Source organism: Dermacentor andersoni, chromosome 6 (assembly GCF_023375885.2).
Source record: "Dermacentor andersoni chromosome 6, qqDerAnde1_hic_scaffold, whole genome shotgun sequence".
Classification (NCBI taxonomy): Eukaryota; Metazoa; Arthropoda; class Arachnida; order Ixodida; family Ixodidae; genus Dermacentor; species Dermacentor andersoni.
The window spans coordinates 44144594-44272296 of NC_092819.1; the positions used below are offsets into that span (position 1 = coordinate 44144594).

The following is a 127703-nucleotide window of genomic DNA, read 5'->3' on the forward strand; positions in this document are numbered from 1 at the left end:
GTAATTAATTAACAATAATTAATTAAAAAGCCTCTAAAGTATCGTTTTTAACGCAACATTTGCAAAGCATAAGTTGTACAGCCTATATAAAAATAATTAAGTAATTTCTTCCAGTGATGGTAGCTGCTGTGGGTGTAATTTCTTCCACGCTGCAAAGATAGTGCTCGAAATTTTAAGAAGTACCTCGTGACTAGGCGCTGGCACCAGCGGCACTTGTGACACAGGTTGACCTCCCTCGGTTAAGGGGCATAGGTCGATGCACGTGCTTAAAGGAAAGTGATTGTGATGGGGTGGCAATGTGGGTTATAAGTTGAATACACCGTGCCTGTAGTGTGTCGATTGCAACATTCTATGCGATAACTTTTGTCATTCACTAATGATTTATTCCAGGTGATGGATGCTAACGTTATTACTGACTGCATTTTTTTAGACTTCGCCAAAGCATTCGATACTGTTTCACACGAATTACTTTTAACTAAGTTAAGTAACCTCAACATTGATCCTAACGTTCTTGCTTGGATCAAGTGTTTTTGTCTAACCGTTCCCAATTTGTTTATGCTAACGAATACTTCTCTTCCACTGGTCGAGTAACCTCCGGTGTACCGCAAGGCTCGGTTCTAGGAGCATTATTATTTTTCATTTATATTAATGACCTCCCAGACCAAATTAAATCATCAATTAAGTTATTCACCGATGACTATGTTCTCTATCGTGTCATTTCTAACTCTGGCAACTGCGATACTCTTCAATTAGACATTGGCATAGTAACATCATGGTGTGCTAGATCCCAAATGAAGCTCAATTCTAATAAATGTAAGGCGATGCGTGTGTCCCGTGTTGTAAGAAATACCACCCTTCCTACGTACAATATTAACAACATACCTGTAGAAAATGTATCATCATACAAATATCTTGGTATCTACATTACACACAATCTCAAATGGAACATTCATATAAATTACATTTACGGAAACGCTAATCGCATGCTTGGGTTTTTACGGCGTAATTTTTCATCGGCAACTGCAGCTGTCAAGTTATTTCGGTACAAATCCTTAGTGAGGCCTAAACTTGAATACGCATGCTCCATTTTCGACCCTTCTACTCTAAAGCTAAAGAACACCATCGAATCCATTCAAAACCGAGCTGCTCGTTTTATTCTTTCGAATTATTCTCGTCATGCAAGTGTCTCATCAATGAAACTAACCCTTGACTTGCCTAACCTAGATTTACGTCGTAAATACTTTCGCCTATGCCTTTTTCACAAGATTTATTACTCTAACGAAACACTTGAGGATGAACTAATCTCCCCGCCATCATACATATCGTCACGCACGGATGATCGTTTTTAAAGTTGAACTTCCAACTTGTCGCACCAACGTTTATTTTGATTCCTTTTTACCAAGAACGACGAATGACTGGAACCGCCTCCCTGCCTCCATCACTGCCATTTCTGACGTCACAAACTTCAAGAATAATGTTAACGAATTTGTTTGTAATAATCACCACTTCTCTCTGTAATGCCCCCGGGCCTTGAGAGTATGACAATAAATAAATAAATAAATAAATAAATAAATAAATAAATAAATAAATAAATAAATAAATAAATAAACTGTACAAATCCTAGCCAACGAATCACGCTTGGCTGGTCGGAAAAGTAGGTTGAAAGCACAGCGGGTACGTACGCTTGCAGCACAGAAAACTACAAAAAAAAAAAAAAACATTTGCACCTAGTAGAGTGGCAGCGACAAGTAAGTGATCAACAGATGCGTTGCACTAGTCTGGTTTAAACAGTTAGTTTGTGCATGGTCCTTCAAGTCAACAATCATTTCACTAAACTGAAGTTTTTAGTTTCCGTTAATGGTATCCGTTACTAGAAGAAAAGAGCTATATGTGCACCCGAGTACAAACGCGGCAACAAGAGCAGTCGTATATTAGCGCCCGCTAGCTCAGCACCAACACTGTGGAGGCCACTTTGCGATGCAAACATTTCTTCTGCTAAAAGCAGCGATGACATCCAAAACTCGAGAATAAAAGGGCGTCTCTGCCGAGATATTGGTGAAATGCGAATGCTGATAACAGTATTGCCTCAGGCGGCAGCGGTCGCGATACGCGATACGGCACACGAGACAATGAAACATCCGCAATATGGTAAAAGCAGGCAGCCCCAAGTGGACCAAGGGAAGGCCCTGGTTCTGGAGGTACACCCGTCACTGCTAAAATTCTGTGTATTTTATACCATGCGCAACACTGTGTAATACTAGAGTAATAAACTGCTATATGTTTCGGTCATTGCTCCGCACTGTGGAAGAAACTGCCACTTTTTTAAACCTTGACAAAACGAGGCCTTATAGCGCTATTGGAAGATTGCGAAAGAGAGAGAGAGATAGGGGAGATAATGAGTTGGAATATTAACAAGGTGGTCCTGGTTTGTTAGTTTATAGGTATAGCGCACGGAGGAACAGGGACATGTGGAGACATGAGACGAAACCGAGCGCTGCACTGCAATGATGTATCGCGAAGGTAGTCGCAAAAAAAAAAAAAAATCTACTGCGAAGGGGTGGTATACTTTAGTCTCGCGATGCCGCAGGGGACCTGCGGATCGATACATTGAATGTGTTCGGGAATGGCACGCAAAGGACTTGTACCGTTGAGAAGAGTCACTATTTTTACAGAACATTGCGCCTGAAAGTTACGTGACTTCCCGACGCTAACCTGGCCTTGTCTACATAATGAGACGTCACATATGTTCAGGATATCTAATAATGGGCGTACACTGTTAAAAAAAAACATGTAAAATTGCAAGAACATCCTACAGGACCGCAGCCGTACGAACGTCGTACCTGCTGTGTCCTGTAGCGGGCTTCAACGGCTCCGAACCCGTTTCACAATGGAATCTTATTTTGGGGTATGGTAAGTAGTTATGTTCAGTGTGACTGATGTGGTGAGTACCGTTATTGTCTGCAATTGACAGGAAGCCCGTACCATATCCGTTTCGCTAATGCAGCATTAAAACTTCAATCGAACTAACTTTTTGCTCGGAACTTGCGCGACGACGCCACTACGCGAAAGAACACGGCCAGGCGCACGCAGGACTAGTTTCTGTGGTGCTTTCGGATGTGCCAGCAGCGGCGGCTTCGTTCCGGGTTTCATCGTTTCCCACGTTCTTAGCTGCCGCAAGGTCCAACCGCTTGCAGCGTTGTGGATTCTCCGACTCCTGAGGAAGGATTGCACGGTAAGTTCGAATGAACTCGAATTCTTTGTTGCGTCAGAAAGCTGTTCATCTACGAATCACTCGTCCACTGCCTTCCCCTGTCGTTCTATATATGCCGCGTTTCCTTTCTATAGGTTAATATTGCAGACCTAGTGCGAGTGCTTTCGTTTTGTGGCGTTCAGCCGTCTCCATTCTTTCTGGGCGTGCAACTTAACGGCGTAGCTTGCTCTATCGCCCCTGGGAAATTAGGATTTGTCGCCGAAGCTCCGGCCGGTGCTTGCTTGTCACTTGTAGCGGCTCACTGAGCCGATACATGAGGTTGGTGTGCTTGTGCGGTGGTGATTTGCATGGTACATCGGTGCACGAGCTTGTATCGGCATTAATATTACGGCGTGAATATGTATCCTGCGTATAGTACTTCACAATTGCTCACAATAACGCGCAAAAGCACGGCCAGAGATGCCAGCCGCGTCTTACACCGGCGTTGGATTACGCGCCGCTGCTCAGGACGCGTTCGACTAAAGCTGGAAAGAAATTCGCAAGTCAGCTGCGGTTATCACAGCGCAATCATCACAGCACGATCTTTCACTGGGGCATCGCGCTTTGTTTCCAACGCTGTCGGCAAACGAGGCGCTGGTAAGGCTGCGCTACTTCGACAAAAAGCAGCAATCGTAACGCGACAGCAGGCACGGATCACATGTCTTTATCTTTTTACTGCGAAGCTGTATGTAGCTGCACTCTGGTGATGGTCGATGCCCGTCTGTCTACGCGTCGCGTCGACACGAAAAAGACTTTCGTTTTCAGTTTCTCGTGAACGCTCTGTAGCTCTCAGTCTAACGAAGGTGTCTTGGAAAAACATCCTGAAGTTGACCGCTAAGACGACTCTGTCATTACGGCGAGTTTCATTTACTTGTCACAACTAGTTAGTCCACAGTCAAGCTGTAAATGTTACAGAATTCCCGTCTGCTGTCAATACATGGCCGTCTACGGAGGGAGTATGGGTACGGAAAAACGGCTATAAATGTTATTTTATCGAACCTGTCCCGAAACAAACTGTATGGCAAGCAGCCGCTAAGACGGCTCTAATATTACGCCGAGTTGCATCTACTTTTTGCAATTACGTACTTCACGGTGAAGTTGGGAATGTTGTGGAATTCCCGTCGGCCATATGCTGCGGTACTTGCACACCTCACTACTTCATAAAAGAATAAATCACAGTGAAAAGGTGTATTTGTTGTCTGTATCCTTCAATAAAATTAATAGTAATAATAATAATAATAATAATAATAATAATCTTATTATTAATAATAATGATAACAATAAAACACCTATATATACATAGATGCGTCGATTGAGGTAAAACACGCCCCAGCTTCGTTGCTCGTCCTTCTTCACTGATTGGAAGGGTTGATGAAATTTTTATCTTTCTAATTTTTTCTTTCACACTTACGCCTGCTGCGCGCAAGGCGAGGCGTAAGGGAGGAGTGACTATTTGGATGCATAATGTAAACCGCTCAAACGACAACGGACGAAGAAGGAAACACACTGGACAAGCGCGGAATGACTACGCATGACCATGAGTGACTAAGCAGCACGGCAGCCGTTAGTCACTCATGATCCTGATATAAATGTGTACTGGTAGTACCACATAGCTCGGCAGCAAGCCGACCGAGCAGACACGCCAAACATCGAGAATGAAAGCACTGAAGGCTTGGAAATGTGCTTTCTAAGCTGCATATCTCTTGCACTGAGGATAAAAGATTCTGCTTGTTGTTTCACTACGTAACTTCGTAGACAACAGAGCTGGCCGCCAGCTCATCTATAGGGCTGTAGCAGAGATGGGGCTGAATATGGGCCACCATTTGTTATACTAGTGCCCGTACGTGTGTGATCAATTTGGCGAGATAATGGCAGCCACCACGACCAGCAAAGTCTGGGACGGTTCGCCTAGAAAGCTTCGCTTCAAAGTGGGCCATTAATGCATCTTTGTAGAACGAACCGTTTGGTACACAGTGCTCCTATTTAAACGAATACGTTTGTAAGCTAATAGACCGGTACGTGCTATCAGTCTATCAGGCCTATTGTTTCATGGACCGATACCAGCTATCGGTTTTATCGGTGCATCAGGTCTATTTCATAATACAATAAATCATTGTAGGCTATCAGTTTCACCAGCGCATCAGGTCTATTGTTTCATAATACAATACGATGAAAGTAATATTCTTTGTTTTCTGTAGGAATTTTTCATATAGGGATGAATTGGGCAAAGCCGGCCTCTACTAGCGACATTCGGTTGCACATTTACCTTTGTCGCGGTGTTCAATCTGGTCAGCTGTTCTCTCGCACATTAGCATGTTCACAAAAACCTGCAGGATGGAGTAGAAGCTTGCTGCTGCAAATATAATTCGGCCGGTAAGAGCCGTCAGTTACTCGCGAAGCTTACGTGTTGCAGGATTACCAATAGTTAATAGTAATAAACGAGAAGAAGGGAACTGAAGGGCCCGATTTTTGTTAGTCACAGCCATATTAGGCCAACAGATAATAAAGCCAAGAAAAGCAGAGGAGAAACTGCGTTCTTTCCTCTTGAATTGTGGAAAGGATACGGCAGGCACGTACCCAGGGGGGGGGGGGTACTTAAGCGGCATCCCCCCCCCCCCCCCCCGCCACCACTCCTCACACACATTCCCAAAGTGCCGCCAAATCAATCTTGAGCCGTGAAAGCTATTCGGCGGTGAACATTTTGCTGCCTTTTTCACTTCTTTTGGATGGCGGTAGTTACCGGCATCTCCTGGGGTGTGAAGGCCAGTTTTTTCATTGATTCGATGCTCACGCGATTAACTCAAGATGCGTTCAGTTGTGACCATCTCCTTCCTTGTTTAGACTGATCTAGGAACCAGGAAAGGGATTCAGTTCGTAGCCAGCTGATCTGTATGCTCGTCGAACGAGTTGCGACTGGAGAACGCCACTTGCGTTTAACTTTTACTTCATTATTTCCTCGAATGACGGCTCGCCGCCACGCTGGCATATCCTCGGAATCATATACCCGTGATATAGATTAGATAAGGGGGAAAATAAAATATTGCAAAACAGCGTGCATCATCAAACCCTGCAATGACCGTTACACCCATAAGCAATATGAATGTCACCCGTTACCTCGTCTGGTTTTTCCCAAATTGTACAGCACTTTTCCTTCAAAATTGGCAACTGGAAAAGAAGTCACAAAGTTGAGAAATTAAGCGATCTACTAAGGGATATACTACCTGATCTACTACCGTCTTGCGATAAGAGCCGCATGCCCAGATACCTACACCAGGCATAACGCCCTGTCGTGGGTCAGTCATACTGCAGCCGATCTTGTTCATCCATAGCACGCTTGAGAGCAGCACAATAACAGTGCGCAACCACCTCGTCACGTGGTATTTCTTTCATATTTCGCGGGCTTTCTTTGGAACGCGGGAAAAAGGACCACGTGAGATATATCGTGTTGAAACCAATTTTTCGACAGGTTACTCAAGGTGCTCTACGACTTTTCATATCCCACTTGAGGTCTGCAGCTAATACATAAGAAGTTGAATAATTAAAAGTAACGAATCCATTAAGGGGGAAAAAAATAGCCTGAGTAACTCTAGGCCAGTGCCAACATAATGCATTCGTTTCAACTCGTGTCCGGAGTGCCTTTCGTTTTTAAAACTTTGGCTCAAGTTATGTGGGAGAACCTGTACATCTCTCTATAATTCTTCCAAAGCTAATTAAAAAAACGCTACTAGAAATGTTTATTTTACACTTTTGCTTGTTTTCTTGTCCTTGGCAGCAGTGGCGTAGCCAGAAATTTCGTTCGCTGTGGGGCTCCCGTTGCAACTCGACCTACTCGTTATGGAATTTGTCGAGGGATCAAATACATGAAAAATAACTGCATTGGCATTGTCAAAGATGCTGCAAACGAATTTGAACGCTAGGCACTGTGAAGAAAAGTAAAATATTATTTTTTCATGAAAAAAATATACTCGCATGTCCCAAAAATTGTACCCGAGATAACTGATATCAATGCTTCCATGCTTTTTGTCTATTTAATAAGTAAATGAAATATCACACGAGCTTTAGAACTATATCAGTTCGAAACCAGCAAAGCACTGCAAGCCCCTGATATGAAAAATGTAAAGACCCTGAAATGAACAAGTTGAGGACAAATATTTTAATGAAGTTTTGTCACTCCTGAATATTGTTTATATTTTTGTACATATGCGACGGCCAGGAAAAAATATCAACGTCGCCGTCCTTTGTTCCATTGTATTGCGCAGGAGCAGCTGTCACCAGTCGTGTATTATAGTTGCACTGAAATAATATTCACAACAGAGAGCATATATAAAGAAAGCAGGAGTTTGCAAAATATGCGAAGGCGAGTCAAATGAGTGAGCCAATGCGAATATATGACAAACGGGTACTTTATTTAAAAATAGTCTTCCCGAGTATTTAGACATTTATCCCACTGACTAACTAGTCGCGTGATTCGCGTCTCATAAAACTCCTTCGGCTGCTGCTTCAAAAGGTCTAACTGACTCTTTCACATCATCGTCCGACACGAATAGGGTTCCCTTGAGCTGTTTTGTCAAATGCCCCAAAATGTGGAAGTTTCAAGTGGACAGGTGTGGGCTGTATGGCGGATGTTGCAGCGTTGGCCACTTGAACTTTGCCAGTTTTGTGTTAACCACATCAGCGACGTGGGGTCGGGAACTGTCGTAGAGCAAGATGACCCCATTCGTAAATTTTCCACATCATTTGTTCTTGATAGCGAAACGCAGCCGATACGGCCATTTACAATATCGAAAACAATTGGTAGTCTCTCCAGGTTTTGTAAATTCGATCAATAATGACCCCTGATGATCGAAAAAAGTTAACACCCTTCCGGCAGAAATGACGGCCTTTGCTTTCTTTGGGGGTGGTGAATTGAACTGTTTTCACCTTAAGCTTTGTCGTCGTGTTTCAGGCTCGTAGTAGCGGCACCATAAGTTGTCCCCGCTCACAACTGCAGACAAAAAGTCATCACCTTCATTGTGATACCGGATTATACTAGTCAAGGCAGCGCCGAACCTCTCCGTCTTCTGGCGGTGGTTGAAAATCTTGGGCATCCATTGCACACATAAGAGCCGATAACCGAGATGTTCATGAATTACTGTGCGATCCGAACCGAGACTGATGTTCACACGCCCTGCCAATTTATCCAAGCTTATCCTCTGTTCTGGTCTAATCAGCTCATCAGCCTTTGCAATTGTGTTGGGGTGATTGCACGGTGGCTTTGGCCCGGTCTTGAATCATATTTGCAACTTTCACGTCCTTCTTTGAACCGTTTGCTCCAATGCTTCACAATGACCAATGAAATGCAGTCTTCAACGTACACGGCAGCCATACGGCGCCGAATTTCTTTTTGGCAAACATCTTCAGTTGTCGAAAACCTCACGACACCACACTGTTCAACTTTTGGAGTGTCCATTATGTCATGCAACCATGTTCAACCCAATTTATGAGAGCATTAAAGAACCTTCATTCTTAAACCTGCGTGTCATTTTTGTAAAGGAAAGATGCCTCTGTGCTGCGCGCATGCCTCGCACATAATGAACCGAACCATTATTGCACGGATTGTGTTTGCGCACTTTCATTTGACTCGCCCTCGACATTAGAAATGCGAAGATAAAATGGAAAATACAAATGCGAAGATACAGCTTGATAAAGTGCAAGAAAAGTGTCACGGAAAACAAAGTTCACAGCAGGTATACAAAAAAGCTTGCAACAAGATATTTAAATATACGTATAAGTATCGAATAAATCTACGTATCTAAAGAAAAGTCGCTGTATAAAATGCAACAGTGTCCCATATCACAGCCCCCTACCCCCCTCCTTCCACTCGCCCTGATGTATTGCGCGCTACAGGACGAGGAGCGTTTCCTCCCCGCTTTTCTCCCTTGCGCACAGAAGACTGAGCCACCGCCGTCGGCTCACCCATGCCACCCCCTTCCCCCCCCCCCCCCCCCCCTGCGCTTTCACTCCCACATACAGCATGCGGTGCGGGGTGACAATTTTATCGCCCTTGGACTTTATACGGAACATGAGGGCGACGACGACTGCAGGAATGCGCCTGGAGTGTCCATATAATCGTTATCGCAATAATATAATAGGAGTATCCGGCAACTGAAGCGTCCCGTGGCTCATTAATTTCGGCAAAAGAAGAAATAACAAAATCGAACTTCGACCATGCGACAATTGGCTGCGCCGCAACAATGTCCTTTTTTCTTTTATGGGACGGAGGCACAGAAATTAAATAAGAAACGCAAAGGAAAGCGTTTTGGCCACAATCGAATGCCAACTTTGGGCACCTAATGTGGCTACCGAAGGAATATCGAAGAAAACGTCAGACGCTTGGTCCTTGGAGAACCATACGCATACTGCTGCTCGCGGTATCCTACACCGGCGAGACAAAATTTTCCGGTGGGGCTGCGCTCAAGCGAACGCGTTGCATTCCGTCGAGAGTCCCCGCATTGATGGCAGCGAGTGACAATGCATTCTTTCTTTTTCTCGTCTGCTAGCCAGAAAGCGTCCAAAACTCTGCCAGGCCAAAATACACTCAGCCAGAGAAAAACGAACGCGCATCGAAGTGCGCCGCACCGTGGTCGAGGCAACACGATAAAAACGCATGCGCTCTGGATGGTTCTGGCAGCCCGCGGGTAGCGAGAAAGAAAAAAATCGATGAGGCTCAACGTGTCCTCGTAAATAAAAGTTAAAGTAAAAAAATTAATAAGAACATAGTTACCGTTGCTGGCTTTAGTGTCTGAACATGGATGCTTTGGCGCAGGTGAAAAATAAAATGATATTATTTTCTGTGACATGACGGCAAAAATGAGCCACCACCACGTTACGTCTCATCAGGCCTCCCTGAGTGTTTTTTCAATTTGTATTATAGTGTGTTGATTGGGCTTGTCTCGTTGTATGGTCCCATGTGCGACCTTAGAAAAGTCAATGCACCTGTGGTGTCAAATGTTTATAACATAAACCCACAAAGTTCTGTAATTCAAAATCTAAAGCACGACTTCGGAAATGTCAATGCCCCCTTCGCACCAAAAGTTTGAGAACTTTATACCCCCACCCTAGCACCGCCCCTGTTTGGCAGTGTTCTTCCTGCGCTACTTTCCTGCGCGAGTCCATTTGATGTAGTTCCTTGTTTTCTAAGTAAAGGAGAGGTGTATCTCACAGGCATACCCATGAGGTGCACCTTATCTCATTTCTCTTTTGCGGATTTACGCGTCCTTATGTTGGTGGCCATTAGTCGGATTTGTACTAGTGAAGGTGCCTCCCCCCCCCCCCTTCTTTTGCATAGAAAAGTTGCCTTGGGTTGCGTTTTCACTTAGTTCATCATTGGCACACTCCAATTAAAAACAACAGATATATTTCCCCTTTGCTTTCCTTGGCTTCATTAACTGTTTGCTTCATATAGGCCTCGGACGGACGGACGGACGGACGGACGGACGGACGGACGGACGTATACGTATGGACGGGCTGACTTTAGCGTTCTTCATTGAGTTGGAGTGTATATGCGCGTAGCCGAACAGGATATATGTTCAAAGTCGTTGCTGGAAAATCGTGGGGCCGTGCTTGAGCTCCATGTTACAACCAAGGGTGCTGGGTAAAAAAAAAAAAAAGAAAAAGGTGTGGCCTTGCACGTCAGGCGAGCGGCAATGGGAGCGAATGTATCAGCCATAGTTGCATCCTCGGCTGCTTGGCTGGGCCGAACGGCGCTAGCTGTCGGGGACGGGACACGTCGGTTTCGACGGGCGACGGCGCTCGAAGCGCGTTCCTCACGCATGTTCTATGCCGATCCCGGACAACAGTCCCCGACTGGTGGCGCCGCGGCGGATGACGGCGTCTTTGATGCACGCCGCAGGCCGCCTTACAACAACTATACACGGCACATTTTCTCAGATTTTTGCGATACAGTCTTCCCGTTTGGTCCAACAGATGCAAGACTAATTTCCTTGCACTACAGAGCGTACAAGGTCAATTACTTCGGACATGTCTTGGCCTATGTTCTTCGACCGCTGCAACGCTTGTCATTGCCTGGGAGCACCCTATCGCCACTCATGGGTGAGACGCTAACAGCGCACATTCGACACCGTTCATGGCTACTATCCCACAATTTAGCCTATTTGCCAGTGCGAAGACCACAAGTTACATTCTGTGGTATTGTGAAGAGACACCATGACTCGATACAATCTGGCTTCCAGCCTGCGAAACGCCCAATGTCGAAACTGCGGTGTCTCCGGCAAATTCACGTGTGCCACTCAATTCCTGGAATTGCTAAGAAGGCAGGATTGTCCCCGCTAGCCCTGAAGCAGTCGTCTCTGCTTCTCCTCAACGAGTCTTACTTTGACCGCACAAACATTAACACGGACGGTTCCACCAATTACAACAGCTCTACCGGAGCCGTAGTTGTTCCATCGGAACAACTACTGAACGCTTTGCAAATTAAATATTCGCACGATACCACGTCGATAGCAGCAGGACTCGCGGCTATTCAAGGTGCATTCAAGTGCGTGCTCTAGCAGCCACCAAATAGTTGGGGGCCATTTTCTTCGATTCCAAAGCAGCCCTACAAACTCTGCAGTTTGCTCTACTTCATGGGTTACACGAGCAGCTTGTGTACGAAATAAGACGCGCCCATCATCACGTGCTCGATAAAGCTAACGACACTGTATTTCAATGGTTGCCGAGCCATTGCGGCACTGTCGGCAACAACAGCGTAGATGAAGCTGCGCGTTCGGTAAAAAAAAAAAAAAAAAAAAAAAAAACGCGCGTTCCTGTATCACTTTCAAGGACCGATGCTGCGCGACAACTTCACTCACTTGCTCGTCTCATTGCACTTCTCCGACGGAATATCACCGGGTTCCACCAACTCACGCTTTCACTCTCTCGGCCTTAACCTGCGACTTAGCCTGCCACCTGAACTCTCACGTCGCGAAACAACTTTACTGTGTCGCAATGTGGTTGGGCGTTGCGTTTACAAATTCCTATTCATTCCTGCAATTCGCGCGGGAGACTCTGGAGCACCGTTTGTGTCACTGCCCATCCTTCGAGACTCAGCGACGCACTTTACAAGCGAAACTTAACCTGCTAGACAATAGAGCGCTCTTAGAAGAAGAAACCCTTGGACCAAGGCCTATGCGTTCTTACATGCAAAATGCCACAAGAGCCCTTCTGCGTCTCTTGAAGGGCACTGCATTGTATGAACGCTCGTGACAGTGGAGATTCCTCTACGACTGACTGTGAATTACTATTATTTTTATTTTCTCTCCTCATCCATTCTTCCCTTTTCCCTTCGCAAGTGTAGGGTGACCAACCGGGCACGTCTTTGGTTAACCTCCCACTCTTTCCCTCTTCGTTTCTCTCTCCCTCTGGGAACGTGCCAAGTTCAGTCCTTGGCTGTTTTAGAATACACTGTAGTGAACCCTTACCCATGAAAAACTCACTAAGGGCGAGCAGACGCCCTCAAAAATTTGTGACGTCCCGGCGAGCTGTTCCGAGACGTTCACGACGGCTTCGCAACAGGTGTCTTTCGTTATTGCGCCTTTTCTGTCGTACCAAGAGCCTTCTCAGGGTAACAATGTCTTTTTCTTTTCTTTTTTACGGCAGAAATATGTTTTCTTTTTCATTTTTAGTGCCTCTTTAATGTTCCTTTCCAATGTCCGTTTAAGGAACCGGTGTGGTTTCAGCAAAGCTTACGTGGCTTGTTATACGACAATGACGACTTCGCGTATCATCGGGCCAGCCAAGGGACCACAAGGAATGATCACGATACCCTTCACTTATAGGAAGTCGCGAATAGTTCTTCCGTGGTTTATTGGCAGTCAAGGAAACTTCTCTGGGTAGTCCACGTTCACAATGTACGCCAGCGTCTTGTCGTTCAGCCAGCTGTAGGTGTTGTCAAACTCGAGCACATCTGTTAAGGGACAGAAAAAAAAAATGTCAGCGTAACATAGGCGCTGTAGAAAGCTAAAGCAATACTGGGACCATTAATGAAAGATCAAGGCTTTAAGCTGTATTGATAACCGCTACCGGAATTATGAAGTTTACTTCTGACGACAGAAATGAGAACCCTGTTAATTCAGAAGTAAATACATGTATTTTACTCAATCAATTAACACGTTACTTGACACTTTATTATCGTTGCTGTGCGTTTTTTTTTTTCGATTGACTTCTCAATACATGACTTAAGTTTAGTAGGACGAACGGTACAGGCGACGGGACCAGATATAATGTCATTGTTGTTGTTATTGTTGTATGTTATTGTTTCTCGAATCGTCATCTGAGCTGTACGCCATGTTGAAAGTAAACCAACTACGCTTTGTACTCTCGAAGATGAATTAAAAGTCATTCAAAACAGAGTTATCTGCTTCTGATGACACTGACGATGCTTTTCTTTGGACGACACTATGTAATTTTTGATTCGTACACGTTCCGGGAGTGACGCAGTGCCAGGTTCCTTCTTGTGGCACGAGGCTGCATGCTCCAAGGCGTTGCAGGGGTACCAGGGACTGGCCGCAGTGATTGCGCAGACCGAAGGCCAAGTCGCCGGCGGCCGTCTGAAAACGCCAGTTGAGCCGCGCCCCCGCCTCGGCCACGTCCACCGGCAGCTCCCAGCGATCCCGGCGGCCTATTGTCTGCTGCTGTGCGTCCTTTTCATCGAACACGGAGTCGTACGATGCAGTCGTTGCGCCTTCTTCGAATCGGCCTCCGTAGTTCACCTGCGCGCGAGCCAAGAGTTGCATAGCAGTCGAGTAATGGACATTCCTTTCAACAGGTTCATTTGCGTTGGCTGAATTTCCTCGTGACTATATTTACCGCACACACTCGTGTAATGACGGTAGGTTTCTTTTTTTTTTTTTTGAGATTTGGGTTTAAAATCGGGGCTGCGGCCATTACACGGAGAAAAAGACACATTTTTTCTTTCGTAAATATTTTTGGTGGTACTTGCCTCCATTGAAGTACAGTACTCGCTTGTACTGCCGCTGGCTATTCTTGGCTATTCGCGTCGCGAGTCACCGGCCGGTTGGAATAAATGGTGAGGCCCCACAGACCAGCGACGGTAGCATATCGGAGGCAGCCGCTAAATCTCGGAGTCTGTGCTTTTACTACTTGGAGGTGCCCAAAACTTGGCACGGCTGCCTTGTTTTGCCACTGATTAAAAAAAAAAAAAGTTTCGGAAGTATCGCACCCCACAACCGATAACACTGCCAACCTACTCGAAAATCAAGGGTGCGGCCTATACATTGATACTTTTTAAATATATATTTGTGGTTTATTTTTTACAAGGTTCTGGGTGCGACTTTTGCACGGGTGCGGCCATGCGCATACGGTATGACCGCATACGGTAGTTGAGAGAGTACATCCTACTCGCTATTTGTTTCACCCGGCGCGCGCTTCTTGCAAAAACGAATTCACGCTACTCTACGCACTTGCGGAAGTACACAGGGTGCCCCAGCTAACGTTAGCCAAGCTCTAAAAAAACAAAATGTAGAATATACGAGGACGCAACCAAAAGTATTATGCCAGCAGAGACGTACAGCTCCAAGAGGCTGTTTTCTTTTTCATAATTGAACTAGCGATAATTAGATTGTATAATTAGCATTAATTAACGAACTTTTTGGTGACTGAAGTGACAGCGTGATTTTTTATAGAAAAATATAGTCTGCTTTAAAACACCCGATTTAGTCTTCAGTGTGCTATGGTCTCGCGCAATTATTTTTTTCCGCGTCATAAAGACAACGCACGAAATACGAAAATAGCCGCAATATTACGCCTCCGCCCGCCGCGACACCAGCGATCCCAAGGCGTTACTCTGCAGAATTAACTCAGCTCAACAAAATTGCCTGCCGGGGAGAAGTTTGGTTCGACACAGTCGCACTGCTCTATCGCTCCCTAGTGTTTTGAATTTTTTCGACGTTTTGTCAAACAGATTTGTCGAAGACGTCGGACGACTCGCCAAGGTACCTTCCCTACCGGAGGCCGGGGGGGCCTTCGCCTCCCGTCGCTTCGATAGGAGCCTGCAGAAGAGCCCGATCTGGTAGCGGCGAGAGCTCCGTCATGACTACGCCTGACCTGACACCGGGCCAGAGGCCACCGACTGACCCTGAGAGCAACCGTGACTGTAAGCGATACAAGGCTACAGAAACAGACGACGAATCTACGCTTATTGACGATTGTGACATAGCTGACATCACAGATCTGGACGATGAAGGCTTCAGGCTTGTGCGTCACCGCAAGAAGAGGACCGTCGGAATCCCAGTGATTGTTACGCCTGCCACAGAAGGAGCCGACCTGAAAAAAGTAAATCCCATTGTTCTGTCTACTGAAATTGAAAAAATTCTTGGCGCATCGCCAGTTAGGAGCCGATTTACTGCTCAAGGAGCCCTGCTTCTAGATGTACAGACAGAAGAGCATGTGAATTCTCTTCTCAGCTGCAAGTCAATCTCAGGGACTGCAATCTCAGCACGAGTGCCCAATTCGTACCTGCAAAACACGTGCATTATTAGAGGAGTACCGAAGTGGTACACTGACAAGGAACTGTTGCTATACCTAAAACCACAAGGTGTTTACCATGCAAGGAGAGTCACGCGACGCGTTCAAATTTCCGAATCCGATTGGGAGTCCAGACGAACCAGCTCCGTGGTTCTTACGTTCGCTCCAAATAAAGACCGCCCAGAGAAGATCAACTTGGGCTTCACAAGACACGAGACCATCGACTACGTTGAGACACCACCTCGGTGCTTCAAGTGTCAGCGCTATGGACATGTGGCCAAGTACTGCCGTGGTGAGCAGCGGTGCAAGATATGTGGAGGACTGCACGATTTCAAAACATGCGCGTGCAGCGAGAACTTTCTATGTGCAAACTGTAGTGGTGGTCATCCAGCTAGTTATAGCAAGTGTCCTACGCGGGCAGCGGCAATAAAGCGTAAGAAAACGTTTATCTTGGGGCCAACAAGAAACGATGAGAGAAATACGACAAAGAAAAAGACAGAAAGTCACAGAGAGTCAGACGAAATCAAATGGAACTCAAAGAGTGAAACTGATTTTCCAAGCCTGAAGCCTTCTCCAGGAATCCAGGACACAGTGGTGCCATCGCGCAGCGGACCGGCTAAACCAGTCAAATCAATGAACAGAGGCCCCGTAGACGAGAAGACTGCTGAACAACCGAAACAGCGAAGCTATGTGTCTGTACTGCAGCGACCCCAATCGCGTTGCGAAGAAAACACACCACAGTTGGACTGTCAGCAGGTGCTACGTGCTCTCTTCAAGGCCTTGCGATCACACATAGAGAAGATGCCGGCCAGCTCGATGAAGGAAATGCTCGAAGTAGTCCTGGCGCTCGAGTCAGTGATTCTAAGCTCCGCCTCTTTTTAAAGCACCTAGCAATATGGATGCGGTGAGGACACAATGTTCACCATCTCGTCCACAGGTGCCACTTATTATGCAATGGAACTGTGCGGGTCTTGCGTGCCATTTACCTGAACTGTCGCTTTTCTTACGCAACATGCCTGTGCCAATATTGGCCCTGTCCGAGGCTGGTCTTCCAAGTTCCAGATCAATTGCTGGTTATGTCGCACATGGAAACAAAAGTATTCCGACATTTCCGAACGGAAGCGCCATGCTATATGTGAGACGTGAAATACCACATTACGTTCTACCAGTACAAGACCTTTGCAGCAGTGCTTTGGAAGTCACTGCTGTACAAGTGCGGCTGGGAAACCGAAGCCTCAGCGTGGCCTCCGTGTATGTGAGCTCTCGCCTGAAGGTATCGATGGGAGAAATTATAAGAGACCTCTGCAGCCGCTGCCCAGCTCCGAGGATTATATGTGGGGACTTCAACGCGCACCATACTCTCTTGGGCGACAAGGCGACTGATGCACGTGGAAAGCAAATTGTTAGTGCTTTAAACATCGAGGGTCTCTGTGTGGCAAATGACAAACAGCCAACGTTTTTTCGACCACCGGCCTCTTACAGTGTCATTGACTTGACGTTACACTCAACGGACATCCTCGCATCTTCAACGACTAGTAAAGATAGAATGGGCAGTGATCATTTTCCTGTCTTCGTTAACATTGCTGGATATAGAACCAACGGCCGAAGATCCTGTCCTGTGACGCATTGGGATACGTACAGGGACGGCCTAAGCTAATCATCTGGAGACCTGTTGGCGGACATGCTACGTAGCAAGAGATTGGCTACCGCTGAGCTGAAGCTACCCGATCACTTGCCCGCTCCGGATCTAAATCTCAAAAATCTATGCGCTGCCCGTAGAAGAGCGGAACGGAGGCTGATGAGGACGAAGGGCGACCCACCAATGAAGACTATATATAACAGGATTAACGCAGTTATTCGACGTTATACAAGGAAACTAAGAAGAGATCAATGGGCATCATTTTGTGCAAGCCTATCGGTCTTCACGCCAGTTCCAAGGATATGGTGGGTCGTTAATAACCTTGCTGGAAACTTTCGACCAAACAAGCCATTTGAAGCCCTAGCATTGAAGTTAGACAAGACACTCGCTTGTCTTGCGAATGCCTTCGCTGAAATATACTCTTCCGGCAGGTCAGCCGGCACAACCAACCCGCCTCCGCCGCTATCGTCGTCTCTAATGGATGCTCCTTTCACACTCAGAGAGCTGGAACTAGCTATGAGCAGCCTCCGACGTCGCTGTGCGGTGGGACCTGACCTTATCACTAATCAGATGCTGACTAACCTACCGTTTGAGAGACGGCGTGATTTGCTGGCATTTTTTAACCAAGTCTGGGCCAGTGGGGCTATACCACATTTATGGAAGGTAGCATAGGTGGTACCGGTTCTGAAGCCTGGAAAGAATCCTGCAGCTCTGGACTCATACAGACCGGTATCACTAACCTCGTGTGCAGCGAAGCTAATGGAGAAGATGGCGTGCACAAGACTCACTTGGTATGTCGAGCAGGGTCGAAAACTACCATCGTGCATGACTGGGTTTCGGCAGCGTCTAAGCGCTCAAGACAATGTGCTGGACCTGCTAAGCCACATAGAACATTACAGTGCGGATGGTACTGGTGTCCGTCCGCACTGTAATGTAACAGGCAATCTGTGTCGATGTCACTGGAAGCCCTGGTGCCAAACGAAATATCGGACATTCGAGTGAACACCCGAAAAAATCTTCTGGCGGTTGATGTCCAGCATGCGGCTGCTTTGACCACTCTACGCAGCGTAACGGACCTCGATGGCATTCAGGTGCGCTCTTACATCCCTCTGGGATCTGACGTAGTCACCGGTGTTATCTACGACGTAGACGTTGCCATCCTTAATAACGACTTGCCGATTCTTATCAAGCCAGCCAATGGTGAGGTCATCGTTGATGTTAAGCGGCTAGGCAGTTCACGCTGCGTGAAAATAGCATTCAAGGGTAAATATATACCCTCGCATGTTAAGGTGGGACACTTCAGACATGCAGTGCGGCCTTACATTGCGAAACCTCTTCAGTGCCGCAAATGCATGAAACTGGGACACGTGAGCGGCGTCTGCGAAAATCAGGCAGCATGCTCCCGCTGCGGAGAGCCCCACGCTGCAGATAAATGTGGCGCGACTGCAGTGAAGTGTTCCAACTGCGGAGGATCACATGAAGCTTCATCGAAGAAATGCCCACATATTAAGATGGAAATGGCCATCTTGAAAGAGATGGCGAGAGATCATTCATCTCATCGCGAAGCCGCCGAAAAAATAAGGAAGCGACGTTCACGTCGCCGGCGCTCCTCAAGGAAGGCTCCTCAAGGAAGGCGCATGCCACTTCCTACAACACCACCTCCTCCTCCACCGCCCAGGCCAGACAATGTGGACAGGACCGCGAAGAGCAAGTCCACTGAGAAGACCACATCTGCCGAATCTTGGCCGGCTCTACCGAAACGACAACATTCACCAACAGACACACAGCAAGCTTTCGCTGGACAACCCCCGACGTCTACTGTCGGCGATTTGTGCGACCACGACAGGCAGGTGGCTGATATGCTGCAATCGCTAATTAATACAATGCGCATTATACTGAACAAGCTGCAAACACCAGCAGCTCGAAGCGCTCTGCAAATACTGGATGCACTAAATCCAGTGCTTGCTAGCATCGTTTAAGCATCATGGCTCGATCAATAGTCCCCTTCCGCACTGAACGTAAAAGTGCGTCGATCTTTCAATGGAATGCCAGGGGTCTAAGGACCCGTATATCAGACTTTCGCCAATTCATTTTCACACATCGCTTCCCCATACTGGTCATTTGCGAACCAAATACACCAACTCCACTCAGACTGTCCGGTTATGAATCTTTCGTCTCGTCCACATGCGGTGCGAGCACGAAAGTGATCATCTATATCCGCACGGACTTAACATATGTTGCTAATGCGATAGAGCCTCATGACGACAACCAATATGTCTGCGTAAATGTCCAAAAGAAGAATGTGTCATTTACACTAATTGGAGCCTACATATCCCCAGCGGGTCACTTTGACGGTGAACGACTAAAGAAAATATTGCTAATGAACAATGGCCCCTGGGTTATCACAGGTGATTTCAACGCGCATCACCAGCTATGGGGAAGCACTAAAATTGACTCCAAAGGCAGGAGCCTTGCCTCCTTTGCTGCCGACCATGATTTGTGCTGCGTGAATGACGGCAGCCCTACATTTCTGCGAGGCACGACCTACAGTAGCTGCTTGGATTTAACTTTGGTGTCACGGCGCTTTGCCTCGAGCGTCCAATGGTTTACAGACATAGAAACACATGGAAGCGACCATATTCCGACATACATAAAGATTAGAGGAGTTGAGCAACGCTCCTCTACTGCCTTGCGTACAGTTGATTGGTCAAAATTTCAGAAGGATATGGATGACAGATGTCGGGAAGGCCTCTCAAACACTATCGAAGAAGCAATCGCAGAGGCATTGAAAACATCCATCTGCTCGCTTCCAAGGTCAACAAGGCGAACAGACTTGGACATGGAACTGGAGAAGCTGCGTGCAGCACGCCGACAAGCGGAGAGGAGGTATCGGCGCACGAAGTCAGTCTTGGATCTGAGGGCTTCACGACGCATACAAAAGAAAGTCCAGCGTCGCATGGACAAATTGGAAGATAAGAGATGGAAAGCATTCTGTCAGTCGCTTGATCCCCGCAAATCGCTCTCGCACATATGGAGAACGGTTAGGGGTCTTCGCTCATCTCCGAATCAAAGGAAGCCCTTCGCTGCTCTGGCCCTCTACCAACTCCGCTCGGAACTTCAAGTGGCTGAAGAGTTCTGTGCACGGGTTGCTGGGTCCGTGGCCATCATTAATGACGCAGCATTGAATGACATCCCTGAGGCACGTGTACCAGAAATGAACGTGCTATTTTCACTCGAGGAGCTCGATGCTGCGTTGGCGACCTGCCGGCGTTCTTCGTCACCAGGACCTGATGGCATCACGTATGCTGCCCTATGCCACCTTGGACATGACGCACGTGATGAGCTGCTCAACTACTACAATGAATCTTGGCAGAACGGCGCCGTTCCTAAACAATGGAAATCGAGCCGCTTGATCCCCATTCTGAAACCTGGAAAGTCTCCGCTTGAGATCTCATCATATCGTCCGATTGCGCTTTCGAGCTGCGTCGGCAAAGTGATGGAAAGAATGATTCTTGCTCGATTGGAATGGTACCTAGAACGATTCAACATCTACCCGGACGCCATGACAGGTTTTCGTCGAGGTCGCACGTCCATCGACAACGTCATTGACATCGTAACATGGGTCCAAAATCAAAAAAGCCTCAAGCGCCTATCTGCGGCACTTTTTCTGGATATAAAAGGAGCATACGACAACGTCACCCATGAGGCCATACTAAACTCACTTGAGGCTGTTGGAGTTGGTGGCCGAATGTATCAATGGATTCGGGACTATTTGACTGAGAGGCGTTTTTTCTTACAGACCGAAGACGGCCCAACTTCAGACCATTCCATCTGCCGTGGTGTGCCGCAGGGTGGAGTGTTGAGCCCTATTTTGTTCAACCTCGTCCTGGTAGGACTAGCGGATTACCTACCGCAGACAGTACATGTCTCCATATACGCCGACGACATTTGCATCTGGGCCTCTGCGGTGACTCGCCCTCAGCTAAGAGCCAGGCTTCAGCGGGCGGCAACCATGACGGCTTCTTATCTCCGAGAGCAAGGCCTCAGTGTGTCTACTGAAAAGTGCGCATTACTTGGTTTTACGCGGAAACAAATGTCATCATATCCTGTTACCATCAATGGTCAAGCTGTACTCTATGTTAAGACGCATCGCTTTCTGGGCGTCATCATTGACCGCAACCTCTCGTGGAGCCCTCACTGCGTCTATCTGAAGAAGAAGCTAGTCGCCATTGCTCAGGTCTTCCAATTTCTATGCGGGAAAAACTGGGGTACACCAGTCCATTTTATGTTGCAGCTGTACAGGGCTTTGTTTCTCGGACTCCTTCGTTACAGCCTACCAGTATTGTCAAATGCATGCAAGACGAACTTTCGCGCCTTGGAGAGCATACAAGGTCAAGCCCTACGCACGTGTTTAGGGCTGCCTAGGTGCACCTCAACAGCAGCGACAATCGCCATCGCAGGAGACCATACAATCCAGACACATGTAGCTGTCGACTCTCTCAGAGCGCACATTCGCCATCTGTCAAGGATCCCCGACCATCATTTGGCCTCCCTACCAGCCGAGAGACCTCAAGCGACCTTTTCACGAGTTATTAGCGCTCATCATGAGTACATACCGGCATCATTTACACTGGCGGCGAAGCCTTCCTCTCCCCTGTGGTGCCTGCGACAGCCTCAAGTGAATTTTGCTATTCCTGGAATTACAAAAAAGTCCAATCATCCATCGCCGGCTCTGAAGCAACTTACGCTCATATTACTGCACCAGACGTATCATGACCGCATACATATATATACCGATGGTTCCACTTCACCTACCAGCTCAACTGCCGCATTCGTCGTTCCAGCCAAGAACGTTACAGTTAAATTCAAATTGTCGCACATGACTACACCTACATCGGCAGAACTTGCAGCTCTCCATGCCGCTATGATGTACATCACCGAAGAGCCTATGGAGAAATGGGTCGTATTTTGTGACTCTAAGGCAGCCCTTCACAGCATCTAGTCCGCATTACGTCACAGAACTTACGAGCAAATGACATCTGAAATCAGGGAACTGCACCACCATGCTCTGGAAAGTGGACACCACATTATATTTCAGTGGATTCCTGCTCACTGTGGCATCGTCGGCAACAACCTAGCTGACAAGGCTGCCCGGTGTGCCCACGAAGATACCAAGACGCGTCCAACACCTTTGGCGAGGTCGGACGCTGCCAGAGAACTTCGCCAACTTGCGCGTAAGAAGTCCCAAGATCTCTGGATTTCAAGTGGCTTCAATTGCAGATTACGTAAACTGGACCCCACGCTACGGCTACAACTGCCATCTAGCCTTCCCCGCGGCGAAGCAACCTTGTTGTGTCGCTTGTGGCTGGGAGTGGCGTTCACGAACGCATACTCCTACCGTATGGGAATGGCCGAGAGCCCGATGTGCGACTCCTGTGGGTGCGAGGAGACCATCGAGCACCTATTGTGTACCTGCCCTCGCTACGATGTCCAACGCCTCTCTCTGCGGGCAACTTTACGCAGACTAGACTCGAGATCTTTCACGGAGTCAAAGATACTCGGACCGTGGCCACACCCGTCACTGGCTCGAAAAGCGATTCGTGCACTAGTGCGGTACTTGAACTGCACGGGCTTAACAGACCGTTTATAGTGTCCTTGTGTATGGTGTCGCTCCCACACGTACTCAGTGCTTCCTCTCTCCCTTTCTTCCTCTTTCTATTCCCCTTTCCCCCACCCCCAGTGTAGGGTAGCAAACCGGATGCTGTTCTGGTTGACCTCCCTGCCTTTCCTACCCTTGTTTTCTCTCTCTCTCTCTCTACAGTGCGGATGGCCTGTCGACACTTGCTGTTTTTCTGGATGTTTCTAAGGCTTACGACTACGTGTCTCAAGGAGCCATCATCAGCCAGTTACAAGTTATAGGCGTCACGGGTCATCTCTTGCGCTTCATACATACCTTCCTCAATGATCGTCGCATCAGAGTTCATCTTGGCAACACTTTGAGCGATGAAATACGTATATTTCGCGGTGTGCCACAAGGGAGTGTTTTATCTCCCTTATTATTTAACATTGCCATGAGTAGCCTCCCAAGAGTACTAAACCATCGAACACCAGTGAAGATATCTATATATGCCGATGATATCTGCATATGGGTCTCCGACTACCAGCATCGCCGCCTCGCACGAATAGCCCAAGGAGCAGTAAAAGCCATTCAGGGCCACTTGGCAACGATTGGATTATCACTATCAGCAGAGAAATCACCATTCGTACTATTTCCTGGAGTGAAAAGAAAATCTACACGCTTGACGCTGAATTTGGACGGATACCAGATTCGACAAGTCACCACCGTCCGATTTCTGGGCGTTACCTTAGACCACAGGCTACTCTGGCGCCGCGGTGTTGACCACGTTGTGGCGTCATCGTCACCCAGGCTACATGTGCTCAAGCGAGTCGCTGGCATAGGCTGGGGCAACCACCCGACGTCGATGCTACGGCTACATACAGCGTTGGTTACGAGTCGCATCCTGTATCAGCTACCTCTGATGTCACCCTCCGGCAGCCAATACGAGCGCTTAGAAGCCATCCACAGAAAAGGTATCCGGCTTTGTCTTGGAGTCCCTCAGCCAGCGTCAAACAAGAAAGTGCTCTACGAAGCTGAGTCACGCCCTCTACGACTTCAGGCTTCCCAGGCTCTGATGATCCAGCTACTACGATTGAGTGAGTCTACGCCCGGTAGAGCCCTCTTACGACGTATAGGTAACAGGCCGCGCTCACATTTTTATGCAGCATTGAACACGCTTCGCGTATTAGGATTGCGCTGCCCGAGACAGAGAGAAAGGATAGAACCACCCCGGACATTCGAGGACATCACATGCAACTTAAGTGTACCACGATTGCAATCAAAGAGCTGCATTCCATCTGCAGAAGCCAAGTCATTAGTCCTGGAACACCTGAGCACGACTTACGCGAATCACCTACAAGTATACACAGATGGCTCTGTCAAGGCAGACGAAGACCGCTGTGCAGCTGCATTCTACATTCCCTCTCTAAGATATACGTGGTCTGGCCGTCTGGACTGTATAGCCTCGTCGACAGTTGTGGAAGGCGTAGCAATAGCTTCTGCTCTGCGCAAACTAAAGACTTTGCCTCCGCAGAATGTGGTTGTCCTTACGGACTCAAAGGCCGCATTACAACAAGTATACCATGGTTTGCCATCCCTCAAGTTCCCACGCAAATCACTAGCCATCGTGAAAGAACTCAACAACAAAGGCTTCACAGTAAAGTTTCAGTGGATTCCCTCCCACATTGGTATCTCAGGAAACGAAAAAGCTGATGCGCTTGCTTACGCAGCGCTCTATCATCCTCCCAAAATCAAGGCTCCAAAGAGTAATCAAGCGCAAAAATCTGACATTCGAAATCACTTTGCGTCGCTTTGGGTTCCACCGCATATGCCCTGCGTAACCAAGAGATTGCACCGAGAGGAAGCCACACTTCTATATCGAATAAGGACAGGATCTGCTAATACACCGGCCTGGTTATTTAAAACGGGGCGAATCAATTCTCCGAACTGTACGGCATGCAAGGAGACAGGAGACATTGAGCACTTTTTGTGGTCCTGCCAGGAATTCCAAGATGAAAGAGACACTCTCCTGAAGAATCTGCAAAACAAGGACCTACCGCATGCGCGCCTGCAACACCTTATATTTCCCGAGGGATCAGTTATAGCGCGCAAAGAAACTTCACGTCTCCTCATCGATTTCTTAAGAGAGACTGGTTTGATGGACATATGGTGAAACCCTTCAGCGGTATTGTGCGAGTCGCTCAGGCGGAGCAATTGCCGGCCTTGTTCGCCAGGCTAAACCCGCCTGTTGCTACAATTCACCACCACCACCACCACCACCACCACCACCACCACCTGCCGGGATTTTTTGCTCACGGCCAACGCCGCGGACACCGACACCGACGACACCGGCTTTTCTGCGACACGAGCTCCTTAACGCTGTCGCGTTAATAGGCTCCGTTGCCACGGGAAAGTGGCGAGGCATCAGTGTTGGCGGGGGTCACCGCGAACCGCGAGCTGCCGCTTCCACACGAAGCGCGAAACCAATGCACTGCGCAGCGGCATTGAGGAGGAGGCCAAAGGCATTGAGCAGAGTCAATTCTTCCGAGGAACGCTTCATCCCTGGTGTCACGGCGCACGGACGCGTAATCGTGCGGCTATTTTCATATTTCGCGCGTTTTCTTTATGACGCTGGGGAAAAAAAAATAATTGCGCGACAGTTAGCCCGCTGAAAACAGCTGAATAGAGCGTTTTAAAACACGATTATTACTTTTCTATCGAAATTCGCGCCCTCAATCCCGTAATAAAATGGTCGTTAATTATTATAATTTAATTTTGGATAGCTGGATTGTGAAAAATATCTTCCTGCTGCGGCATGTACGTCGCTGCTGACAGAATAATATTGGCTGCGCTCCTCGTATATTCTGTATATTAAAGAGCTTGGCTATAACGCTAGCTGGGACACCCTATATAGTGGTGCTGTTACGAATGAACGCCAGGGTAATAGAACTGCTCACAAGACCAGCATTCTGGCCGTTACGCCTAGACGACGGTGGGTCGACGTGCGAAGTCAACGTCAGATCGAGTTGTCAGTAACTGCCCGATTCTGGGAAAAGTGTAACGTCCATCCGAAGTTGGCTCGGGTGATTGCTGCAAGAAGCCAACGTCCCACCGTGAGAACACCGGCGTCGACTACTGCTTCCCGATTACCTCGTCATTGCGCCATAAGCAGGATCGAACCAGCAACATCAGAAGCATATATTCCGGCGGGAAATTTTTTTATGCGGTTTTACGTGCCAAAACCACTTTTTGATTATGAGGCACGCCGTAGTGGGAGACTCCGGCGGGAGGCTGCGAACGGTTCGACCATTCCGATTTGCCGAGGCAACACCATAGAATTCCCTCGTTTGAGACCTAGGGAAAACGACTGCTCAAAAGCGGAGATCTGGGGTAATATGTGTGCTGAGATACGTAAAGCGCTCGTACATGTAGTGTGCTGCCACATCTCTTGGGGCCGCTGTGACTTGTAAATATGTAAAACAAGCTCGTTTCTCATTTCCTTCAGCCTCCCGACCAAATATCCTCTCCAAAAAGCAACTCTCTTCAGTGGAGACGGACGACGGCGTGGGTCCGCTTAGTCGACTTAGTGCGACGTCTCTGTACACATTCTTAAGCAAAATTACACCATTTCGGTCGTATCTTGTCACACAATAATAAGCGTCATATGTCTTGTCCGCATTTCCTTTCTTTAACGCTGCGAGCCCGGTACTTCCAAGTCACGAACGGCATGCGCATTATCAGCATGACAGAGCATTCTCGACAGGAAAGTAGGGCGCGCAGCGTTTTCAAGGAAGGCAACTCAAGCAAGACAGATGGCGATTATCGTTCTGTGGCAAGATACGACCCAAAGGGCATACATTTGTTTGAGAGTGTAGCGGAGGCCCCCTGCCACATTTTGGTGATACGGCGGGATAGGCAAGCGATCCTCTGTGTGACGCCCGAGTCTGAATTACGAACCGCAGAACCTGATCCGAACCGCTCAAAGTTTATGCGCAAGTTGCTGAGCTGGTTGGTTGTGCATGAGCGCGGAATGGCGGCTGAAGTGCAGTGAACTTTTACACCTTCAGAATCGCGCGCGCGCGCACACACACAGGATGTCTCCACCAGTGGTGCCATCGCTCACTGGGCTTATAAACGAATGTTCTTGGCCTACCACATTAGGCGGTGCGGCGCGGTGCAGTCCCGTGATCAAGGCTTCCGTGGCGGCCTTCTCAGGGGCTTTCGTAAAGTACGATTGCACTAACGGCATCGTGGCCCGCCATATGTATATGCCATTTCGTGGAATAGTAGCCCATACGTGTCAACTTGGCAGCACTTGAGACAGAGGGGGCCTCTCGAGCTATTGTAAATGAGAAAAAGAAGTGCAGAGCAAAATTAGTTAAGTAGCTTATTAGCTTATGTAGCCGTAATGTTTCCCTGGAAACGCTGGTGGTGAACGCTATATATATATATATATATATATATATATATATATATATCGCTGGAAAAAGGGTTGGTCTTTGAGTTTTCGCTTAACAGAATTATATTTTCTCCTGTGTTTAAATTACAATACGACGCATCACGTCTGTAAGTTGTGTGTAAGTCATACTTTACGAATTTTCTGACGCATTTTGCTTTGAGAAATTCAATTATTCAAGTAACGCCTATGCTCCACACGGAGGGGCTGCGTGGTTCGGGATGCGTGATTTGGAATTAGTTTGTCGGCCAACGCCGACGCGGCATTTTCTGCGACAAGGGGCTTTTAACGCTTTCGCGGTAAAGTAAATGCGCAACTGGAGTGCGCAAATAACCGTACCTCATAAGCATGGGCACAGAATAGAGGAAGAGCTCAAGAAAGTTGGCAAAAAAGGCACAGAGTAATTGAAAGTGTAAATTGACAAGCAGGAGTTGTGAAAAAAGAAAGTGAGAGAAACATACAGTAAATTGGGCGCGAAGGGTGGAGAGAAACTAAAAGACCACGGAGAACTACAAGTGCGACAAGAAAGAGATTAGAAAGGAACATTTGTACGATAAGACAAAGGGCAGTCTGTGCCTTGCTATTGGAGTCCCGCGCTGGTTGCCTATAAGGTCAAAAAACATACCGGAGCAAATATTCCCAACAGGATGTGTCAGGTATCTGCGGCGGCGAAAATCTGGAAAAAGCTGAGCACATCCTATTTAAATGCGAAGGTATTCACCCAGCGAGGCCCTCTAGGTAACGTCCTCTTTACAGAACTGGCATTCAAAGCGAATGGAAGCATTAACCGATCTGCAGTCGAGATAACCAAAAGACGTTCTGGTTATAGGCGGAAAAAAAGCATGGGGAGAGACTCGTGGAACTGGTTCCGTGGCAGGGATAGGTGACTATACAAGGTAGATGCAGCTTTAAGAAAGGGAGAAAATATTACGGAGGTGTAGGCAAATGTTAGACTGACAAGCTTGTATAGATTACCTCTTTAGCTCAAGCAGGCTAGGCGACTATTTGGAACTGCCCCATTTCCAAAGAGATCCCAATAAATGTTCAACATAATCAAAATAGTGGCGGTGGGCTCTGTTCCCAGTTTCTTCCCAATCCGACGCCACATACATGCTAGTGGCGCTGGCCAGGTACGTCATTCACCGCGACGCTGACATTAATGACGCTGCCTTTCGATCTTTTCTGCTCCAATTCGCGATGCATAATTGTGACAGGAAAAAAGATTGCTGCTATGGGACGTCAATCAAGCGCCAATCATCTTGGAATGCTAGTTGGCATAATCACGTGAGAAGAATGCATGCGTCTGAGTTCTGATGAATAGAGAGAGCATCGGAGTTTTCTTCTGGGAGAACCTTGTTCAATCCCACCATGTAACACGCAATGTCCTTTTATCGAAGAAGCCCGAAATCAGACGCTGACAGTGACCTACCTACTCCCTACGTATGCATGCTTACCTAACACAAAGTGTCTAGCATAAGGCAAAGAATGCTTCGCTTTGCTCGCCGTGGTAGCCCGGCGGCAATGGCGTTGCGCTGCTCAGCTCGAGGTCACAGGTTCGATCCTGGCCGCGGCGGACGCATTTAGATCGGGGGCGAAGTGCCAAACAAAAAAGCTCATTTACTTAGATTCAAAGGCGCGTTAGAGAAACCTCAGGTGATCAAAATGAATCCGGAGTCTGCCACTACTACGGCGTGCCTCATTATCAGATCGTTGATGCTTACACCTAAAATTCCAGAAATTGATCTTAATTTATTGCTTGGCATTAGAAGACAAAAAAAGAAGTCGCGCAAATTCCTTATGACGGTTTTACTAGACGTGACTAGTTTCGTTTGCAGGTTAAGTGGGAAAGCGCCATGCGTCGTGTTTCGCCTCCGCGCTTCGGCCAACCACCCAAGCGAGCTCGTACGACAAAGCTCGTAGAAGTTGCGCGGATTTACAGAGACGACCTCGTCGCTACCAACCGCGGGCTCACGGTGCCGCGGCCTGTTGCAGTCAGTTAAACTGCAGAACAAGATGACGTACCTTGTGCCTGCACATCGGGTCTCCGTCGGGCCCCAGCATGTTCCCGCCCCAGTGGGCGGGTAAGATCTCCGCATCCACGATTTCCAGGAGACGTTCCTTCCAACCGTCTTCTGTGAGAGATAAAGGGATGCACGCAACTTAACCAGGTGCAGACACATTCAATGCTGTGTAGAGCACGCGAGCAGCCTGCTCCGGTCTACGCATCGATTGGTTTCGACATGACACTCACAAGTACAGTTGGGCCCAAAAGTTCCCAGGCCACGGGATCTCAGAAAACGTCGAATCACCGAGCAGCCTGTAACAGTAGCTAGTAAAACCGCATATCTCACAAATACCAGGCTGCGTTGTGGGGCTGCGGAAATATTCAGCTTTTTCTCAGATAATGCGGTCCGTAAAGTATTGTCGTCGACTGTACATGCGCCGTCCCACAGACGCGTAAGACTGGACGTGCTTGATTCTCGAAAGCTGCTTCGCTTGATAGGCATTTTCATTTTGACGCGCTTTACAAAACAACATTGATCGAATCCGTACACTGCTGGGCAAGACGTTTCACGCAGTAATTTCGGTTGTTTAATAATGATAATTTCACGTTCACTGCATGCCCTTTGCTGTGAATAATTTAGTGGTAATTAGGTAGGCTGAGTTAACTGAAGGTCTAAATAAAGATTGTCCCTCAACTTACAGTTTCCACCGGAATGAAAAGAATGTATCTCTTTTTATTTCCACTGTACTGTTCTGAAGCATCGAAGTTTACGGCAACACGTCCGGTATAGTACGGACATTATGGGCTATCAAGGTCTGCAGAGAGCGTGCTCTAAGAGTACTCACCTTTTCCGTAGACTTCAAATTTGTCGGCTGTTCTCTGGGTCATTAGCGTTCGCAAAAATTTCCATAGCATAGGAAAAAAGCTTGGAGCTGCAACAGTAGAAAGTCTGTCGGTCAGTGACGAGGCCGTTTTGCGCAAAGCTTTACGCACTTTATGAGACGACCCTATGACACGACGACAAAAACACGTGAAACACAGCTTGAATTAGACTAAAACGGATCGACAGGATTACATTAATTTAACTCTCTTGCAAGCAATGATCTATCCTCTGAATATTGAAATATCTGCTTTTAGGCTGCATAACTCCCTGTACTCGTCATTCCCTGCAGAATCCTCGGTGCAGGAAATTCAGGGGAGTTCTGTTCAGCGTCGCCAGTAAAGATAATTGCGAATGCGCGGCGACTTGTGGCAAGCTAGCCTAATTTCTGCAAGTCATTGAGCATTGCCCGCAATAGGAAGTTGGTGATACAAAAGGGATCAAAACAAATCAGTTGCCTAATTCGGAAACTGGTGCCAGACACCCTGAGGGAATCGAGTTCTAGTGCCGACGGCTATATGCACGTTGCCCCAAAAGCTTTCCAGAGTCGACAGTAGATCGCGACACACAGCGCATCGGGTTGTGGAAACCAAATGGGTAGAACGCGATGACCATTCGCCGTGACGACACCTCTGATCACCTATAACGGTGCAAGAGCGTCCGCGATATGCAAATGCCGAAGAACGCATGCTCCGCTTGTGACTGCGTGGACATGAGATCCAGAAGCCTGAAAATTCGTAAGCTTGAGCTCGGCATAGCTCGATGCACGACACTCAGACGAGCGATAACCTCTGGGCTGCTATCGTTCTGAATGGTGGCTTACTTTCCTCGTGTCCGTAGCTGTCTGTGTTGGTGACGCTGAAGTGATAAATGAAAACGTCGTAGCACCCGCTGAGTAGCCTTCCGTGACCATCTCAAGCCGCTCACGGAAGGCTACATAATATGTATGGTGCGTTGTGACTTGGTACAAATAAGCTAAATTTTGGCAAGCCCTAAGAATGCGAGCTTTGTTTGCACAGCTTACTTTTATATCGCTCTGTAGTCAATAGCTTGGTAAGAGCTAACCGCGCATGTACCTCTTCCCTTTCCCCATTTATATCCTGTCTCTCCATGCGAAAACACCAGTGTACTTAGATTTAGGTGCACGTTAAAGAGCCCCAGGTGGTCTAAATTTCCGGAGTCCCCCACGGCGTGCCTCATAATCAGAAAGTGGTTTTGGCACGTAAAACCCCATAATCCCCCCCCCCCTCTCTCTCTCTCTCTTCTTTTTGTTCTTTTTTTTTTTTCTGCGGAGGCGCCTAGGACTATTCTGTCATTCCGTGTGCATGAGAAGCGCTGGAAATAGCTGCTCTACGACTTGCTGTTTCTAAGACCGCAGACAAAAATAAAAATTGAAAATGTGTTAAGACCATAGTGGAAAACTTACCGTTGATGACGATGAACTTTTCGACGCACTCGGGGTACTGGTCTTCCATTAGATGTAGAGTGTAGCCTGCAGCTTTTAAGACTGCATGGACACGCAAAGAAAGGGACCGCATCGATTAACACAAGCACACTGATCTCGCGAGGCGGGATCTGCTGCAACATGAGCATGCTCACAGAGAAATCCACGCTAACGCCGCGGTTGTTGTTGCTGCTTATTGGCAGAGACGACATATAAACATTTGGCTGCTTAAGAGTTGGCTGTCTCAAAACCTTACCGAGAAAAAGAAAACTTCGAACTGAGCCGAAAAATACAGGAGAAAAAAAAAGACAAAATAATTCACAGTGTGTTGGCTAGCAAACAGCTGTAGGCAGCAAAACAAACCTCGAACGTAGGAAGCCGAACAGAGAGCGAAAAAAGAAAAAAAGGCTAATATCGTTTCTTATCACAAATTTATGGGCCACTTAGCGTGCAATGATAATTTATTGAATAAAAGCTGTTTCACTCGCTAGAAAGTCGCACGTACTCTTACGACGAACAAATAGTTAGATATTTCCAAAGTACGCCCTGCCACGCATCTTAAACCAGGAATTAATTTTTTAAGCTCTTCGTAAGTTTCCTCCAATGCAGCGCCCGAAAAACAGCTCAATTTCACCAATCTCCGAAGACACATGAACATACAAGAGCTGCAATTCAGGCTTTTGTTTACTTTTTGTGAGTTGGAGATCCATCTCGATAACCGCTAGTGGTAGCGTGTTTCGATTTGATGAATGCGCCGAGATATAATGAGCCTACGAACTGCTGCCGTTGCAAGCCCGCGTTCCTGGCCATCTCATCCTAGCTTAAGGTTTTCTTGCTGCCTACATTTAGTCAGAATCCCTCAATAACTTACTCGAATGTTTATTAGGGTATTCCTTACCTTGCCAAGAGTATACCTGTCGCAATCTTAACTTGTCCATGTCAGCCACAAAGTAGTGACTATGTATTTCTTTCCCAGTCTTGAAGAGAGAGAGAGAGAAAAAAAAGGAGTGGAGGAGACATGACAACACATATTTTCAGCGTTCCAGCGTTATAAGTCGGTATATCGTCGCGTTATTCACCTCTATAACGCCAGTAGGACAGGTAAATTCATCGTATAGTTTATTGTAGGTGCATTAACGTTAGAAAAAGGAAAACCCACCTGCCTTCCTCGAAACGCGAACATTGAAGTTGAAAAATTCGTTCTGATTCCCTAATGAAACCAAGAGGCATCCGCCGTGGGGTACAGAAGTTCGACTAAATATACCACCCACAGGAGGCGACGAACGCGGAGTGCCTGAAGTAAACAAAAAGGTTGACTAGGAAGAACGTCCAGTGTTCTATCAACCAGGTGCGTTTGGCCGCGACACTGTGTGAACAAGGTTTCATGAAATAGAAATCGTGGTTAACCAGAACATTGCAGAAGGCACCCCGTGAACCCTGTATGAGAGCATCAAAAAACGTAGAAGACATTGCAGCCATGCGGATCTTCGGCGAAATTGAGTTGCTGCATGATAGGTGGAATTCCGCTCTAAAGATGTACGTTGGGCCTTGTTCTTCAGTTTATGGGGTTTGTTTATTGTATGGGCGCCGAATAGCTGCCTGCAGCCCCCCTCCCCTAAAAAAGAAAATGAAGAAGGCAGCAAAGCCTACTGGATTTCCATGTGATCACAAGAAATTTCTTCTTGAAAACTGCACCGAGAGTGATTTGATTCATGGGCTGTAACGTCCTCATGAGAGAACGTCGCAGTGGAAGGTTTATAATAATTTTGATCACCTGAGGTTTTTTTAACATCTTCCTAAATCTAAGTACACGAGCATTCTTTTATTTTTGCATTTCTCCCAATCGAAATTCATATGCCGCGACGGTAATCGAACCCGAAACGTCGTCATCAGCAGCAGGACGCCATATGTAGCCACTGAGCCACCACAAGGGCAACTACTTCGTGAATCCATTTCTATATGCCGTTTTATCATCTGCTCGAGCAACGTTACTTTCTTTCGTACTTCTTTAACCACCATTTGAATTCTGTAGTTGTAGGTCCCGGAAGACGCATTTCAATGGCGGCTGTACTCTGTTCCATACATAGCAGTCAACGCTGTGGAAGCTATGCAAGAAGTTCGGTCAAGAAAGGTTATCACTCCGCGCGTTCTATCCATGCTTCGCTACACGCCAACAGCGTTCACACGCACGAGCATGCCCGTGAAGCTCCTCACGAGGGGTTGCAAATAAAAAAACCCCAGAAGAATGACAAAAATAAAAGTGATCTAAAACAACACATTAACATATTGTGTTTGTTTCTAAGGATGAACACTTGTTTCATTCAATACTGAGCTGATATGAAAAAGAGTTGGGCACAACTGTGGTTAAAAAAAAAAAAAAACAACAACTATATCCAAGTGTGAACGAAGCCACTGCAAGAAGTCTCTCTAGCCTGCATAGCGTTGGCCGCTACGTATGGAACGGAGTGTATGTACCGTGCATTGGGTGCACGTTTAAGAATCGCAGATGGCCAAAGTGTATCCGGCGTCATCCACTACGGCATGCCGCACAATGAGGATAGGATTTTGGCACGTAAAACCCCAGAACTTAATTTTTCATAGTGTGGTAGAATACCTTCAGGATGCTTGTAGGGTCAATACCCGAGTTCATTTATGCGCGGGAGTAATGTAAAGATTATATTCCAATTCTTTTCCCTTTCATGCTTCGTCAGTATCCAGAGTGCGTTGTCCCAATGATCGGTTGTTTTTTTTTGCGCGGTGAATAATAAATGAATTGACCGAAATCTTAATCACCTTGCTTGAGGAATCGCGCTTTATGAATTCCGATTCCTCCATGAGGTAGACGATGTGACTCCTCACAACGCTGGGTGTCAACAACTGCAGAAACGCTGTGGAAGATGAACACGTAATCCAATGAACATAAAATTGCAAAACAATAACCTCTGTATTGTCGGTAATAAGGTCTCTTTAAGCGAATCTTCCATTGCTGTTTGTGAAGAAGGCTCATCCTGCCTAACCATCATTTGAAAGTAGAGACTACACGACCCAGTTGTACACGTTTTCGCTGGGAACCACCTCGCTCGACATAGACACGTGGCGCTAGATCATGCGAATGCCACACATGACGACGAAGGACTGACGACGAGGGAACGTTCTCGACGGCATGAAGATGACTTGATGACGAGGACGCAATGACAAGAATGAAATGGCGACTATGACATGACAACACTGGAACCACTACGGAAAAAATGAACAAGAATTGCACTCTCTTGACACTCGTCGACCCTTCTCACTTGCATAATTGGTGGGCCGTTCGCCATCGAATGTAATAGCGAAAAGCACTGAACGCACTCGAAAATTTTTTCGAAGACACAGGTACCCTTAACGAGTACTATAGATGCCGCACCGAATAGCGCACACTGTAACGACAATTGTTTCCATTATTTATAGTTATGAGCTTTGTATGTTACGTATGGTACTATTTTGTATTCTGTGTTAAATCTTGCTTTTTACTGTCATATCTATGTGCGTGCATTCTTTTATTAGTGTGTGTTCCTTATCTGTTCATCTGTTACCTGCTCACCACAGACTGCATCACGTCCTCGTAATCGCCCCATCGTCATCCTTATTGGCTATATTATCGGACGATTGGCCGGTACCGGGCATACCGCTAACAAGCACCGTATATGGTGCGAATCAAGGCGGCTTTTGCCGAATATGTGGGTCATATTCGAAGTAATGTCACCTTAGTAATCTCGAGTAATGTCCACAACAGCAGCAGCTGCTGCTACCGCCGTTGCCGCCTTGGCGGCGGCAAGGCAACGCGAAAGTCGGTGGAAGAAGCAAAGAAAGCATCGCTGGAACAAATGAGCATTTGCGGGAAAGCAAATATCAGGACTCGCACGGATCATGCATTTTGGACATAATAAAGCTGTACGTGGTTTAGCAGCTGCTTCTACTTTTTGCACATGCGCGGCAAGCAGAGAGTGCTTACCGTGAATTTCAAGGCCCATTGGACATATCCACACAAGCCGACCGTCTTTTCCTGGGTGCAGAAATGCGCCAGGAAAGTTCTCCTTCACAAGCTGTGTGAAGAAAGACACGACAATCGTTATCTGATGGTGGCTAAATGTTGGCAGGGTGAAGCGCATGGAACACCACACGGAAACATCAATTTGATTAAAAATAAAGACGCATAAGACAAGTCTAAAGTAGTGACTGAAGTGGCAAGTGTGCATTATGAAGCCATAAATTAGAATAATGAGCTTCGTTATATTATAAGCGTACAGCTACGTGTTGAATGTATGTGTGCGTGCACGATATTATTCCCGTTGTGTTGACCCGTCACGTGCTCTTTAACTGACCAATCACACGTCCTACATATAATATTTAGAATAGAAAACTCGACGAGTTCTTGATCGTGCATGGTGCTATGGCAGCGCCACGCGATCTAAGACAAAAGGTATGAAAACACAACTTCAAACTTCTGGTGACATCGCGTGTCTCATCATCGCATTTGTTCAGTTGGTTTCGTCAATGTTTACCTCCTTTTTGTTTAATATGCAGCAAGAAGTATCGGATGACAGCTGAAGGAACCGAAAGCTTTCTTTTATTAGATGCAATTTTACAACATGGGCAAAGTACATCTTCGTATAATTTATGGCCAATGGAACGTGCTTACCTCAGGCATCTCATAACTGTGCAGAATGTCGTCCAGTCCATTCTCTTTCCTCCATTCGAGGTGCTGCCGTTGGAACAACAAGATGTTCAAGATCGCTGAGACAGATCGTGCATCGTGCATTCACTTTTAATAGAACATAATTGGTAGCTAATATTTACACTGTGTGAAACATCGCTGCATGAACCAGGTCCCGATGCACGAAGTTTTTTTCGTTGGCAATTGCTGCTTTCCATTGGATCATGACTGACCGACAACTACTCTTAAGGGCAATTCTAGCGTAAGGACTTCTTTTGTGAACACGGGCCTATGTGATTATATTAGTTATCTATTAAGCCAAGCTTATGGCGTACTTGTGCCATGGTTCCGCTGCCACAGGCTGCGCGCAGGGGTTAGCTGAAGGTGGTAAATCCAAATTATAGTGTTATGCGTCGCGTCAGATAATTATAACGTAAAGTACATTAAACGCATATATCGCATTGTTTCAAATTATATGCTGCTCTTAACGATCATTTCAATAATTCGCCGTGTCATTAAGCATCTCTCTATCACGTCCTTTACGTAACAAGAACAAACACCCTGTTCCCCCACGCACGCACGCACGCACGCACGCACGCCCCCCCCCCCCCCCCCCACACACACACACACACACACACACACACACACACACACACACACACACGCGCGCGCGCACACACACACGCACGCGCACACACACGCACGCACGCGCACACACACGCACGCACGCGCACACACACGCACGCACGCGCACACACACGCACGCGCACACGCACACGCACACGCACGCACACGCACACACGCACACACACACATGCACACACACGCGCACAAACACACACATTTCGGGTGAGCGTGCCATTTGAGAACAACAAATAAGCTATCATCGTATTCACTGATTTATGTATAACATTTCGATTCGGCTAACGATGTAGACACGATACATCCGCAGGACTGGTTCGGATACGCCAGTGCGTTCGAACGCAGTACGTTTGCCGGAGCCTGCATGCAGTAACGACTCTTGCAGGTGACCAGGTCCTTCTGGCTTCACCGTGAAATGGTGAGGCATTGCTGCTATGGCTATACCTAGCAAACATGCATTAGCCTTTGCAGGGAAGCGTCGTTGCTTCATAAGTGGTACGCTGACTGAATGGAGTTGGCAGACAGTTTTATTTTTTCTTCATTTTTTTGGTATAAATTAAACTGCAGTGATTCAAATAAGAATGTTCTGCTTCAAAAAGTTGTCCGAACATTTGCCACCCACCTGTAAATAAAGTAATCTTAATTTATTCATATCAACATACTCGAGAGACTACTGCGACGTGAAGAGCTTAGCAGCTATGTCGAGTTCATTTCGCTGAGGTTACTGACATTGAGCGAGCATAGTGCAGGAGTAGGTAATCACTCGTACTTACTGCATGTATCTAGTCATCTTCTGTCCACTTGTTGGATTGTTGGTAGGAAAATGATTATACGTTCTCTGGTGTTATCCAACGTCTTGCCCACTGACACACAGTCAATTTGAGCACGCACTCCATTTATTTAATTTCCTTACGCCTTCTGACGTAAAAGGATATATACTATGTTCGTGTTCCTTTCTTCCATAGTTCTTCTGTTTAGTTTACATACGTGCTAAAAGAAATTTTGAGAAGCCGAATCAAATGAACATCGAATACCGACAGAAGCCAACCGAATACGAATTGAACAGTAGCAGAAGCGAATCAAGTCACACTGAATATCAAGTATTATCGAGTATTTTTCGAATAGCTTGCGAATATTGTGCAACCTTGTCTCCATTAATATTAAACGATTTTAACTGCCTGGTATTCACAACAGGAAGTTTGTCATTAGGCTGCACATTCCAAAGCATGCTTCATTAAAAGCACAAAGGGAGCATTAGAAACAACTAAGATTGTTCAAAAACTCGGGACTTTTTAAAGAATACGTGGTCACGCATTGTGACTTTATAAAGGTAACCTTATGTATCAATAAATGCCCGATATACAGTCACAACCAGACATCTGTGTGTTCTGCGGGAACGGCAGAGTGAAAAATGAAAAACCCTGTTACTCTAGTTCGAATTGTCACAGCAGATGGTTTCACTATTATGTAAAGTATGTTGCAATGAAACGTATTCTGAGTTAATAAGATGAGAGGTCACAGGCGCTGCATCCATGTCAGATAATAAGCGATACCTACTGTTGAATTCCATGTCTAAATAACTTTTTATCGCGAGTGATCGTGTTTAGGCGAGAAGCTTGGCTGACTCACTGACGCAGGGTGCGCTGGGGATATGATGAAAAGCGTAGCATTTTCGCGTCAATTTCACGTTTGCTCGGGTACGGTCTACGACGTAAATTATTAGAAAACTATTCGTATATTCGAATCGTGGCTATTCGATTCGGGGACAGAGTCGAATAGGGCAATATTGGATTCATTACTGCAAAGTTCCGAATACTCGCACACACTTAGTTTTATTTGCGTAACTCTGCCAGCGCGAGCAACGTCAGCGCACCAAACTCTCTCACCAAAACCGCGCTGCCACATATAATCGACTCCCTGCAACTGCTACTGTCTGAATGAAATTCGCCAGTCGCGCTAACAGCTGAAAAAAATTATGCAAGCTATAAACAGACTTTCCTAGCTACACTGCAGTAACAAGCTCTACCCGAGAGGATCATTGTCCTGTGCTGTGAATTGTGCATGTACACGTTGCACAGGAACAGTGCCCTGTGCAGCCCTCATCATCGTCTTCACCATACCACCACCCTCCTTCTTCTTCACATACTATCTCTGCTGTTCCACCTCATCCCTTCCCTGACGTTGAGTACCACGCTCGAGGCACTTCACTCAGGCCAACCTCTGCACCTTTACGCCATTAAAAATTCTATATATATCTCTCTCTGCAAAAGGAAAAAAAACCTTTTGGCGTGAGATTGAATTTAGCATGAGTTACCGAGAAAGCTTTCTTAAAAAAAAGTTTACAGCCACTTTATCATACGCCAAAGACGGTGAAGGCGAATGTCTGCGCACTCAGGATACATTAATTAAATTACTTGGCATTCTCATTCGAATGCGTTGTTACTGCTTAATACCTATTTTGTCCCACCGAAGGTCGTGGGTTCAAGGGCCTAAATTAACACCATCTTAATTTAATTTGCCTTTTTTTTGCTTGATGAGCAGCATCGGATCCAGATGCGGAAGAAGACGACGACGAATGCGCGAGCAGTGGCACGAGCCCGTGTCGGAGCAAGGCGAGCTCACATGATTTTCTGTACCGCACGCCGCGTTTTCCAGACCATCGGGGGTATGAGCCACTTAAGGCTGTCGCCTTAATATTATTCTGTAGCGATTAGATCTCACCATTTCCGCACACTTGCTTTGGCTCCAGGTGGCCGAGCCCACAAATTGACGGGGATATCAGTAAGACCCTCAACGTACCATTATGGCAAGACGGCAGTTAGTGGTACTCACGTGACGGTACATTTTCTCCGCTTTGGTCACGTCGAAGTCCCGCGCTGCGCACCGACCACCACATGCGAGTGACGTAATAGAGGTAAGGCCACTGATTGGGACACCTAAGCTTCACTATTTTTTTTTACACGACGCTGTTAAAAGCAGAGTATACATTTGTAACTTGATGTTCGTTCGAATACCAGAATAGAAAGTGAGAGGTAATATTTCTGTAACTGAAAACTTTCGTATATGTGCTTCAGCATGAACCTGACACAATATGGCGCAGTGAAAGTATAACCAGCAACTCTGGCAACTATGTCACTCAGATTACAGACAAAGAGCACGAGGTAAAGGATATACAAGCACACAGGTAACTTTGCTCCGCAGTCAAACTGCTACATTCCTCTAGGTGTTTCGGTGTCCAGCAGAAGTTCAAACCCCATCTTCAACTTACGAGTTGGTGAGCGAGAGAGAAAGAGAACAAATTATTGTACAGTCTGGGTTTGACGTAATAGTTCCGCGGAAACGCGCAAGGTGGAGAGAAGTAATTAATAAAGGGAAAATCGGACATCCACCCGTTCGTAGCAATTGCTACAAAGGAAACCCATACGGGTTCCTCAAAAGAAAAGCCTCACAGTTGAAGAAAAATTCGTCCTGGTCCGGGACGCGGACTTCTGCTTGCCTATAACGGAATGATAACTGGCACTGCTTCGCCCGCATGCTTCATCTTATGTTGGTGTGAAAGGTTGTTAGGATAGAACAGTCATGTCATGAGAACTTATGAAAGATGGAAAAATACGTTCAAGCTATGATGTCTCCCTGCCGCTTTTGATCGCCCAGAAATATTGACCTCGCTTTATTAGATTGACTCGTAAAAAATACTTTGCGATTGGAGCCGGGCGACGAGGCGGTGACAAAAAGAGGGGAAAAAAAAGGTCTCTGTTGACCAGCTCCGCACATGATAGAGATACAACGATTACCATTTAGTAAACAGCCAGTGGCAAAATAATGTGCAAACGAAGCGCAATACTAAAACAACATTCTAACTTCGGATCGTTAACTGCAGCAATAACACGCCGTTTGGCTGCCTGGCTTTTTCCGCGACACACGGTTTGTGTTTTCTTTTTATCTACTTAGCCAGCTTCAAGGCGCGATTAGACCAGAGGCCTATTTTCCTCGTCACAACACGAACCGCCAAGTCGAAGACATTCTAGGGCTAGAATATCTTCGGGGCATGACTGATCAGCGACCGCAGCACTACCCTTTACATAGTTCTTCGTGCATGTGCGCGCTAGGATAATCGTGTGTCGCGAAGAAGCACCGCACAATCCTTGCTGGCGCATAGCGCATTCTAGCGCGTATGTTGCAGACGTGTTCGAGCACATGTGCTCTGGGAATCGTCGGCGAATTTTCAAGGAAAGCGGTGCATATTTTCTACGAAGAGGCAAGGCGACTGACATGGAGCAATGACAGAAAAAAGAGACAACTAACCGGTTGCGTCGCATCCAACTGGGACGAGAGTACCTTCACTAGAAGACTCACTGATCGAACACTTATGCTCCGAAGTCTCCACGTCTGTGCGACATGCACCTTACGATTCCACAATGCTTTTTGATTTCATAACCACTTACCTTGCTACTAAAGACGTGCTTTAGCGACTTGGCGGTTCGTGTTGTGACGAGGAAAATAGGTCTCTGGTTTAATCGCGCCTTGAAGCTGGCTGAGTAGATAAAAAGAAAACACAAACCGTGTGTCGCGGGAAAAAGCAGGCAGCCAAACGGCGTGTTATTGCTGCAGTTAACGATCCGAAGTTAGAATGTTGGTTTAGTGTTGCGCTTCGTTTGCACATTATTTTGTCACCGGTTGTTTACTAAATGGTTATCGTTATAGCTCTATCATGTGCGGAGCTGGTCAACAGAGACATTTCTTTTTCTTCTTTTTGTCAGCATCTCGTCGCCCGGCTCCAATCGCAAAGTATTTTTGACGAGTGAATCTAATAAAGCGAGGGTAATATTTCTGCGCGATCAAAAGTAGCGGGGAGACACCATAGCTTCAACGTATTTTTCCATCTTTGTGTGTGTGTCTCCACGTGTGTGTGTCTTTTTTTTTTAGCGTTTTCCTCTGTCATCTTTCTAACCTCATATCGCCCATACCCAGTGTAGGGTAGCAAACCGGAGACTCATATCTGCTTAACCTCCCTGCCTTTCCTCTTCATTCTCTCTCTCTCTCTCTCCATCTGTCATAAGTTCTCTCAATTACACCAGACCTTATGTTATAATTAACATCCCTGTCTTTCTCCTTTCTTTCTCCTCTCTGCACGTAGTTGGTTTCGCTCGCCGTTGCAAAGGTGAACTGCACTCTTTGACGCCAATATGGTCGACCAAGTGTTGTTCACCTTTTAATGACGACACCTGACTGATCATCCGACGAATGACCAAAATGGCTCAGTGACCATGGCGTACTCCTCCAGAACACAATGTCGCCGTTTTAATTTAAGGCCACTGCGGTGGCATTTTAGCGTGCGACATGTAAACGTCTTCATTGACTTAGACTAAAGTGGCCGTGCCAGTGAATATACATACTTGTTCCCTAATGGAGCTTATAAACGTCATGAACTTAACTAGTGCAGTATCGTAAGGTCCGTGACGCTTAAGTGGGTCACCGACTCATCATGCTCCTTAATTATACTCAAGAAGTTGTCGGTGAAGGAAGTGGAACAAACGTTTATTTTCGAAACAGTATCCCGGGGCAAGCCCCGATTCTACTCTAGGTGGCGCTTTTATTTCTTGCAGCTTCTCTCCAAAAGTTGCTACATAATGAGATATATTTGTCATGTGATGAACAATTAATAGTTGCCATATTAGGATAGCCTCATATGCTTAACCCTTTCTTATCTTCGTGAGGTGCTTCCTAGGGATGCACTTCCACTTCAATGGGGCGTTTTCATTTTTTTTAAAGATAAATCATTAGTTGGAAGCGTAGCGCTATAGTCTTGACTGTGCACTCGATCCAGCGTTTTAACGCTACCATTTCTTCTTTCGCTATGTCTCAGCTATGTAGTCAAAGGGGACGTTGTGCTTCATTATGTGACTTGTCTCCTGAGCTCGCGTATATAGTACTACCAAAGGAGTATTATCATTGTCAACTGCTTCTCCAGAAACGCGCTGACCCACTCTTCAGCTTACGATGGTCCAGACCCGTGCGACCCGCGACACAACATTGGTTTACCTCTCAGCCAGCGAAGTAGGAATGCGTCCGTGTCCGTGGCCCTCCGCACGTCCTCCACCGCATTGCGAAACTGCAAAGTTAGGAAAATATTTAGACCGACATCCATGTGTAAGCTTTCAGGCGTTCCGGTTTGATCCAGTATGTTTACGCATCCTCCACCATCTGGGATTGCTCAAGTTTCGCATGCGGCGTTAGCTTTATGTTTTAAAAATTCGCACGAATACACCCGACACAATTCATATATTTTTTTTTGCATTGATGTCCCTAAGTGAACGGCTCACTCGTCAAATTCATAAAGTTGAATTGAAACTGGAACCTCGATTCCCATTATATATTTTTTTTCTTCTGTTCTCACGCGTGCATTTTCATGAATTTTGCAAGCCAAAGGTACCCCGTTCTTGCATGTTGCCTGTAGGCATAAAGAAACGTGCGCTAAGGAAACAATCGCTCCAACCCAAAGATGACTTTCCTCTTCCGACGTTCGTTATAGGCTTAATAAAAGCCCCGCTTACACGTGCGGAAAAATCCTGCTACGCGAGCAGCCGGCGTTTTCACGCGATGGCTGAAAGCTCCACGTTCTTTGCATTCAAATTACTATCCACACTATTTTAACATTCTTTAGTAGTATCTCTTGCTGTGACGGGCCCTACTGTGCGTGATCAGTACTACGTGTGTTCTGCTATATTTCTTGAAAAGTGTCATCTTGCTCATTTTTTTCCTGTTTGCTCCCCTCCTTCCTATCTTCCATTTCTATGCTTCTGTCTCCTCCTTTCTAAACAGAAGGCAGGCGCTGTACTCCTTTTAGTGGTGGTTGCCAGCCTGCTCCTCGCTTTTCTTTTTCCTGCCAAGTGTAGATATCTTTTCAAATCAAATAAATAAATGAATAATAAGAACCGATGAAACACTCACCTGGTCTAACGCAGCTTGCTGGCGGTCGCTTAAGCTGCCCAGATAGCCACTCATAGCTCCACGCAGCTTCTCACGATGACCCTGACTGCACGGTCGCCTCGGCAATCGCCTGACTGAAAGTCGACGCTCTACGCGCACCTTTCTCGTTTCGAGGGGAGAGAGAGCCTTCTACCACCTCGGTGACGTCACCGCAAAGTGCTCGTGGGATACGGTTGCACAAAACTGCTGGTTGCAGCGCTTTTCTCTCAACTGGGCCGTTTACTGGTCTGTCGGATGTCGTCTATGAGCTTATCGCGATGCACGGCCTTCATACACAGCCTTCAAAGTTGTTAGTAAAGCGAGCTTCTCGATAAACTCAAGATAGCAAATGTAGCGGTTGAGTGGCCTTTGCGGAGCGACGAGAAAAGCAACCTCTGTTGCGTTGTTTCTGAGTGAACTATCTAGACTGACGAACATCCGTTTATTGCTGTCAAATTTTGTGCAATCAGCAAACGCACTGTGTAAACGAACGCATAGCTGGGTTATCGTCGTCCGTTTTTTGTTTTGTTATTTCTTGTATTCTGTCTTAATAATTTTTTTACTACCGTTTCTTTTGTATAACTTCGTATAACTTTGTATAACTTACCGTTCCTTTGTAACCACTCCCCTCTAGAATGCATTTGCGTTAGACGGTATTTTGAATGAATGAATGAATGAATGAATGAATGAATGAATGATGTGCATTCGTGATCCGTCCATACACTAGGGAGTACGCTTTCCCAGAACTGGTTGAGTGACCGCAGAAGTGTGTTGCTTTGCCTAGTTTGGAACGAACATTTCTCAACGCTATATATATGAAAAGCCTAAATATGCCTAGTGCGAGAATGAATGAATGAATGAGTGAGTGAGTGAGTGAGTGAGTGAGTGAGTGAGTGAGTGAGTGAGTGAGTGAGTGAGTGAGTGAGTGAGTGAGTGAGTGAGTGAGTGAGTGAGTGAGTGAGAGCACCACAACCAGGCTTGCAAACCTCTTTATAAGAAACATGTTGTCTTTTTGTTGTCTGAATAGTCATTCTGTTGAGAGGCAACAGAATATAATGCATGCTTCTTGGCCAACGTTCCTCCTAAGGGCAAAAGATAGAGTAATTCCTGGCCTAGTAATTGCTCCGATCGTTTGTCCACTAATAGTTACTTAGCGGCCTGGCGTAGGACCGTTCTCACCAGCGAATAGCAGCAGCCGGACTTAAGGATAAAACACTGGAGCTCAGCCAGCAGTGGCAAACTTCGATCATAACTCGATTCTGATAGTTTTGCACTTGTTTGTAAACATTTTTCTGGTGCTGGCTAAGAGAGACTAAAAAAAAAGAAGAAGAGAGGGATAGAGAGGCGGTTAGCCAGTGCAAATACTTCCTCACTGTGGTAAGGACATCAAAAAGGTTAAAGTAGACAGAAGGAGAGAAGAAAAAAATTTATCTCATTGCTAATTCCTCCCCAAAATTATTGCAGACACTAGTAGCTTGCGCAAACTTGAAGTGAAGCGGAAGAGGCAACTTATGTAATGCAGTTGCTGTATCTACCCGGTAATATAACTTTTTTGGTGAAATGCTTGCCGCTTGCGGTAATCACAGTAAAGAGAGCACTGCATCACTGAAAAAGGAATAGATTAATTTTTAGCAACGACATAAGCCCCCCAGACCCGGCGGCAGGTTGGTAAATATTCCTTTCTGCCTCATGCAGGAAGATAACCAATCATATGCGTCACCCTACGCGCAAGTGTTTAGCAACTTCCACGTCTGAGCTTTTTTCCGGGATGCATCATCGCAAGCTTCATATATATACGGTGACACGGTAGCGATAAAGCCTATACATCAGGATAGTAGTACGTGTTGTTGTAAAGCAGGGATTTGGGCTTGGTTGGTAAGACATCGGGAGGCTTATAGCGCGTGAAAAAAAGACAAGGACGAAAGTGAGACGTGACACACACAGGCGCTAACTTGCAACAACCTTTATTTCGAGCAAGGGACCCATGCATATAAACAACTTTTCGCGTACAACACACATGCGCTGTTTAGAAAAAAACCTTTACACACCATTGCGCAGGTACGATAAAGAGTTATCGTACCTGCGCAATGGTGTGTAAAGGTTTTTTTGTAAACAGCGCATGTGGGATGTACGCGAAAAGTTGTATATATGTATGGGTCCCTTGCTCGAAATAAAGATTGTTGCAAGTTAGCGCCTGTGTGTGTCACGTCTCACTTTCGTCCTTGTCTTTTTCACGCGCTATAAGCCTCACGAAGTACGTGTTGTTCTCTCTGTGCCCGATAACGCGTGAACGTTCACCTAACAAGCAGAACCAGTCAGATAGAGCGTTGTCTGGTCGTGAACTGAAGAAACTTACACTAAAAAAAAGCGTCTTATTTCCGGAATCTGCGCCCCCACCAACTTTATTTGCGGATCCTACGACGCTCTCTAGCTCAGCATTTGTCTTACCTACGTCATAGATGTTACATTCGGGAAGCCGGAGAGGTCCCGATAGGCTGCGTTTTTTCGTTTGCTTGTTTACTGGTTCATTCCGGAATTATTTCCCAATGTGCCATCAATCATTTATTTCCGAAAGGTCGTGCGGCAACTCGATTTAGGAGGCTCACCAAGTTGTACTTTAATTCCTCTCAACCACGGGACTAGACTCTCGTTTGTGTATAGTGCACATACTGTTTGTATGATGTGATATAACGTGGCGTGCCTTCCTCTTTCCCTCCCTTTCTTTTTTTTTCTCTCCTCTTGAAGCAGGCGGGCGTGGTGTTCTGTTCCTTTCAGGAGACAATTCCTAGCCCCTTCTCTGTTTCTTTGTGTGATTGTTTATGTATGAGTTTAAATAATTATTGGCAATTCATTCATTGGCAGTGAAATAGAACAAATAAGCAGTGGCTTAGCTCGGCTATGCCAGGATATACGTAGCGAAAGCTACGGCATAGCATGGTTAGCCTTGGTTAATCTTGATTGCAAGTCCAGGTTAGTCTGGTTGTCTAGCTATGTTGTGGCGTTTAGCCAGTTGTTCGGCGCGCTGTTTGTCTGTTTCCTGGGCGATTCGTTTCCTCTTCATCACGTTCCGATGTCGATTCCAGGCCTCTTCATGCTTATCAGAATTGTCGCCGTCCATACTGCCGCCTCAACTGTGGTTGCGGCGCACGCGAGCTCTCCTTTTCAATCCTCCGACATGTTATGAGGCATGCGACGCAGCTGGCGAAGCGAGCGGAGGCGAGCGCAACGACGACGAACGCGGTGTAGGAATGCGGTGTGACGAGGAAAGCGGTGTGACATCCTGTGCCTCCTCGGAGCACCGCCACGGCGAAATCGCAAGTTCGCAGCCAGTGAAGCTTTCGCTTTAAAATTCACGATCGGACAGGTGTTGGAGAGATACAGCACTTCATTGTTGATCCCAGCATCTGGCTTAGACGCTCCGCCTTGTTAACGACGCTTGTGTGGTGCCACGGTTCAAGACCGTCACTGCATGCTAATATAACAAGTTAAAAAAATAGTTTGCCTTAGACCGTGCTGTTTTCAGACGTAAAACCCATTGAGTGAGCGAATTAATCTTTATCCCTATTTCTACCAAGCTAGAAGGGGGCCGCAACCAAAAGTTACAATATAGTAGGTTAAGGTTTCTTGCTTGTTTGGATTTGAGCAGTTTTAGCGCAAGGAAAACGCTGTGTCTTGGGTTAGTTTAAAACACAATGTAAGGAGTTTTGATTAATTAACAATTAACTGGGGCCGAGCAGTCTCTGCCAAAATGAGGTCACAGGGAGCTGGCTGGTGCGACAACTTCGAGGTGGCGTCGCCACCTGTCCTGTTTTAGTGTATTTCCTCGCGTTCTGAGCTTTCTCTCCTGATATGCTAGCGAGTTTTCGTCTTTTGTTTTGCTATTTCAGAAACATAATTGACCAGTACAGCCTTACTATTTTCCTTAGAGTCCAGTTAACCACTGTACAATATACATGTATTTATTTGGTACATCCTAAGGCACATGGCTCTCATCCGACGCCTGCACTTTGACGACGTAGGCCAGTTTCTTGTCCGTCATCCAGCTGTAGGAGTTGTCGAACTGGAGCACGTCTGCACGAGACATAGAAAGACGACCCCCACATTCGAAATACGTCGTTACTGCAACACAACTACACATTATAGCATCACGACTTTTTAACATACGCGCAGAGAAAAAGTGACAAAATACGGTCCTTGAACTGTCGCGCCGAGATTTGTGACTTATCTACGTGATGTACTCGGTCCGTGAGCAAGGCATCGTCGCTGCTTTGCAAGACTTAAAGCCGCAATATGACACAGTAGACCGTCGTTATGGTGAAGTCAGCAGGACAGGCACTATACTTCGTTATAAGCGGTATTTCGTTAGAAAGTGAGGAACTCTAACGTAGACACAATAGGGAGGAAGAGGTGCCCTCCATGCGCTGTGGGTGCTCGTAGATGTCTTTCTGAAGCGCGCTTGATAGTGAGGACGAGACAGCGGCCAAATTTTTCTGATGTCCGTGAGCAACTGCATCATCTGCCGAATAATCACACGTGATACAGTTAGGTCAAATAAGCTGCCGGTATTACGGGGAGTTACCTTCGCGCCGCTCTTGGCCTTTTCAGGTTGCTATTAAAGAACGCAAAAGGTCACCGTCTGTTTTGCACTTTGCGGGGCAGATTTCCTGCTCCGAACTTCGTGCAAGGGGAGTTCGGTGCCACTGCCCTTCAACTAATCCGACATAATATGCACACACTGCAATCGAGACCCTAGAAAATTTCGAATATTTCAGATAAAGCGATTTAGTTATAACAAGACTACACTGTGCTCTGTAAAGAGTAAGTGTGCTTGTTTTTATCTGCATGAGGACACACGTGTGGCATGGAGACAGTCTTACGTCTTCAGCTTCTAATAAAGTGTTGGTGTCGCTCTCTTCGAATCTTCATTTTTGCCAGCTGAAGCAATATGTGCCCGCGTAAAGCTATGAGCTGATTCCTGGGGATTTCATTTCCCTGTCTCCTCTCTTCCCTCTGTCGTGCGTAAATGATGAGATGCCAGGAAAAATGACTCCGTTGCTTTGTATCTGGCTTGTTTAGCTAGTTGATTGTCTTGTTAGAGCTCATTGTCCCGAGGTTAACCTCAAAAGCTGAACACGGACTTCCTCGTAGACTTTTTCAAGGTGCACAATGTGTTTGCGAACCCATTCCAACACCGCATGCAGGCATGACATGGGAACATAGCGCTGGCATCCGTAGAATGCTATCGTTGCAAACATATTGCGAATGAGAATCACGCAACGTAAACTCGTCGGTGGTGCTAGAAGTCACTGTTGTCACCCTTCTTAAGTCACTGCGACAAAGAAAAAAAAATATTTACTTTTTTTTGATGACAAATTGGTCTCATAAGTCCCCTCTCTTCCTTTTGCACAAATACACACGAAATACGGATGGCAGTTCAGAGAAATATAACTTAGCATAGTAATAAAATATTCAGTCATCGGTTTACTGACCTATACGCGACTGAAGCTTTTCTGCGGCGCGTCCGAAATGCTACTGTGGGTGTCGCATTAATTTTTCCGCCCTTAAGTCATCATTTGGTGGCATCAAACTCAGGGTATGAAAAACGAAATGTCGCGCACTGGGAGGTTAATATTCTCGTACTCATGCACACGACACGCGTAAATGTAACGTCACTCCGAAATACTCACAACTGGTAATTTTAGTACTGCATTGAATTTAGAACACTTTCCCCGCGCGCTGTTACACATAATGTCGACGAGACAGCCATGGTCGACAGAAGAAAAAGAAACAGATGCACAAATATTTTAAAGAAGGGAACTCTTCATCTAATCTAGAACATCGGAAATAAGTTTTAATGCATAAATATAACAATGCACGGCAATATAAATATATAAATATCTTGCACTTTTATACTTACGTTGCCTTTTTATTTTTTTTGGTTTGTTTAATTATTTCATTATAGTAATATAAAGGAGCTTGGCTTGCTAGGCATACGGCTACAGGCCGAACTTTACAGCCGCGAGTAAAACCTTTTGTTTTCGCTTTTAGTGCGCGGCGTTTCACGTGGGTTTCAGGAAAATCTGCCGCCACTTCGCTTGCCGTGCTTTCTTTACACCTGCCCTGGCACTTCGAGCACGCCGTCATTTTTTAAGCTAAGCCATACCACACCGTTCACGTTGGGTACCTACAGCCAGGGATAATGATACGGAATTTCTACGTGCGGCAGCAAGTAAACGCCGCTTAAACGGAATGGCTTGCGCTCTTAGTGCAATCAGATTTCAACAAGTGGTACGGACGGCAATAACAGAGGTGCCGGTCAGCCAGCCTTGAACCACATGCCAACGATGAACGATAACGAACCGCGATGCTAACAAGAGTTGGGCTCGCATTGACAATTAAAGCTTCTCGTCTGAAGGTACTGATGTTGGACGTCTCTTCGGAGCGTGATCAGCCAATTAGATGGTCGACCTTTTACAGAAGCAAACATTCTGGGTGAATGAACTCAGCCATCCTCAACCCATCAAGTTACGTGCGCTCTCATGACTTTCCTCAAGCGATATGACCTTCGATGACGCTTGTAAACCTACTGTGCCGGTTACTATGCGCGTGAACTCTCTCGTCTTTTCCCTTTACCTTCTCTTTCTCCCTTTCAATCCCTCATTCTCTGTCCACCGTTCAGGGTAGCGAACCGGACGCCCATCGGTTAACCGCCCAGCCTTTTTTTGCTTTCTCTTTCTCTAATGTAAGCCTGGTTCGCGATAGACCATCACCGCGTGGTTGCTGTGGTTACCATTCCAGCGTTCGTCATGAACGGTAAGCGCCTGAACATCAGATAAAACGCCAGATAAAGAGTAAAACGAACGACGTAAGAGAGGTTTTGCGAACACGGGCCCCGGTCCCCAGAAACGGAACAACTTTTCAGTGGACTTGGTAGATATCGTACATGTTCCGGCCCGCGCGCAGTGCCAGCTGCCTTCCTGTGGGATCTGACCGCTTGCGTCGATGCGTCGGAGAGGCAGCAGAGATTCTCCATCGCACATGCGCAATCCGAAGGCCACGTCTCCCGCGGCCGTCTGGAAACGCCAGCTCAGCTGCACACCCGCGCACGACACGTTCACCTGCAGCTCCCAGCGGTCCCGCCGACCTATGGTCTGCTTCTTGGCGCCCGGCTCGTCGAACAGAGACCATGTCGGCCGATCTGGGCCTTCTTCGAAGCGACCGCCGTAGTTGACCTGCACACGGGAACCAATTAAATGAAATGAGTGAGCTTAAGGTTTACGCGCACGTACAGGTCGAGGGTTACAGTCTAGCGTCTGCGCGTCAATGACACCGTAGGCTTAGAATAAGACGCGAACGCCGCAGACCTTCAGTGGCCCCGGCAATCTACAGCTATAAGCACGTGCTCATTGGGATTCGATTGTTGGCTATGGGGCTCGCATTCTGATGCGTGAGGAACGTAGAAACGCTCGAGTACCGAGCTGTGGTCTCAAGTAAAAGACCTGTATAGGAGGTGGAAATGAATCCGCATGCCTCCACTGCGGCGTCTCGCATAGTTTCCGCTGTTGTTTTATGACGTTAAAACCAATCATGAAAGGCAATAACAGCAGTGTACATGGCAGCAGAATATGAATACGCATTCAAGCAAAGTGCGCAGAATCTGCTTATATGATGGCGCAAAGCTCAAGGCCGTGACAGTTCATTAACATTCACCTTTGGATGTTCGTTCTTGTCTTAGTAACGCGACGCAATACTTACAACGCCAATTTTTGTATAACATATGCCTAAAATAACCTTACTAAGAAACTTTCACATATAGCAATATGGTCTTTTGTCGAAACACTGCTTCTGTATACATTTTCACGAAAAGGTAAAATTGTCAACCACCAGAGTGTAGCACGAAGCTAGAAAGCTTAGATTCCTTTGGTGGCGTTTCTCTTGAGCATCTGCGATTATAGTTATTCATTCATATGATTTGCGCGGAAATGGTGCCTTCGAGCCGTCTGTCATTCAGCTTCCTTTGCTTTGGATTATTCAGGTGTATTCTACCAGATCTTACCACTGTTGTCGAAGTTTCTTCGAATGCGTCACTAAAAGACACCAAGTCTGCGTGCGAGAGTACGCATGCTTAGATATTAAGGTCATATTAGGGTTAGTATTAAGGTTACGCTGTCAGAGTTTACGTGGGCCATGCACCCTCTCTCTACTTAACTGTCATTAGGATGCTAAAATTTGTCAAGTGTTAAGCTCATAGTGCGCGAACCATGTATTAAAACAGGCATTGTAAAGACAGCAGCAAAGCCGACGAAATCACTTTTACTGAAACATGGAGATGTCGATTACAAGCGTTCTTGACGCGTACAGCTGCTCTTGACATTGCGTGGGAGGCGTGAATTCATACTTAGACGTACAGTTGTTAACAAATTCGTGATTGGCTTCCCTTCAATTTCGTTAACGACTCAGACGTGAGTAACAGTAGTTGGTTAACGTTAGCGTTCAGCGCAAAAAAAGAAAAAGAGATACGAAGGCTAGAACGACGACAACTCAGTTCGCTATTGTATTCATTGCAAAAATCTAACATGTGCAACTCGCACCAGCTCGCCTTACAACGTGTGTCTACTATTACTTGTTAATGGCACAGCAAATTAGTTCCGGCATGCACGTGAATCTTACTGGCCTGTGCAAAGAGTAGTCAGGAGCACTGACCACGTGCCTGCAGCGTGGGTCTCCGTCAGGGCCGACCATGTCTCCTCCCCAGTGGGCGGGAAGGGAGGCTGCGCCAACGATGTCCACCAGCCGCTCCTTCCAGGCGTCGGCTACGATGGAATCCACAAAGCATTGCCCAATTTTTAGAGGAATCATTAGCTCGGGAGCTCTTATTAAAATACATGAAACGGAGAAATCGTTTTTTCTTGGCGACTCCTCCACAATATTGATGCGCTTCTGCATTTGAAACGAAAAGTTGAAATATACTGACTGTGAAAAACGGATTTCTTATTTATGCCGTCAATATGTTTTACAGAAAGTGCTGAGAATTACAATATTTCAAAAATTAAAAGTATTAGGTTCACAACTTTGTAACTCAGCAATAATAAAGTTATCGCAATTCTGTAAACTGCCCTTATAATATACGTAAAGCGGAAAAATGGATGTAATACGCAGGCCTCTGAAATATACCACCAATTCGTGAGTAGTACTTATGCAAAACCTTCGTAAACATTGCAAACATTTCCCGTAAGTTGGTAGTTCATACACAGATTTGCCTGCTTTAGGTGCTTTAACAGACGCAGTTTACAGAAGTGGCATACTTGTTTTTCGGTGGATAGTTACTTATTTGTAAACTACGTGTTCCAGTCTTTCTTGATGGTTAGCAATTTTGGGGAAGTTGAAACAAATTCCGAGCATTAATCCAAAATTTAACATGACCTTTTTTTTTTTTTCAAATGCAACACAGTTTATTCAAACAGGTCCAGCGGTTACCTCCTAAAAGCACTTCCACTTTTTACATGTGTGTATTTGAATAGAGGAATCGGAGTTGGCCCCGAGCAAAAGCTTGCGCTTAAAGGCGACCGTCTAACAGGTATACCTACACCAATATCACTGCCGCATATCTGTATCTTTGTTCAAAAAACGTCAAAAAGTTCTCGCCCTGACTATGAATTAGTGCATGGCTGTGACTAAGCTGATGTGCTGGGACATAACATTTATTAAACTGTGTTTGGTGCCATCCTATGACTCAGTCACAGCATATTTTTTACAAGACTAGCAAGAACTACACTTTTTGTTTTGGAAAGATTTGTGTGATCTTGTAAGCGCTTATCGCACAACGCATAGCAGTACCTGATGGCCCGATGAATTATATTTGAAAGTAGTCAACGTGGACCTTGTTGTGAAAGTTCTTACGAAGGATCGAGTCTATGCGATACCTATTCGTCGCCGTTGCTCGGGCACGGTAGGTGAGTATGACGTAGACGACAATCCTTTAGCCACTAAATGAATTAATCTCTTGTGTCTCTAAGGAATATTTAGCAGGAAGCTCCCAGAAACACACACGGCGATCGACATTTCCACTCCTACTGGCGTCCCTTTAGTACATGACTAACGTTAGTATGAAAGTGGCTGATGAGGCTCGTTAGCAGACATCTTTATGTAAATGTCGGCAGGCCTTCATGATGCATGTCGGCAGTAATCGACGATGGAATGAAAGCGAATTCGTCACACGTTATCACTATAATGGTTTTAACCTGCAGCGTAGGTATTGCCGTTATTGTAGTACCCTGATACCGCAGACCTAGGCGGAAACCAGCGTGGATATCGTTATACTCACCTTTTGCGAAGATTTCAACTTTGTCGGTCGTCCTCTGTGTCAAGAAGGGCCGTATCAGCTTCCACATGATGGGGAAAAAGTGGGGCGCTGCGCGAGACAGTCCACGAGCTTGTCGCAAGCAATGCTGATATCTCTACACCATTTTTCTCGTAAGGACTCGGTTTCTTGCACGATTTATAAGCTTTATGGGTGCTTATACAAGGTCTATGCTTTTAAATGGCTAAAAGTGGCCTTATTCCATTTGAATAACAAGAATTATTATTCAAGATTGCAGTGCATAAATAAGTTGATTGCAGCTCAAGAACTACGGTCCTGTCAGCTGCCCTAAAGCTAGCGCAGCGTGTTCGTGGATGATCAGAATCGAGAGAGAGAGAGAGAGAGAGAGAGAGAGAGAGAGAGAGAGAGAGAGAGAGAGAGCAATGACAGAAAAGGCAGGGAGGTCAACCAGACGAGCACCCGGTTTGCTGCCCTACACTGGGGGTGGGGGAAGGGGAACAGAAAGAGGAAAAGAAAGCGACTGAGCACTGAGTGCACGTGGGAGGATGCACAGGGACACCATAAACGGTTTCTTAAGCCGGCGCACTTCAACTTGTGCACAAGTGCACGAATCGCTTACACAATGACAGCGTAGTATGTGAACACGCCTAAAATTATACATGTACGAACTTACGTGCCTGCTATTCAATATGTCAAGAACTGAGCCAAAGATCACTGAAGCCACAAAGCTGCGATCTGTTCTTTTATTGCAACATGTTTCCTAGGAGAATGGAATCTCTTGCTAACTAGTGAAAGCTTTAATAAAGCCATGGTACATGTATGCGAAAGGAGCCACGAAAACACCAAGAATCCTCACACAATAAATATCGAAGTTGGCAGCCAGCGATTATACCTCTTGCTTGTATCTCCTCCTATAGGCTTTCCGCTGTGCAATGGTCAAGCACCAGGTAGCTAAGAAGAGACGTGTCTACCGCTACCTGCTGTTTGTATTTAATTAATCTGCTTGCCCTTCTTTGGTAATTAGTTAGTTGCTAAGCACCTTGTCACGCAATCAGTGATGTTCATGGAGCCGTAACTCCGAAATGACAATATGTGGTATCAAATGAGTGTATAGATAACAGAGAAAGAGAGGAGAGCAAAAGCCAATGTCAGAAAACAAGCCACGTTTCGGCATACTTATGGGTGTACTCACCGTTTATCATAATACACTTCTCTAGACACTCGGGGAAGTGGTCCTCCATCATTTGCAGCATATCCGTGATGGTCTTTACGGCTGCACTGCCAACGAGCAAATTAGCAACAAAGGATACAGTGTCCTACAGTGATACAGTGGACACAAAAATTGCGACGTAAGATATGTTCCGCGTCTGCTTTTTTTTTTAAGTGATATGATATAAGGACATGTTGACGCACAATTTAAGGCACCGGCATCTCCTCAGCTCTTGAAACGAGTCTAACCTACAACATTTTATGTCCATACAAATGAACAAAGAAAAGAGAGCGTTGGAAACTCATTTTGCGATGTTGCTAGTTAGCTCATATGCAGCTTAAATTAGGGAAGTTCTCGTAGATCCATTAATCCGATAGGAGGAGTACAATAGTCTTGTACTCAGGGCGCAATCAGAGTGAACTTATTGCAACTTTTGGAGCCGAGGTGTACGTCATTCATCGAAGATAGAGTCTAGTATGAGGCAAATCGTTATTCTAGCAGATGGGGCTTCAGCCGTCTCTTAGATTGTGCGTGAATTCTCCGGCGTGCCATCCTCCCCCTCGCTCCCTCCCTCCTCCCACACGCACAAACACGCGGCGTGCACGCATGTGCATTCAGCCGAAAGATTGCGGACAACTGAACCTCAGAAAACGAATTTGCGAGTAATTTGGGACCGTAGCCCGTAAAACGGTGCCATACGTTCTTTGCATATACTTACAGGCTGGAAATCAGGGTACCAGGCAGCATTGCGAGACTGCGGACATATTCGGCTTTTTCTCACATTCCACGGTTCGTACTGTATTGCAGTCCAGTATATGCAGTCCGTATACGCCCGCACGCACAAGCAAAGAAAGAAACGCTGGACTTGAAGCAAAGATTCCACTGGCATCTGGCAAGCTCCGCTGCTACTTACCCTGCCAGCTGTAGACCTGACGAAGGCTGAAATTTTCTACGTCAATAACCAGGTAGTGGGTCTCCATTTCAGCTGCTGCCTAAAAAAAAGAAGAAAACAAAAACAAAGGAGAGGAAGCAAAAAGGCCTATGGAGACAAAGCTATGCACTTTAGCTTTCAAGTAATGTCAGGGAGAGATATTCCTTCACAGTAATAAGGATATATATAGAGAGAGAAGAGTTAAATAAATGCAAGTTCCATTATGAAATTGCAATGATTATTTTCTTTAGAGTCATTGTAGAGTTCTGCCGTTGAACTGGCCGACCACACACAATAATTGCAGAGAGTTTGGTTACTCGCAGTTTGTAGGAAGTTTGGTTATTAGTCTTGGCTCACCTCTTTTGATGCGGATCGTTTCAGTGATTCCGCATATTCCAGCATGTAGATGCAGTGGCGCTGCACAACGGCTGGGGTTAGGGCTGCCACGAATGCTGCACGATGCGCAAGATGAGGTCGTAAGGCGAACAATGTCGTAATTAGGATTCTAGTCAGCTGAACGAACGCAGATAAGTTCAATGCCGTCTTGGACTGTGTTGTAGCGCGGGCAGAACCACATGTAGGGACACGGACAGGCACATTAGACAAACACACGTCGCTGTGTGTTTCTCTTGCGTGCCTTTCTGTGTGTGTGTCGTTCGGCCTGCAATACAACGAAGTAGAAGGTGCCACACAAACAAGCTCAACGTCATGTCTCATTGATACGAGTGGGGCAATGCAGTCAAACGTATGACAACACGGGCAAATCGCGCGCGTGCCGCAATTCCTCTTGCGTTGTCGTTTTGCTCTCCTATGCACGTCATCTTGTCTATGCCAACCCAGACTTCAATGCCAGTATTGTTAACACCAAGGTTTCTGTTTACGGTACATCAGCGCCAATAGATTGCAAACCAGCTTTCCCTGTGTTGCAAACACCGCAGTCGCCGTTTTTGGAGCATATAAATTATTTCTGTCGAGTTAACTTTTTGTCGTGTAACGGCACATGATATGACAGAAGATACATGCAGGTTCTACTTGTGCAGCACTGTACTGACACAAAATACTTACAGCTTACAAACGGGCAAGCAGAGGTGAAGACAGGTATAGTAGTGATAGACATACATAAGAGATAATAATCAACTAACTATAATCAAGAGGGCACTCAAACAACAACAAAAAGGGAATATGAGTTGAAAGTATAAGTCATATTTTTGTTAAATTGTAAGTTATACTTCAATTATATTTTATCATATTTGTATTACCCTTTAGGTAGAAGCTGCTTTTAATTTCACTGCGGGCGTGAAAGTAGAAAAGTGTTAAAGTTGGCATAATTAATTAATCCGTTTAGCCGGTAGGGTTATTTACCTGCATCCCTCCCCGAGCTTAGAACCGTAGCGTCACATTCAACGAGGTTAAACGGACACGAAAGACTAATATTAAGTCAACGTGGACTGCTGAAATACCATCCCAGAAACCTCGAAACGCTTGTTTCATGCGAAGAAGAGACTTATTTTAAGAGAAAATGCGTTCTGAAGCGTCCGCGTACCTCTAGCGCAGTTCAAATCGCCCGCCCTCCGATCGAGGAGTGGTGATGTCATGGTCTCATAGTGACGTTGCGCCCTCGGTGAGTAAAACGGCGCACGCAGACGGCGATGCGAATTTTCTGCGCAAAACGCAAACACGCGGCCAAAAACAGCCAAGACATAGCCGACAGCAGCGCGAAAGTGGAACTATGGTGGCTGGCGGAAGGGAAAGCATGCGACGCTAAGCTGGTTATTTATTTTCTGACGCCAACTTCAACGCTCGTTGCAACGGACGACCCTGACAACGACACATTGGCTCGCGATGCTGGGCTCGACTTCAGTGATTTAAGCACTGATGAACGTGACCTGCTGCTGGGGGCTCGCGCTGCCGGCGTCGTTGCGTACTACTACGACGGCAACTGTATGTCATGGCTGTACATATGCGCATATTTGTAGCTTTTCCTTCGTGAAAACCAAATGCCGCACTCACCACCCCGTCTTCGACCTGCATTTGTTCTTGCGCTTCGGAAAATGCAGGCAAGACCGACGGAACAGCGCTACAGGAAAGGACTGCTTTGAAAGGCACTCCACGCGACTTCAGTAAGTCAGCGTTGAACTCGTACTCCTCTGGACAAAAGTGCAGCGAGCACACTATGCGATTTTTGGGCTCTTTGCCAACGCGCTGTGGCAGAGGTACGGCACTTAACCACTTCGAACGGAGAGGTTCATTTGTTGGCACACACTGATAAGTAACGTTGGATTCGCCGCTGCAACTGCCTTTGGCCAAGTTCCGCGGACCGTTCGCACATTCCGCAACATCACATGCACGTGGCATTCTCGCTGCTTGTTCCAAATGCAAGTTTCGCGAGCCAGCAGAACCAGCGCTGCACGACGCGATAATGAAATAACTGAAACTCCAAAGGGCGCGCGGCGCAGAGTCGAGCCAAAACGAAATCTTTCGACCACCCGTACTACTCAAGGGTAACGTCAAAATGTTATTATGCGAAGCATATTACTAGAGCTCAACTCAGCTCCTCAGGCGCGGCGGTGTCGCCTTCAATGACCTTTAGTGACCCCATGCCATACCACGTGACACCGTGACGTCACGACAGAGGAGAAACGGGGCTCCAACTCGCGCCGTCGCTCGCGGCGTCGCGGCGGTATATAAGCAGCTGCGCTTGTTTCTAGGTGGCTTTGGCACAACTCTTGCAAGAAGGGCTGGGTGGGAATCGAACCAGGGTCTCCGGAGTGTGAGACGGAGACGCTACCACTGAGCCACGAGTACGATGCTTCAAAGCGGTACAAAAGCGCCTCTAGTGAATGCGGTGTTGCCTTAGAAACGAGCTGTTTCTAAGGCTCAGGCGTGCGTCGCTGGCTCAGGCGCACATTTCGTTGCCGCGCCGAACGCTGCGTTGCTCGACGCTCACCGCGTCCAATGCGGGGCGCGTAGTCGCTGCGCCGTAGCCCATTGTCTTAAACCCCTTGGCGGGTCGACGGGAACGCTGTCGCGTTCCACTCTTGAAGGCGAAGCAGAGTAACGCATGAGTTGTTTCTTCGTCTAGCCGAACCAAATATAGCCAAGCAACAGCAGTTCACCAGGCTAAACAGTGGTTCAACAACTAAAATAAAGGCTGGTATGCTTCGCATCCTGGGCTTAACCTTAGCTAAGCCACAGCCATTTTTTTCTTAGAATCGAATAGAAGTAGACAAGTACCTATTTCTTCCGTCTTATAATCTAATGAAATGATCTTTTTAATACGAGTAGTTGAGTACTAGTGACATAAATTTTGATGAGGAGTGCCCTCGACATCGGGCTAGTACCGGAATGTCGCTGGGGGGTCTCAAATCGTGTCATGCATTTACCTCAATTTCTCGGTTACTAAAGCTCTGTTCGCGATTATATTGAGGCCTTAGGCGTTCCAGAGCATTGCTTTATCACTTTAACTTGACTTCATAGTAACCTTTCGTGTCCCATTAAGGTCAAAAGTCACCTTTCATGTCGATTCCCGCCGGAATAAGCCACATCGGCCGTCCATCCTTGCACGGGTGAAGTATTGCTCCTGGGAAATTCTCCTTCACCAGCTGCGGTAACGTAAGCACGTTGATTAACCGCACTTTCGTTAACAGACTGTATAGCTCAGGAAGCAGCCAGCAGCTAGATCTATATTTTTACTCCTAATTTTTTTTTAGATATACCATTGAACTTTATTTACGTACAGTTGACGGGTAGCAACGATCTCTCATGGGCAGGGAAATGAGCGTGCTGTACACTTTTCGGACGCTTACTGAAAATTGGATCGTTGCAAAAGCAATGAAACTATATGGCTGATAAGTAAGATGCGGGGTCTCATTTGATTTAACCACATTTAATAAAAGCGTCGTCGCTGAATACGTGCCAATATCTAACAAACAATTCGTAAATCGCAAGATAAGAACGCATGTACCGCCACAAAGACAAATTTTGTAGTTGTATCAAAGAAATATTGTCGCTGGTAACAGCTCCATAAGGGGCGTATTTCTCGGTACAAACAGACCCTACTGAGATGCGCCAAAGCTTGATTACGGGGACAAGCGTAGATTGAACGGTCCCGTTTAGGACCAGAAAGCGAAGATCATGGGCGATTAGTTACAGCTAGCACTACTGACTGCGTGCTCGTATAAGCACAAATGCCACAAAGAAACATGGACAGCATGGACGCAAGAACGCAGACAGAAACGCGCTAGCTGGCTCAGCAAGGTATCGCACAGTAAATTTAGGTACATCGGCCACTACATGCATGCAACTATTTATCATAGCAGAAAATGTACCTCCGGTATCTTGTAGCTGCTAAATATGTCGTCGACGCCATTTTCCTTACGCCATTCGAGGTCCTGTGAGTCAAGAATTACGGCGTAAGCAAACGTTAGGAAAAGAAACAGCAATGATGAGCACGTGTACCTTAACAGATTCTACGTGATTCCAGAATCAGATATATATATTAGCCAGTTATTTTTTAAAAGCAAAAGTTTCAAGAAACAACGAAGGAAACCAGAGGGATAGAGATTATCTGGTGTGTAGCACGCTATCTATCCTGTCACAGAGGAAAGGACTAATTCGTCTGAAACAAAACATACCATATATATACAAAAAAAAAGAAAATATGTGCGCACAAGCGTGATGCTGGGGACATTGCTTCAGACTTGAGACATAGTGAACTAGCGCTAAGAAGACGCGGAATGAGAAATAGAAGCACACAGCGCACGACTCTGCATTTCAACGGAACTTTTGCGCGGCGCTGATGCATACACACACAGGATTCGTGAAGATGCGTGGAGCCCCGACTTGCAGAAGTAACTTTCAATTTTTATTTCCCTTTCCTTCGCTCTTACACAGAAGCTATCGGAACAAATCGATGCGCAGGTTATTTTCCGTACACCGATGCTCTTTTCTGAAAAAACGCTTCGAATATTTATTTGTGATCGACCTGTCTCTTGGAGCCGTCTGAGCACACGATTGCCTTGAATCTGAGCGTCGCACGAGTACCTACCGCAGTGGTGAGCCGAATGGCCAGCAGCCACTAAAGCACTGACAGCTGCCCTGTGTTCCCTCACGTGATCGCTCGAACACCGACCCGCTTGTCCAATGTAGGCACTTGCACAATGTCTCACGTCTCGAATACGCGCCAACTAGCCCAGCTTTCTTCCCTCCCTATTTGATATATTGTTCTAGAGCGCGAGAGGCCATTGACCTTTTTTTCTCGATTATTTCAAGCAAACATGTTACCCAAACGATGAAGGTGCATTGAACAGCACGTCCTGATAGTACGTTACACGTTATCAAGTGGCCTGCAAAATCTGATAAAAACAGACAAAGATTTGTCAAAAACTGCATCTTAACGCACGCTTTAAGAAACTGTTAGAATGCCAATGTTCTGCGAACAGTATGTCAAGGACGGATGCCTATAAAGTGGACTTTTATGGTTTCTGCTGAACAGGCATGATTTTACTGCTGCTCTGCTTCAATTTAAGAATTGCGTCACACGCCTTCAACAATTAAAGGGGTACTGACATGATATTTATGACTAGTCATTCTTGACATCAAATGAAGGTAGTAGAGCTCTAAACCCTAGGGAAAAAAAACCAGTGACAAGTGTCAGAGTGCAGTAAATAATTTAACATGATAGCTTTTCCACCGCCAGTTTCGGTTTCGTTTCCCACGAGGATACTGTGTCGTGACGTCATGGGACAGATGGTGATCACGTGGAAGGAGGACATTGCGACGTTTCGACACTCGCTCTGGCTCACTTGGCTGTCTTGAATGCTGCTACTCGTTGTGAGAGCGAATGCAGCAGCGTTCGGGGCGACCAAGCGAGGCGGAGTGAATGTCAAAACATCGCAAAGTCCAGACCCTACGTAATGTGTCATGACGTCAGGACCAATACCCTCCTGGAAACGGAACTGAAACTGGCTGTAGGAAAGCTACTAAATCAAAATTATCAACAGTGTTCCGAGGCTTGTCACTGCTTTATGTGGGGATTAGAGGCCTAGCCCTTTCATTTAACGCGACGAATGAATAGTCGAAAATATCCTGTCAGTACCGCTTAAAGCGAATAGTTATGCGTTTAATTTGTGGATCTCTTCAGTTATTTGGACATTGCAATTTCTTAAACGCGTAACTTTAGCCTCTTCAGAAATACACCTGAAAAGACGGAACAGCGCTATCTGTTACAGGCGATGGAAAATGACGTGGTTGAACTGAAAAAAAAAACATTACAAGAAAAGAAATTGGTATAAGGGGATTCAAGCTATCTGTTTGGCCGTGGGTGCCTCTCGCATTGGGCATTCTGACATTTGAAGAAAGAATGGTACTCACGTTACGGTACATACGCTCCGCCTTGGATACATCAAACTCTCGGGCTAGTTGGGTCGTGCCATATGCGATGAAAATACACAAGAAAGAAAAAACAGTTTACATGCGTCTGCGGTTTTGGAATCCAATGATAATGTATTATATGACTGCATTATAGTAGCTAACAATACTTGTTAGATGTAATAGTATGGAGCACAAACTATTCATGATCGTAAATCGTACTTGCAATTATAAATATAGTGTACAATCATACCAATAACATGATATCGTTCTATTGTATTCCATGAGATAATGTTCTGGATATGTTAAATATATGTGAGGTTAGGTGGATTCAAAATAAACAACTTCGTGATATACTTGTGCGTAGGTCAAAATTAGACACGTAATTGGTTTGCAGCACAAATGAACGCAACACAATAGAAAAATTTGAAAATGTGATACTTTCTCGCTGTGACTGTGAACATTGCATTGTCGTGTAAAGTATAATGCCTGCTATTGACTCAAATACTATTATTTCGCATACGAAAACTGACGCTCACCAATTTCTAACGAACGCGTTAGCTATGATTCGAGAGAGTAATTGTCTCCTGCAAATGATTCGCTTCGGGCACGGGCATACCGATGGTCGGAATTTTGTGTCGAAGTATAATTGACACAATTATTCAAACCGCGTGCACATCAAGTAAACTTAAACCATTTAAAAAGAAGCAATATTTCCGCATAACGCTGTTCGTAAAAGCGCGCGCGTAGGTGCCGCCCTCATGACAAAATAGGAGCAAGACAAAAAAAAACATGAACTTTTCCTAGGTTCAACTTTTGATGGGGGTTACAGCTGTGCAGCCATCGCTATAGCAGCCTTATGACGCTTACCGACTGCATCACCCCGAGACCTAATACAGATGGACTGATGCAGCTCATCCGTCAGCCCGGACCACAACATGTCGTAAGGTTCTTTTTTTCTGTCTATTTATTGGCTCATTCTTTCCGACGTAACCATTTTTGTTCATGGTAACCTCAATTCTGTTACTATCTCACTGGGCGCATCTAAACTGTTCATATATATATATATATATAATGTCAACGAGAAGAAAGGAAACAGAGGCAGCTCGAATTTTTAAGTCATATCCAAAGTAGCCAACAAACAATGACGCCAAAATACAGGGTGTCCCAACTAACTTCAGCCAGATTTTAAAGATGTGCAAATGCCACGTATACGGACAGAACAAAGGTAATATTGTTTGCCGTCGCTTTACATGCCCAAACTACTTTTTTCATTCCGCCTAATTACATCATTAGCCTTAATTAATTAATAAACCTCTCAAATATTATACTTAGATTAAAAGTGTAAATGAGAAAAATGTATAGTAACATGACAAACTCCCGATATAGCTTTATGTTGCTCAATAAGTGCTACATAACGTGCTTTTCGTACATGCACATAAAAGTGTTTTTCGTCGTAGCACCTCCTGTCGTCTTTCTTGTCCGTGTCAATCCAGCGCCATGACTTCAATTGATGCAACGAACCGACTAGGCCAAAAATCTGCACTCTTGTTTTTCCGAGCGTGAAAGAACCCCGCAAATGCAGGCAAAATTGTCATGCGACTGGCCGCTAAAGGCACTTTTCGTGTGTTCGCGGGCTTCTTTCACGCTCGGAAAAACTTTTATGTAGCACGTATTGAGCAACAGAAACCTGTGTCGGGATGTATTCATGTCGCTGTACAATTTTCTCATTGACACTATTCATTTATAATGTTTGAGGAATTGATTGATTATTTAGAACGAATTATGTAATTAACTAGAATGAAGAAAATAATCTGAGTATCTCCAAGCAACGGCAAAGAACATTACCTTTGTTCTGTCCAGATACGTGGCATTTGCATATTCTTAAGCTCTGGCTAAAGTTAGCTGGGACACCCTGTATCCACTTTCATTTTCATTCATCTTTTCATTAATTCAATTAAGAACTACAAGTAATTTCCCTTTGCTGTCCCTGGTGTCATTGTTTGTTGGCTTTATTATGTAAACGAAAGAAGGGGAAATGAGGGGCTGACCACATCATGACGACAGAAAGCAAACAAACAATGAAGCCAAGGAAAGAATCGGGGAAATTAACTGTGATTTTAAATTGGAATGTAGAAAATAATAAAAAAAGAATTGGAGGACGCTTAAACTTCGCCTTCAAGAGTGGAATGCGATAGCATTATCGCACCCCGTTCGCACCGCCCACTCATTCGCTCGGTATGCTCTTGAGTCACACAAAGACATAGTTATCACACACAACACTTCTAAGTCCACAGCACAACTTTTTTTCTAATTATTTGTTCTAACAAGTGCTTCTCACAATCTACATTACGTCAGCGCAGCGATCACGTCAGAGGCGTCCAGCATCGGACGCTGCACCTAGGAATCGCGCTGTGAGCGGAAAGAGGAGCCGCGTCGCCTAAACACGAGGGTTCGAGTGACGCGCGCTGGAAGTTGGAAGGGGAGAGAGCGAGAATAGTTATTAAACGCAAGGGTATTGGGGCATCCTCGCAGCGGTCCCCGCACGACCCCAATGCGCTCAAATGAGACGAAGGTAAGAAGCGGGCGAGTGGCGCGCCACCTGTCGGGACTGCGCCGTACATTGCGAGGAGGGGGTCTTCTGTGTTTCCCGTAAGATGGCTCTGCGTGTGCGCCAAGCGCAGAAGAAATGTAGCAGAAACGTACTTCGCGACTCGTTTAACTGCGACTTCTGTAATTTACAGGCTCATAATTTCCCGATATACACCGCAGTATAACTTTCTACGGCACATTTCTAAGGCAACACCACATTCACTAGAGGCGCTTTTGTGCCGCTTTGAACCATCGGACTCGTGGCTGAGTGGTAGCGTCTCCGTCCCACACTCCGCAGACCTTAGTTCGATTCCCACCCAGCCGATCTTGTAAGTCGTTTTTATTTATGAATTGCTTACAGCGATTTTTCACTCACGGCCAATGCCACCAACGCCGACACCGACGACACCGGCTCTTCTGTGACACGAGCCCCTTAACGCTGTCGCGTCAAAAGGGAGATGAAAGTGGACGAAAAGATAACTTGTCGCCGGTGCAAACCGAACCCACAACCTCCGCATTACGCGTGCGTTGCACTACCGTGACGTAGTTAGTAGCGCTAACAAGACTAACGAAAAAAAAGGTTGGACAGGACAGAGTGCTACGGCGACGGCTATCAATTCTTCCACTAGCTTGGGTATCTATTTTTACTAGATCTAGTATGTAGTATGTAGTATGCAATATGTGGAACATATTGCAATTTACAAATTCTAGCCGGGGAGTTCGCAAGGTTGAGCCACTTGGAACGAATTCTCAAGATGACACCAGTTTCGAGATACTAATTGTTGAACTTTGCGGAGCCTTAGCGTTCCAGTTACTTTGGTGCTTCAGAGCATAAAACGAATTTTCTTTAAATATTAAGTGGAACAAACAGTGCATTATTACCACAAGTTTGACGGTGCATACCGCGAAAATGGTGTCATCTACAAAAATTTTTTTTCAAGTGGATATGCCTTCCAGTTTCACCCGCTACAATTTGTAAATAGCAATATGTATCATATGGTAATTAGTTTAAAACTATTTACCAGGAAAGGGCACTTATTTCCTGGTCGTCTGCTCGGCAGTTAAACGAAGATTATTTAGAGCCATTGCATGAGCGAACAATAGCGGCAGATTTGACTTGCCGCATTGTCCTGACATGCACAGTGACATAGGCTTTCCTAGTGAGCGCGGGATTTCGCGCTCCATCGAGCACATTTGACCTTGCTTACCACGCGATCGTCCTTGTACGTTTCAGTTGCGCTTCGAACTATGAATACGTACAAGCCGGCACGGTTTCACCACCCTTCGGCAAATCAACATGGCTATTCAGACGCTCCGTGTAAAATTACGTCTACATGCGCGCAGTAAAGTCGGGTCTAGTTGGCGTTTGAGTCAGAAACCCAGTCATCGAGTTGAAGTAAACGCTAGCGTGTCGCGCCGAGCGAGCGCCGAGGTGAAACTGGTCAACCCACCTGGAAGCGGTGTTTCCTCTGGCGCAAACCAAATGGCAAAATGGACGTGAACGCAGTCGTGTCGTGATCGATCAGCTCGACGACTAGCTCGACCCGCTCGCGTCAAGTTCATGTAAAGGAAGCTTCATTAGGCCGCTTCTCTGCCTTTCAAGAATATTCGTCCCGGATACTCTGTTGACACATCTTAGTGCACCTGGTGCGACGAGTTCCGTCGTCCGCAGTTTGTAAAACACTCTCCTAACCTACGCAATATGTGCTTGCAGCTGACCAGTGTTGTTGGACATTCAGGAAGGCAGGAAGGTTAACGTGGTTTCTCCTTGCTATAGGTAAGGTAAACGCGGTAACAGGGGTAGCGGTAATGAAAGAAGTGAAAAGTGTCCTCTTCGCATTCAAAGACTGATAGCAATGCACCATTCTGAATACTGTATGACGTAGAGTGGCACAGCTAAGGTGGCACACTCAGAGAGCAAGGTCCATACCATAGCCACACACCGTATACGATGATGCCACACAAACTATAGACCCCGTCGAAGCACTTCTCAACGTTCTGCAAAGGCTCTATACCAGCAATAAGCTCGCGGCTTTTACGAGTACGCATTGATATGACTGCAGTGGGTAGAGGCATGGGGGAACGCTCCAGCGTTATCACACCACAGACCGCCTTTCGATGGTGTTGGCGTGATGAAACTCGTAATGAGAATGTCTGTAGCGACGATTCGCCCGCTCACCCCGTAGCCAGCGCAGCAGGAAGGCATCCGTGTGCGAAGGCTTTTTCACGTCTGCCACGGCTTCGCGGAGCTGCACAGAAGACAGGACCCCGGATTTGTCGGTCGGTTGAACAGTGCGCTGATAGACCTAGTAAATAACAGCTCCAACAGTATGGATCTTAAAATAACGGGAAAGTTTTACAAAAGCCTAACCAGTAATTTAACATGATTGTACAAAAATGATATTAACAGAATCCTGGGGTTTTACGTGCCAAAACCACGATGTCATTATGAAGCAGGCTGTAGTGGGGTGACTCCGGATTAAATTTGACCATCAGGGGACCTTTAACGTGCGCGCGATGCACGGAACACGGGCGTTTTTGCATTTGGCCCCCATCGAAATGCGGCCACCACGACCGGGATTAGATTCCGCGACCTCATGCGTAGCAGCGCAACACCACAGCCGCTAAGCCATCGCGGCGGGTAAAAAGTGATATGAAATGAAACAACGACAGCGTAAAATTGCCTTCGCTGTTGACAAAGCAACTTGCTTTAAAACAGAGACCTTCTAGCGTGAAATCTTTATTGTGTCATTCAAGGCTTCAGGGAAGCGCTGTTTGGCTACTTCTGGCCCTTGCTCCAATAAACTCGAATCATCATCATCAAGGCTTCAGTGAGCGAATAAACATTAAAACTGAGTTCTGCACAAAAAGAATGAATCAGACGCTCTTGAAGCTAAGAAGAGAGAGAGCGCGATTCGAAACATACGTGAAGACACGGGCAGCCCTATAGCATGAATAACAAAATATAATATGCTGTTTTTGTCCCCGTTAGGTTGGTATGGCAATCAATATGTGTAAAATTACTAAACATTTCAAATAATTTCAGTTCAGGTCGTTGCACGGATGATACTTGTCATGTTGTTCGACAAAGATATCTGACATGCAGCTGTATTATATTTTAAAACAAATTTGCCATTTAGGTGACTACTTCTCGAAATGTCAACTCAAAAAAGAAGAAAGAAAAAGAACGAAAGCAAGGAAAAGTACCATGGACCGTAGGAAGCACACAAGAGAAAAGAAGGTCGTGAGAAGGTCGTGTCAGCACGTTAGTACCAAGTTCGCATAGCCGTTAGTGCTAAGCTCAAGAATGGAAGCAGTTTGGCTTTCTTCAATAAAAATAATTGGCTGACAACTTCACCAGTGCTGCAAAGCTTAATTTATTGTAATTTGCGTGTTTAATACAAGTTTAAAATGACTGTGGGAAAGTTTTTGTTGAGAACTTCATGTTATATTTTATCTCTACAATGAGTAGCAAGCAGTCTAGCTTGTTCCGAACAGCTATAAGTCTCCTTCTGCATTCGGTCCCTAAAACCTGAGTAGCGTTGATAGCCGATAAGATCCCAGGAGGGCGCAGTGGTGCAACTTATCCTGTATTCTGCGCATTAACAAAATAATCGAAATTGGCGAAAATGATAACTATTTAGCAACTTCTGAAACTTCCCTTTTCTTCGCTACTTGATAATCTCGAAGCTTAACGCTACAAGTTGTATTAGAATCGGTATTCATTTAAGTAGTTAAGTAGGAGTAACAAGATATGTTTATGCAGAAGGAGGTACCGTAATTATAAATTGAATTGGAACCTCCTGTGCGTAAAGTGAAAAATGATTTAAACGTCACAGCCGTTACAATGCACAGAACTTGTAATTATAAAGCCCTCTTAAATTTTATAACATACAAATGATCGAAATACAAGATGTGGCTTTGAATAAATTGTTAGCTACGAAAAACTTCAAAGGTACAATTTTGAATAAGCGAAAAAACACCACCGCAATGTTGCAGAAAAAGGAAGAAAATAAAGACGCGCTGAATTAAGTGCATTGCACAATAATAGGAAATATCATGATAAAGAAAGTTACAAGTTGTTTTAAGAAATGAAAACTTAGTTATATTTGTAATCGGTTAGGTTTCTACCATATGGGGGATGCTACTGTGTTTCAGAGTTATCAGGCTGAAAAAGGTACCGACTGCCGTAGTTTGTCCGAAGCTGCTACAAAATGAAGTCCATACTTTCTGCAAATATTGCATTGTTAGTATCAAGAAGAGGAGACGTTCTTGATATGATGGATGCTAGACATTATCCTTTGATACACCGAAAATAAAAGGCCAGGGTAAGTAAAAAGGTTGGTTGCACTAAGCGTATTATCTGCCCGTAATTGATAACTAGACAGACAACCGAGTATATATGGATATTCCGCTAGCTTCAGATGAAAAAAAGAAAGCCTCATCGCACGTCATTGGTGACTCTGCAACGTTAGTTTCAAGCGAGTGAAAAAAAGGCGTTTGCTGGATTACTTCTGTGCTAATCCAATGGCGTACGTTTCAGCTTAGCTCGATGCAAGAAGCGCGTCGTGCCGCTCCCCAAACTTCCGCCACTATCACTTAGCCGCAAATCCAAAGCACCAAGTCACGTGGCAGCTTTGCCTGAAGACCCAAGAAACTTTCCTCGTGTCGCCTGACGACAGTGCCATGCGCAGCTGTCCCGCAAAGCTTCTTAGCAACCGACTTTGAACAGCAGAGCACTCCACGTTCCAGTAGATACAATCGCCAAGTTCCGAAACTCTTTGTTAGTGGCTGGCCATTGCAGTCAAATTTAGATCTTTCGAAACGCAAGAAGTATTTTCGCCTTCAGAAATGACACCATGTAAGAGTAAGTGCATCCGGAACAACCTGGAAAGTATGTTTTCTTTAGCGATACGAGGAAATTATGTACGTTATGTTGTAGGGATAGCAAACTTGTGTGTACCCTATGAATATTCTACTCAAAGTACGGTAGTTTAAATAATTTTGCGAGCATTTTGGTAGTTCATCATTACTTTTCTAAAAGCGTACTTAATACGATGCATTAACTTTAGACAGCTGTCGGTGGTATTTTGGGCTCTTAAGAATATTTTGCAATATAGTACGATTGACGTTAACGAGTTGTCAGTGCAGAGATGCACTTCAGTCTTATGTGCTTGATTCATAACTGGCACTACATGGACCATCGCCGCGACGGCCGTCAACACGACACAATATATATCGCTGGCTCCAGACTAATGTGTCATACCATCTGTAATAAAATGGGCGCCTAAACAGGATAGGCACGCCGTAGTCTTATTACCTCAAGACAGCCAGCGCCACCCGCTTGGCATATCGAGTTCCAACGCAAGACGATGTCATATTTAAAGCGGTAGCTTTCTTTTGCTCCTCCCTCCACATTTCGATTTGTAATTTTCTGGTCGTCTATGAACAACTTGGGAGACTAGATTTCGTCAGTAACCACTACAAATAAATAACATAAATAAATAGAAATGTACGATGATCGGCTTTCAACCCTGGCCCTCTAAGCACATAAGCTCGAGCCTCTAATCATTAGATCACGGTTCTTTCTTTTTGTTTATTTCCAGCTTGGCTACAAGCCGAAATACGTGTTTATGATCCCAGATCACACTCGTTTTGTATGTGTTAAGGCATGGACATTGACCTCCCATTTTCATCGCATTCTATCATCTTATGCGCATCACGTGCTTAGACAACCATTTACACTACGTATTCATTCACTGATAAGTTTTTAACATCATAGTTTCTATATGCCAACGGACTCTCTCTGACCGCATGCAGCCTGAGTAAGCTTCCAATTATTCAAAATCACGTTGGCATGCCTGGTTGAGCGGAATAAACTCGAAGAGTGCTTACAAAAGAGCTTACAGAAAGTCAGCGCGCCCACCTTTTAGATGACGATGAAGAAAGAAGTTAGGGGACCCGTTCTTTCCAGAAATTACGCTCTTATATTCTGAGTTTTTCGTGATGCGAAAGCGTACATTGACTCATTGAGCGAAAAGCCGGCGTCTGTTGTCCGTAGCAGTGAAACGGCAGCTGAATTCCCACTGGCTGCAACGTGACGTCACGAGTGCGCCTCGACGGAGCAGAGAGAGAGAGAGAAGAAAGGGGAAATCCAGGGAGGTTAACCAGACGGGAAGATCCGGTTTGCTACCCTACGCTGAGGAGAGAGGTTGAGGGACCAGAGCGAGCGAAAGTGCGCACCTGCTGCCCCGCTAGCGCGCCAGGTTTTGGGAGAGGAGGGAGGGCGTCGCGGCGACGCCACGTCACTCTCGCTCTTGCTCTCTGAAGCCCGTGTTATTCGCGCGCTCTTTGTGCTGCACGCAAGCCTGCGTTCTAACGGCACCTCGGTGAGGCCACGTGAAAACGCGCCAAGCGCCTAAGCGTACTCGGTTGCCCGCGAGGAGTTCGCACTCTTTTAAAAAAATGTTATATACTTTTGGGCTTATCTTCTCCCACAACGATAATCACCATCAATCTTACCCGCATTTCTTTAACGCGGGGAACCCAATACTTCTAAGTCACGAACGGCTTGCGCGTTATCACCGTGGCACAGCATTCTTGACAGGAAAGTAGCGAGCGCCGAGTTTTCGAGAAAGGAAGCGCAAGAAAGCCAAATGACAATTGTTGTTGTGGGACGAATATACACCCCAAAGGGTGCAAGCGTTTTTAAGAGCCTATATCAAAGGGCCTCTCAGCGGCGTTCAATTGGACATTAATGCTTTCGCATTCGCAACTCACAAGAAGTACTTAGGTGCGCTCGGGGTTTCTTCGGTTACAGTCTTAATAAGAATACTTGCAAAACCACCTGCAACTTGCCTATTCCCCCTTAGTGGCTACGAGTCATTCTTGGACAACGAACAGAAATTCGCTGTGGGTCGCTCGTCGTGTTGTTGGTCTGTGACGCGTTTCTACAAGGTCAAGCATGTCATATGCAGGGATTTACTACGTTCTTAGCCCAAAAAAAAAAAGCGCCTGCCCTAGAATGTCCACCACGGTGCTCAAGGAGAACGATCGTCGCTGAAATCTTCAGCACGTGCGTCGCCGCAGTGTGAATGATTTAGCAACCGTCAACAAATCCTTCTCACAAGGCCATGCCCGCGCTCCCCCTTTCATACCCAAACATGGCTCTGCCATATCGACGCGTTTTTTTTCTCCCTCCTTCGAATGGTCGAGATGCCGATCAAGTTTTGTTTGTTGCTCTAAGAGGAAAGAATGTTTCTCTAAGTTCTTTCCCTGCTTCCATTTATAGCATTGCGTGCACAGATGTAATCGTCTCCACGTGTCGTGAAAACAAACACAAACAAGAAACCAAGAGGAGCAACTTGTTTCTCGGAGTGAAGGCTGAGCGTGCATGCCTAATATATGCAGTGCTAGGGGAAAAAAGTATGACAGCGACCTAGGCATTTCTTTGCACAAAGTCCTCCAGCTGTTGTCACTGAAGCCAAAGTTACAGACCGGTGCGAATGCTGTCGTATACAGTGGGGAAGAATCACTTAAAGGAACCTTAAGGGCTGAAGGGTTGAAGCAAAGGCTAGCGGCTATAGCGCATACGAACCATGAGCGTGAACCGTCGACACCTAAACTGTTTGTTGTTTTGCGATGGTTTGTTCAAGCGATGTTAGATCCAGTGACCAGTGCATTCTTTATCGACGTGAGAAATAAAGTGGAGTTGGCACCAAGAGATCGGGCCGGCTATTCATTTTCACATAGAAATACATCACAAGTCACACATACTACCAAAAGTAAAGCAAAGATGTAAAGTGACATTACAATAAAACCTCAAAGCATGAAATATTACTACACAGAAATGCAGCCAAAATGCCACCGACACTATAAAATTTAGACACACTGCAAATGCTCAGTACGCCCCAGGAGAGACAAAGTGGCAAAAATCAGTTTCCGACCAAAATCGCATATAACGTCATGCACGCATGGAATGTCATTTTAACCTGGAGATATGTCCGTGCACTTCTTATCCTAATATTGAACCCCCTGTCAACATGACTAGCTTCCAAAAACTCTTCAAGAGCAACAAGTGTTCGTTTCTGAAGAATAGCTGTTCGCCATGTACTCACGCGAGAAGTGCATTATCTTGGTGGGGCCATCATCATTAGTTCTATCATTAGTCTACAAAAAAAAAAGTTGACAGTGTTAATGAAAACGAGTGTAAGGGCTTATTATTCCAAAATCAAAAGTTGGGCCTCCAACGCCGTATAACCCACTTGCGGGCAATTTAGACCACCTGGCATTCTTTAATGTCCACTTTAATGTCTGTACAAGGGTGTGCTTGCATTTCGCACCTATACATATATGGCAAGCGTGGCTGAAAATTGAACATGCAGCTTTTACGGGCTCCGGAAGGCCATATTCATAGACGTCGTGGCCGCGTGGCTAGGCTTTCCTGGCTAGCTATTAAACTGTTCTTCGAGATTGTTGATCCTAAACGCACAATTAAAAAGCACAATAAAAGAAGACGATAAAAAATAGAGCACGTGCGCGTTTACTATGTGCGCGTTTACATGCACACGCGCGAGAAATGCGGCGTAGCGCACACCTGAGCGGAATAAAAGCAATGCCCGTTTAGGAAAAGTTTCGAGCTGATTAAAAGATACTGTTTTGGAGTCAGAACCCTGGTCAAATTGGTAGAAAGAGCACTGTTCCTACAATTTCAAATCGCGCAAGCTTTACGTTTGGAGAACAACGAACAAGAAATTGTTATAAATCCACACGTTCTGACGTTCGCACTGACACACAAATAAAACTTTCCGAACACCTGCTTGCGCACTGAATCTCGTCAAGGCCCGGCTCCCCATCGGCCAGTACAGTTAAAGCTGCGGCGAAAAACGGCGAGACTTGTACAATTTTCCTATCTCCGCGTATTAGTCAAATGGTTGTCCACCTGAAGGATGCACTCGACGCAATTGAATTTAGCACGAAACTATATTCTGTATTTGTAAGGTGTTTATTCTTACTACCATTTCAATGTTTCAAAGAATATTTCTGTCTCGCTCGTTCTACTTCCGTTCTACTTTTTTACTTCTACCCTTTATACTTTTCCCTTCCCTACGAAGGGTAGCAAACCGAATTTCTGTGGTCTGGTTAAACTATCTCCTTTCTGTTTACTATTCGCACACACACACACACACACACACACACACACACATATATATATATATATATATATATATATATATATATATATATATATATATATAGCTTGACCTGTTACTGTTCAGTCCTACCTTGTCGAGAGCAGCCTGCTGACGTGCGCTCAAGTCGCCCAGGTATCCGCTCATGGCTCCAGCTGCTGCGAGTCCACGCTGCACCGCGGCGGTCGATCGACTGACTGCGAGCGCGCGTTGGCATCGACGCTAAACGGTTGTCAAGGCTGCGGCGAGCCCTTTCCGCGTGCGCTGCTGACAGAACAGCAGAGCAGATGCTGCTTCGCCGATTGGCTTTCCAAACGTCCACTCCATGCGGACCAATAACCCACACGAAGCTGATAAGGTTCATCTCACCTCCGCCTCCGTCTCTCATCTTCGGCTTCGAGTTTGTGAGACAGAGAGAACTTACTGGGGGAATATTGAAGCCCCTGCCTGACGGCAAGCTCAGTGTCAAATGTTCTTTACCGACCAGGGTATCTGAGAAGATGATAAATAGTTCTCCACTCTGGGCGCGTCCAGCCTGGATCTCAGAGGCCGAATTCACAAAGATTTTCGTTCGGAAGTGCTCTTTGCCAGTGGCTAGTCCCCTTTGCTAATATTACGTCTAGCATTAGGATTGACGTGGTATGTCTTTTTTTTTTTTGTTTGGGGCAATTCTAACGTCAGAGCTTTTTTGAGAATATGGGCTCAGATTTCCAACCTGACAAGAATGTGCGATCATTATAGTGTTGCAGAATGTGAAATTCGGCGAGTTGATTAATATGCTTCTTTAGAAAAGAAATATCGCTAATGATAAAATAAACAGTGTTAAGAAGCAATAACGGGAGAGCGCCCGTACTGTGTGCTACCTCCCATGTGCACTCTATTTCGTCCCTTTACTGGTTTTACTGGTTAAAGTCACTAACTGCTGGGCAATGCAGCGTTTTTTCGTAGCCGGTGATCTGTAAGCTTTTGACGCCGACTGTGCAAGGAAGCTTGCAATAGTGACCATCAGCTGACGATCCATGCATTCAAAACAAGGCGCTTTAAGGAGGGTAGGCACGTGATGTGTGTGGGTGGACGCAGACGCGGCGTGCTTTGGAGTGAAGGCACTGGTCCAGATCCAGGACGTCAAGTCTGTGATAAAACTGTCTTTTTTTCTTATCTAGAAAGCGTTGGGAACACTCATGGTTGTGTTTCTATGGTTGTGTCTATAAAGGTGTGATGCCCACTGTAGAACGGTTGGGGCTTGAACACGATCTACTGAGGAGGAGTGTAAAGAGGGTGCCATGCGCGAAGGCGGCTTAAACAACCTTTACGAACGACGTTCGAATAGATTCCTGTCTTTCGATTATCCCTCAGCGTTTCAAAAACCACTTTAGTTGCATCGTTGTGTTGGCAAGCTGCCCTAGTATGTAACTGGAACTGAGTATTGTGTCGCCTAGACCTGGCGATGCTGCAGTAAAGGGGCATATTGCCGAACTTCCACTGGCGTAGTCCGCGCCGTGTTAAGAAACACGTAGGCTTCGTAAGCATTTCTGACTTGAGAATAACTATTAAAGAGCAAGAAGACAAGTTGGTACTCAAAACAAGGGCTTTCGAAACGTTTTTCTCAATTCGGTTTCTATCCAACTTCCAGTCACTGTGTCAGCGCCGTCACTGCGAAGAAATTTTCCTTTCAACGGGTATATAAGAGTAAGGTGTGATCGATTTACACAAACACGTTGGCCCCCTTCGTAACGCTTTGCGGAAGCCGAAACAATGCAGGATAGCCAGCCATTTGCAGAATGCGCCGCATAACATCCTCTGCAACAGTGTTTGGGATCTGTATAATTTTTTTATTACACGCCTTAGCATTCGTAACTCCCGAGCACAAATGAACGAACTTCATTAAGTGGCGAGCAGCAGGAGGTTGTTATAATATTTTAACTGCAATACTTGGTGCCACATGTCTAGCGCTAAGTTATTGTAAGCGTGCTCTAGCCCACAGCCAGATCACAAAACGTCAGTGAACCCCTCGAAAGCAGATTTTCTCGTCGATCTTTTTCAAACGTTTCCTATTGAGACGAATCCACGAAGCGAGCTGATATGACGCGACCTGTGGCGCTCGTTGCCAAGTGTATCGGGACAACCGCCACTTGTGGATGCATGTCTTCTCATAACAGAACAATGGGGTGATTGTGCGCTTCATAAGTACCCGCACATTGCCCGCTGCTCGAAAGAAAAAAAGCAGCCACTCTAGCGCTATTTATCGCTGAAAGTATGGCAGCAAGAAACGGCTGGTCACGGGAGCAGTTTCTACATTTGGCAAACTATCTGTCTGTGGAGAGCACGCAAAGTTGGGCGCGGCGGTGCAAAAGGGGCAGCGTGCAATGTTCTATTCGCCGTTTAACTGCGACACAAGTTCAAAAGCTCGCAGCTGAGATTGCTTTGTCCGTACCTTCAGTTACGTATAGTCCGGCCACCTTATCATCCTCACCCTCACCATACGGCCAAGAAAAGCATGGCTGTACCCGGGGTGCCTACCGCCGCAGCTTGAACTCGCGTACTTGCGACAAGATGGAGTTGGGAGCCGAACGCGTGAGCTTCTGAGCTGTGACGCAACACCGTGCCCGGCAATTCCTGAGTGATTTTGTACAGCTATCAACACCCTTCATTCATTGTACAATTTACCGTTTTAAGAGGCGACGACGAACAGTACTTGTTGTCTACATTTCCAAATTACAATCAATCAGTTAATCGATCAATCAATGAAGTAATCAATCGACCGAGCGATCGATCGATAAAGCAATCAAACCACCCAAAGTCTGAAAGGTGTGGCATCTGACTGCGTATTTCAGAGGGCCCAGCGGGTAATACGTATTATAGAGGACGAAGACGACATTGTGCGCATCACAAAGAAGAAGCTGCTACTGAGAATCTCCACAGTGCGATGTATCGAGTGCACTTTTACTGTGTACAGTTCCACAATTAAACCTTTACAGGAGTAAATGGATGCACGCGATCGAAACTCTGTGTTTCACAAGGGGATGTAGGGTCAGTCACGGCACAATTTTCTCCTCTATTGCCAAAAGCATGCTTCCAACAGAATGATATACGCAGAGCTACCGCTCTCGCGTATTGGCTCTCTGCTCTTACTTGATATTTTGGTGTGATCAGCCAGTGATAAGCAGGAGAGGAAGACTGCGAGCTTGTGCACGACTACATCGTTGCCGCAATGAGACTGGTGCGTTAAACATACTGCTTCTAGAGTTGTAAACACGCATTTTATTTGTTGGTTTTTCTCGTGTGGCTTCACCAACTATCGGCCTGTACAACTTTTCTTTATTTATGTTGCGTTTCTTTAAATTAGCATTATTTACCATCAAATTAGCACAAAAATAGAGTCAGCCATAGTGCAGTGTCCATGGGAACCCGCGGTCACTCTGCCCATGTGAATACGAGCCATAGCTAAAAAGACAACAGTGTAGAGAGATGTTATTTGAGAAGCAAGCAGGCAAGCAAACAAGCAAGATGACGATGTATGCTGGGACAGCCTGCTGCTGTCAAGGTAAAGGAGTTCAGGGACGGAATAATAATTATTATTTTCTTTAAGCGGCGGAGCTATTTCGCGAAACACCGATCCGGTACTTACGCTGGCTAATAGTTTCGACTTGCAAGCGCCCGTCTTCTGCATTCTGACGGAAATTCCCTGACGAATACAATACTCCCTAATGCGAAATGTGAGCGCAGCGGTATACGTGTTTTCATTTCGCGATATATTGAGACATGTAATTTTTGAAAGACAGGTAGCAGAGTCGGCGATCGCAGAAAGGGTCGAGCGCGTCGGCTTTTATGCATGACTCGTCCAAGGTTCCAGTGTAATCGTTAATACCGCGGTGCTTCCAGAAAGTGCTGGATAGTTCACTTCACCTATACGATCAGATTACAAAACAATCGCAAACCATGACAATCGAAACAAGCGCGAACGAGACCAAACCAAGGAAACCAAACAAGCGCGAGCGAAAGCTGACGCGAGCAAAGGATATTACGAAACGTGCTGAGGCCAGTTACGAGTACGCATGGAGCGGTTGGGCCGGTCCTCATGACACCAGTTTCCCGCGCGCACGTCACTGAAGGTCCCGCTCTGACTGGTCTCCGCCGTTCGCGGCACGCGTCTTTCATATCCCGCTCCGCGTTCGCCCTTTCGTCTTTTGCTGCGCTCGTTCGCTCGGTTACGCCGCCGCCGCCGCCGCCGCCGACGCTCGTCGCAGGAACGGGATACCAAGAGCTGCGCTCTAAAAGCAGGCGCAATGTGGTTAACCAGTGTTGTTTCTTGCCGGTTTTTCTGAGCGCGAAGAAAGCGGATAAGAAGATAAGACAAATAAAAGAACGGTCAGTTCATTTTTACTTTCAAATTGTAGAAAGAAAGAAAGAAAGAAAGAAAGAAAGAGAATATGAACATGCCCTAGACACACAAATAAATGTCAGAAGCAGACAAGTAACGACACTATACATGCACTAGCACGCGTAGCGTAGAGTATCGGGAACATAATTCAACAGGTTTCATTTCTTTGTTTCTCTTGTAATGCTTTGCTTATGTTAGTTCAGTATTCTTCGGCTTATTCTAAATGGAAGCTTTTTTATTATTGACATGATGCAATAGAAGAAGTTAGTGCCTTTAAGTGGCACTACTGCTGGTCGCTTGGCAAGAAAAAAGTCTCAGAATTTGTAAGATATTCCGCATAGAATAATCACAAGAACAGTCAGTCAGTAATATCATAAAGTTCTGCGCTAAGCTTTGTTTGCCTACTTTCTTTAGTTTTGTGTGGCTGCCTGGTTGCTTGGTTCTGTTGGGTCAATAAGCTCTTTCGGCGGATACATTTGCGGATGTACCAAGTGATCTTTTTTTTTCAAAATCATACAACATTTTTAAAACTCGCATGTGAAAAATAGCATATTTCTAGTCATTGAACTGGATTACTCAAAGAGGTGGACATGACTTGCAGGAAAAGTCGAAATGCATTATCGTATAACTAAAAATACTCCTAATTAATTTTCTAATTATTACTTTATGGCACATGGAGCAAGTTACGAATTGTAGGCGGGAAGTCCGCAAGGTATATCCACCTGGAACAAATTTTTAGAGATAATAATTGCTGAAGTTGGCGACTAGATACATTGGCGTCCCAGTTACTTTTGTGTTTCAGTGCGTAAGACAAGGTTGTCCAGCGGAAGTGGAACCACACCGGATTTTTTCGCAAGTTTGATGGCGCATATCTCGAAACTGATGTTGACCTCAGTATTAGGTGCAACTTGAAATGCCTTGCAAAATGATCCGCTAAAAACTCGTAAATTGCAACATGTGCTACAATCTAATTACAAATTTAATTAGTGAATTTTTGTTAATCTATTAGGCATTCTGATTGCTCGATACGTGTCTTACTTTGCCGTGCATTCGCCTATCACCAAATCATTTCTCTATCATCACAATCAAGAATTACGCATCGCCTTCGTCCTTGTCACATCGCTGCGTGTACGTCTCACAGTTTGCATCCACCTGATTTGGGGTATGCATGTCGGCATAGCCTGTGAGAGCTGCAGTGCGTAAACGTGAAAATTGCACGACAATAAAGTTGCGACCTTTGTGGTGGATAAACAGTCATTTCATCAGATTGCAAGTTGTATAGCACGAAAGTAAATAACAAATAAAATGCAAGCATCGTCGTTAGTTGTAAAGCATTTAATCAGGTGCTTCACTACATCTTCGCGTCACATAGAGTCCAACGTGTGCGTTTGACATGCACATTTTTTTTTTCTATCTCTGTCCTGAGAGATCACTAGACCGCGTAATACACCTCCAGTAAATTTAATTCTTTATGGCTTCTTTCTCAGATTTCCTTGCCTCTTGTTACCGAAAATTCATGGTCAGTTCTGCACAGTGGATAGCGTCATTTTCATTTGCAACAAAGATGTTCCACTTTCAAACAAAGCTCCGAAAACCCCCAATTCCCTTCGGCTTTCAGGCTTAGAGAGAAGGTGGTGTAATGTAATGAAGATGTAGTACAGTGCTCTTTATTTCATGCTGATCGCATCGGCCCCGTTGAAGCGCGTCCGTCTGTCAAGCGCTCTCTTCAGGTGCACGCAAGTTCACCATGTAGGCGAGTGTCTTGCGGCTTAGCCAGCTGTGGGTGTTGTCGAACTCGAGCCCGTCTGCAGCAAACACTTGAAAACACGTTTCAGAAGGACACTAATAGCATCAACGATCGTCGCTGCAATATCACCGTGCGCATAGCAGTCAACCGCAAGCAAAATAGTGGTGGCTATATAACGGCACGTTCGCAGAGCACAGCATGCAAATTTCCCATAGCAAAACGCTCGACTGAGTTTCGCTGATGTACGTGTTCAATGTGATAAGTTCGTCTGGAATATGCGCGGAGGAGGTAGCAGAGTGGCGAAAGGCAGAGTTGGCAGGTATTGGAGTGGAGGCCAACTTTCACTGTCAGATGCCACGCGGCTATCCTTCTGGTTTGCTTATTTCGTAGAGCGTGTGTAGATTGTATAACGCGCTCCCAGTTCGAGGTACACTAGCGTGTACGTCCATCCCCCCTCCCCCCTCCGCATCGTAATGCGGCCTTAGTGGTTATAGGGATTAAGCCCTTGATTTCATGGTCACCCTTAACTTTAAGCTTGGGCGGAATTTCGTTTGGTCAAGTAACCTAATACAGACGTTGGGGCTGTTGGCCAAATCAATACTTAGATTTAGGTGCACGTTAAAGAACCCCAGGTGGTCAAAATTTCCGGAGTTCCCCCACTACGGCGTGCCTCATAATCAGAAAGTGGTTTTGGCACGTAAAACCCCATAATTTAATTTTTTTTTTTTGGCCAAATCAAATAGAGAAACAGTTGTTTACAATTTCTTGAGTGTTCGTGTCATTACCTACTCACACGAATGCAAACAAGGACTGCAGCAGAGAGCTGGTGCGTACATGTTCCAGGTGTGTCGCACTGCCAGCTTCCTCCTTGAGGGACATAGCTGCCCGTCTCGATACGTTCCAGGGCAACTTGAGACGTTCCACTGCTGGTGCGGAGTCCGAAGGCCAGGTTTCCAGAGGTCGTCTGGAAGCGCCAAGTGAGCCTGGCGCCCGCCTTGGACACGCTGATCGGCAGCTCCCACCCGTCGCGGTGTCCGATGATCCGCTGCTGGACGCCGCTCTCGCCGAAAAGAGAATTCGCCTTGCGGTCGAAGCCTTCCTCTAACCCTGTGCCGTAGTTAACCTAAACGAAGGCAAGGCAAGGTGTTGCCGCGACTCGCGCTGTTCTCGAGGTGAATCGTTCAGTTAGTTGTTCGCCAGAAGTTTGCCGGGTATATCTCTTGGAAGGTAAACAGGACACTTAGCATTGTAGCAGTCAGTCAATGCGATAAATTTCGACAGTCTGTACACTGCCTTAAGAGGTAGCTTCACCTTAAGTTCCAGTTTCGTGCAACCATCGGGTTGATTTCCACTGTCACATTTGGGGCCCTGTCGCATTAACGTCATGTTTACTATTGGGACCGTTTCGCCACCTTGAAGCACGACGTATCCACCACCATCTCCTGTCTGATTTTCGGCTTGCGACGGAGCGAGAATTTATGAAGCTTGTCCTTGATTTTTGCTTCTTGAGGCTTCACCTCCTTGTCCCTTTCTGCCGGACTATCCGCGACCAGCAGAGTTCTCTTTAGTCCGGGATCAGCACTCCGAAGCTCGATTACCCGCTTTATCACAAAGGAAACACCGATTAGTTGCGCGCGGCATTACCGTTGGAGGTTCAGTCTTGCGAGCAGAGTCTAACACGACCTCCTTTGCGATCGTTTCTCTACTTAGATTGGTCAGGTTTTGTGCTTTTATAAAACAATCGGCATTCTTTGACATCGTGGCGAGGGTCTTACAATGCCTTTCTTTCAGGAATATTCGCAACGACGCAGAACATTTTTCAAGAATTGTTCAGCAGTCATGGTGTCCCTGAGGGAGTCCTCTCAAATGGGGCATTTCAAGCCAGTGGTCAAAGTAGCCCGATATTCTACCTGCATATTGCAGGCCAGTCTCATTGTCTTCGGGCCTTGCGTTACGAAACTTCTTGGTATCCCTCAGCGGTGCACCGCTGAAGGAGAGTAGCCTTCAGTTGGTCGCAGTCTAGGGCTGCATTCGAATCAAGCCGTTCTATGACCGTCAACGCTTCTCCTCTCAGGCAGAGGCTGAGGGAGAGACCCCATTTTGCGCGGGACAATTGCTGACTTGTTGCCACTCGCTCAAAACATTGCAAGTAGGCGTCTAAATCATCCCTGGGTTCGTTAAACGGGGAGATCAACTTATGGGGACTGAATAGCTCAGGAGTCGCCTGGTAACCGACTGTTCCTCAGTTCTGTCACTCTGTGCGCTTTGTACGCCAGCGGTCTTTTCCTGGAGCTCGATTTTGAGCTTTAGCACTAGTTCTTCCACTTCTAATCGTAGCCGCTCTTGTTCTGCCTGCGCTTTCGCGTCTTCCCAGTGTTGGGCGCGCAGGTCGCGTTCCCTCACGATTTATGTATCAACCCAACGCTTTAACTCCGTTCCTGTCATTCCTAGCTCTTCCCGTAAGACGTAAAACCTCTCAATCTTCATCGTCCCTCCTGTGCGTTCCTCCTGTGCGCTCTTTCCCTATGACGTAAAACCTCTCAATCTCCATCGTCCCTCCTGTGCGCTTTCAAGTCCTGGCAGGCTCGCCAAAATTCTGATAGGAAGATGTGGGCCCAGGCCTCTAACACACAGGGATGACACAATAAACACAGAGAGGCTTTAATGACACGGGGTCGGGACTCGGGTAACGTACACGATAATACACACTGTTCCCTTCATGAGTGTCTGTCGCTTAGGTATAGTCAAGCACAGCGTCAATGTAGGAAGGCGTCCGATAGCGCGTCGGTATGACACGCTCACGGCACGAAGAGGCGCAAACATGAATCTGGAGCAGCGGCTGGCGCAGGGGCGGATGCCCGGCACACGACGAGCCACTTGCGTGAAAGCTGGATTGGGACGTCTGCCTGCCACAGGGTAGACCGTTCGGAAGGCTTAGCTGCACCGGAACATGTCGGTGTCGGATGCTCGCCCAGCAGTGGAGCAGACCGGTTGAAGCCCAAGGACAGCCCGGTCTGCTCTGCTAGCACACCCAGGAACACCGGCCTTGGGCAGACGAACTGCTCGGCTCGTTCGGAAGGCCAGCCCAGGCAGCTCAGGCAGTTCGCATGTTTGGTTTGGTTTGGTTTGGAGCCTGTAGATATAGCGCAACCCACTACGGGGGATTGGCCATGAATCGGGCGGCAGTGGGTTCAAAAAGAATAAATGGCTGCCGCCCCAGCCCAGACACCGGCCCTCTTCTTCCTCTTCGTCCGTCGCCGCCCCACAGCAGTCACGCGCATTCGGCCGCGCCATTCAAATAGTCCAGACTCCTATCACACCGGGAAACATAATCGCAAGCTTCATATAAATACGGTGACATGGTAGCGATGAAGCCTATATATCAGGATAGAAGTACGTGTCGTACTCTCTGTGCCCGATAACACGCGAATTTTCACCTAACAAGGAGAACTAGTCAGATTGAGCGTTTTCTGGTCGTGAACTCAAAACACTGACAGATAAAAAAAAAAAGTCTTATTTTCGGCATCTGTGCCCCTACCAACTTTATTTGCTGATCGTACGGTGCTATCTAGCTCAGCATTTGTTTCACCTACGTCACAGATGTGACATACGGGAAACCGTAGATGTCCCGATACACTGCGTATTTTCGTTTGTTCTTTATTGGTTCATTCAGGACTTGTTTCCCAATATGCCATCAATTATTTATTTCCGAAAGGTCGTGCGGCAACTCGATCTAGAAGGCTCACAAAGTTGTACTATAATTCTTCTAAACCCCGGGTCCAGACTCTCGTCTGTGGATAGTGCACATACTGTTTGCATGACGTGATGTGTTGTGACGTGCCTTCCTCTTTCCCTCTCTTTCTTTTTTTCCCTCCTCTTGAAGCAGGCGGCTGTGGTGTTCTGTTCCTTTCAGGAGACAATTCCTAGCCCTTTCTCTTTTTCTCTGTGTGATTGTTTATGTGTGAGTTTAAATAACTAACGATAAGTCATTCAGTGGCAGTGAAATAGAAAATTCACAGTCGCACAGATGTTGGAGAGATACAGCACTTCATTGTTGATCCCAGCATCTGGGTTAGACGCTCGGCCATGGAAACGACGCTTGCGTGGTGCCGCGGTTCAACACCGTTATTGCACGTTAATCTAACAAGTTAAAATATAGCTTGCTTTAGACCGTGCTGTTTTGAGACGTAAGAACCAGTGCATGAGTGAGTGAATTAATTAATATTTAGTCCTATTTTTACCAAGCTAAAGGGGGGCCGCAAACAAAAATTACGATATCGTAGGTTAAGGTTTCTAGCTTGTTGGTATTCGGGCAGCTTTAGCACAAGAAAAAGGCGGACTCTTGGGTTAGTTTAAAACACAATGTAAGGAGTTTTTATTGATTAACAATAAACTGGGCCCGAGGAGGCTCTGTCAAAGTGACGTAATAGGGAGCTGGCTGGTGCGACAACTTCGAGGTGGCGTTGCCGCTTGTCCTGCTTTAGTGTATTTCCTGGTGTTCTGAGCTTTCTCTCCAGATATGCTAGCGAGTTTTCGTTACTTGCTTTTTTTTGCTATTTCAAAGCATAATTGTCCAGTACAGCCTTACTTTTCTCCTTAGAGTTCAGTTAACCAGCGCACAAAACAAATGTATTTATTTGGTACATCCTAAGGCACATGGCTCTCATCCGACGTCTGCACTTTGACGACGTAGGCCAGCTTCTTGTCCGTCATCCAGCTGTAGGAGTTGTCGAACTGGAGCACGTCTGCACGAGACATAGAAAGACGACCCCATATTCGAAATACGTCGTTACTGTAACACAACTACACATTATAGTATCACGACTTATTAACATACGCGGAGAGAAAAAGTGACAAAATACGGTCCTTGAACTGTCGCGCCGACATTTGTGACTTATCTACGTGATGTACTCGGTCCGTGAGCAAGGCATTGTCGCTGCTTTGCAAGACTTAAAGCCGCAATATGACACAGTAGACCGTCGTTATGGGGAAGTCAGTAGGACAGGCACTATACTTCGTTATAAGCGGTATTTCGTAGAAACTGAGGAACTCTAACGGAGTGACGGTAGGGAGGGGGGGGGGTGCACTCCATGCGGTGGGGGAGTTCGTAAATATCTTTCTGAAGCGCACTTGATAGTGAGGACATGACATACGTTAAAGTGGGGCAATGATAGTGCGTGGGGCAATGATCTGTGCGGTGCTGGCTTGTTTAGCTAGTAGATTGTCTTGCTAGAGCTCATTGTCCCGAGGTTAGCTTCGAAAGCTCAACGCGGACTTCCTCGTGGACGCTTTGAAGGTGCACAATGTGCTTGCGAAGCCATTCCAACACCGCATGCAGGCGCGGCGTGGGAACCTAGCGCTGGCATCCGTAGAATGCTATCGTTGCAAACATATTGCGAATGAGAATCACGCAACGTAAACTCGTCGGTGGCGTTAGAAGTCACTGCGACAAAGAAAAAGAAGCTGTTTTACTTCTTTAGAAGCAAATTGGTGTCATAAGTCGCCTATCTTCCTTTTATACAAATACACGAATACGGATGGCATTTCTCAGAAATATAACTTAGCATAGTAAATAAATATTAAGTCATCGGTTTACTGACCTATACGCGACTGAATCTTTGTTACGGCGCGTCCGAAATGCTACTGTGGGTGTCGCATTAATTTCTCCGCTCTTAAGTCAGCATTTGGTGGCGTCAAACTCAGCGTACGAAAAACGATATGTTGGGCATTGGGAGGTTCAGATTCTCATACCCATGTGTACGACATACGTAAATGTAACGTCTCTCCGAAATACTGGCACCTAATCATTTTCGTACTACATTTTCACCACGTCCTGTTACACACATTGTCGACGATATATCTATGGTAAACAGAAGAAGGAGATGCACGCATGTTTTAAAGAAGGGAACTAGAACATCGGAAATAAATTTCAATCGATCTATGTATTATAATGTACCGCTATATAGATATATAAATATTTTGCACTGTGTATACTTCTGCTAATATCTAAAAAAAATTTTTGTTCTTTTTTTAATCTTTCATTATCGTAATATAAAGGAGCTTGGCTTGCTACGGATACGGCTATAGGCCGACCTTTACAGCAGTGAGCAAAGCTTTTGTTTTTTTCGCTTTTCCTGTGCGGTGTGTCACGTGGGTTCCAGGAAAGGCTGCCACCACTTCGCTTGCCGAGGTTTCTTTGTACCTGCTCTGGCACTTCGAGCACTCCGGCATTTCTTAAGCTAAGCCATTTTACACCGTTGACTTTGTGTTCCTACAGCCAGGCATAATGATACTGGATTTCAACGTGCTGCGGCGCGTAAAGGCAAATTAAACGGAATGGCTTGCGCTTTAAGTGCAGTCAGTTCTGGAGAAGTGGCACGGACGGCAATAACAGAGGTGCCGGTCAGCTAGCCTTGAACTACGTGCCAACGATGAACGATAACTAACCGCGATTCTGGGTGCATGAACTCAGCCATCATCAACCCAGAAAGCTACGTGCGTTCTGAAGATTTTCCTCAAGCGAAATGACATTCGATGGCGCTTACAAACCCCTTGTGTCGACTCCTATGAGCGTAAACTCTCTCGTCTTTTCGCTTTACCTTCTCTTTCTTTCAGTCCCTCATTCTCTTTCCACCGTTCAGCGTAGCAAACCGGACGTCCGTCTAGTTAACCTCCCAGCCTTTTCCTGCTTCCTCTTTCTCCGATGGAAGCATGCTTCACGATCGGCCATGACCTCGTGGTTCCTATCGTTACCATTCCAATGAGCCTCACGAACAATAAGCGCCCGAACATCGGAGTAAAGGAACAACGTAAGAGAGGTTTGGCGAACGCGGTCCCCGGTCCTCAGAAACGGAACAACTTTTCAAAGGACTTGGAAGCTCGTACATGTTCCGGCCCGCGCGCAGTGCCAGCTGCCTTCCTGTGGAATCTGACCGCTTGCGTCGATGCGTCGGAGGGGCAGCAGAGATTCTCCATCGCACATGCGCAATCCGAAGGCCACGTCTCCCGCGGCCGTCTGGAAACGCCAACTGAGCTGCACTCCCGGGCACGACACGTTCACCTGCAGCTCCCAGCGGTCCCGCCGACCTATCGTCTGCTTCTTGACGCCCGGCTCGTCGAACAGAGACCATGCCGGCCGATCTGGGCGTTCTTTGAAGCGACCACCGTAGTTGACCTGCACACGGGAACCATTAACATGAAATGAGTGAGCTTAAGGTTTACGGACACGTACTGCTAGAGAGTTGCAGTCTAGCTTCTGCGCGTCAATGAACCCGTAGGCTTAGAATAAGACGCGACTGCCGCAGCACGTAAGTGGAGCCGGCGATCTACAGCTATAATCACGAGCTCAGGGGGATTCGTTTCCTTGCTATAGTGATCGCATTCTGGTGCGTGAGGAATGCAGAAATGCTCGATCACCAAGTTATGGTCGCAAGTTAAGGACCTGTATAGCAGATGGAAATGAATCCACATGCCTCCACTGCGGCGTCTCTCATAGTTTCCGCTATTGCTTTGTGGCGTTAAAACCAGTCATAAAAAAAGACAATAACAGCAGCGTACGTGGCGACAAGATATGAATAGGCATTCAACCAAAGCGCGCAGAATCTGCTTATATGTTGGCGCAAAGGTCTATGCCGTGACAATTCATGAACATTCATCGGTTAATTGTCTTTGCCTGTTCGTTCTTGTCTTAGTAACACGACGCAATACTTAAAGCGCCTACTTTTTATAACATATGCCTAAAATAACCTTACTAAGAAACTTCCACATTTAGCAGTATGGTCCTTTTGTCAAAACACTGCTTCAGTATACATTTGCACGAAAAGTTAAAATTGTCAACCACCTGAGCGTCGCGCGAAGCTACGAAGCTTAGATTCCTCCAGTGGCGCATATCTTGAGCAACTACGATTATAGTTATTCATTCATATAATTTGCGCGGCGTGGAGGCTTCGAGCCGTCTGTCATTCAGTTTGCTTTGCTTTTCATTATTCAGGTGTATTCTACCAGATTGTACCACTGTTGTCGAGGTTTCTTCGGATGCGTCACTAAAAGACACCAAGTCTGTGTGCGTGAGTGCGCATGCTTAGATATTAACGTCATTTGATTTAAGAAGTCACAGCCCGCTGGACGCAGTTGGTTCTTATTCTGTGAGAGTTTAAGTGGGCCCAGCGATCTCTTTCCACTTGACTGCCATTAAGGTGCTAAAATTCGTCAAGTGTTCAGTTGATAGTGCGCGAACCATGTATTAAAACAAGCATTGTAAAAACAGCTGCTTGTGATCCAGGGTAAAGCCATATCAAAAAAGAGCAGCAAAGACGACGATAGAGCTTTTTCTGAAACGTGGAGATGTCGATAACAAGTGTTCTTGACGCGTATAGCTGCTATTCACATTGCGTGGGAGGCACTAATTCATACTTAGATGTGGAGTCTCAAGAACATGTTTTCTTCACATATTCGTGATTGGCTTCCCTTCAATTTCGTTAACGACTCAGACGTGAGTAACAGTACTTGGTTAACGTTAGCTTTCAGCGCAATAGAAAAATATAATACGAAGACAATAACGATGACAACTCAGTTTGCTATTGTATTCGTTGCTGAAAGCTAACATGGGCAACTCGCACCAGGTCGCCTTACAACGTGTTTCTACTATTACTTGTTAATGACACAGCAAATTAGTTGCGGCATGCACGTGAATCTTACTGGCCTGTGCAAAGAGTAGTCAGGAGCACTGACCATGTGCCTGCATCGGGGATCTCCGTCAGGGCCGACCATGTCCCCTCCCCAGTGGGCGGGAAGGGAGGCTGCGCCAACGATGTCCACCAGCCGCTCCTTCCAGGCGTCCGCTACGATGGAATCCACAAAGCATTGCCCAATTTTAAGAGAAATCATTAGCTCGGGAGCTCTTATTAAAATGCATGAAACGGAGAAATCGTTTTTTCTCGGCGACTACTCCGCAATATTGATGGTCTCCTGCATTTAAAAAGAAAAGTTGAAATATACTCACTGTGAAAAGCGGAGTTCTTATTTATGCCGTGAATATTTTTTACAGAAAGTGCTGAGAATTACAAAATTTCAAAAATTAGAGGTATTAGGTTCACAACTTTGTAGCTCAGCAAAAAGACAGTTATCAAAATTCTGTAAACTACCCTTATTATATACGTATAGCGGAAAAATTGATGTAGTACACAGTGCTCTGAAATATACCACCAATTTCTGAGTAGGACTTATGCAAAACCTTTGCAAACGTTGCAAACATTTCCCGTAAGTTGTTAATTCATTTACCAGATTGGCCCACTTTAGATGTTCTAACAAATGCAGTTTACAGGACTGCCATATTTGTTTTTTGGTGCATAGTTACTGATTTGCAAGCTACGTGTTCCAATCTTTCTTGAAAGTTAGCAATTTTGGGGAACTTAAAAAAAATTCCGAGCATTGATCGAAAATTTAACATGTCTTTTTTTTTTCTTCAAGTGCAACAAAGTTTACTCATATAGGTCTAGCGGTTGCCCTTTGTGTCTATTGTGTCTATTGTGTCTTTGTATTGCGGTTGTCCTTTGTGTCATCTTTTGTGTCTCTAAGGAATATTTAGTAGGAAGCTCCCAGAAGAGCATACGAAGATCGACATTTCCACTCCTACTGACGTGCCTATAGTAAATGACTAACGTTAGCATGATAGTGGCTGATGAGGCTCGTTAGGCAGAAATCTATATGTGAATTTCCGCAGTCCTTCATGATAGACGGTGGCAGTAATTGATGACGGTATGAAAACAAACTCGTCAAAAGTTATCACGTATAATGGCTCTAGCCTGCTGCGCAGGTACTGCCATTAGTGTAGCACCCTGATACCGCACACCTAGGCGGAAACCAGCGTGGATATCGTTATATTCACCTTTTGCGAAGATTTCCACTTTGTCGATCGTCCTCTGTGTCAAGAAGGGCTGCATCAGCTTCCACGTGATGGGGAAAAAGGGGGGCACTGCGCGAGGAAGTCCATCAGCTTGTCGCAGGCAATGTCGATATCACTAAAACGTTTTTCTCGTAAGGACTCGGTTCCTTGCACGGTTTATAAGCTTTGTGGTTGCTTACAAGGTCTATGTTGTTAAACGACTGAGAGTGGCAGAATTCCAATTGAAAAACCAGGGTTTATTCAATGAGCGGATTGTAGTTCATAAATAGGTTGATTGCAGCTCGAGAACTACGGTCCTGCCAGCTGCCTTAAAACCATTGTAGCTTGTTAGTCGATGATCAGACTCGAACACAATGACAGTACGGTATGTGAGCACGCCTCAAACTGTACTTGTACGAACTTACAGGCCTGCTATTAAATATGTCAAGAACTGAGCGAAAAGATCACTGAAGGCACACAGCTGCGACATGTTATTTTATTCCAACATGTTTCCTAGCACAATGTAATCTCTGGTAGCAAGTGAAATCTTTAATAAAGGCATGGTACGTGTATGCGAAAGGAGCCACGAAAACACCAAAAATCATCAGGCAATAAATACTGAAATTGGCAGCCAGCGATTAGACGCCTTGCTTGTGTCTCCTCCTATAGGCTTTCCGCTGTGCAATAATCACGCACCAGGTAGCTAAGAAGAGACGTGTCTACCGCTACCTGCTGTTTGTACTTAATTAAACTGCTAGCCCTTGTTTGGGAATCGGTTAGTTGCTGGGTATCTTGTCACGCAATCAGTGACGTTCATATAGCGGTAGCTCCTAAATCACGATATTTGGTATCAAGTTGGTCTATAGGTAACAGAGAAAGAGAGCAGAGCAAAAGCCAACGTGAAAAAGAAAGCCATGTGTCGGCATACTTATGCGCGTACTCACCGTTTATAATAATACACTTCTCTAGACACTCGGGGAAGTGGTCCTCCATTGTTTGCAGAATGTCCGTGATGGTCTTTACGGCTGCACTGCCAAGGAGCAAATTAGCAACAAGGGATACAGTGTCCTGACAGCCACAAAAATTGCGACGTAAGATATGTTCCGTGTCTGCTTTGTTTTTAAGTGATATGATATAAGGGGATGTTGACGCACAATTTAAGGCACCGGCTACTCCTTAGCTCTTGAATGAGTCTAGCCTACAACATTTGATGCCCATACATATGAACAAAGAGAGCACTGGAAACTGATTCTGCGAAGTTGCTAGTTTGCTCTTATGCAGCTCAAAGTAGGGAAGTTCTCGTGGATCCATTAATCCGATACGAAGAGTACAATAATCTTGTACTCAGGGCGCAATCAGAGTGATCTTATTGGAACTTTTGGAGTCGGGGTGTACGTCAGTCATTGAAGATAGTCTAGTATGAGACAATCCGTTATTCTAGCAGATGAGGCTGCAGCCGCCTCTTAGATTGTGCGTGAAATCTCTGGCGTGCCATTCTACCCTCCCTCCCTCCCCCCGCTCGCACAAACTCGCGTGCGTGCGCGTACAGTCAACCGAATGTTCACGAACAGCTGAGCCTGAGAAAAGAAATTTGTGAGTAATTTGCGACCGTAGCCCGTAAAACGGTGGCCTACGTTGTTTGCATATATTTACAGGCTGGGAGTCAGGATACCGGGCAGCAATGCGAGATTGCGGACACATTCAGCTTTTTGTCGCATTCCACGGTTCGTACTGTAATGCAGTCCAGTATACGTAATGCGTATACACAGGCACGCACAAGCAGAGAAAGAAATGCTGGACTTGGAGCGAAGATTTTACTGGCATCTATCAAGCTCCGCTGCTGCTTACCCTGCCAGCTGTAGACCTGACGAAGGGCGAAATTTTCATCGTCAATAACCAGGTAGTGGGTCTCCATTTCTGCTGCTGCCTTCAAAAAAGAAAAAAAAATGAGAGGAAGCAAATTGACCTATGAAGACAAAGCTATGCACTTTAGCTTTCAAGTAATGTCACGGAGATATATTCATTTTCAATAATAGGGTGAGTGAGCGAGAGAGACAGAAGAGTTAAATAAATGGAAAAAGCTACACTATGACTCATATATTGCAATGATCATTTTCCTTAAAGTCATTGTAGAGTTGTGCCGTTGAACAGGCCCACCACACGCAATAATTGCAGAGAGTCCGGTTATTAGTCTTGGCTCACCCCTTTTGATTCGGATCGTTTCAGTGATTCCGTATATTCCAGCATGTAGATGCAGTGTCGCAGCACAACGGCTGGGGTCAGGGCCGCCACAAGTGCTGCACGATGCACAAAATGTCGTCATAAGGCGAACAGTCTTGTAATTTAGGATTTGAGTCAGCTAAATGAACGCACAGAAGTTCAGCGCCGTCTTGGACTTTGTTGTAGCGTGGGCAGAACGTCAAGAAAACGGACAGGCAGATTGGACAAACACACGTCGCTGCGCGTTTCTCTTGTGTGCCTTTCTGTGTCCCTGTCGTTCGTCCCGCGCTACAACAAAGTAGAAGATGCCATACAAATAAGGCCGACGTGGCTACCCTCAACGTCGTCTCTCATTGATACCAATAGGGCAATGCAGCCAAACTAATGACGATACGGGCAAATCACGCGCCGGCCGTGATTCCTCTTGCGTTATCGTTTTGTTATCCTATGCACGTCATCTTGTCTATGCATTAGCCATCCCAGCCTTCAATGCCAGTGCCATTGTTAACACCAAGGTTTCAGTTTACGGTACATCAGCGCCAATAGATTGTGAGCTTGCTTGACCTGTGTTGCAAGTAAACCAGTCGCCGTTTTTGGGGCATATGAATTGCTTCTGTGGAGTTGACTTTTTTGTTGTTTCACGGCACAGGATATGACAGAAGATACACGCAGGATCTGTTTGTGCAGTACTGTACTGACACAAAATGCTGACAGCTTACAACAACAGAGGTTAAGGCACGTGTAGTAGCGATAGAAATACAGAAAAGATAAAAATAAACCAACGACAGTCAAGAGGGCACTCGAACAACAATAAGAAGGAAATATGAGTTGAAAGTGTAAGTCATGTTCTTGTTAAATTGTAACTTATACTTCAATTATATTTTATCATATTTGTATTACCCGTTAGGTAGAGGCTGCCTTTAATGTCGCTGCGGGCGTGAAAGTAGAAAAGTGTTAAAGGTGGTATAATTAATTAATCCGTTTAGTCCGTAGGTTTATTGACCCCCGTCGCTCCTCGAGCTTAGAATCGTAGGGTTACATTGAACAAGGCCAAGGTAGAGAGTTACCTTTCAAGTCGATTCCTGCTGGAATAAGCCACATCGGCCGTCCGTCCTTGCACGGGTGAAGTATTACGCCTGGAAAATTCTCCTTCACCAGCTGCGGTAACGTAAGCACGTTGATTAGTCGCACGTTAGCTAACAGAACTATATAGCTCAGGAAGCATCCATCGGCTAGATCTATATTTCTACTCCTAATTTTTTTATATATGCAATTTAACTTCCTCTACGTCCAGTTTACGGGTAGCAACGATCTCTCATCGGCAGGGAAATGAGCATACTGTACATTTTTCGGACGCCGATTGAAAATTGTATCGTTACAAAAGTAATGAAACTGTGGCTGATAAGTAAGAAGCGGGGTCTCAATTTATTTAACCCCATTTAATAAAAGCGTCGTCGCTGAATACGTGCCAATATCTAACAAACAATCCGTAAATAGCAAGATAAGAATGCGTGTACAGCCACAAAGATACATTTTGTCGTTTTATCAAAGAAATATTGTCGCTCGTAATAGCTCCATAAGTTGCGTATGTCTCGGTACAAGCTGATCCTATTTATAGGCGCCAAAAATTTTAAACTGTGGGGTTTTACGTGCCAAAATGCACTTCCTGATTATGAGGCACGCCGTAGTGGAGGACTCCGGAAATTTTGAGCACCTGGGGTTCTTTAACGTGCACGTAAATCTAAGTACACTGGTGTTTTCGCATTTCGCCTCCATCGAAATGCGGCCGCCGTGGCCGTTATTCGATCCCGCGACCTATTGCTCAGCAGCCCAACACCATAGCCACTGAGCAACCACGGCGGGTTGAGAGGCGCCAAACTGTAGCTTAATCACGGCGACAAGCGTAGACTGAACGGTCCCGTTTAAGATCAGAAAGTGAAGATCACGTGCGATTAATTACAGCTAGCATTACTGACTGCATGCTCGTATAAGCACAAATCACACAAGGAACCATGGAGAGCATGGATGCAATGCACCCACAGAAACGCACTAGCTGGCTCACCAAGGTATCGCACAGTAAATTTAGGAACATCGGCCACTACATGCATGGCAACTATTTATCATAGCAGAAAACGTACTTCCGGTATCTTGTAGCTGCTTAGTATGTCGTCGACGCCATTTTCCTTACGCCATTTGAGGTCCTGTGGGAGAAGAATAACGGCGTAAGGAAACGTTAGGAAAAGAAACAGCAATGATGAACACGGGTATACTAACAGATACGACGGGATTCCAGAATCATATATATATATATATATATATATATATATATATATATATATATTGTAAGGAAGATAACGAACGTGAGCGCAGAGTCAGCAGCATCGGCAGCATCAAGCGCGCAGCAGAGGCTGGAGCTAGGGGACTGTGATCGGTGTATCCTAGAACCGACGGTCGCTACGAACCTCGATAAATCTCCTTTACAAGGGGTGGAGCCGTGCGGGGTAACGTTCCACTCTACCATCCTGGAATTCCGTTCTCGGACGCTACCCTCTGCCGTGCCGGACGCCGACCTGCAGACTCTTCCATCGACACCCGTCCCTTGCGCTGGCACCGTTCGCCAGCAGGAGCCTCCCATCTTCAGCGGAACCGGCAACAGCGACGTTGAAGAGTGGCTGTCATCTTACGATCGGGTGAGCGTTCACAACAAATGGAACGACTCGGACAAGCTGGCTTAACGTATTATTCTACCTCGTCGGCGTGGCTAGTCTCTGGTTCAGAAATTATGAGAGGGATATCCGAACGTGGTCGGCGTTCAAGACGTCGATTACAGAAGTATTACTAACCCGCCGTCAGGAAACTCCGAGCCGAGAAGCGTTTGCCTACACGCGCACGGAACACGGGTAAGACATTCACCAGCTATATAGGAGACGTTCTCGATTTGTGCAGGCGTGTGAGCGCTGCCATGACGGAAGCGGAAAAGATCAAGCACCTCATGAAGGGAATCGATGATGCCGCGTTCCAGATGCTTCTGGCCAAGGACCCGTGCACTGTTGGCAACGTTATCAGCTTGTGCCACAGCTATGATGAATTGCGTAAGCAGCGAGCTCTGACAAGGCGACATCCCACACCAAATGCGGCGTCACTCTGCAGCCTGACCACCGGCCCCGAACGAGCCTCCCTGATAACCCAAATCAAGGATTTCGTCCGCGAAGAAGTCGCACGACAGCCATCTCTGGTGTCCGTCAGTTAGTCTGCCAGCACTTTGCCGTCTCATCTCCGTAACGTCATCTTTGAAGAGGTCGCGGAAGCGCTGCCGCCTGTTCATCACCAGGTTGTCGTGACTACACCAGTCACTTATGCTATGGTTGGTGTAATAGCCCCTCGCAGTGTGCCCGTGCGTCGCTTCCAGCATCCTGTGCATCGCCCTCCCCCTCCCGTCCCCTGGACCACCACTGCCATCGATAAACCGTGGCGTACGCCGGACAATCGCACTATATGCTTCGCATGTGGGTATCCCGGTCATGTCGCAAGGTTCTGCCGCCGCCGACCGCAGGCGTTCGATGATGACAGCCGAGTGCCGCCTGTTCCAAATGCGCCTTACGGACCCTTCGACCCATCACCAGCTCGCTCCCAGACTGATCGCCGTCTTCGCTTCGAACGCCTCCAGTTACCCTCCCCACGTCGCCGATCGCTTTCCCCTATGCGTCGACGACCCGTCTCTAACGAAGAGGGAAACTAGATGTCGCAGTTCCCGAGGCAAGAACTGCGCAAGTGCGGACATGCCGAAGTCCTCCTCCTTTACCTGCCAATGTCATTGATGGGTTTATCGAAGATGTCGCAACGGTCACCCTCGTCGATACCGGTTCCGCTATTTCAGTTATGGATGCCAGGTTTTGCCTTTGGCTTCATATAGTGACCACGTCTTTGTCTGGATTGTCGCTTCGAACGGCGAGTGCTCAACCCATTTGCCCTACCGCTGCTTGTACTGCCCGTGTGACCATACAGGACGTTTTATACACGATTGTGTTCATAGTTCTTTCATCGGGCTCCCACGCCATTATTCTACGATGGGATTTTCTCTCCCGCCACAATGCCATCATGAATTGCGCTCGGGCTGAGATTGAACTTTTCCAACTTGGTGACATGGCCTCGGTCGATGCTCATCCTGCCACTAAAATTGTCGTGAAAGAAGACACCTGTATTCCTCCGTGCTCTTCAGCATTCGTACCAGTCTTCTGTAGTACCATATCCGACGGGACGGTTTTCTTCATGCCCTCTCATCACTTTGTTACCAGAAAAGCGCTTCCTTTGCCCTTTGCAGCTCTTGACCTTGCCGCCGGTGTCAGCACGATGCCCATTTACAATAATCTTTCATCGCCGTGCCAGTGTGCCTCTCCAGTGTGCCTTACATAGACTGGATGACAGGCCATTTACGGAAGCGAAGATCTTGGGGGCCTGGCCTCGTAGTTCATTGGCCCATAAAGCAGTTCGAGTGCTTTTTCGCTACCTGAGGGCAACAGACTTGAGTGCCAGACTGTAGACGTCCTACACCTAAGTTCTCTCTCTCCCTCTTTCACTCCCCATTCCCCTCCCCACGTGTAGGGTAGCAAACTGGACTCAGTCTAGTTAACCTCCCTGCCTTTCTGTCTTCCCTTCTCTCTCTCTCTCTCTCTTTCATCGCCGCTATCACTGCTCCGCCTCGAATGCCTTGGTTACGTCGAGTCGGTCGATTCACCACGAATTGTTTCCGTCCTCGACCAAGTGCCTTCTACTGCCCTCCATGAACTGAGTGCCCTCTCCGTATCCGACTCAACATGACTGGTGTGTTCAGCCCATTCATCGCCGAAGATATGACGCATTCGCAGCGATCTCAACTTCTCGCAATCCTTCAGCACCGCCGCCGTTCTTTCGACGTTGCGCAAACATCTCTTGGCCGTGCATCGACGATCGAGCATTACATCGACACTGGCTCTCACTCACCACTGCGACAAAGACCATATCGCGTGTCCGCTCCGGAACGTGGCGTCATTGCAGACCAGGTCGATGACCTGCTCCGTCGAGGCGTCGTTCAACCTTCACAGAGCCCATGGGCCTCTCCCGTGGTCCTCGTCACAAATAAAGACGGTTCCATCCGCTTCTGTGTTGATTTTCGATGGTTGAACAAGATCACGCTGAAGGACATCTACCCATTACCACGCATCGATGATGCTCTGGACTGTTTTCAGGGAGCCAAGTTCTTTTCTTCGCTGGATTTGTGGTCAGGCTACTGGCAGGTTCCGATGGCAGAGGCCGATCGCCCGAAAACTGCCTTTGTTACACCAGGCGGCTTGTATGAATTCACCGTCATGCCTTTCGGACTTTGCTACGCACCTGCTACGCTCGAAAGAATGATGGATAATGTTCTGCGTGGCCTCAATTGGAAAATCTGTCTTTGCTATCTTGACGACATTGTGGTGTTCGCCCCTGACTTCGCAACGCACCTGCTCCACCTCCAGCACGTACTCACTTGCTTTACCAACACCGTGTTGCAACTTAATCTGAAGAAGCGTCGATTTGCTGTTCGTCAGCTCACAATTTTAGGCCATGTCGTGTCAAAAGAGGGCATTCGCCCGGATCCCGAGAAGCTACATGCTGTTACTGCGTTACCAAAACCTACCACTATGAAAGAGCTACGCTGTTTCATCGGCCTCTGCTCTTACTTCCGGCGATTCGTTCGAAACTTTGCGTCAATTATATCCCCTCTCACGCAGCTCATTGGTGACGCTAGAGATCTCCCATCATGGTCTCCAGAGTGTGACGACACCTTCACAACCTTGCGCCGTATTCTCACGACGCCACCCATTCTTCGCCATTTTGACCCTCAAGCGCCGACCGAAATCCAAACCGATGCAAGCGGTGTAGGCCTTGGCGCTGTGTTGGCACAGCGTCAACCTGGCCACGCAGAATACGTCGTCGCATACGCGAGTCGCACGTTAACCAAGGCGGAGACCAATTACAGCGTTACAGAAAAGGAGTGTTTGGCCATTGTGTGGTCGCGTGGCAAGTTTCGCCCATATTTATACGGCCGATCTTTTGACGTAGTGAGCGACCACCACGCACTATGTTGCCTGTCGACGCTCAAGGACCCATCGGGCCGCCTTGCCCGCTGGGCATTGCGAATCCAAGAATACGACATCGGCGTGGTTTACCGTTTCTGGCGAAAGCATTCCGACGCAGATGCGCTATCCCGGTCACCGCTTCCCCCGAAGGCTAGTCACGACTCCTCCTGCGAGTGCACATTGTCCTCTCTGGACTTTGACACTATCGCTGCTGCACAGTGTGATGATCCCTGGACTGCATCCATGCTCGACCTTCTCTCGGATACGTCGAAATTTCCAGCGTCACGAACGCTTCGGCGCCAAGTTCCTCTTTTTGCGATTCGAGACCAGCTACTGTATCGACGCAACTATGCCCCAGAGGGACGCATCTGGTTACTCGTCATTCCGAGAATCTTGCGATCAGAGCTCTGATCCCTGTTCCACGTCGACCCTCAGTGTGGCCACGCGGGAGTTTTCAAGACCTACGAAAGACTTCGACACCGCTATTACTGGCGTGGAATGTACAATTTTGTTCGAAACTTCGTCCGCTCTTGTCATGAGTGCCAACACCGCAAAGCGCCACCGCACAACTCCGGCGGTGAACTCCAGCCTTTACAATGCCCATCCCGACCCTTTGATCGCATGGGCACAGATCTCTACGGGCCACTTCCGCTGAGTTCTACCGGCAACAGGTGGATAATCGTTGCGGTAAGCAACTTAACCCGTTATCCGGAGACTGCTGCTCTACCAAATGCTACAGCGCAGGAGGTTGCCAATTTCATACTTCGACGTTTTCTCCTTCATCATGTAGCTCCACGTGAACCTTTCAGCGACAGAGACCGCGCCTTCTTATCTGAAGTCATCGAACAACTGCCTGCTGAATGCACTATAGTTCATCGTAAAAGCACTGCTTATCACTCACAGGCTAATGGTACCACGAAACGTTTTAATCGAACTCGTGGTGACATGCTCGCCATGTATGTCTCACCTGATCACTCCAATTGGGACCTAGTTCTTCCGTTTGTCACCTACGCCTACAACACCGCGACTCAGGCCACTACCGGATTCTCACTCTTTTATCTTCTTTACGGCCGTCATCCTTCGCACACAATCGACACCATTCTGCCCTACCGACCGGACCCATCCGAATGCCTGCCAATTTCGGAATCCGCCAGACATGCCGAAGAATGTCGCCAGCTGGCCAGCCGATTCACCTCGGACGACCAGAACCGTCAAAAAGCCGTTCACGACGCCTAGAACTCGACTCCCACTTTTCTCCCGGACGCTCTCGTCTGGTTGTTAGTGCCACACCGCACACCTGGGCTCGCATCAAAACTCCTTCTGAAGTACCACGGGCCATACTGCGTTTTCGAGAGAACATCACCTGTTAATTACCTGGTTGAGCCGCTAACGCCGCCGTCCGACATGCGACGTCGTAACCGCGAAGTCGTCCACTTTCGGCGTCTCAAGCCGTATCACCATTCTACCGTCCTTCCAGAAAACTTCGCCAAGATGGCTCCTTTATTTCCGCGGGGCCATAGTAGGGAAGATAACGAACGGGAGCACAGAGTCAGCAGCATCGGCAGCCTCAAGTACGCAGCAGAGGCTCGAGCTAGGGGACTGTACTCGGTGCATCCTAGAACCGGCGGTCGCTACGAACCTCGACCCGCTACGAACACCGGCCCGCTTGTCCAATATAAGCACTTGCACAAAGTCTCAAGTCTGGAATACGCGCCAACTAGCCCAACTTCCTTCTCTCCCTAATTACCCGCCGTGGTTGCTCAGTGGCTATGGTGTTAGGCTGCTGAGCACGAGGTCGCGGGATCGAATCCCGGCCACGGCGGCCGCATTTCGGTGGGGGCGAAATGCGAAAACACCCGTGTACTTAGATTTAGGTGCACGTTAAAGAACCCCAGGTGGTCAAAATTTCCGGAGTCCCCCACTACGGCGTGCCTCATAATCAGAAAGTGGTTTTGGCACGTAAAACCCCATAATTTAATTTTTTTTTCTCCCTAATTGAGATGTTGTTCTAAAGCGCGAGAGGCCATTGACATGTTGCTCTCGATTATTTGAAGTAAGTATGTTACCCAAACGATGAAGGTGCATTGAACAGCACGTCCTGATTGTGCGTTTCCTTTCCTTCGCTCTTACACAGAAGCTAGCGAAACAATTATGTATGGGGTTTTACGTGCCAAAACACACTTCCTGATTATGAGGCATGCCGTAGTGGAGGACTCCGGAAATTTTGACCACCTGGGGTTCTATAACGTGCACCTAAATCTAAGTACACGGGTGTTTTCGCATTTCGCCTCCATCGAAATGCGGTCGCCGTGGCCGGGATTCGATCCCGCGACCTCGTGCTCAGCAGCCCAACACCACAGCCACTGAGCAACCACGGCGGATCTAGCTAGCGTAACAAATCAATGCGCTGGTTATTTTCCGTACACCAATGCTCTTTTATAAAAAAAAAACGCTTCGAATATTTCTTTGTGATTGACCTGCCTCTTGGAGCCGTCTGAGCGCACGATTGCATTGAAACTGAGCGTCGCACGAGCGCCTGCCGCAGTGGTCAACCGAATGGCCAGCAGTGACTAAAGCACTGACAGCTGCCCTGTGTTCCCTCACGCGATCGCTGAAACACCGACCCGCTTGGTCAATATAAGCACTTGCACAATGTCTCAAGTCTGGAATACGCGCGAACTAGCCCAACTTCCTTCCCTGCCTAATTGCGATGTTGTTATAAAGTGCGAGAGGCCATTCACCTTTTGTTTTCGATTATTTGAAGTAAATATGTTACCCAAACGATGAAGGTGCATTAAACAGCGCGTCCTGATAGTGCGTTACACGTTATCAAGTGGCCTACAAGATCTGCTAAACACTGATAAAGATTTGTCAAAAACTGCATTGCCGCGTCGGTTAGAACTGTCTCGATCTTCTTAACGCACGCTTTAAGAAACTGTTAACTGGAATGCCAATGTACTGCGAACAGTATGTCAAGGACGGATACCTGTAAACGGGAGGTTTATGGTTTCTGCTGAACAGGCATGATTTTATTGCTGCTCTGCTTGAATTTAGGAATTACGTCACAGGCATTAAACAATTAAAGGGGTACTGACATGATATTTTTGACAAGTCGTTCTTTACATCAAATGAAGGTACTAGAGCTCTAAACTCTAGAAGAAACAGTGACAAGCCTCAGAACACCATAAGTAATTTCACACGACAGCTTGTCCACAGCCAGTTTCGGTTTAGTTTCCCACGAGGATACCGTGTTGTGACGTCATGACACAATAAGTGGTCACGTGGGAGGAGGACTCTGCGACGTTTCGACACTCACTCTGGCTCGCAAGGCTGTCTGGAATGCTGCTACTCGTTGTGAGAACGAATGTAGCAGCGTGCGAGGCGACCAAGTGAGGCGGAGCGAATGTCAAAACGTTGCAATGTCCAGATCCTACATAATGTGTCATCAAGTCACGACCAATACCCTCCTGGAAACGCAACTGAACCTGGTTGTGGGAAAGCTGCTAAATCAAAATTATCAACAGTGCTCCGAGGCTTGTCACTGCTTTATGTGGGGATTTGCGGCCTAGCCCTTTCACTTAACGCGACGAATGAATAGTCGAAAATACCTTGTCAGTACCGCTTAAAGCCAATAGTTATGCGTTTAATTTCTGGATCTCTTCAATTATTTGGACATTGCAATTTCTTAAACGCGTAACTTTAGCCTCTTCAGAAATACACCTGGAAAGACGGAACAGCGCTATCTGTTACAGGCGATGGAAAATGACGTGGTTGAACTGAAAAAAAAAAAAACAGTACAAGAAAAGAAATTGGTATAAGGGGATTCAAGCTATCTGTTTGGCCGTGGGTGCCTCTCGAATTGGGCATTCTGACATTTGAAGAAAGAATGGTACTCACGTTACGGTACATGCGCACCGCCTTAGACACATCAAACTCTCGGGCTGGTTGGGTCATGCCACATACGATGAAAAGACACAAGAAAAAAAAACAGTTCGCATGCGTGTGCGGTTTTGGAATCCAAAGATAATGTATTATACAATTGCATTATAATAGATTACAATACTTGTCAGATGCCACAGTATGAATAATAATCTATTCGTGATCATACATCGTGTTTGCAATAATTATTGTACTATACAAATGTAGCAATAATATGACATCGTTTCATTGTGTTCTATCACGTAATGTTCTGTATACGTTAATTATATGTGAGGTTGGATGTGCTCAAAGTAAACAACTTCTGGAAAAACCATCTCACCTGTACGTAGGCGCAGAAATTAGACACGTAATTGGATTGCAGCACAATTGAACGCAACACAGCAGAAAAACTTAAAATGTGAAACTTTCTTGCTGTGACTGTTAAAATTGCATTGTCATGTAAAATATAACGCGTGCTATTGACACAGTTTAATTTTTCGCATACCAAAACTGACGCTCACCAATTTCCAACCAAAGTGCTTGCTATGATTGGAGGGAGGAATTGTCTCCTACGAATGATTCGCTCCGGGCACGGGTATACCGAAGGACGGAATTTTGTGCCGAAGTATTATTGACACAATTATTCAAACCGCGGGTAGAGCAAGTAAATTTGAACCAGTTAAAAGGAAGCAATATTTCCGTACAACGCTCTGCGCAAGAGCGCGCGCATAAGTGCCTCCCACCTGACGAAAAAGGAGCAAGACAAAAGACATGCACTTCTTTTCTAGGTTATTCAAATTCTGATGGCGGCTATAGCTGTGCAGCCATCGCTACAGCAGCCTTACGAGGGTTACCGAATGCACGACCCCGAGAGTTAATAGAAATGGAGCGATGCACCTCATCCGTCAGCCCGGACCACAACATGTCGTAAGGTTCATTTTTTCTTTCTGTTTATTGGCTCATTTTGTCGGACGAAACCATGATCTAAACTATATATATATATATATATATGAGAGAGAAGAAAGGAAACAGAGGGGGCCCGTTTTTACTGGTCATATTATAAGTAGCCAAGAAACAATGACACCAATATACAGGGTGTCCCAGCTAAATTTAGCCAAAGATTAAAAATATGCAAATGACACGTATCTGGACAGAACAAAGGTAATATTCTTTGCTGTCGCTTTTACATATTCAAAATATCTTTTTCCTTCTGCCTAGTTAGATAATTAGTTTTAGTTAATTAATCAACTTCTGAAATCTTATACTTAGTTGAAAATTGTAAATGGGAAAATTGTATAGCTACATGAAAAACTATTTCTGTTGCTCAATACGTGCTACATAAGGTGTTTTTCGTATAAGCATATAAAAGGGTTTTTTGTAGAAGCACGTCCTGTCGTCTTTCTTGTCCGTGTCAATCCAGCGCTATGACTTCAATTGATGCAACGAACCGACTAGCCTAAAAAATCTGCACTCCTGTTTTTCCGACTGTGAAAGAAGTCCGCAAATGCAGACAAAATTGCCGCGCGGCTGGTCGCTCGAGGCACTTTTCGTGTGTTCGCGGGCTTCTTTCACGCTCGGAAAAAACTTTTATGTAGCACCTATTGAGCAACAAAAAGCTGTATCGAGATTTTTTCATGTCGCTCTACAATTTTCTCATTGACACTATTCATTTATAATATTTGAGAAATTGATTAATTATTCAGGACTGATTATGTAATTAGCTAGAATGAAGAAAATAATCTGAGTATCTCCAAGCGACGACAAACAACATTACCTTTCCTCTTTCCAGATTCGTGGCTTTTGCATATTGAATTCTTGAGCTCCGGCTACAGTTAGCTGGGACACCCTGTATGTCCACTTTCATTTTCATTCGATTATCTTTTCATTCATTCAATTAAGAACTACAAGTAATTTCCCTATGCTGTACCTTGTCATTGCTTCTTGGCTTTATTATGTATACTAAACGAGAGAAGAAGGGGAAATGAGGGGCTCACATCATCATGACCGCACAAAGCAAACAAACAATGAAGCCAAGAAAAGCATTGGGGAAATTAACTGTGGTATTAAATTGGAATGCCGAAAATAATGAAGAAAAGGGAAATGAAAGTGGACGAAAAGATAACTTGTCGCCGGTGGAAGCTAAACGCATAACCTCCGCATTACGCGTGCGTTGCACTACCGTGACGTAGTTACTATCGCTAACAAGACTAATGAAAAAAAAAAAAAGGTTGGACAGGACAAAATGCTACGGCGACGGCTATCAATTCTTCCACTAACTTGGGTATCTATTTTTACTACATCTAGTCAGTGAGCTGGTTTGCTCGGAGATACGGGTATTATTGCACACGAAAACTGAAATGCACAATTGAATAATTAACAAATATCGCTAATTACGTTTTCAACTAATTACCATGTGGCACATATTGCAATTTACAAATTCTAGCCGGGCAGCTCGCGTGGTCGATCCACTCGGAACGAATTCTGAAGATGACACCAGTTTCGAGATATTAATTCCCGAACTTTGCGAAGAAATGCACTGGCATTCCAGTTACTTTGATACTTCAGTGCATAAAATGACTTTTTCTTAAGAAATTCATCACCACCACAATCTTCATCATCATCATCATCATCATGATCATCATTCTATTCATGTTCACTGCACGACGAAGGCCTCTCCCTGCAATCTCCAATTAACCCTGTCTTGAGCCAGCCGATTCCAACTAGCACCCGCAAATTTCCTAATTTCATCGCATCATCTAGTCTCCTGCCATCCTCTACTGTGCTTCCCTTCCCTTGGTACCCATTCTGTCACCCTAGTGGTACAATGGTTATCTAGTCTGCGCATTACATGGCCAGCCCAGCGCCATTTTTTTCTCTTAATGTCTATTATAATATGGTCTTTACCCGCTCGCTCTCTGATCCAAACTGCTCTCTTTCTGTCTCTTAAAGTTGTGCCTAGCATTCTTCGTTCCATTGCTCTTTGGGCGGTCCTTAACTTGTTCTCAAGCTTCTTTGTCAGCCTCCAAGTCTCTGCGCCGTATGTCAGCACCGGTAAAATGCACTGATTGTATACTTTCCTTTTCAATGACAACGGTAAGCTCCCATTCAGGAGCTCACGATGTCTGCCGTATGCGATCCGACCCATTTTTATGCTTCTGTGAATTTCCTTCTCGTGGTCCGGGTTCCCTGTGATTAGTTGACCCAGGTAAACGTACTCCTGCACAGACTCTGGAGACTGACTTGCGATCTTGAACTCTTGTTCCCTTGCCAGGTTATTTATCATTACCTTCGTCCTCTTCATATCAATCTTCAGTCTCACTCTTACACTCTCCCTGTTAAGGTCCTCAATCATTTGTTGTAACTGATTAATCTTCAGCCCCAGTCTTACACTCTCCCTGTTAAGGTCCTGAATCATTTGTTGTAATGATTTTAGTGGACATGGGGACACCGTCTACTCGAAGCGCACTTAAAGTGCTGGACGCCTTAAGCCCAGTGCTTGAATCCCTCATTTAGAAAGATGACTACCCATACCCCATCCTTCCGAAATAGAAGTCAAGGCAGCGTCCGTCATCCAGTGGAACGCCAGAGGGCTAAAATCACGAATTTCAGATTTTTGTCAGTATGTGTACACCAATGTGTTTCCACTCATCGTCATTTGTGAGCCCAACTTGTCGAAACCAATCAGACTGTCAGGATACGAATGTATCATGTCATCAACAAATGGTGCATGCAGCAAAATCATCGTTTTTGTTCGTCGTGAACTCACCTATGCTTTGCAACCAATTGCGCCCCACGACGACAATCAATATATATGCATCACAGTTAAAAAGAACAAACTCTTGTTTACTCTCATAGGCGTGTATATATCGCCTTCCAGCAATTTCGATACTAAAAGATTAGCGGATATCTTGAGTATTTGTCCTGCCCCATGGGTCATCATAGGAGATGATGACATATTGCAATGCAATGCACACCATCCAGCATGGGGAAGTACAAAGACAAATGCAAGAGGACGATGATTAGCAAGCATCGCCTACAACTATGGTCTTACTCTCTTGAACGATGGTAGCCCCACCTTTCTTCGTGGCGTGACATACGGCAGCTGCCTCTACCTTGCTTTCGTCTCCAACTCTCTCGTCAGATGTGTGAAGTGGTTTCCAGATATTGAGACACAGGGGAGTGATCACATTCCCACCTATCTGAACATCAAAGGCTTGTTGTCTAGATATGGCCCACGGAATATCATTCGGACGATTCAATGGCTAACTTCATATCTGATATGGAAGATGCCTGCCGCGAGTGCCTACCCTCTGGGTTAGAGCAAACAATTAAAAATACGATGCAAAATGCCACTCGCATGCTGACGATCTCTTACACGCGAAACGACTTCAACATAGAATTAGAGCGACTTCGAGCACTTCGTCGCCGGGCGGAACGTCGATATCGGCGTACAAAATCAATACATGACCTTAGGGCAGCCAGGAGGATGCAAAAAAGATTCAGCGTCGAATGGATAGATTAGCGTCGGAACGTTGGGCAACGTTTTGCCAGACACTCGACCCCCGCAAGCCACTGTCTCACATTTGGAAAACGGTGCAAGGTCTGCGTTGCCTTCTGGAACAGCGTTTTCCATTCAAGGCGCTCGCGGTTTTCCAAGGGCGGCAAGACATCGATGTCGCAGAAGACTTTTGTGCGCGGATGGCAGACCAAGCGACACGTCCAGATCCTCCAGTCCGAGATGACGTCCCCCATTCCCGTCATTGCCGCATGGACCTGCCTTTTACAATGGAGGAGCTCGAGGTGGCACCTCGAGAAGCGAACAAAGAAACATGAGAACATCATGAGAAGCGAACAAAGAAAGACACCGAGGAAAACGTAGGGGAGTATAATTGTACTTACGAACTGAATTAAAGAAATGATAAATGAATGAAAGTGGATGAAAAAACAACTTGCCGCAGTTGGGGAACGATCCCACGTATTCACATTACACGTATGATGCTCTAACCTGTTGAGCTACCGCGACGAGGTTTCCCCATCCGCTTTCTCGGGTATTTATGTGTTACTACTAGAATTAACCTTGGGAGTGTTAGCTTTGTTTGTTGGCTTCTCATGATATGATTAATAAAAATCGGGTCCCTCGGTTAACCCGCTTTCTTCTCATTCTCTTAATCTGTGCAATATGTGTTTGCAGCTGACCAGTGTTATTAGACATTCAGAGCACGAAGAAAAATGCAGCAAGGTTAACGTGGTTTCTCCTTGCTATAGGTAAGGTAAACGTGGGAACAGGGGTAGGGGTAATGGAAGAAGTGAAAAGTGTCCACTGCGCATTCAAGGACCCATATCAAGTGCACCATTCTTAATACTGTACGACGACGAAGTGTTTCTATCATAGAACGCTTGTACCTTTGTCTCGCTTTGTTTCTTTCCAAACTGTGGGAGCTGCCGCTCCCGTGTTGCGGTAATGGACGAAGAAGCCCTCGAAGACCTTCCTGGAGCCAAGCCATCACGTGGGGTCACGTCCAGGAAACGTGGCAATGCGTCAAGTGACACGGACAGCGAGGCAACCGAGTTGTACTCGGACGGCGTCGACTCGTCGGACGACGATTTCACGCTTGTCATGAGCCGAACCACAAAAAGAAGACTGCTACGGAGGTCATCGTCACCAAGTGTCTCCACCGTGAAGACAACACAACAGCGCTGGCCGTACACTATGCTCTTCATGCCTGTGGACCCAGTGTCAAATCTGCGACTCCTAAACAGGCAAGTCCTTTCTGCGTTTCTTGAGGGAATCGCGCCAAACGAGATAAAGGACGTGAGAATAAACGCACGGAAGAATGTCCTTGCAGTAGATGTTCTACACCGTAGTGCACTGCAAAACCTGCGGCACGTAACGGAGATCGACAAAGTGCAAGTGCGATCCATGATTCCTACTGGCTGCAGTGGCACTATCGGCGTCATTTATGATGTCAATATTTCTATACCAACCGACGACTTACCGATATTAATAAAGCCAACTACAGAAGGCACTCTTATCACGCACATCGCAAGACTTGGCAACACCCGTTGCCTGAAGCTGTGGTTTGATGGAGACAGCCTTCCCTCACACGTTAAAGTTGGCCACGTCCGCCATGCAGTCCGCCCATACGTACCGAAGCCCCTGCAATGCTACAAATGCTGCAAGATGGGGCACGTAAAAGGTGTCTGTAGGAATAACCTCGTGTGCCCACGTTGCGCCGAATCTCATTCAGCAGATGCCTGTCGCGCAACTGTGTTAAAGTGCCCTAACTGCCATGGTACTCATGAGGCCTCATCGAATGATTGCCCGCGGGTGAGGAACGAGCGAGCAATACTTAAACGTATGGTACGGGACCATTCAACACACAGAGAGGCTGCCGCTACTCTCAGGCGACGACGACATCGGCACCGAAGAGCAGCACGAAGAGTCACGTCTACTGAAAGATATACACCATCTTCCGGCAAAGCGGCTACCGTATCAACGCCAACTTCCACAAAGAGCGACAGTGCGAAAACGAAGACTGGGGCAACACTCTCGCCCCCTGAAGAGTGGCCTACACTTCCACGAACACAACCTGCCTCGGAGTCACATCAAAATGCGCCGCCCTCAATATCCCCACGAAGCGCGGATGGGCCGACGACTGAGGATCGCCAAGTCATAGTGATGCTGAAGTCACTTATGGACGCCATGCGCATTCTACTGAGCAGCATGAAAACCCCGTCGGCACAGAGCGCACCGCAGGTGCTGGACACCTTGAGTCCGGTGCTTGCGGCTCTAGGGTAAAACCACGGCCCGAGAGATGCCGTCGTTTCAAGAGGAAGTCAAGAATGCATCTGTCCTTCAGTGGAACGCCAGAGGGCTTAAGTCACGCATGCCCGACTTTAGACAGTTTGTCTTTACGCACCAGTTCCCCATTATCGTGATTTGCGAGCCCAACCTGTCAGCTCCTATCAGACTGTCCGGGTATGAGTGCTTTATGTCCTCTACCCACGGAGAGTGCAGCAAGGTTGTTGTGTTTATACGCCGTGACTTGACTTATGTACATCACCCAGTGCCTCCTGACGAAGCAAATCAATACGTTTGCTTAACAGTGAAAAAGAAAAAGCTCACGTTCACAATACTTGGAGCCTATTTATCTCCAGCAAGCCGTCTAGACTGTGAGCGCCTACGGGGAATTTTAACATCGGCTCCACAGCCGTGGGTGCTCACTGGTGACTTTAACGCCCACCATTACCTATGGGGAAGCTCCAAAATTAATTCTAGAGGCAGAGCGTTGGTGTCCTTTGCCTCTGAAAACGAATTTTGTTTGTCAAATGATGGAAGCCCTACTTATCTGCGTGGATCAGCGTATAGCAGCTGCTTGGACTTAACCTTCGTTTCACGTTCGCTTTCGAGAAGAGTGCACTGGTTTTCGGATTTAGAAACACGGGGCAGCGACCACATCCCAACCTATTTGAAGATCGAAGGTTTGACTAGCTCCAAGTCCTCCAGAACCATCCAGTGCACCGATTGGCCTAAATACAAAATAATAATGGAAGACTGTTGTCGTGACGGCACCTCGTGTAACCTACAGGGCGCGATAAAGGATGCCATACAAACGACCACGCATTTGCTTTCGAGGAGTTCTTCCCGCACCGATTTCGACATCGAACTAGCAAAACTTCGAGCGATTCGCCGTCGTGCGGAGCGAAGATACAGACGCACGAAGTCCAATCATGACTTGAGATTGGCTAGACGAACACAGAAGAAAATACAGCGTCAAATGAACAAGCTGGCTTCGCGACAAGGGGTATCCTTTTGCGAGTCCCTGGATCCGCGAAAGCCATTGTCGCTTATATGGAGGACTGTTCGTGGACTTCGCACAACCTCTGGTCAGCGCCACCCGTTTAAATCTCTGGCACTTTATCTACAATGTAGTGATATTGACGTCGCTGAATCTTTCTGCAGAAAGATTGCTGGCGAGGCAAATTCCGATGGAATGGGTACGGGAACGCTCGACCACCCACTGTTTTCACGCGATCCCCGCATGGAATGCCCTTTTTCTATGGAAGAACTAGAAGCTGCGCTGGCTTTGTGCAGGCGTTCTTCAGCGCCAGGACCTGACGGCATTACATACCGTGCCCTGTGTAACCTAGGAGACCAAGCTCGGAAGGCACTCTTGCTCCTGTACAACGACTCCTGGCAAACGGGTACAGTTCCGCAAGAGTGGAAGTCAACTCGCCTCATTCCACTTCTCAAAGCTGGCAAGTCGCCTTTGGACATTTCCTCATACCGTCCGATCGCACTAGCCAGCTGTGTCGGAAAAACAATGGCAAGAATGATTTTAACACGTCTGGAATGGTACTTAGAATACTATGAAATTTATCCAGATGCTATGGCCGGATTCAGACGGGGCCATTCGTCAACAGACAGTGTTGTTGACTTGGTAACCTATGTGCAACACCAAAAGGCCTGTAAGCGACTATCTGCTGCTCTGTTTCTAGATGTTAAAGGAGCTTATGATACTGTCACCCATGAAGCCATCCTTAGCACGTTAGAAGCCGTCGGACTTGGTGGTAAGATGTATATGTGGGTGTGCAACTGCAACAGAGGAGACCATTCTACGTGCACACAGAAAATGGCCCGACATCCGAGCATTACGGTAGCCGAGGAGTCCCTCAAGGAGGAGTGCTTAGCCCGACTCTTTTCAATCTCACCCTCAGTGGGTTAGTTTACAACCTGCCAAGCACGGTAGGACTTTCCATCTATGCGGACGACATCTGCATTTGGGCATCAGGTGTGACACGACTTCAGCTTCGCGCTCGGCTTCAGAAGGCAGCCACAATGACATCTTGCTACCTTCGTGAACAAGGACTTGAAATTTCGTGCGGAAAGTGCGCAATGGTGGCATTCACGAGGAAGCCAATGTCTGGTTACGGCGTATCTATTAACGGACAACTTATACCTTACAGCAGAAGTCACAGATTCTTGGGAGTCATAATTGACAGAGACCTGTCTTGGACTCCGCACGTCAATTACGTGAAAAAGCGGCTGACTGCTATCTGTCACCTGTTCAGGTTCCTTGCAGGAAAAAGTTGGGGAGTATCTATACAGGCTATGTTACAGCTTTACATGGCGTTGTTCGTTGGATTCCTGCGATACAGCCTGCCTGCAATATCCAACACCTGCAAGACTAACCTGCGTACGATTCAGAGTATTCAAGCCCAAGCCCTTAAGATATGTCTTGGCTTACCACGCAGTGCATCAACGGCTGAAACCATTGCCCTTGCGCAGGATAACAGAATCACGACGCACATTACCGTTGAGACAATGCGTATGCATCTCAGGCATTATGCTAGGACCCCTTCCCACCCCTTGGCGAGCCTCACTGCTGCAAGGCCCTGCTCGACATTTAGCAGTATTGTCAGTGCACATCGTGCGTCGTTTACTTCAGGGTACGCACCTGCGGCCAAGCCAGCGTTTCCTCCGTGGTGTTTGAGCCGTCCACAAGTACATCTAATGATTCCGGGACTACAGAAGAAGACAGATCTACCGGCCCCTGCTCTAAAACAGCTGAGCTTACTTCTTCTGCACGAAAAGTACAGCAACCACGCGCACATCTATACCGATGGATCGACTACGTCGTGCAGTTCTTCTGGTGCCGTGGTTATACCAACGCGAGGAATGACACTGCGGTTCAAGACATCGCATGTCACGACCTCAACGGCGGCAGAACTAACGGCCCTGCGTCGAGCACTGGAATTCATTGATTCTGAAAGACCTAGAAAATGGGCTGTGTTCTGCGATTCAAAACCAGCACTACAGGGCACGCAGTCAGTTCTCCGACACGGATGTCATGACCAATTGACATACGAAGTTGTGAAACTTTACCATGATGTCCAACAAAAAGGTCACGAGGTCGTTTCTCAATGGATACCTGGTCACTGTGGAATCAGTGGCAATGATTCCGCCGATAACGCTGCTCGCACAGCACATCAAGGAGAGCACAGCGTTTCAATTCCGCTTTCGAGGACTGATGCTGCAAAGCAGCTTCGACACCTGGCACGCAGTCTCACAGTGACCGAGTGGAACTCACCAAACTTACGACTCACGCGACTGCATCGACTAAACCCCTACCTGCAACTCCGACCTCCACTCGGACTTCCTCGACGTGAAGCTACGCTTCTCTGTCGCCTTTGGTTAGGAGTGGCCTTCACAAAGGCATACTCTACATTAATTGGAATGGCTGACAGTGCAGCTTGCGAGGTCTGTGGCACCGAAGAAAACATTGACCACCTGCTGTGCCACTGCCCAAGATATGCCTCAGAGAGACAAGAACTTGCCAAAGCTTTCCAAAAACTGGACAATCGGCCGCTTTCTGTGCAGGTGCTGCTAGAACACCGCCCCCATCGCCCGTCGGCCCATAAAGCGGTGAAGGCGCTTTTGTGTTTCTTAAGGACGACGGGTTTGTGCGGCCATCTGTGACTATTAACGCGATTTCTGTAAGACCACACGCGTCAGCGAACTCGCCGCAATTTCCTTCTTTCCTTCCCTCCTCTCTCTCCCTGTGATCTTTGTTTTCCCCTTTCCCATTCCCCGGTGTAGGGTAGCCAACCGGACGTTATTCTGGTTAACCTCCCTGCCTTCTACTTTTCTCTTTCCTCCTTAATACTGTATGACATATAGTTGCATCGCTAATGTGGCCCACTGTGGGAGATTAACACGAAAACACAAAACAAACACGAACCTGGAGCAAAGCCCATACCATACCCACACGCCATACAGTGACGGCATACAATCTAGCCCCCGTCGAAGCACTTCTGAACATTCTGCAAAGGCTCGATACCAGCAAGAAGCGCGCTGCTTTTATGAGTACGCATTGATATGACTGCAGTGGGTAGAGGCATGGGGTCACGCCTTATCCCAGCACAGACCGCATTTCGACGGTGTTGGTGTGATGAAACTCGTGGTGAGAATGTCAGTAGCGACGATTCGCCCGCTCACCCCGTAGCCAGCGCAGCAGGAATGCATCCGTGTGCGAAGGCTTTTTCACGTCTGCCACGGCTTCGCGGAGCTGCACAGAAGACAGGACACCGGATTAGTCGGTTGGTTGAACAGTTCGCTGATAGACCTAATAAATAACAGCTTGAACAGTGTGGATCTCAATATAACGGGAAAGCTTTACACAAGCCTAACCAGTATTTTAGTATGATTGAACAAAAATGCTATCATCAGAATTTTGAGATTTTACGTGCCAAAACCACGATTTCATTAGGAAGCACGCCGTAGTAGGGTGACTCTTGATTAAATTTGACCACCAGGGGACCTTTAACGTGCGCGCGATGCACGGGTGTTTTTGCATTTGGCCCCCATCGAAATGCGGCCGTCGCGGCCGGGATTTGATCCCGCGACCTCGTGCTTAGCAGTGCAACGCCATACCCGCTAAGCCACCGCGGCGGGTAAAAATGTTATGTTAAGCAACGACAGCGTAAAATTGACTTCGCTGTTGACAAAACAACTTGCTTTAAAACAGAGACCTTCCAGCCGTGTCATCTTTACTGTGTCATTCATGGCTTCAGTGAGGCGCTCTTTGGCCACTTCTGGCCCTTGCGCCAATAAACTCCAATCATCATCATCATCATCATCATCAAGGCTTCACTGAGCGAATAAACATTAAAACTGAGTTCTGCACAAAATGATTAATCAGACGCTCTTGAAGCTAATAAGAGAGAGAGCGCGAGTCGAAACATACGTAGAGACACGGGCACCCCTGTAGCATAAATAATAAACGATAATATGCTTCTTTTGTCCCCGTTAGGTTTGTATGGCAATCAATATGTGCGAAATTACTAAACATTTCAATTAATTTCAGTTCAGGTCGATGCACGGATCATACTTGTCAGGTTGTTCGACAAATATTTATGATATGCAGCTATATTATATTTTAAAACAAGTTTGCCATTTAGCTGACTACTTCTCGAAATGGCAACTCAAAACAAAAAGAAAGAAAAAGAACGAAAACAAGGAAAAGTACCACGGTCCGTAGCAAGCACACAAGAAAAAAAAGGCGAGAAGCTTGTGTCAACACGCTTGTACCAAGTTCGCTTAGCCGTTAGTGCTAAGCTCAAGAATGGAAGCAGTTTGGCTTGCTTCAATAAAAATAATTGGCTGAGAACTTCACCACTGACGTAAAGCTTAATTTATTGCGATTTGGATGTTTAACACAAGTTTAAAATGACTGCGGGAAAGTTTTTATTGAGATCTCAATGTTATATTTTATCTCTGCAACGAGTAGCAAGCCGTCTAGCTTGTTCAAAGCAGCTCTAAGTGTCCTTCTGCATTCGGTCCCTAAAACCTGACTAGCGTTGATAGCCGAGAAGATCCCAGGACGACTCAGTGGTTCAACTTATTCGGTACTTTAGGCATTAACAAACCATCGAAATTGGCGAAAATGATAACTATTTAGCAACTTATCAAACTTCCTTTTTCTTCGCTTCTTGGTAATCTCGAAGCTTTATACGACCAGTCGTATTACAATCAGGATCAGTTTATTCATTTCAGTAGTGAAGTAGGAGTCACCAGATATGTTTATGCAGAAGGAGGTACCGTAGTTATAAACTGAATTGTGATCTGCTATGGATGATGGCAATTATGATTTAAACACAACTGTTGTTACAGTACGCGAAGCTTGTAACTATGAAGCCCTCATAAATGTTATAACATACAAATGATCGAAATACAACATGTGGCTTTTAATAAATTGTTAGGTACGAAAGCTTCAATGGTACAATTTGGAATAAGAGAAAAAAAACGCCAGTGTAATTTTGCAGGAAAAATAAAAAAATAAAATTAGAACGCGCTGAATTATGTGCATTACGCAATAACAGGAAATACAATGATAAAGTTACAAGGTGTTCTAAGAAATTAAAAGAAAACTGAGTTATCTTTGAAATCGGTTAGGTTTCTGCAATATGGGGGAATGGTACTGTGTTTCATAGTGATCAGGCTGAAAAATGCACCGACGACCATGGTTTGTCTGAAGCTGCGGAAAAATAAACTTCATCCTCTCTGCAAATCTTGTATTGTTAATATCAAGAAGAAATGTTCTTTATATGATGGCTACTAGACATTATTGTTTGATACATCGAAAATGAAAGGCCACGGTAAATAAAAAGATTCGTTGCACTCAGGATATTATCTGCCCGTAATAATTGATAACTAGGTAGACAACAGAGTATATTTGGTTATTGCGCTAGATTCAGATGAGAGAAAAAAAAAACCTCACCGCGCGGTATTGATGACTCTGCAACGTTAGTTTCGAGTGGGTGAAAAAAAAGGCGTTTACTGGATTACTTCTGTGCTAATCCAATGGCATTTCAGCTTAGCTCGATGCAAGAAGTGCGTGTGCCGCTCCCCAAACTTCCGCCACTATCACTTAGCCGCAAATGCAAAGCACCAAGTCACGTGGCAGCTTTACCTGAAGACCCAAGAAACTTTCCTCGTGCCGCGTGACGACAGTGCCATGCGCAGCTGTCCTGCAAAGCTTCTTAGCAACCGACTTTGAACAGCAGAGCACTCCATGTTCCAGTAGATACAATCACCGAGTTCCGAAACTCTTTATTAGCGGCTGGCCATGGCAGTCAAATTTAGATCTTTCGAAACGCAAGAAGTATTCTCGCCTTCAGAAACGACACCATGTAAGAGTAAGTGCATCCGGAACAACCTGGAAAGTATGTTTTCTTTAGCGATACGAGGAAATTATGTACGTTATGTTGTAGGGATAGCAGACTTGTGTGTACCCTATGAATATTCTACTCAAAGTACGGTAGTTTAAATAATTTTGCGACCACTTTGGCAGTACATCATTACTATCCCAAAAGCGTACTTAATGCGATGCATTAACTTAGATAGCTATCGGTGGTATTTTGGGCTCTTAAGAATATTTTGCAAAATAGTCCGACCGACGTCAACGAGTTGTCAGTGCAGAGGTGGGAGACTTGGGAGACTAGATTTCGTCAGTCGCCCCTACAAATAAATAACATAAATAAATAGGAATTTACGGGTCGGTTTTGAATCCTGGCCCTCTAAGCACATAAGCTCGACCCTCTAATCATTAGATCACGGTTCTTTCTTTTTGTTTATTTCCAGCTTGGCTAGAAGCCGAAATACGTGTTTATGATCCCAAATCACACTCGTTTTACTTGTGTTAAGGCATGGAACATTGACATCCCAACTTCATCACAGTCAATCATGTTATAGGCATCACGTACTTTCACAATCATTTACGCCATGTATTCATTCACAGAACGATCTTCGACATCATAGTGTCTGTATGGCAACAGACTGTGCCAGCGCGAGTAAATAAAACGTCCAATTGTTGAAAATCACGTTGACATGCCTGGAGAAGCAGAATAAACTCGAACAAGGCAGAGCTTGAGGCACTTGGTGTGCTAGGCGCGTTGCATAGCAACAGCTTACAAAAAGTGAGCGCGCACACCTTTTAGATGACGATGAAGAAAGTAGTTAGGGGACGCGTTCTTTCCAGAAATTACGCTCTGATGTGCAAAGCTTTCGTCGGTGCGAAAGCGTCAATTTACCCATTGAGCGAAAAGCCGGCGTCTGTCGTCCGTAGCAGCGAAACGGCAGGCGAATTCCCATTGGCAGCAACGCCATGTCACGAGCGCGCCTCGACGGAGCGGAGAGAGAGAGAGAGAGAGACGAAAGGGGAAAGCCAAAGAGGTTAACCAGACGGGAAGATCCGGTTTGCTACCCTACGCTGAGGAGAGAGGTTGAGGAACTAGATCATGCGAAAGGGCGCACCTGCTGCTCCACTAGCGCGCCAGGTGTTGCGAAAGGAGAGAGGGTGTCGACGCGACGCCACGTCACCCTGGCTCTCGCTCTCGGAAGCCCGCGTTATCCGCGCGCTTCTTGTGGACGCAAGCCTGCGTTCTAACGGCACCTGGGTGAGGCCACATGAAAACGCGCCAAGCGCTTGAGCGTACTCGCTTGCCCGCGAGGAGTTCGTACTCTCTTAAAAAATTTTATATCCTTGGGGCTTATCTCGTCCCACATAGATAATCGCCATCAGTCTTGCCCGCATTTCTTTTCTTCAACGCTGCGAACCCGGTACTTCCAACTCACGAACGGCTTCCGCGTTATCAGCGTGACACCGCATTCTTGACAGGAAAGTAGCGAGCGCCGAGTTTTCGGGAAAGGAAGCGCAATCAAAGCAAATGACGATTGGTGTTGTGGGCGAATATACACCCAAAAGGGTGCAACCGTTTTAAGAGCCTATCACGAAGGGCCTCTCATTGGCGGTCAATTGCACTCTAAAGAGATTTTGCACCCTTTGGGGTGTATATCTGCCACAGAACAATAATCGTCATCTGCCTTGCTTGCATTTCCTTTCTTGAAAACGCCACACACGCTACCTTCCTCTCGGCAAGGCTATGTCATGCTGATAACGCGCATGCCGTTCGTTACTGGAAAGTACCGGGCTCGCAGCGTTACACAAAGGAAATGTGGACAAGACAGAAGACGTTTATTGTGGTGTGGCAATAGATACGACTCAAAGGGCGTAAACTTTTTTTAGAGTGTGGTCATTAATGCTTTCGCATCCGCAACTCACAAGAAGTGCTTAGGTGTCCTCGTGTTTTTTTTTTTTTTCGGTCACAGTCTTAATAAGAACACTTGCAAAAGCACGTGCATCTTGGCCAACGCCCCCTTAGTGGCTATGAGCCATTCTTGGGCATCGAACAGAAATTCGCTGCGCGTCTCTCATCGTGTTGTTGAGCTATGACGCGTTTCTACAAGGTCAAGCATGTCGTATGCAGGGCTTTAACACGTTTTCTTAGCAAAAAGGAAAAAAAATGCGCTTGCTCTAGAATGTCCACCACGGTGCTCGAGGAGCACGATCGTCGCTGAAATCTGAAGCACGTGCGTTGTCGTGGGGTGAAAGATTGAGCAACCGTCAACACATCCTTCTCACAAGGCCAGCTGCTCCTTTCATACCGAATCATGGCTATGCCACATCGACGCGTTTGCTTTCTGCCTCCTTGGAATGGGGCAGATATCGATCAAATTTTATTTCTTGCTCTAACGGGAAAATGTTTCTATAACTTCATTCCCTGCTTTCATTTATATTAGCATTGCGCGCGCAGATGTCCTCTACTCCACGGCTCGCGAAAGACACACACACAAATGGGAGGAGCAACTTACCACTCGCAGCCAAGGCTGCACGTACGTGCCTAATATATGCAGTGCTAGAGGAAAAAATATGACAGCGACCTAGGCATTTGCACTAAGTCCTCCAACTGTTGTCACTGAAGCCAAAGTTACAGACTCGTGCGAATGCTGTCGTATACAATGGGGAAAAATCACTTAAAGGGACCTTAAGGGCTTAAGGGTTGAAACAAAGGCTAGCAACTAGCACATGCGAACCGTGAGTGTTAACCGTAGATGCTGCAACAGTTCGTTGTTTTGCGATGGTTTCTTTAAGCGGTATTAGATCCAGTGACCAATGCATTTCTCATCGACATGAGAAATAAGGTGCAGTTGGCACCAAGAGATCGGGCCGGCTATTCATTTTCACGTAGAAATACATGACAAGTCGCATACAATACCAAAAGTAAAGCAAAGATGTAAAGTGACATTACAATAAATCCCCAAAGCATGATATATTGCTACATAGAAATGCAATTAAAACGCCACAGACGCTATAAAATTTAGGCGCACTACAATTGCCCAGTACGCTCCAGGAGAGACAAGTTGGCAAAAATCAGTTTCCGAACAAAACTGCATAAAACGTCATGCATGCAAAGAATGTCATTTTAACCTGGAGAAATGTGCGGACACTTCTTATCCTAATATTTAACCCCCGTCAACATGACTAGCTTCCAAAAACTCTTCAAGAGCAACAAGTGTTCGTTTTTGAAGAGTAGCTGTTCGCCGTGTCCTCACGCGAAAAGTGCATTATTTTGGTGGGGCCCTCCAAGCGGGTTCTATCATTAGTCTACAAAGAAAGAATAGTTGAGTGTTAATGAAAACCAGTGTATGGGTTTATTATTCCAAAAGCAAAAGTTGGTCCTCCAATGCCGTGTACCCACTTACGGACAATTTCGACCACCTGGTGTTCCTTAATGTCCACTTTAATGTCTGTACAAGGGTGTGCTTCCATTTCGCACCTATACATAAATGGCAACCGTGATCGAAAATTGAACACGTGGCTTTTACGGGCTTTTGAAGGCCATAGTCATAGACGCGGTGGCCGAGTGGCGACGAGTTTCCTTGCTAGCTATTAAACTGTTCTTTGTGATCGTTGACACTACACGGAAACAAAGATATTTAAAAAATAAAATAAACAAGAGCACGTGCGCGTTTACATGCACTCGCGCAAACGCGCGAGAAATGCGGCGTAGCGCGCACTTGAGCAGAATGCAAAAATTGCCCGTTTAAGAAACGTTTCAAGCTCATTAAAAGATACTGTTTGGGAGTCAGCACCCTGGTCAGATCAGAAGAAAAAGAACTGTCCCTCCAATTTCGCAATCACGCAAGCTTTACCTGTGGAGAACAACAGACAAGAAATTGTCATAAATCCACACGTTGTGACTTTCGCTCGCAAAAACACAGAAATAAAACTTTCCCCAAACACTAGCTTACGCACTGAATCTCGTCAACGCCGGACTCCGCATCGGCCAGTGCATAGTTAAAGCTGCGTCGAAAAACGGCGAGATTTGTACAATTTTCTTATCACCGGGTATCAGTCAAATGGTTGCCCAACTGAAGGATGTACACGACGCAATTGAATTTAGCACGAAGCATTATTCTGCATTCGTCAGGTGTTTATTCTTACCACCATTTCAATATTTCAAAGTATATTTATCTCTCAGTCATTCTACTTCCCTTCTACTTTCTACTTCTATTCTTCCTAGTTTTCCCTTCCCGATGTAGGGTAGCAAACCGAATTTCTGTTGTCTGATTAACCTGTCTACCTTTCTGCTCACTATTTGTATATATATATATATATATATATATATATATATATATATATATATATATATATATATATATATATATAATATAAAGCTTGACCTGTTACTGTTCAGTCCTACCTTGTCGAGAGCAGCCTGCTGACGTGCGCTCAAGTCGCCCAGGTATCCGCTCATGGCTCCAGCTGCTGCGAGTCCACGCTGCACCGCGGCGGTCGATCGACTGACTGCGAGCGCGCGTTGGATTCGACGCTAAACGGCTGTCAAGGCTGCGGCGAGCCCTTTCCGCGTGCGCTGCTGACAGAACAGCTGAGCTTAGATGCTGCTTTGCCGATTCGCTTTGCACTGTCCACTCCATGCGGACCGATAACCCACACGAAGCTCATAAGTTCATTTCACCTCCGCCTCCGTCTCTCATCTCGGGCTTCGGGTTTGTGAGACAGAGAGAACTTACTGGGGGAATATTGAAGCCCTTGCCTGACGGCACGCTCAAAGACAAACGTTCTTTACCGCCCAGTGGATCTGAGAAGATCGTGAATACTTCTGCAGCCTGGGCACGTCCAGCCTGGATCTCAGAGGCCGAATTCACAAAGCTTTTCATTCGGAAGTGCTCTTTTCCATTGGCTGGTCGTCTTTGCTAATATTATGTCCAGCATTGGGATTGACGTGGTATGTCTTTCTTTTCTTTAGGGCAATTCTAACGCAAGAGTGTTTTGTCGAATATGGGCTCAGATTTCCAGCCTGTCCACGATGTGCGATCACTGTAGTGTTGCAAAATGTGAAATTCGGCGAGTTGGTTAATATGGTTCTTTCTAAAAAGAACATCGCAAAAGAGACAATAAACAGTGGTTAGAAACAACAACGGGAGAGCGTCCGTACTGTGTGCTACTTCTCATGCGCACTTTCTTTCGTCCCTTTACTGGTTTTACTGGTTAAGGTCACTTATGCTCGGCAATAGTGACCCCCCACCTCCACCAATATGTTACGGGGATGATTGGAGCATAGAAGATTGTAGTTACGATATATATACAAAATGAGTCAGAGTAGTTAAGATGGCTGACCACCAACAACACGCAGTCGCCAGCGTCCCGCGATCTTCTTCTTCCTCTCTTCCTTCATCCTTCCGTAACAATATCGACAATGCGAAATATCGATTATACTTTTATTGTGTCGAGTTCCACAATGAAACTTTTACAGGAGTAGACGGATGCACGTGATCGAAACCCTGTGCGTCACAAGGGGATGTAGAGTCAGTCAGGGCACAATTTTCTCCTGTATTGCCGAAAGTATACGCTTCCAAAAGAATGATATACGCAGAGCTACCGCTCTCACGTATTGGCTCTTTGCTCTGCTTATTTGATATTTCAGTGTGATCAGCCAGGGATACGCAGGAAAGGAAGACTGCGAGTTCGTGCACGACTAAATCTTTGCTGCATTGAGGCCGGCACGTTAAACATTCTGCTTCTGGAGTTGTAAACACGCATTTATTTGATTTGTCGACTTTTCTCATGTGGTTTAATCAAAAATCGACCTGTTCAACTGTTCATTATTTATGTTGCGTTTCGTTAAATTAGTTTTATTTACCATCATGTTAGCACAAACATTGTCATAGTCCAGTTTCCATGGGAAACCATGGTCACTCTGCCTATGTAAATACGAGCCATAGCTAAAAAGACCACAGCAACAATGTAGTGATGTTGTTTGAGTAGCAAGCAGTCAAGCAAGCAAGCAAGATGGCGATGTATGCTGGGAATGTCTGCTGCTGTCGCGGTAAAGGAGTTATTTCGCGAAACACCGATTTGGTTATTATGCTGGCTAATGGTAGCGGGTTGCAAGCACCCGTCTTCTGCATTGTGACAAAAAAAAAAATTCCCTGACGATTAAGATACTCCCTCATGCCAAATTTGAGCGCAGCTGTTTACGTGTTGTCATTTCGCGATATATTGAGGCAAATAATTTCCGCGAGAGATGTCGCAGAGTCAGTGATTGCAGAAATTCTGATCTGCAGGTCGAGCGCGTCGGCTTTTATACATGACTCGTCGAAGGTTCCAGTGTAATCACTAATACCGCGCGGCTTCCGGAAAGTACTAGATAGTTCCCATCACGTATACAATCAGATTATACCAAACACTCATAAACCATGACAATCGAAACAAGCGCGAACAAGACCAAACCGAGCAAACCAAACAAGCGCGAGCGAGAGCTGACGCGAGCAGACGATAGTACGAAACAAGCTGAGGCCACTTACGAGTACGCATCGAGCGCGTGGGCGGGTGCACACATAGAGTTTCTCACTATATTACCTAGAGGGAAATCTGGCGCTGCAGCGCTGTGGTATGCATGGGAATGCCGGTATATTGTGACTTCGGATTGGCATCGTTCTCGGAGAGCCAGGCAAGCACCGTTCCGCCTGTCACAATTATTAATTTTCTACTAAGACAGCACATAAAAAGCTGTTTTAGCTTTATTATTACACAAAAACATGGTTTGTTTAACGATGACATCTTGTTGTTGCATGTAGAATTATATGAAACAAAAAGTATCGGTGCGCCGCTAAAGTTGGAAGACAGACAAGATTCGTGCTCACTTTGGAAATGTTTGTCGTCTGTTCTTGCTTTTCTTCGCTTGGTTATGCATTGTAGGTGAGTAAACTTCACTGAAAGATGTAATATTCGGGAATGGAAACATTTTATGAAGATTTTACTTTAAGCACGCGTTATTTGTGTAGCCATATCCACGTTTTAGACGAAGCCTCTTACAACATCAGCCAACACAAGCCTCGCCGACACATATACCGTCATTCCCATGACGGCACAGCGCCCCTTAGGAAACACCCATAGACAGTGGTGCAGGATTTCCCTCTAGGTGTTATAGTGAGAAACTCTATGGGTGCGCATGACACTAGTTTCTCGCGCGCACGTCACTGAAGGGCCCGCTCTCATTGGTCTCCGCCGTTCGCGGCACGCGACTTTCATATCCCGCTCCGCGTTCGCTCTTTCATCCTTTGCTGTGCTCGTTCGCTCAGTAACGCCGCCGCCAACGACGACGCTCGTCACAGGAACCGGCGACTCGGAGCTGCGCTCTAAAAGCAATTGCAATGTTGTGATGACCAATTGTTTCTTTTTGCCGACTTTTCTGAGCGCGAAGAAAGCGGATAAGAAAAGACAAATAAAAAACCAGAGTGAGATTTTTTTTTATTTTTAGGCGTAGAAAAAAAGAAAACAAGAATAAGATATGAACGCACCTTAGCCACACCAATACAAGTCAGAAGCACACAAATAATGCCGCTGCACATCCATTAGCACCCGTAGCATAGAGTATCTGGGACAGAATTCAACAGGTTTTATTTCTTTGTTTCTGTTGTAATGCTTTATGTTAGGTGAGTATTTTTTGGTTTACTTTAAATCTGAGCTTATTTATTATTATTGACGTGATGCAATGGGAGAAGTTGGTGCCATTAGGTGGCACCAGCTACTGCTCGTCGCTTGGCAAAAAGAATATATATATTGTCTCAAGATTTGTGACAAAATGCAGCGCAGAAAAATCACAAGAACAGTCAGTCAGCACTATCAAAAATCTCTCTGCTATACTTTGTTTGCCTACTTTCTTGAGTTTTGTGTGGCCGCCTGGCTGCTTGGTTCTGTTAGGTCAGTTCGCTATTTCGGCGGATGTATTTACGGATGTAGCACGTTACCTTTTTTTTTTTTTTTCAAAATCACACATTTTTAAATAACGCCTGTGGCAAATAGCATATTTCTAGCCATCGAACTGGATTACTCAAAGAGGTGGACATGACGTGCACGAAAAGTCGAAATGAAGTATCGGATAATTAAATGTATTCCTACTTAATTACTTTGTGGTACTTACAGCAATTCAAGAATTGTGGGTGGGGGCGTTCGCAAGGTATATCCACCTGGAACAAATTTTTAGGATGATACCAGTTTCGAGATAGCAATTCCTGAAGTTGGCGACGATACGTTGGCGTCCCAGTTACCTTTGTGTTTCAGTGCGCAAGACAAACTTATCCAGAAGAACTAAGTGGAGCTACAGCGGATTTTCTCGCAAGTTTGAGGGCGCATATCTCGAAGCTGATGTCATCCTCAGTATTAGCTCCAATTTGAAATGCCTTGCAAAATGACCCGTTAACTACTCTTGAATTGCAACAGGTGCCGGCAGCTGACTAATTAACAAAGTTAATTACTTAATTATTTTAATTAAATGATTAGGCACATTGATTTCACACGCTAGCAGAGCCCGTCGCTTCACGCAATCCAGTTCAAGCATTACAATTTCGCTATCTGATACAGGTGTTTTTTTTTTAATATTGTGCGCTAAAACACAAACGCCCACGGACGCACGCACACACACAGCCGTGTATACAGAGGTTATATGTGCGCCGAAGTACTAAAACTTAAACTAGTAATAGACCGGCTAATAAAACTTCCTACATAGGATAACTTCCTACATAGAACTTCAGCACACATTGTAGGCTCACAGGCATCTCTAAAGCACAGGGATCTGTTAATAAACGGGGAAATATGTTTAACAGATTCTTTGACGTAGCCATTCGGTATGTGTCCCCACTGGGGTGTGCCTGTTCTTGGTCAACCATCTAAAATGGGTCTGTCCTACTGTGGCGCAAAACGTACAGAATCCCCTAAATCTTGCTTGATACGTGTCGTAGTTTATGCATACGTCTGATCATCACACTCATTTCCTCGACGAGCATCACGCATCGCCTTCGTCCTTGTGACATCGCTTTGTGTACGTCTCACAGTGTTCATCAGCCTAATTTGGAGTTTTTATGTCGGCACAGCTTTTGAGCGATCTAGTTCATAACCGTAAAAAATTGCATGAGACTACAAGTTGCATAGCACGAAAGTAAATAACAAATGAAATGCAAGCATCGTCGGTAGTTGCAAATCATTTAATTAGGTGCTTGACTACAGCTTCTCTTCACATAGAGTCCAACGTGTGCGTTTGACATGCACAGTTTCTTTTGTATCTCTGTCTTAAGAAACCACAAAACTTACGCGTCAAGTAAATTTAATTTTTGATGGCTTTTTTCTCAGATTTCCTCGTCTCTTGTTACTGAAAATTCATGGTCAGTTCTGCCTATTGGATAGCGCCATTTTCATTTGCAACAACGAAGATGTTCCACTTTGAAGCAAGGCTTCGAAAATCACCAATTCCCTTCGGTTTTCAGGCTCAGAGAGAAAGTGGTGTAGAGAGAGAGAGAATGAAGAGGAAAGGCAGGGAGGTTAACCAGATATGAGTCTCCGGTTTGCTACCCTACACTGGGGATGGGGAATAGGGGTTAGAAAGATGACAGAGACGAAAACGCAAAAAAAAAAAAGAACAGGAACGCGCACACATGGAGACACACACACAAAAGGCGTTGCAGTTAAAGTCGTTCACACAGGCCGGTAGATCGCAAGAAGCGCAAAAGCGCTTGCACGGCCTTCTTCTGTGACGGTAGGTCCTTTCGATGTTGTAGAATTCTTTTTTCGAATAGCGGTTGGTCGTCCAGTTGGTCAAGTTCGTGGCTAAGGCATGCGGTCTGTGGACTGTACTGCGGGCAGGCGCACAAAATATGGCCAATTGATTCTTCATGGCCGCAGTGGTCGCAGGTTGGGGTGTCGGTCATTCCTATGCGGAAGGCATAGGCTTTAGTAAAGGCAACGGCCAACCAAAGTCGATATAAAAGCGTGGCGTCTCTACGGCGAAGCTGTGATGGCGCTCGAAGACTTAATGTTGGATCAAGTGAGTACAGTCGCGTATTTCTTAAATGTGGCTCATTCCATTGCGACGCGGTGCACTGCCGAGCAAGTAGGCGGAGTTTCCGTACCGCATCAGTTCTAGAAAGTGAAATTGGCACGTGGCGCTCCTCAGTATGGGCTGAGCGGGCAGCGTTCATTGCCGATTATCCTGCAGTGACTTGGATGCCACTGGAAGGTTATTTCATGGCCTGCATCACTTATATGGTGTATACACGTCTCTGTAATATGGAATATTAGCTGTTCGTGCGGTCCGCGTCGTAAAGGTGACAGTAGAGACTGCAGTGCCGCCTTCGAATCGCAGAATATTGTCCATTTGTGTGGCGGTTCATCACCAATGTGATGAAGGGCAGTAAAGAGCGCTGCGAGCTCTGCTGCCGTCGATGTTGTCGCGTGGGTCGTCTTAAATTTGATTGTTGTAGCTTTCGCTGGTATGACGATTGCAGCCGCGGAGCTGCTTGGAAGGACAGATCCATCAGTGTAAATATGCGTAGAGTCCCGGTAGTTCTCGTACAAATATAGTAGCGTGACCTGTCTAAGGGCTGGTGATGACAGATCAGCTTTTTTCGAGATACCAGGTATTGCGAGGTTGATTTTTGGCTGAGCGAGGCACCATGGAGGGATCGAAGGTCTCGCACCCGGAGTGAAACAAGCTGGCAATGATTCATCATATGCAGTTATCGTTTGGCTGAAAGATGTGTGTGGCCTGTTCGCTGGTAGAGAGGCTAAATGGTGACGAGGATTCCTGGCTAGATGCCTTACATGGGTCCTGACACTTCAATTTCACTGTGGGTCTTGACAAGGTGGTCTCTAGCGATTGCTATCGTAGCCACTGTTGAAGCACTCTGAGGCAGGCCTAGACACATCCGGAGCACTTGACCCTGAAGACTTTGTATTGTGCGTAGATTCGTTTTGCCTGTGTTGTTTATTGCTGGCAAGCTGTATCGCAGAAATCATAGAAAA

The 127703-nt window shown here is 46.2% G+C and overlaps 3 protein-coding genes across 6 annotated transcripts; all 3 read right to left on the bottom strand.

Annotated features, from left to right (window-relative positions):
* Positions 1 to 10587: 10587 nt before the first annotated feature.
* On the bottom strand, positions 10588 to 44240 carry LOC126521986 (SEC14-like protein 2). The gene is made up of 12 exons (XM_050170749.3): positions 44103 to 44240; positions 43194 to 43263; positions 39984 to 40027; positions 36495 to 36557; positions 35808 to 35898; positions 34607 to 34701; positions 32712 to 32790; positions 31796 to 31876; positions 30335 to 30421; positions 29507 to 29616; positions 13707 to 13998; positions 10588 to 13193 (listed from the first exon to the last, which is right to left on the bottom strand). The coding sequence occupies exons 1-12, from the start codon at positions 44154 to 44156 to the stop codon at positions 13102 to 13104; spliced, it is 1158 nt and encodes a 385-aa protein (XP_050026706.1). The 5' UTR covers positions 44157 to 44240; the 3' UTR covers positions 10588 to 13101.
* A 3823-nt stretch (positions 44241 to 48063) lies between these two features.
* Positions 48064 to 121343, bottom strand: LOC140212798 (SEC14-like protein 2). Of its 4 annotated transcripts, none has more exons than XM_072288716.1 (12): positions 121087 to 121208; positions 113981 to 114050; positions 102961 to 103004; positions 60911 to 60973; positions 60094 to 60184; positions 56940 to 57034; positions 56565 to 56643; positions 55634 to 55714; positions 54445 to 54531; positions 52824 to 52933; positions 51064 to 51352; positions 48064 to 48191 (listed from the first exon to the last, which is right to left on the bottom strand). In XM_072288716.1, the coding sequence occupies exons 1-12, from the start codon at positions 121138 to 121140 to the stop codon at positions 48094 to 48096; spliced, it is 1161 nt and encodes a 386-aa protein (XP_072144817.1). In that variant the 5' UTR covers positions 121141 to 121208; the 3' UTR covers positions 48064 to 48093. The 4 variants fall into 4 exon arrangements, with proteins under 4 accessions (XP_072144817.1, XP_050026705.1, XP_072144816.1 ...); XM_050170748.3 differs by lacking the exons at positions 102961 to 103004; positions 113981 to 114050; positions 121087 to 121208 and adding exons at positions 62955 to 62998; positions 67723 to 67792; positions 74828 to 74954; XM_072288715.1 differs by lacking the exon at positions 113981 to 114050 and having other exon boundaries at positions 121087 to 121343.
* On the bottom strand, positions 85227 to 95160 carry LOC126521998 (SEC14-like protein 4). Its single transcript, XM_055066209.2, has 9 exons — positions 95104 to 95160; positions 94033 to 94123; positions 92948 to 93042; positions 92594 to 92672; positions 91690 to 91770; positions 90749 to 90835; positions 89593 to 89702; positions 87748 to 88036; positions 85227 to 85607 (listed from the first exon to the last, which is right to left on the bottom strand). The coding sequence occupies exons 2-9, from the start codon at positions 94064 to 94066 to the stop codon at positions 85510 to 85512; spliced, it is 873 nt and encodes a 290-aa protein (XP_054922184.1). The 5' UTR covers positions 94067 to 94123; positions 95104 to 95160; the 3' UTR covers positions 85227 to 85509.
* Positions 121344 to 127703: the final 6360 nt, after the last annotated feature.

Bases quoted from the DNA above. Each gene is read 5' to 3' on its own strand.
- LOC140212798 (XM_072288715.1), bottom strand. From the start codon at position 121,321: ATGGAGTGGACAGTGCAAAGCGAATCGGCAAAGCAGCATCTAAGCTCA. The intron at 57,035-60,093 runs GTGACTTTTGAC...CGCATCGTGCAG, and splicing joins GGCGGGAATCGACATGAAAG to CATTCGTGGCAGCCCTAACC. The intron at 56,644-56,939 runs GTGAGCCAAGAC...TCTTTTTTTTAG, and splicing joins AACGATCCGCATCAAAAGAG to GCAGCAGCTGAAATGGAGAC.
- LOC126521986 (XM_050170749.3), bottom strand. From the start codon at position 44,156: ATGAGTGGCTATCTGGGCAGCTTAAGCGACCGCCAGCAAGCTGCGTTA. The intron at 40,028-43,193 runs GTAAACCAATGT...GTCGGTGCGCAG, and splicing joins CCTACTTCGCTGGCTGAGAG to CGCGGGACTTCGACGTGACC. The intron at 13,194-13,706 runs GTACGAATCAAA...GTCCCTTAACAG, and splicing joins CTGCGTCACTCCCGGAACGT to ATGTGCTCGAGTTTGACAAC.
- LOC126521998 (XM_055066209.2), bottom strand. From the start codon at position 94,066: ATGTGGCTTATTCCAGCAGGAATCGACTTGAAAG. The intron at 92,673-92,947 runs GTGAGCCAAGAC...TCTTTTTTGAAG, and splicing joins AACGATCCGAATCAAAAGGG to GCAGCAGCAGAAATGGAGAC. The intron at 85,608-87,747 runs GTACGAGCTTCC...TGTCTCGTGCAG, and splicing joins CTGCGCGCGGGCCGGAACAT to ACGTGCTCCAGTTCGACAAC.